The sequence below is a fragment of the Pinus tabuliformis genome, chromosome 3_2 (genome assembly GCF_031772625.1).
Source record: "Pinus tabuliformis cultivar Carrire ecotype Pingquan chromosome 3_2, CPIR1, whole genome shotgun sequence".
In the NCBI taxonomy this organism is placed as follows: Eukaryota; Viridiplantae; Streptophyta; class Pinopsida; order Pinales; family Pinaceae; genus Pinus; species Pinus tabuliformis.
Genome location: NC_142302.1, coordinates 197199203 through 197343381, shown reverse-complemented (window position 1 = coordinate 197343381; position 144179 = coordinate 197199203). Strand labels below are relative to the sequence as shown.

General features: G+C 40.7%; 1 pseudogene; it reads right to left on the bottom strand.

Moving 5' to 3' along the window:
- Positions 1 to 27779: 27779 nt before the first annotated feature.
- LOC149180439 (L-gulonolactone oxidase 2-like) lies at positions 27780 to 29647 on the bottom strand (annotated as a pseudogene).
- Between the last annotated feature and the right edge of the window lie 114532 nt (positions 29648 to 144179).

Below are 144179 nucleotides of genomic sequence, written 5' to 3'. Positions count from 1 at the left end.
CTTTACAAGAAGTTCAATAGAAAGCGAAGAGGGCAGGATTGGAATATGTGAGGGATTATTGGAAAGACGGAGAGACTAGTGAAATATGGAGGGTTTGGAGGAAGCCAGAGGAATGGTATGAAAATATAAACCAGGATTTGGGGAAAATATATACTAAAGAGGTAGAATTGAGGAAGATTAAAACCATATCAGGAATGGACATTCTCAGATGGGGAAAAACAATGAAAGGAACCTTTCCAGTAAAAGAAGCCTACTATTTGACAACGCAACAGGAAAGGGAGGAAGGAACTACAGACTGGAGAGTGATATGGGAAGGCGAGTGGTGGCCGAAAATAACAATATTCGCATGGCTGGTGAGCAAAGAACTGATTCTAACATGGGATAAAATCCAAAAGAAAGGTTTTAATGGACCCTCGAGATGCAGTCTATGCAACAAAGAAATAGAAACCCAGGAGCACATACTGAATAATTGTCCATATGCTAGATTTTTATGGGAGGAAATCAGAGTACTTTTTGGAAAGACAAAGAGAGATCCTAATAGCATTCAGAATACCATTATGCAATGGGGCAAAGGACAATTCCTCTGCAGAGTAGTGAGGAGAATATGGAATTTGTCAGTGGGCTTTGTAATATGGTCTCTGTGGAAAGAACGAAACAGGAGGATCTTTAGGGAGAAAAGAAATCAACCTACAAGAATATGGGAAGAAATATGCAAATCGATGAAAGAAACAATTCTGTCTGAGGCATGGGAAGAGGAGGATTGGAAAATGAATCAGGAGGAAAGGAGAATAGTATCCAAATTAAATATGGACTTTGGTATGATCTACCCCAGAAAAGAGAATAGGATAGGATCTCAAACACAGAGCCCTAACCAATTCAGATATCCCGGAGAGAATTTTATTAAACTGAACTTCGATGGGGCGTCCAAAGGAAACCCAGGGCCGGCAGGCCTTGGGGGTATCTTCAGGGACAGTAAGGAAAATACAAGGTGGGTGTTTGCGGAATGGGGAGGAGAAATGACGAATAATGAAGCAGAGCTGTGGGCGGTACATCAGGGGTTAAGGATAGTAGTGAGGAATAGATACATGAATTTGGAAATAGAAGGAGACTCACAGGTAACAATAGAGATGCTCCGTAAACTAAGGGATGGCAAGAGCTGGGAGCAAGTGGCTAAAACTTGGAGGAAAGCAGGGATTATCCAAGACATAGAGGGGCTACTAAGGAGAATTGAATACAAAGTTATAAACCATGTGAGGCGAAAAGGGAATAGGGCTGTGGACCTATTGGCAAATTGGGGGAGTAAAGAACCGGTTAGAAGATTGGACAACAGTTGGTCCTCAATAGAGGATAACCCGAGCTGGGTAGAACTTAAAAACATAATCATCCATGACCATAATGAATCAATTACTGGATAAGGGGATGATTAAAGGACTCCCGATTGGGATGAGAATGGTAGCATACACGATAATAAATGCTTGGCAGGTTAGCATGCAGGGCCGAGCAGGCGGCGATCAAGTCATGATGAGCGAAGTCAAGTGGATCGTGGCGAAGGATATCATCTCAAGGCGAGGAGATGGTAGAGTAGCGATGGAGGAGGGTAGATATGTCAGGGTGTCAGGGATTAGACAGAGACATGATAGCACGGAGGAAATGGGCAGAAAGATGAAAAGGGAGGCAGACCAAAAGAGGCGAAGGAGGAGGGAAGGTATAAGCGAGAAGAGGTGGAAAAAACGAAGGAAAAGGAAAGGTGCATGCAGAAGAACGAGAAAAGTTGGCAAAGCGATGATGAAAACAACACGAAGAAGGAGAACGATTAGGAATTTGGAAGAGAGAACATAAATTCAGAGGAGGAAGTCTGAGTGCAAGGAGATTATGGTTGAGGGGAGCAGAATGACCGCAAGAAGATGGACGAGGAGTAAGACAGAGGGAGGAAACCAAGGCCGAGGGGACCGAGAAGAAAAGGGCAAAGGTATAATGGAGATGGATACAGAGAAGGAAATTCTCTCAATCCATGATGACTCAGAGGACGACGTCGAGATGTTCGACTCTGATAAAGAGAAAGGAGAACTAGCGAATGAGAGTTTCGACAGGACCGAAAAGTTAGGAAGGGCCAAGGTTATGAAAAGAGGAAAAGATGACATAGGGGGCTACCAGGAACAGGAGGAAGGAGAGGAAGGTGGAAGTCCAGGAGGAAGAAGAAGGAGGCGAGGCAGGGGAGGATATAGGAGAAGGGGAGGAGCTGGAGAGAGAAGCGGGCGAGGAAGAAGAGGCAGAGGAGGAACGACAGGAATCAGAGAGGCCAGCGGAACAGGGAATGCCAGGAGGGGGAGGAAAGCTATAGGCAGGAAAGTGCAATTCACTGAGAGGGCTTATTGCGAGCATACCAATCCAAAAATCAGGAGGATTATCGAGCAGCTGGAAGAGGAGGCCATTCAGGCTCAGTCGGAGTCGGAATTAGAGGACTGGGAGTATCTTCTCCTGGATCCAGGCAATACGCGCGGTCGTATGAAATTATAAAAACAATCTCTTCACATCTATTGGGTTATGAAGAGACTGCTTGCCAAGGCTATGGAACAAGTAGCCATGGAAATGGCAGAATTATTTGAGGGGATTCCAAATCTGAAAAAGGAGCTAAGGAACATCCAAATCACCTTGTTCATGTAGGATAAGAAGATGGACGAAATTCAGCAGTAGTTACAAGCGAGTGGATTGGGAATCAAGAAGGAGAAGGAGCAACAGGCAGGCACAACGAACCAGTAGAGAAAGCATGATAATTAGAGCTTTCTATAAAATCTCTCTCTAGCTATAGTTAGTTATTTGTAGAACTTTTTGTTATTCTAGTATGCAGACAAAAAACAGTTTTAGTAGTTATAAGGTTGATGTGTATAAAGCATGGAAAGACAGAATGAGAACCTATTATTTTTGGCTTTCTATTAAAAACTTAAGGTGGTCAAGAAACCCGGTTTCCCCTCGGGGCGGGTTGAGATCACCACAAGCATGTAGTGATTTCAATTTGCGATAATAGAAAAAGAAGGTCTCTCCTTAGCTTACAAAAAAAAAAAGGTAAACAAGCTAACCAGGGTGCTCAACCTTATTACCCTCAGGGTCCTCCACCTAACCTCGTAACCCAGCAACAGGGTGGTCAGCCCAAGCATAACAAGCATCTTCATACGAACAAACCCTGTGCTTGTTGTGGAGTCTATGGTCATTCTACTCATGAGTGTCCCCTGTTACCTCAGATGCACCAAGTATGGGAATCTCAAGTAGCTTCTCAAGGATTGCAGCTTTCCACTCCTCCTCCCCCTCCTGCTTCATCACAACCCATTGTGCTTACCAACCCTTTTCCTCACCAAGAGTATCTATCTAGCCAACCTTCGCAAGGTTAGGCTTCTCAACCAACTCCTCCATTTGGTCACCACGATTATCAGATTCTCATGATGAATTCTGATGAGGTAAACACTGAACAAGTCAACCTCCAGACTCGATCACGTCAGTATGATAAGCCACCTGTTAAATCAGTGACTAAACCCCAACCCAAAGTGTCTACCACACCTTTATCGACACCCAACGATACCTTACAGATCCCTCAACCTAAGGTTGAGGTCATACCCAAGATCCCCAAAGGTCCATTACATCGAAATGTTGCTTCTGCCAAAGTCACCCATACATATAGCATAGTAGATGACTTGGCATAGTCTCCTGCTTCCATGTCAATGCTAGAAGTCCTCCAGACGTGCCCATCACAATGAAAAGCTCTACTATCTTCTCTAGGCATTGTAGATCCTCAAGACAATCAAATTATTGTCTTCCATGTTGACAAGTCGGATAACCCTCCTTTACCTTCATTTGTTGCTTTCCAAATTCTAGTCTCCATTCTGAACGCCACTGTCCAACGATGTATCATTGACAAAGGTGCATCCACCTGTGTGATTGCCGCTAGTGTTTGGAAACAACTTGGATCCCCAACCTATCTCCGTCCACCATTACTTTGTGTGCATGGGATGGTTACCCCTCACAGCCCCTTGGCTTATATTGCAACTACCTAGTCATAGTTGCTGGCAAGACCATCTGTATTGACATCAAATTCATCAATGCTCCCCTTGACTATAACATCCTTTTGGGTCATAGTTGTACTTATTCCATGACACATGTCACATATGTGGTTCATTTTAAGATGTGATTTCCCTAGAATGGAAATATTGTCATCGTCGATCAGTTGACATATTATGATCCAAAATCCTAGACTTCGCTTTAGACCAACATTTCGTTTGTGGCTGATAATAAGATTGTCTCATCTATTTATCTAGGAGTCTATAAAGATTCCTCTCTACTCGGTTCTTACTATGGCTCACTGCCTACTTCATATGAGCCTAGCTCATCGAGTGTTTGCATGCTTCAAGCATCGTGAGCCACTCTCAAATGATCCACTATGTCTGCATAACAACCTGCACCTTCACAACCTGTTTTGCCTAACTCAACCATGCTTAATGGTACAACTCCTCAAGTACCATCTCCTTTTACTGATGTCTCTCCTAAGCCTTTTCCGCCAAGTTCCGTTCCCTGACCCTTAATCATGTAGGAGTTTTTCCTCTAGGCCCTTACCCTTTTGCTCAGATACCGTTCTTGTTTCCACCTCCCGGATCTTATTCTACACCAGTCATGGATACATTGAGTATACTTAATATCACCCTCGAGATCCTAGTCTGGTACATTGACCCCCCTATAAACACTCCACCTTATCAATTGAAAACTTACACCACTTTGACCCCGGTCCAACCGATCATTCTTACCCCTACCTTTGCTTCATTTCCACAACAACCTCAGCAGGAGCATACTCCTACTGTGAAAGCATCTCCTGAAGGGGGAAAAGCCCAAAAGAAGGGATCTCAAGACAAGGCTCCCCCAGAAACTCGAGTTGCCCCTAAGCCACCAAAGCCTCTTCCTCCTTTCGCTTTGTGTGATGTTGTCGGTCATGCCTCCAATCACTATCCTAAACTCCCTCATAAAAGGGTTGTCACTGATACCTTTCCTGATCCTAACATCCTCGAGGTCCAAGTAACCTTTCTTGAATTGACTAAGAGAATATTTTCGTCACGCATAAACCACCCTTGCACTTTTTGAGATAAATATGGCCATTATTCCCATCATTGTCCCCGTCTCGAAGATTTTTGCGATACACATCAAGCACTTCGTGAAATAGAATTCGATCGTACTAAGTCCCCTTCTCCTTTACCTATGGAGTTTGGTCCCACTCCTACTCTAGAACAGGAGGTATCCTAATTACCCATCATGATCCCTCCCCCTGATGTCGAAATGATAGACAGTTCTGCTCCCATCCTCTACCTATCATCATTCATGAGATTACTCCCTGAGAACTCCCTAGATATCTCCTCTCGTGATTTTCTTGAACCTCCTTCAGTAGACACATCGATCTCAACATCGGTAAATGTTCCCTCTACTAGTCATATGTCTCCTAGTCGTGACGATGCATATGTGAACCTTGTTTTTCATGAAGATGCTTCAGGGAGCTCTTCCTCATCATGTGATCTTTCTTCCTTCCATACACCCATCTTCCACTTTGATGAAAACATCATGGAAGCCATGACCAATATGTTGTGGAATCCAAAGACTTCATTCATGGTGAAGTAAACTGGTTCAAAAATCCCATTCCCGCGCGTGATGCTTTTGAAGAAAGAAATATGTCCAACATTTTCCCCACCATAAAGGTCAACATTTCAGATAAACTAGGGGTTGAAGAAAACATTGTCTTGGGGGCACATTTCACCCAAAACGAAATTGAGGCTTATACAAAGCGCTTCAAGGAATTCGGTGATGTTTTCATGTGGAACTACTCTGAAACAACTGGAGTTTCTCCCGCCATTGTCTAACATCATATTGACACTTGGCCCAATGTCACACTAGTCTGTGAAAAGCAACGATCTATTCACCTTTACAAGCCTGATGCCATCAAAGTTGAAATCGATAAGCTCAATAGGCGGGCTTCATTTATCCCATCAAATACACCACATGGGTGTCTAGTCCAGTTCCCATTCTTAAAAAACAAGGCACCACCCGTGTCTGCACTGAATTTTGTGATCTAAACAAAGCTTGTCCCAAATATAATTTTCCCACACCTTTCATTTACTAGGTCATTGATGAGTGTGTGGGTCATGAGATTCTTTCCTTCATGGATGGATTCTCCGAGTACAATCAAATTCGTATCCGTGATGCTGATCTGTTGAAAACCACCTTCAGTAGTTTGTGGGGAACCTTTGCATACAAATTCATGCAATTCAACTTAAATAATGTTGGGGCCACTTTTCAGTGGGCCATGTCCTATTGTCTTCATGACTTGACCCACATTATCCTTGTGTATCTCAATGACCTCACCAATCATTCTATACTATGGTCGCAACACTTCCATGATTTGCACATTGTATTCTTACGATGTCGCATGTATAATTGAGTATAACATTCCATGGAATCCTATAAAGTGTGTCTTTTGCATCCCTATTGGCCATCTAATGGGATTCATCATGTCCAAGGAAAGTATTACTCTTGATCCTTTAAAAGTTCAAGCCATCCTTGAACTCCCCCCCCCCCCCTCATACCCTCCACCAGCTACAAAGCCTTCAAGGCACGGCTAACTTCCTTCGTCGGTTCATCCCTAATTATGCTACAACGGCTCATGGGTTCCTCCGACTCCTTAGTTCTAACATTCCATTTGTATGGGATGACCAAGCTCAACAGTCTTTCGTTGCCCTAAAACTTTCTCTAACTTCCACTCCCCGGATTAGTCCACCAAACTTTGAAAGGGATTTCATCCTGTACATCTCTGCATCCACCTATTCGGTTTCTGGGGTCCTAATACAGGAAGATTCAATAGGAGTTGAACATGCCATATATTATTTTCATAAGAACCTCAATGGACCCCTTGTGTCCTATTCTCATGAAGAAAATCTGGCATTTTTTGTCGTGTTATCTGTCCAAAAAAATCGCCATTACATCCTCACTCTTACCACTAAAGTAGTGACAAACTCACACCCAATGGATTTCCTGCTGAGTCGATGCATCATTAGCAGGAAACATGCCTGCTGGATTGTCATCCTTCAAGAATACGATCTTGAGTTTTTCACCCCCAAAAGTAAGAAAGGTTTGGCCCTTGCTAAACTTATTTTTGAATTCCCCACCGGTGCACCTAATCCACCAGTTAGTGATGATCTCCTAGATGAACACTTGTTCTCTATAACCTATAATTACCCATGGTATGGTGACATCCTCACATATCTGTGAACCTAGAAATTTTCCCCCCATCTTAATCATGATGCTTGACGATAAATTCAACATCAAACCCCCCGGTGCCTCCTCATCGATGATGACCTCTATCATTGCGGTGTCGATACTTTCCTTCGTCGTTGCCTCACCCATCCTGAAGCTCAACAAGTGCTCAATGCCTGCCATGGCGGTGCTTGTAGTGGCCATCTCTTCGGAATGGTCACTGCCCAGGAAATCATGCATGCTAGGTATTTTTTGCCTTCTCTCTTCAGTGACTGCATTGCGATAGTTAAACACTGTCCCAATTATCAGTTATAAGCTCGTAAGGTGAGAGCTCCACCTACTCCCCTCCATACCGTTGTTGCAACCGGTCCTTTCCATAAATGGGCTATTGAATTTATGGAGTGTCGACCCCCATCCATTAATAACCACAATTATATTATCATGGTTTTCGACTATTTTACCAAATGGACGGAAGCTATGCCAACATTCACTAATACCGTAGTTACTATTGCCCTCTTAATTTTCAACCATGTTATCGCTTGATTTGTGGTTCCGAAAAAATTGGTCTCCAACCATGGTCGACACTTTGAAGATGAGATATGGTATGATCTATCCTCTCTGTTAGGCTTTGAACATCAATATCCGTCGTCTTATTATCCCCAAGGCAATGGCCAAGTTAAAGCTTTCAACAGGATCCTTAAGACTATGCTTCAGCGGATGGTGAATAATCATAATACCAACTGGAAAATAATTCTCTTCCCTGCGCTGTGGGCCTATATAACTTCTATCAAGACCGTCACTGAGTTCACTCCTTTCCATCCTGTTTTTCAAGATGAGGCAATTTTACCAATCGAGTGTGAAATCCCTTCCCTTCACCTTTCTATTGAACTCCTCCCATACACCCAACCCTTAGAGCAACGACTCATCATGCTCGAGTGCACTTCTAAAGACCACCGTGTTGCATTACAAACCAATGAAGTGACAAAGAAACGTACCAAAGTTAAATATGATTGCAAAGTCCACCCTTGTACCTTCCATGAAGGCGACCTCGTTCTCATGTATGACCAAACTCATGATGTCCTGGGACGTGGAAAGTTTGAACCTTTATGGCTAGTGCCTTATATCATCCATAAGTGTTTGGGAAAAGTGTCATACCTATTAGAGGATATAGAAGTCCAAATCCTTCCTAATCCTTGGAATGCGTTATACCTCAAGAAATTTTACCCATAGCATTTTCCATTGAAGTGCGTGTATCTCTGTCTTTCTTCTTGCATTTAGGTTTCTTGCATCCCCCACTTTCTTACACATTATCTTCTTGCATATTTCAGATGGATAAATCATCTACACCTTATATTGGTTTTGTTGATGGTGCGAGTCGCTTCACTAGGAATCTTGCCTCGATAACTTGGGCCATTCGTTAGTTCACTGCAATGATGTTTGCATTGGATCTGCCACTAATAGCCAAGACAAATATGATGCAGTGATAGGGGTTTTAGGTGATTCCCTTGATCATCGCATCCTTCTCCTTCATGCTTGTTTAGATTTGTTGCTACTTATCATTCAATTGAATGGCATTTATTGTGTGCATAATCCTGTCCTATTTAGAAAATATCTACAAGTTAAGATTTTGATGCGTGAATTTGAATCCATTTCATTCAGTCATGTACCTAGAGCCCAAAATCACTATGTAGATATCATTGCTAATAACATTCTAAATTGGAATTTATCACATGTAAGTAGACATCCATAAAACAAATGGTGAATCACATTCATCACACAAAAAAGATGCATAATCACACACACACACACACACATATACATATATTGTCATGCAAGTGTTTTGAGTCCACAACTCTAAATACATCTAACATGCCCACTATCATGTTATCAAAAAACAAAAATGGGGACCCATATGTCCCTATGCATAATCATTATCATATGGAGATCCCCGAGCCAACGGTTCCATGCCACCAGCCTGTAGATCCCGTGCTGCCTGACTGACCATCACAAGGCACCGCGTGATTCCCCGCCACTTTGGGGGAAGACCCGTGCACTCATATTTGTATCAATCCTCTAGATCATGCCATCCACGCTCTGTCACCTAGTCAGTAGTATGTCGTATCTGCGTCGGAGATCCTCTAGTAGAGCTCTATCATCCAACCTCTGTCATGATGAATTCCCACCCTGATTTGTAGTCCTAGGTGCTGCAACTTGTCCTACATATCTTGCTAGCCTCACGGGTGCTATATCTGCATTTCACAAAGTTTAGAAATCAATAGTATATACACATATTTCTTCAACTATAAATGCACAAAATATTTAGCAACTTTCACTTACCATTTGGGTCCCATGCTCGTCCTAGTGGAAGTGGTAAGTCAGGATCCCCCTGATATTTCATGCCGCTGTGTGGATAGTCATCTATGTATATTAGCATCTAGTCCCAATGAGAAAAAAAATCAGGTTGAAATCCTCACCCAACCCCACCTCCACCTCCTCATTTCAGTAGCTGCCCCCAATGCTGCAACCTAAGCTCCCGTGGGCCCCCATGATAGATCTGAACATGAGGCCATATAGTGGGGATCTTCTCAAAGAAGAGTGAGCATAAGACCATCACAAATGAACAACTATCATTGGTCCCCCGTCTGCATAATGTCAACTATCATTTCAACGATGACAACAACATTTGGGACCACCCATATTAGGTCCCTCCTAAAACACTCTCCACCAACATCATCACCCCTCTAGTAATATGGTGGAAAGCATGGCTACCACAAATTCGTAGCACCGCTACAGATATAGCTCGTATCTCCAATCTCTCCATGTCATTGATTTGGATAGTCTTGCTCGTTGCATGACTACCCCATCTACAATGAAACTCAACAAACTCCTTAATATGCCCTCCACGATGCAACATTGGATGTATCTCCGCTACCACCCCCAAGGGGGGCAGTCCTATCAAAAATTACATATCCTAGATCATGAGCTTGATCCAGTGCCCTTGTACTACAAAAGCCTCATGATATGGATCCCAATAGCTCACTATCCTTGATAGCAAGGGATCACCAACCCTCATCATTGGGTTATCTAATAACTTTAGCATGCCACATCATGCCAGTATCCCTCTCACTGCTTGATTCCCTTGAATCTCAACATGGAGGGTATAAAACTCTCTCTCTCGCCATGATATCTTTAACTCTGCCATACCTGCAAGACACCACTAAATTTTTTTAGTTCATAATGCAAAAGAAAGTCATGGATGCACTTAACCTCAGTTCCCAACAGACCATAGTCCTGCCCGCCCTCTTAGTCTAGAGTGAAATTTTGCCCTCAAAACTACGCTGATCACACTTGTGGGCCCCATTTTTGTGCTCCATAGCACATATCTGGCCCCAAAAAGTGCGTTGTGATCGTAAGGGAAGGTAGGGGTCTCCCAGAAAACACTAAGGACGTATCTGAAAATTTAAACCACTGAAATTAACTAGTATGGTTAGGCCACCTACCTCCAACTCACAGATCCTGATTCCGATGGTCGGTTTTCCTGCTATGATCTCCACAAGATTTAGGGCCTTCTCCTTCTCTCCAAATCCTCCATAGCTAACTATGCAAATGAATTGAATTTGGCGGCAAGAAGCCTTTTTATAGGAAAAACCCTATTTTTTTCGTTGCCCACTGCGACCAAACTGTAGCTCTGTTTGACAAACCGTCAACACCGCTCGAAAGCTCTCACTGAGTTCTATAATGAGCCTCTATTTTTTTGGTAATTTTCCACTTCACCGAGAAGCCATTTTTTCCATGAATTTTCACTTTGTTGCCCTTTAAAATAAAATCTCTTGATTTGAGCCACCCATTCTTTGGTACCACTTTACCTTTGCACTGGTTGACTCTCATGTCGAGGTTTTTTCATGAGTAACCATCATTTTGTTGATGAAACCTATTTCATTTGGCCTCATGGTCGAGAAAATTTTGATTTTTTTCTTAACCATATTAATTCTCAATCAAACTCCATCAAATTCACAATGGAGGGTTAAGAGAATGGGTGTCTTCATTTCTTAGACATCCTTCTCTCTATAATGAGTGATGGTTCTCTTTCTCATGGAGTCTTCCACAAGAAAACTCACATAGAGCAATATATTCATTCCAGTTCTCATCATTTTTCGGCGCAAAATATGGGGTTCTAAGTACTCTAGCCACTCGTGCTTTAAGAATTTCGGATGAGATGCACCTAGAAGAGGAAAAGTCTCATGTTCTTAATTTTTTTAAAAATAATGGCTATAACATATCTCAAGGCCTCAAGGCTTTCCAAAGGGCCGGTTACATAGTAATTTGTCACTGTCTCCATGTCAGTCACCCTACTGTGTCAGGAATTCACAATAATCAAGTTCATGCCTTCTGAACTGGCCAAAACCCCACTTTTTCAAAGTTTTCTTCATCAGCACGTCTGTTTCTAAAATAACCGCGCTGACTGGCGTTTCATAACAGACTGCGTGCGCTGCCAGCGCGGAACCACACGACTTTCCCGTGCTGATTGAATTTCATGACCAGCGCAACCTCTGTTTGTATTAACCTGCGCTGACAACAGCTTGACTGTTATTGCATTGCGACGTCAGCGCGCCAGACCAGTTATGCACCCGCACTGATCCAGTTTGGGCGAATTTGTTCCAACAGCCAGCCTTCCAGATAACTCCAGACTTGGTTGTTGGCCTTGTGAGTATCGCCTCCCTTCTATGGCATGTCTGTTCGACCCTTTGCAACTACTTCCCTTGAAGATAAGCTCATCCTTCCATCATTCAAGGAGACTCCTTCTCCTATATAAACCTCTACCATTACCATGAGCAGCTAGTTTGGAATAGCTTGGATTGTGTGGAGCTCATAGTGCTCAGATTGCTGCTACTATAGGTAGTTGGTGTGATAAGTGTGGAAGTGTTTGATAGCTTAGGGAAGGTTGTGTTGTGTTGCTTGTGTAAGAGAGAGAGTTTCTTGTCTTGGGAGAATCATTTCCAAAGGTGAATGCTTAAGAGACTTGCTGATTGGCCCCTCCTGAGAAGGATATCGACGTCAGAACACTTGGTTGTACTCTTCTCTGTTATGAATTAATAATAGATGACTACTATTATGGTTCCATTCTCATTTGTCTATGCAATGGTTAATGTGAATTACATCCTTTTTGACTGATGTATAATTGCCTTTATTAGATTTCACGCTTGTGTTTGTCTTCTCTTCGTGTGTGCAGGTATCTATTCGCGGAGATCGCGGAGGATCGTGACCGGCCAGAGCGAAGGAGCGAAGGTGGCATCTCTTCATCAAACGACAGCGTTGGAATCCAAGTAGGTGTTCTTTGCCTGCCTTTTAATTGCAATTAGGAACTTGCATAGTAGCATTGACTGATTGTTGCTAGACCCATTGTGGGCTAGTAGGGATCGCCTCTATCCGTAGAGGGGATTTGCCTCTCCAACAATTTGGCGACTCCGCTGGGGAGTTCAGCCTTTTCTCTCTTGTGTCCATTTTTGTGTTTGAATTTGATTGTTCTCTCTTTTCGAGTTTGGGGATTAGTTCTCTGTTTTAGACTTCCTGGGTCAGTCTGGGAGGTGTATGAATTGTTTAAAGAGTTCTGGCCTTGGTTTGGGAGTTCTTGGCTTGTTTTTGCCTCTTTTTTAATCTCAGCACGATTTATATCAAAATAGTTGCGCTGACAACGCATAGCTGTCTCTTTAAACCTGTTGTCATCGCGCTTGTACGTAAAACAGTCGCGACGGTTCTGAAATCGAACCAGCACGCTTAATCCGTGTCCTTCCGCGCTGACAGCGCCAAGTTGCTACGCGTGACCTAGTTTCAGCGCACAGTTGCTGAAGGCTACCCGCGCTGATCCTATAAAATTGAAATTGTCTCAGTTTTACCTCCTGAACCTGTTGGTTTGGCTATCTCCAGCTCTTTCTACTTGGTTTGTGACTTGATATTCATTGTTTGAACTATTGCACACTTGCTTGCAAAGCCTTGTCGAACGAATTTCATTTTTGCGTCCCGTGACCTAGTGCCATCATCCACTTTTCACTGGACCAACCTTGTTTTGTTCGCTTGTTCACTTGTTCGCAAAAGATCGTTGCTGCTTGCCTTTGCTACTGCGTAAACCTTCCTTTTCGCTTTCTTTGCTTGGTTGTTTAGGTGATTGTCCTCGAACCAACCCTTCGGTTGTTTCGGCTACTCTTCGCCACCCAGACATAGATTACAATTGCTTGGGTTCAACCAGCTCTTTTCACGCTTGTTGTGTGTTCCATTGAGTGATTTTTGTTTTCTTTGCTCGGTGTTGTGGTCTCTCAAAATTCATTGTAAGTGTATTATGTCATTGAAAAGAGAATCGAACTAATATCTTTTGCATTCAATAGTTAATCAAAGAAAGAGCATTTTGTTGATTTGCATTCTCAAAAGAAGAGTCTCGTTTCTTTGTCATTAGCTGCATTAGATTGTTTGATTGATTGCGTTCGTTTTGTTTGATTGAAAAGCTCTTAACCTTCTCATAGTTAGAATTCATCGAACGAAATGATGTTCCTCGGCATATAGCTTGCATCTAGGTAATTGTGAGAGATCACACGATAGGGCCTGAAATCGAAACTTAATTTCAAGATCAACCATAAAATGAACTGAATTAACCTAAAAACGCATTGGAACTAAACGCAAATATCTAGAGGTCTAGGTTAGAGACGTGTTCCGGCGTCTTTAAACATAGTCACTATTGTTTCACATTACGGTTGGGTGATTCCTCCTTCTGTGACTCGATAGTGGTCTAACACGGACTGTGCTCCCACGTACCGTCGCATATATAGGGAGACCCCACTAGGCTTTTATCCTTGAGCCATAGGAAGTCGAGTCTGTCGCCTTGTGAACCGTAACGCACCGAACACAGCATTCGGGAAGATTGACTGCAGTACGGAAAGTCCTTGGCTCTCATACGATTGCTAAGGTGTATAAGCAGTTTTACGGATCGCTTGGTAAACCCTTTACCTAGAGTCTCCAGAGCAGTCACTTTTGATCCTTTTCGGACTCCCTAAATGAAATGGTGCCTGTGAGTGTCTTTTCACTTCGTGCTCATTAAACACTCGAAGGAGACTAGAGTCATCTTTTCGTCCTTTTCTCGACTCTTCAAACATCAAAAGGTCAAGTTTAGTTCCTGTGTCTTAAAAATTTATTTGGCCACGATTAACGTTACCTGATTAGATCTTGTGTGCGTTAGCTTGAGTAGGCTTCTTTTTGTTTGCCATGGCAACTTTTCCGGGGTTCACCAACCCAAGTTCCCCTCCTGACGGGAATCCTGGTCATTTTTCTCCTCTCGGGAATGTTGGTGCTCATTATATGGCAACGTTATCCCTTCCGGGGTTAACTGTCGGGTTGCCCGTTTGGTTGTTTTCAACCTCTTTGGTCCCTGCCGTGTTGGCTGTTAGTCCATCAGTCCCTCCACCTGAACAACATCATGTTGATCCTAAGGTGGATCTCTCCCCTTCGACGCCTACTTCTACGTCTTCCTCTTGTACTTCGCCTGGTGAAAGTCTCAATTCGAATAACCAAGTGGCTAAGAAGAAGAAGAAGAAGACCAAGAAGAAGAAGGCTCCCAAGGGAGAGGCTACAAGTATAACCGTTACTCCCTCGAGTACACCTGAAGTCGGGCCCCCTTCCGCTCCTCCGCAGAAGGTTAATTTTCCTTGTCGATTATGCAAGGAGGACCATCTTCTTCACGATTGTACTGGCATCCCCAGGGTCTTAGAAGTATGGTCTCGCGATCCGGCCCGCCCCTCATCGTCCACTGAGGCTCACGGCGATGTTCCCCTATCGACTCACAAAGCTAAGGAGAAAGGGAAGATTCAAATCCCCTGTAGACTTTGTGAAGGCAATCATCCCCTTCACCTTTGTCCACTCATGGATAAAGCCTCCAGTGTTTTGGAAAGTCTTACAGCTCCCTCACCCCAACTCCCCGTTGGATATCAACGTCTTTCTGCAGCTGCAGATCATCCGCCTCCCGACAAAGAGATTGCTTCGAATTCTTCTCTTGTCCAGGCCCCTCTTCCCGAACCTGGCTGCCCCCAGCCTGTTCCAGACCAACCATTGGTCAGGAAGAGTGTTGACTTGAGTCCGCCGCTCGCTCACTCTGTTTCAGAAGAGAATCATACTCACGTTATTCTCGTCTCTTCAGATTCTCCAGAGTCCCGAAATGACTCTCCTAACCCAGCTGCTCCTGAAGGTTCTCCTTCGTTCCCTTTAGCGCCTGGGGGAAATCATGCGATTCCCCCACCAAGTAGTCTGGTCGCTTCCTTTGATTGGAATCGCCTGATCGCCGGTCGCCTTCCGTCCCATGTGCCCTTCCAGATTACAGTACTTGCCTATGCTAAGGTAGTACCTGGCACTGTTCTGGATGAAGGTGCGTCAGTCAGTCTTATGTCGTACACTACTTGGCAAGCTTTAGGTTCCCCGCAACTCGGGCCGGTCACGCAGAACCTGTTGGCCTTCGACGGAGGAGCCTGTCCATCTCTAGGAGTTCTTCCGAAGTTCCCTATTACTTTGGGAGGAAAAACCGTCTACATAGACGTCTTGGTTACCCAAGGTGTTTTAGACTTTAGTCTTCTCCTTGGTCGCGACTACGTTTACGCCATGGGGGCACTTGTTTCTTCGCTTTTCCACGTGGTTTGCTTTCCACACGATGGAAGAATTGTGACTATCGATCAATTGTCGTTCGTTGGTCCCCCAATGCCTCCTACGCAGTTGTCGCCCCCTCCTGGTTTTTATCCACCAGTTGTATCTGCCCCACCGCAGATCAACTATGTGGCCACCTATCCCGTGCCTGTATCCAGTGATGATGCCGTCATGCATAGTGTCCTGGGGGCATTGGGCCCTGACTTCCAAGATGTGGTCCTTCCACCAGGAGTGACAGTCTTGGAAGCAATAACTTCCTGTTCATTATGATGAAGTTCGAGTGGAGCATAGTTCCTTTCCGGTGTCAAGCTCCTTAAAAAATGAAACTCAGTTTGGTCGAGCATAGTTCCTGATCTTGTGTCAAGCTCGTTAAAAAATGAAACAAGGGTTATGAGGATAATTCTTTTACTGTGTCAACCTCATTAAAAAATGAAACAACCCCTTTTCCCAATCGAGTCTTTGATTAAGATCTCGTAAAATCCAAGTCGAGTCTTTCCAAGATCTCGAAAGTGAACCTTCATTCCATCCACTGTGTTGAATGCAATGAAGCTTGGGGGGCATGTACCTCGTTTTGCGTTATTATGCTGGGGGCATGCGAACTTATAACAAGCATAGTTTTTCGTTTCAAGCTTGTGTAAACATGAAACCGAATCCAAGCAGAGTTCTCCATGGTTCAAGCTTGTGTAAAAATGAACCCATACCCAATTTACATCTCGTGATTGCCACTTTTATCCGCTGAATTCTGCTAGATGAGCCTTGGTTGTTTCATTCCATTGCTACCATCTCTTTGGCCGATCATATGCTCTCACTTGGTTGTTTATCCTTTCCTGAGGAACCGCAGCGATGAGTGGTTTTATTAGCCAGCCTCTTGACCATTACATGTTTTGAGCAGTTCCACCATTACCGGAACCAGTTGCTACCCTCTATACCACTCGTTCCTCCAGGACGAGTCTCCTTTAAGCTCTTTTCTGACTCATAAAATATGAAAAGATTGCCGAGTATTTTCCCTTTTTGACTCGTTAAAGAGAATAAAAATGGAGGTCTACTTTTAGCTATTTTCCGACCGTTTAAAGATGAAATGATCGCCGAGTTACCCCTCTTGACTCGTTAAAAAAAATGAGAGGCGGTCACCTTTAAAGCTCTTTTATCGACCGTTTAAACTAAAAATATTGCCGGTTTTTTGTCATTTCAAACTCGTAATTGGCTCCAAAATGACGTACTTCCGACCGCTTTTTTACTTTTTCGGGTCGAAGTCACTATTCACAAAAAGTACTCCTCGATCATACTGGTCGGTCGGTTCTTTCGAGCATTGTTTTATACTTTTTCGGGCTCGAGAGACACAACTTTATGAAAAAGGACCCCCCTGGAGTCTCCTTTTCCGCTGTCTTTTCAGACTCTCTAAACCAGAAAAGACGCCGAGTTTTTCTTTGTCAGGCTCGTTAAACACTTGATGACATCGGGCATCGTCAAAATGACACTCTCCAAGCATATGTTATCCCCGTCAAGCTTGTCATCCAAAAATAACCGGGGTACCTGCCAGAAATGGTGGGGAAAATGGAATTGCAATTGTCGTGTCGGCAGTATGTCGCTCTTGAACATGGCACTTGTCTGCATTTGTGTCGGGTGGGATTTTCTCATTTTGTTTTACAACTGACCTCCGTGGGTACAGGTTATCCTATTTGACCTCTCATTTGCTCGTTGCCGTCGTCATCATACCCTCTGCTCATTTGATGTCAAATATTGCCAAATCCACTGTCGTGCCGCCGATATGTTCAAGAGAAGTTGACCTCTGCAATAATACAACCTCATCTGCTATCTCACACAAATCATTTTACCTCTATCTCGTGTCGATGATGTGGGAAACATTATGGCCCACCTTCGATCAAGGTCACTTCCTGTCGACTTCAACTCATTATCCAGGAAGGAGACTTAGAGACTCCCTTCAGGTGCCTTAGAGCCTGCATGCCTCAACGACAGGTTCTTCGTGTTCGACGCGAGGTTTTCATCATTGGCCTCCAATCGAATGATTCTGCGGGTGTTCGACACCAGCTCATTGATTCACACGCCGCGGATTGTACCTATAGTACCTTGAGGACCATTGTCATTATTGGTGGTACCTCTCGCGTCTGTTAACAGTTTTCATCATTGGCTGGCAATCAGACGATGTTCATGCATGTTCGACTTCAGCTCATGTATTCACATGCTTGGACTTGTACTTTGTTCGGGTCGGGACGGAGCGCAAGACCCTGGATCCCTGTCTGTTATGATCCAGGTTGCGTTTTTGTGGATGATCATTACATGACTCATTGATGGATGGCTGCGCCCACACCTGAGTCTTCATGGATGGCTGCGACCATACCTTATCATTATTCTGGTCTCTTTAGCTGGGTGGCTGCGTCCATTCCACAAGACCTTTTGCACGTCTTTCGGATGGCTGCGCCCATGCCTAGACTGCATGTACTTGATTATCAGAGATATTCGGTCCTTCCTGGTGGTGTTCCAGTTCGGCAAGTTTTGTAAAGCATTTCACCCCTCCCACTCTCTCGGTCTTCATGCTTTAGGGGGCATCTGTTACACAGTAATTTGTCACTGTCTCCCTGTTAGTCACCCTACTGTGTCAGGAATTCACAATAATCAAGTTCATGCCTTCTGAACTGGCCAAAAACCAACTTTTTCAAAGTTTTCTTCATCAGTGCGTCTGTTTCTAAAATAACCGCGCTGACTGGCGCTTGATAACAGACTGCGTGCGCTGCCAGCGCGGAAGCACACGACTTTCCCGCGCTGATCGAATTTCATGACCAGCGCAGCCTCTGTTTGTATTAACCCGCGTTGACAACAGCTTGACCATTATTGCATTGCGACGTCAGCGCGCCAGACCAGTTATGCACCCGTGCTGATCCAGTTTGGGCGAATTTGTTCCAACAGCCAGCCTTCCAGATAACTCTAGACTTGGTTGTTGGCCTTGTGAGTATCGCCTCCCTTCTATGGCATGTCTGTTCGACCCTTTGCAACTACTTCCCTTGAATATAAGCTCATCCTTCCATCATTCAAGGAGACTCCTTCTCCTATATAAACCTCTACCATTACCATGAGCAACTAGTTTGGAATAGCTTGGATTGTGTGGAGCTCATAGTGCTCAGATTGCTGCTACTATAGGTAGTTGGTGTGATAAGTTTGGAAGTGTTTGATAGCTTAAGGAAGGTTGTGTTGTGTTGCTTGTGTAAGAGAGAGAGTTTCTTGTCTTGGGAGAATCATTTCCAAAGGTGAATGCTTAAGAGACTTGCTGACTGGCCCCTCCTGAGAAGGATATCGACGTCAGAACACTTGGTTGTACTCTTCTCTATTATGAATTAATAATAGATGAATACTATTATGGTTCCATTCTCATTTGTCTATGCAATGGTTAATGTGAATTACATCCTTTCTGACTGATGTATAATTGCCTTTATTAGATTTCACGCTTGTGTTTGTCTTCTCTTCGTGTGTGCACGTATCTATTCGCGGAGATCGTGGAGGATCGTGACCGGCCAGAGCGAAGGAGCGAAGGTGTCATCTCTTCATCAAACGACAGTGTTGGAATCCAAGTAGGTGTTCTTTGCCTGCCTTTTAATTTCAATTAGGAACTTGCATAGTAGCATTGACTGATTGTTGCTAGACCCATTCTGGGCTAGTAGGGATCACCTCTATCCGTAGAGGGGATTTGCCTCTCCAACAGGGCCCATAAAGAGTCAAAGGTTAGACCTCCAAGTGATGGCTCAATCTCTAAGGTGTAACTCTCGTTTATCCAGGGGACCACTAAAAGGATTGCCCATATTATGAAGAAGAATAATGTCTCCTCTTCTTCAAGCCCCTTAATACCATTAGAAATTCGCTTAGATCTGTTAAAGACCCTATTGACCATAAGGATATGAAAGGATTCTACTCAATCCCATGTTCATGTGGGGTTCCCTACATTGGGGAGACCTACTGCTCTATTAAACAAAGAATCCAAGAGCATGTTGCAGACATGAGGCACAACTGATCTCGCTCCTCAGCTCTTGCAGAACATGTAGAGAAATATAAGCACCATGTTTGCATTGAGGATGCGGAAGGTCATTTCCAAGGTTGATCATTTCCAGCATAGGAAGTTAAGACATGCTGTTGAGATTAAGAAACATGCTTTCAATCTCAATAGAGATGATGGGTGGAAATTAAGTAAGAGTTGGATTCCAGCTCTTTTATCTTGATTATTCCCCTATTTTTCTGTTGAAATAATGAGTAAATATTTTATTATATTTTTATCATTCTATTTATTGATTTACTTATTTAAGGAATAGAAATAGGGTTCTTCTACATTATTAATTTAGTTTGGAATTTTTTATGGTCATTTTATAAATAAAAATGGTTATTAAAATCAATAATTCATATATAATTATTTATTATTATTAATAAATTAATTTAATATCATTAATAAATAATTTCTTATCTCGCCATTATAATAAAAAATTATATATATATATATATATATATATATATATATATATATATATATATATATATATATATATATATATATATATATATATATATATATATATATATATATTATTGATAATTATTCTATTTTTATTAATCTATTATAGAAATAGGGTTAGTTTGTATTATTAATATGTTTTTAATTCGACATGTTATAAATAAAAATTGGTTAATATAATCAATAGTACATATATAATATTTTAATGCTATTGGTAAATAAGTTCTTATTTGATAGTATATATATATATATATATATATATATATATATAATTTTAATATTATTAATAAATAATTAAATATTTATATAAACAATTAACGACTAGTTTATAACAACTAGTTTTTAATTGGAATTTAAAAATTAAAAATATATTAATAAATTAAATAACTAATTTCCTAACGACTAATTATGAAATATGATGCTTCCTTGCTATTTATTCATTAAAATCTATAGATTTTTTTCACCTTTGTCCTGAGGATGAACCACATTATCTGGTTTAAAACGTCGACCAAATAACACTGATGTGATTAATCCAAAAGACGTGCTTACTAAATTATGAATCACAAAATCCTAAGATCTATCATTTACTCATGTTTTTATGGTCCCCAATGGGCCTCCCCCATGCGGAAGCATCATCGAGTCACCCTTGTTCAGAGCATCTGAGATGTTTCACCCTTGTACTTGGAGTTTGTTTCGAGTCCACATTGCCTCCTTTTACAGTGTTTCATTTGTCATCATGCCACATTTCTTACATTATACTTATATTTGGCCTCCAGTCCTTCTACTCTGTCTTTGCCAAACCCCTGTTTGAGTAATTGACCATCCCCTCCAAATTCGAGTCAGTTGTAGCCAAGTCAACCATTTTTATTATGCTCTAACAAGGGAAGTCGTCAGTTTGCCATCCATCATGTTTCCTTCCATCATCATCCCTGGTGTCAGTCCATTAGTCACTATGCTATGTTCCCTTGTGCCTTTATTTAGGATTCCTCATTGCCTCAACTCTGGTGGGCTATCTTCTGTCGACTTCAACACATTTATTCCAGAAGAGTAGTTTAGAGGGTTATGTACCTTGGTTCCAGCTTCAATCTTTGTTCGCTACCTCAAATCAAGAAAAGAGACTCATTATTTCCCTTTGACTTGGTTGTTTCTCACGTGCTCGACATTAGCTCCTTATCGCACGATTGAGTTTCATACGCTTGATGATTCGACGATCTAGACAATTATCCCAGTGATTCTCATGTGTGTGTGATATGTTTCAAACCTCATGAGGGGGTGGCCCTTCAGGTAGCCCCCCACATGCCCGGATGACCACAGATGTTGATCCAGCCTCCGATGAAGTTTCTTAGATTTGATGGGTTTGTTTTTCGCCGCTTGCAGCGCTCATAGCATGCATGCCTCGTTTAGATGATCCATTCAGAGTTTCAGAGCCCTTTCCTATTCAGCAGGGTTTCCTTGGTTGTGATCCCCCCTCCCCAATACAGTTTGAGGGGCATTGTATCTCATTTACTCAGATATTATTGTATTTAGTCTTGACCTATGTTTTTTCTAGGTGCATTATTATATGAGATCCATTCTATTATTTTCTAGCCCATTGATGCCAATGTATCATGTACTTTATAGCTCAGTCCCACATTGCTGGGCTCACCATTATTCTTTGTACTCAGTTATCTCGGTGGGTATGGGTATGCCTCCCTCGCCTCATTTGAGATCATGTACTACCACATAAAAGGAGACTTCTATCAGTATTGTAGGTCTCGCCCCCTCCGTTATTTATCCATCCTTGACTTGCTTCAGATCTCTCTCTCTCTCTCTCTCCCCTTTTGGTATCTTGTGGAAGTGTAATCTACAACATATTTCGGTCATACGATTTGCTCCTAACACTCATACGTGTGGGGGCAATTTGTTATCACCAAAAAAATGATCACCTAGCCATTTCTAACTAGGTGGATCTTAATACATCATGTGCATTTAATTTTACCATAGTTAAATCACTTTCACTGTGGAAAATAATTTATTAAATCACTTTTATTAAATTATTTTCTGATTTAAATAAAAAACCCCATGAGAATAATTGGATAAATCATTATTTATTTAATTTTCTCTAGGAATTGTTATTAAATCATTATTTAATAATTTTCCTTGTTACATTTGACTAAATCCCTTAGGAATTTTTAAATAAATCATTATTTATTTGAATTTCATTATTTTGTTATTAGAATAAATTTTCTTTTGTCAAGCTTGGTAGATCCTCATTTTTTATTAATTATAAAGCAAATTTACACCACATAGATTGGCTAGGTGGCCTCAACTTACCCGGTGGGAAACAAAGTCTGTTGGCCACCTATCTGCATCGTATGCCATCCAGAAACAAAAAAATTCAGTCTTTTTATCCAAGCTATATAAGTCTCAAATTCTTGTCCATACTCTAGATATCTACATACATATATATTTGCATAAGGAAATGTAAAGGCTATTCGCATATATAAACAAAACCATAAAAGTAGACTAGCTAGTCATGCTGCTCAGCAGAAGTAGATTCCACAGGCGCTGGATCTTTGGCATTCATCCCCGGCATCTCTGTCTGGACCAGGATACAAGGCAAGTGCCTTTCAATTCGGCCAAGTCGAACATCCTTTTTGTGCAGTTGGAACTGCACCTTTTGGAATTCATGTTTGTAATTCGGTGCCTTGAGAGTGATAGCCATGCCCACCAAAATATGTTCCATAGCTTTACCTAGCGTACTTTTCATCAACCAATAAAAATAGAGGGTTTTCTTGAATTAGGTGATTCTACCCCTCGTGTTTCGAGGATCCGGGATAAGGGTTCTCCAATCATCCATTTCCGTGTCTATCTCACTCTCCTGTTTCAATTCTTCTTCCCAATCCTCTAATAGTTCACGAATTTCCTCATTCATGCCTTCATAGTAGGCAACTGTTGTTTCACTTATAAGCCTTTCAACATATTTCCTACCCCTACGTCCTTTAGACGTGCCTGGTTTCATGTCCTTCCTGGTCGCTTGGGCTCTCCTTCCACAACCACAGGTTTTTGCAGGATGTTCCATGGGTTTTTTGACCCTTCTGTTATTAGAATAATTATTAAATCACTATTTAATAATTATTTTGATTTCACACCTTTCTCGTTTCTCGTGAAATAGTTAATAAATCATTTTATTTGTCAATTATTTCCCTCTCCAATAAATATAACAAAGTATTCCAAGTAGTTAGATATGGATTTGGTTAATAATATTTTATTATTCTCCATTTTTGAGATTAACACCATACTTTTCTATATAAAGGAGGGTTTTTCATTCATTCCTCACCATGATAATTATCATTGCCAATATTATCGTCATTTTTTCTTGAGCTCCCACTTGATTTCTTCACTTTGTTTGGGTTTTTCACATGATTGAGAGAGAGAATCGATTTCTGAAGCATAAGGATATCAAAGGACCCATCCCACGGAGGGGGAATTACATACCAATCGATAGATCTCCTTCATCAGGTATTATCAATAAAGATTTATTTGTTTAAAATCGTCTTTCCACGGGGTTATTATTTTGGATATATCATTTTTCTGCTATTTGTTTCGGGTCTTGTTTCCTTTTACTGCAAATTTTCCATATGTTTTTAGATCTAGAATGACAACAACCATTAACTTGTTGTTAGGATCACTTGTCACCTAGAGACCTAAGTGAAGGTTTTTGGAACATCTTTCAGGAATTTTTGTACTGACACTCATGATCCATAAGAGTTGGGGAAGTAGAAAAATCGGGAGGTTTAGGTTCACCGTATGAAGAAACACGAACCAAGTGCTCGAACCTTTGTTTCAATAAATCCCAATTCAAATCTTCTTCTGGAATTTCATAGAAAAGGTGAAGAAATTGATAAAAATTTTCTCAACTAATTCATTAGGCTCCATTCTTAATAAGTTGATTCTTCCACAAACATCTCAGTAGTTATACTTATCGAAGGCTTGATGGAGCTCCTCGAGCAAGGGGAGAAGGGAATAGATGGAAGCAGGTGGCCAGGTATGACACCACCGATTAGCACAACCTTCAAGGGTGAGGAAGAAAAGCACACAAGAAGACTCTTCATTATCGATTTCATAAGGTTGGAAAATTTGAAGAAAATCATAAATGTGCTTGGATATGGACGTTCCATCCTTACCATCAAACTTTAACTGGGACAAGTGAATGAGAAGTTCATCGAGGAGTGAAATTTGATCAAGGGAAAAATTGTAGAAATACCTTGGGAGCATGATTGATGGATGAGCCATTTTAGATAAGAGATTCAAACCAGATGCAACAGACTCAACTTGTCATCTGGCCCTCCTTCTAGCACCATTTTTTTTACGGTTTTGGACTCGCCAACAAAGGGGATCTCCTCGATATGACATCCCAACTATACCTCACATTGTTTGGTGTAGGATTCCCATCTGGTACGATGGTCCAATTTTCATTATCTTAGAGAATTTCCTTAGCTCTTGTTGTTCATCACATGAGAGTGTTATGCTTGTAACTTCAAGAAAGCGAGGTGAGCATGCCTTGTGAGTGCCTAATGTAACTCTATGTCCGAGTTCTCTTATTATCAAAAGGGGGAAGTAAAGTGAGCCTCTTCATGAGAGGGAATAGTCCCAACCAAGGAAGAAACACATGAGAACAACAACAAGGGTTTGTCCAGCATCCAGCAGAATAGTCCACAGCTAAGATCTGCGCAATTTCTTCGGGGAAGACAGTGCAGGCAATAGGAGGCATTGGAAAAAAAATTTGCGTAGTTTTCTAGAGGAGGACAAGATCGGGCTGCAGGAGCTGCTGGTCAAAATTGTAGAATCTTGGGAGACAGTTCGGGCTCGGACAATCCTACAAAATTTCTGGGCCGATTGAAGAGCGTGGAAGAAGGGTTGGTGGTAGCCAGATCTGCGCAGTTTTCTGAGTGAGTAGAGCAGGTCAGCAGGGAAGCCTCCTTGACAGTTCTGCGCATTTTCTGGGCTGGTTATAGAGCAGGGAATAAGGGCTGGTGTAGGACATCTCAGTGCAATTCCTGGGCTGGTTGCAGAGCGGGGAAGAAGCGATGGTGCAGGAGAGCTCTGCACAATTCCTGGGCTGGTTGTAGAGCAGGGAAGAAGGGTAGGTCAAGGACAACCCTGTGCAACTCTTGGGATGATTCCAGAGCAGGGAAGAAGGGCAAGTGAAAGACAAATCTTCGTAATTTTGGAGATTAGTACAACCCTGGGTCATAGCTCAAGTCATTTCTGTGGTTGACCAGTGGAAGTCTTGATGGGATATCTTGTGGGAAGCATATATTGGATCGGGTTCTGGGACAACTTTTGTGCATTTATGGGAGACAAATAGTTGGATCATTTCTAGAATTGCACAATGAATCCTTGTGGAGCCGAGCGGACTGTGGAGTTGTTCTTTAAGAACATAGTGAAGTATTGGGGGATGCCATTGAGCATTGTGTCGGATAGAGATACGCGTTTTACAGGCAGATTTTGGACCACATTGTTCAAGCTAGTCGGGACAGATTTGTTGATGAGTTCGAGCTACCATCCATAAACAGATGGGTAGACCGAGAGGATCAATGCATTGCTGGAGGACTACTTGCGACATTATGTGACGGCTGATCAGAAGAATTGGCCTGAACTCTTGGATATTGCTCAGTTTAGCTACAATATTCAAAAGAGTTTTGCGATGGGGTATAGTCCATTTGAGTTGGTGAATGGACAGATGCCGGTTGCACCACATACCGTAGTGACGGGAGGCTTCTTGAGGAGTCCTCATGCGAAGAAGTTCATGAAGGCTTGGGAGGAGACCTTGGAGTTAGCACGGTTACGCTTGCACGATGCTGCAAGGAGGATGAAAAAGTATGCTGATCGTGGGAGACGGGAGGCACACTTCAGTGTGGGAGATATGGTGTTTCTCAGGATTACCGGAGAGCAGTTTCAGCCAGCCAAGGGGACGACGAGCAAACTGACACGGAAGTATGAGGGACCATTCCGAGTGAAGAAGAGAGTGGAGGAAGTTGCATACGAGCTGGAGCTTCCACGCCATATGCACATGAAGCACCCAATTTTTCATGTGAGTCAGTTGAAGAGATGTAGAATTGATTCAGACCATCCAGAGAGAGTGGAACCGACGAGAGGACCAACAGGGATTGTGGACAAGCTAGGATTGGAGTTGGAGAAGATTTTGAGGATCAGAACTACAGGGGTTGGTTGCCACATGAGAAGTGAATTTCTTTGCAGATGGAAGAATGCACTAGAGGAAGAGAGTTGGGAATCAGAGGTCTCACTTTGGAGATGGAAGGAGAAGATTGAGAAGTACAACGGGAAGTTGATGAGAAGAACAGGATTGTCGAGGGCGACAATGATTTCCAGTGGGGGAGGATGTAACGCCTGCGCTCTCAGGCATGAGCACGCACGTTCACTCCATCGCGAAACTAAACAAAACAGGAAGTGCGAGCTCCAACAAGGCGCAGATATATGGTGCGATGGGTTGGCGCTTTGTTTTATAGTATAGCCTGGGCGTAGTAAACGGTGGACGGGCCGACGTGTAGGAGGGCGGTCACACGATGTTTAGGGGCGCTGGCTGAACGATTGGAAGGTCAGCTTGGCAAAGGTCGACACCTTTCATGTGAGCGTATAAACACATGGTGCGTGTGCTCATTTGGACATCACCTCCTCGCAGAGCATCTACGCACAAGTCTTGGGTGCGCACAAAAGGTGCGAAGTAGAGGTTTACCGCAGGTCGCACAAAGGGATGTGCCCGCCGAGCCGGGCGACGGTGTTGTGCTACACGGTTGTAGGGTGAACGGTGGTGCGCAAGGGCGCCCACCCGCAAGGTATACACAGAGTTTGGTTTGGGTTGGGCACGGGTCGTGCACGGGTGCGCCTGCCCATTCAACGAAGGAACTTGTGTATGTTATATATTGTATATTCGGTTAAGGTTGAGGCAGACCGCCGTGCGCTCTTGCACGGGCGGGCGCCCTCCTTGTTTATGAACGCCGGTGGAGTGCGGCTCTCGGTCATTGTAATCTTTCTCTATTATAATAAAAAGATTACTTCTTGCATATTATTGGGTTGTTATTATTGTTCTTGTATTATTGATGGTTTCCGCACATTAATAATGTTAATTCATGTTTATTATGAATTGTTGAAGGCGTAGTTCATAAAGTGATGGATAAAGTTATTAACTTAGGCGGTGCCACACCCGACCAATTAAACGAAAAAAGAATTGGGGACGTGACAGGTAGGGTCCTCACAGCAATGAAGTGTTAACCTTCATTTCCTGTCTCATCCCAGGCCGTGGAATGAATTATTTCCCTTTTCTGCAAACGCGAGCATTCGTCCATATTCTGCCCAGTTTGCAGAAGTAGCCCACCTTTGGAGCGCAGTGGATATCCTCTCTACACTTGCACAATTTTTCCAACGCGCACCCCGCCTTCAGCACGTCCACGTTTGCGGGCCCGATACCAAGAAGCCCATCGGTCCATTTGTTAGAGAAGTGGCCATCTGGATCAAGCCTCTCCTTCACCTTCAAAAACTGCTTCAAATTGACAGTACTCTTCTCCCCCAGTCCCTCGAACAAGTGACCCCCAGACTTCCCCTAGTGCAGACTCCCACCGTGCTTTTCTATCAGCATCTGCTCTATCTCCTGATAAATGTCCATGTTCCATGTCGGAACATAGGCCTGCCGAGACCGATAGTAGTTTAACTCAAATGTCACAACGTCCTCAGCAGGGCCTAAATAAGCTGTCTCTGATTTCTTGATCGTTCGCATATTGATTCTCAACTCATCCAGCCCGCACAGAGGCTTGGCATCCACAGCTCTGAATCTTTTCAAGTCCACGATGGCTTCTCGAGCTCGCGACAGCCTAACTCTGATTTCCATATCGAATCTAGTTTCGCCCCGCACTCGGCGATCCCACGAGAAAATGGACTGGTTCTTGTTTAAGATTTTTGTAAGCGTGTAGTCCGACTGGTTGTCGGGCTTCTGATGGTAGTCTTCACATCCGCCCGAGGTGACCATTCGATGGTTGAATCCGACAACGGGATAACCTGTGAAGCGAATCCCGTCGTTCAGAAACAACCCATTCACACAGTTGATCTTGTGTGTTCCCGACATGTTACACAGTTTCTCTGCATCCTCCGTGGCTTGAATGGCTTCAGCTAAATTACCAAAAGAATCAACATAAGAATTCTACACATTTACAAGATTTAATTAAAAAAAAAGTAACTACATTTTACTACTCAAATTTTGCACTACTTTGCTCAACATTGAAGACTGTCATGGTCTGGGCATCGGCCCGGGTGATGCCGTCGCCAGGCATATCCACGGTGACTCTAACAATTTTTCCCATGAGAGCCTTCCCATGGGCGAGATACAAGTAAATATTTGCAAACTCATATTTCCCGAGGAAGTTCTCGAAACGATCCTCTATCCCACCATCATCCTCCAACCTCAAGGTAGCGGAGCGCTTGAGCATAGGCTGGAGAGGGAAGGTAATCATGGAGATGACCCCTAGAGTACCCAGAGCGAATCCGGTGGCCTTGAGATCTTCATCATTCTCGGTCAATTCAATGACCTTAGCGTAACCCTCTAACGCAGGAGCAGGGATGACCAAGCGCATGGCCACAACGTATTCATTGATGGTGGAACCATTGCCTACAAGGCCGCTGCCATGGGCACTGGTGCTCACATCTCCGGCTGCCAGTGGAGGTGGGGAATGTCAAACCCACCTTAGCAGCCTCGTCCAGCAGATCTCGCATAACAACTCCCGCCTGCATCGTGATCGTCTGGGAAGTTTTGTTAACAAGTGGAGTGGCTGCGTAGTATCTAGTGTTGATGATGAGTCCCCCATCCCCTACGCAGGTGAGTTTTTCGTGGCTGTGAGCGAGGCGGCTGATCACTTTAATCCTCTGCTTTCTCTTTACCGCCTGGGAGACGGCGGCCACTAGATCTGCCTCTGTGGTGGGAAACACAGCATTGGCCGCCCTACAAGGGGCCCGATCATCCCATACGCCTTGGCTGTCGAATATGTGGCAATGTCCAAGTGAGCATACCACTATGGGAGGGGTAATGCTACAGCCATCCATGCCTTGTCTCCTAAAAGAAACGACAACGTGGATGATCAACACCCACAATGTGATCCGAGTAACAGGAATTTGTATAGAACACACCATCGCCTCTGTTTGCTCCAATGGTTTTGATTCATTTAGCAGGCAGGGCATCAATTGCAGAGTTCAGATGAAACAAGAGCGGATCCTTAAGTCGATTGCAGATTCCGGATCGCGCGGTCAATTTTTTTGACCGCGTCCATGTCTGTCGGATCCCGAAATATTCTGGGAATTTGCAATCGCCTTAAGCTCACCGCAGGAGCGGCCACAGAGGCAAAGTTGATATGGTCAAACTTTCATCACAACAAACACTCATGGTTAAGCGCCACAGCTGTGTCTGCGTTTTCTATTGTAATGAAGTGTAATAAAGCTATGTTTATATTAAATTCCTAAAGTTGTTATTTAAGATAACTGTAATATCTTAATAACAGATCAGCAATTCGTTAAGATAATATCTTGCATATACTAAATTAATAATTTATTAATTAGATATAATCTTTAATATCTAATTAAATATAATAATTTCTTAAATTTTGAATATAATTTATACATGAACATAAATAAGAGTTTATTAGTTGACCTAATATTTAATATCTTCGTTTTTATTAGTTGACATCATCTTCCATATCTAATTAGGTTTAATAGTTACTCATAATATTAATAGATTTTTTACTTAGAAATAAATTTTATTTTTTAATAATCAAATTAATAACAAATATACAATATTTAATATAATCACACATAAGATAAGTAGAAGTTACCTATTTCAACATTCCCTTTAATGAGTTCTTCTATTAAATTTGTCAGTGAAGTTTCCATCATCATTAATCTTTTATCACATACATTGTTCTCTTATAAATTGAAAACATTCCTTATTGACAGAGTTTGGATTTTGTTTGGGGTTAGTAGCTCAAATGGTCGAGAGCACAATTATTCTCCCATTCACTCGGGTTCAATTCCAAGGGATATGTTTGGTCCATTATGATAAGGCCCAAAGAGTAGGCGACCCCTATGATAAAATCCACTCCGATGGAGTCAAGACATTTCATCTTTTACTGACTAGTCATGTTATTGGTATACCTATCTTACAGGTGTTGGATATGCCCTTGGTGTTATAGTGGTTGATGAAAGGTTTGATCCTGGACCTTGCCTAGATTGCTCTAATGAGTTGCCATTCTACACGGTAAAAGAAAAAGGAGTTTCTTTTCTAGTCTCACATTAGTAGCTAGAGTGGTTGAGAGTGGAGTTTCATCCAAGTTCAATTCCAAGGGACATGTTGGCATGTTTTCGTAAGATTCAAAGAGTAGGAAATTCTATGATAGATTCTGTTATCACTTAGAACTAAAATTGATACATGTAACTTTCCATCCTAGCCCGATGACGAAGGTCAATGTTAGTTTAATTTGGTTTTAATTTTTTCCCTTAGAATCTGGAGTTTTGATGAGTTTTTGAGTCAAGTTATTCTCAGCTCTCATTGGTTCCCCTCCATCTACCATTGTTCTATAGCCACCGATTATCTTATGTCAGTCACCGTGTCTTTTTGTAATTTCGCAGCGCAATTCCAATTAGGCAGTTTCGCAGCGCAATCATAGTTAGGCAGTTTCGCAGCGTATCATGATTAGGCAGTTTCGCAGCGCATCATTAAAATTTTAAACTGACAGCGCTGCGAAATCATGGATTCGTACATTCCGCAGCGAATCTTTCCCGAAATTTCAAGTCTGTTAGGTGAGTCATAGGCCATGTCTTCTCATGTCAGCTCATGTAGCCCTCTTATCACATTTTACCTCTCATTGCCACTATCACCACCACTAGATCTGTTGATACGCACGAATTATCATTCCCAAGAAATACAACCGTGCATAAACCTTAATGATGGCCGTAAGTCTTGCATGAGTGAGAAATCTGCAAGATTACATCTTGAAAGGTTTTAAACGGAAAAATTCAAAATTCAAGCGAGGCTAATAATCAAGCGAGGCTGAATTCAAATAGAAGCCGAATCACAATTCCAACCGGAGCTGGTAGTCATTGTTTGTGAAGATTTGGAAGAATCAATGGAGAAAAAAGAGCACAGATCCAGTAAATGTCTAAGGACTGAACCTGAAGGCCTGGATATAACGCTGAGAAATGAAGAGGTGAAGAAAGCATTTAAAAAGGCCGGGTGCTGGAATTTTTGCAAAAAGTTACAAGGAGGACACGCATAGGTAACTAAGGAATTTGCACTTAACTTCACAGGCTTGAATTCAAAGGTAGCCATGTTAGAATTGCAGGTTTCGCCAGAAGTGATATCTACTGTAACAGAGATCCCACGAGGAAAAGAGGAATGGTTTAAAAATTTCAAATTTAATATGAATCCTTGCAAGGAGTTTTTGAAGGATGATTATGTAAATGAAGATTTAAGTAAGGCAGTGCCCATGAATTATGTCAAAGAATATTATGCTCACTTACTCACCTGCATACAGAAATATCTGACTTGTGAAGGAAGGTATAACAAGGTTTATTCTTACCATTTTAAACTCCTTTTGCATTTCACCGGGAAGGTCTCCATAGACTTACCTTTTTATCTGTTCCGTAGTTTGAGTAAGATGTGTGATAAGGTACAGCTGAGGAAAGAGGATTGTGAAACCTCTTTTTTTCATCATGGTTTGATTAAACTACTGGTTTTAGATGGGCTCCAAAAGATAGACAGAGATTGGAATTCATTCATTTTTATGGCTGGATTCAAAAGCCAGACTGGCCTCACTCCACCACCTGCTAGAGATTTTACAATAGCTGAGCTCCAAATAGAAGCAAGAGCTAAAAGAGTTCCAAAGTCACAAGTAAGAAAACAAGTGAAGCCACTTATCATCCAAGATCAACCTCAGCAATCAACTAAGGAAAAAGCTCATGGTAAAAGGACTGTACCTGAAACAAGCACATCTGAAGTAGTCTCAAGGGTAAGAACAAGAAGTCAGATAAATAAGGAAAAAGGTAAAGCTATAGCAGTTGAAGAAAGTCCAGTGTCCAAGGCAAGTTTAAATGATTTATTACAGGCTATTGAATTGGAGCAGTCTCTACCAGCTCAAATTGAATTGATGCAGTCAGAACAAGAAAGCACTAAGAAATCCAAGGCCTCAAAAAGGCTTAGATTTGATGTGCCAGCTGAAGAGTTCGTTTTTAAACCTAGAAGACCTATGACAAGGAGATTCCAACAAGTACAGGAAGCACTGCCAAGAACAGAGGAAATAGGGGAAGGGACACAAAAATACAGGCAAAACAGTCATTGCAGCTAAAGAAAATAATATAGCAGCCCTGAAGAGCCAATTGGAATCAGCTAAATATGAGATTGCCAAATTGAAGAAAGCCGCTAGAAAACATGCAGCCATACATGCCAAGTATTATAAAACTCTATGGGAAGGGAATGCTGCCGTAGAAGCTCAGCTGAATTCAGTGGTTGATGGCCATTCACAATTTCACACATGGACAGTACCAGCAATCAAAGAAGCCAAGTACATCAGAAGGATCAATATGCAACTGAGAGCTGGGAATAAGGCTATGAAGAAACAAATTGAAGATCTGAAGGCACAGCTAAGTCAGCTACCTGCTAAATGAGTTTTCATTTCAAGTAAGATTTTTTTTTAAAGTTTTGACAAATTTGCTTGATTTTATCTTTCTGAGGAAATATAAATCCCTATTTGACATGTGGAAAGTCTAAAGGAGTTTTTGGCAATCAAGTACTCGGCTAATAAAGGTCTCGGGTTAAAAGCAAGTTGTTTTAAATAACTCAGCAGTTTCGTAGCGCGCTACGAAACTGCTGAAGGTGATGATTTTAACGCAAATCAAGCAGTTTTGAATTATAAGCGGGAATTTTGAAAGGGAAACGTCTAAAAGGCATACAAGGCATCATCTGAAGCTATCAACAGTCAACCAGGTCAAGACAGGTGGAGAAAAGATATATTCAAAATCCAACTTTAAATTTTTGTCGTAAATTGAGCAATTTACCACAGTTTAGGATATGTTAAACAGTTTACAAGAAACTTTTTCCTGCACACATGTACATGGGAAAAAGCTTACAACGCATCAAGGACGTGGAAGACTTCTACATTTTGGGTGATTAAAAGATAAAGGACATGCTTCTTTGCATTCGAATATTTTGGGGAAAACTGAAGCCGAGAAGCAAGGATAGTCTCCTAATATTTCTGGGCAGTTAAGAAGATTCAGCATCCAAGGTCAACATGGAGCATTAAACACCCATCTCAGCCAAACTGAAAGAAAACCAGATGTCAAAGAACGAGGAGAAGCCATCATGCATGTAATATGGAGTTAGAGTCATAGTTGATTTAGATCTCTAAAAAAACTCCAGTCAACACCTTGTTGTATTTATTAGTTAGTTAAAGGGTAAATAGGTGTCATTAGAAGTAGTTTTCGAATTCCCCTCATGCTGGAGGAGGAATCTCGATCAGTTAGAATAAGAACTCTATATATAGCTGAAACAACAATGTAATCAAGGTTGGAAAACTTTATAACAAAGCTTGTATTTGGCTTATGTAAAGACTCATTTTCAGTAATATAATTTTGACTTTACTTCTCAGGATTCATGAAGGATTTCTTATGTTCAGAATATGTGATCTTGTCCTTTCCATAATTTTTACAGTGGTATAGATGTATAATCACTCAGAATTCACTGAATGTGCTCTGATTTCCTGTATGCATTTATAAACTGTGGTCCCATATGAGTTATGTTCTGAATGTCTAAATGCTGAGTGCCCTGACTTCTATGTAAGGTTGAGTTCACTATTATATTGAGGTGTTGTTGACTCCATAAGCCCAATGGATAGTTGTTTAATGTATTTCCAGCATTCATATTTTTCACAGTTGTTCTATAAGAGTTAGCCATCTTATCTTTAATCAAAATCATTAATCCTTTAAGAGAGAGCCCTCTTAGGTTGAGGAGGCTAAGCCTCAGCCTAAAGTAGGTCTGAAATAGTTACTTAGAGTCAACCTGACCAGCAGCCTATCAGGATCTGATTTTGAGATAACAGATTCCATTCCAATGGGATCAGGGCATCTCAAGTCTTCCTAAGTCATAAGTTATTGCTATATCTAGCTTGCAAGTTATTAGATATACTCTTGGTGTTATAGTGGTAGCTAAAAGGTTTGAGGCCTTGCCCATATTAATCCAACAAATTACCAATTCACCATGGTATTAAAAAAATAAAGTTTATTGCTTGGTGTAATTAGGGATTTCTTCTTCTATGAATCACTAATTTGTGGAAGTTAATATAAAGGAATAACCACACACTTGAAAACATACATACCTAACGAAAATGAAACCACTACACTAATAGGAAGCCCTTCAAGTACATGGCTCATTCAATTTCCTAGTGAACTCCTCTCTAGCTATCTAATGAATTCTATCAGCATTCTTAGAGCAAGGCAACACAACCAATGCACAAACTCTTGAATGACACTTTTTCCTTGTAACAACACTAGTGAAAATTTCATTTAATAAAAGTTAATAAAGGAAAAATAAGACCACGGTTAAGGGACACTTATTTCAAGCTAAATGTTGGGCAAAGATATCCTAGTGGGCATCAATGGATGTGTGTTTTGGTTAAGGAAAATTGGCAAAGGCTAAGGCAAAGCCATTAAAAGGAAAAAATACATTTTGGCACATTTATTTATGAAAATAAAGGAAAATAGGATAAAAGTAAGGTGAAAGGCCACAGGTTGCATGTGAGGAGGAAATTGAAGTAAAATAATGGAAAATGAAGAAATTAGAGGCCTCATTAATAAAAAAGCTTTCGAGGATCAGTGGGCAAGCTTTTGCTAACCTTTTGTTAGTTCAAGTTTGGAGCTCTCTCATTATTTTCTTTCTCTCTCACTCTAGGTAACTTAGAGTTTTCTTGGAGCACTCTAGCTTTGGATCAAGGAAGGAAAAGAAAGAAAAGGGAACGGAAGGAAAGAAAGGATCAAGGAAAAGAAAGTAGGATCAAGCAGCTTCAGTAGAAATACTTGCAGGTAACCTTTTTCATGTCTAATTTCCTAGCTGGTTTCGACATACATGGACATGCATGGCTTTGCATGTTAGTGTATGGTTGTCTTGTTGTTGGTGGCATAGTTTTTCCAGGTTATGACAGTGGTTTTTAACCTAGCCTTTCCTTTTTCTGGATGTCATGGTATCTTGGGATAAACATGTTTATCTCAGTTTTGAGCTTTGGTTTGTCGGATGGATTTCGAAATCTGTGGCCAAGGTGGTCTCAAGTTTCATTCCCAAAGGCCTAGGAATCCCTTGACTAGTTTTGATGGGATACATGGTAAATACTGAGGAAGAAGTCTCGGTTTAGGGGCTACTGATCCGAGTTTGGATTGCAGTAAACCCTGATAGACTAGTCCTAGTTTAGGGCCTAGTGATCTAGGGTTGGATTGCGGTAAAGCTCGAGAGGCAAGGAGATGAAAATTCCTCAAGGATAGTGATGGATTCTGGATGGCATCCCAAATTCGGTTCGGTTGTGATCAGAGCACTGATTTGGCGTGATCACGATTTGATGAGGGTGGAGGTGGTTTAAACTTTGGATTCCCTTAGTTCTTCTTGGATTGGTTGTTCTATGAGATCTCACATTCATGCTTGGAATATGGCACATGGGTGACTGGTTGAAAGAGAGATTTGGTTCAATCATGTCTAAGGTCGGGTGGTAAGTGGAAGTCTCGAACCTAGTTGGATTTGCCTATGATTAATAAAAGCTAAGTTCTCTTACTTTTTCATTGATTTACATGTGGATTTAATGATTGTCATATCTCTGATATTTATATGGCTTTATACTAGTTATAAGCATGGTTATATGATGGGTTCATGTCATGGTTATTTAATTTATTTACTTGTAGTTGTTGAATGGATGGATGCAAGACCTAATTGATGATATAATAGTTCAATGGAGAAGGAGGTGATCCTTCTGGTTATGTTTCATAATTTCTTTCATTCATTTATGCTATGTATTGTATCCTAGACTTGTAGGTTGCATGGATGCCAAGTGTTTGAGAGAATGTCAGTCCCGGTTGGGGATGCTCAGGCATAGTCCTGAGGTTTATTTTTTATTTACCAACATTGTTCTCATGTCTTTGATGGATTCTGAAGGTTGTAGCAAGTTCTTGGAAGAGGCTAGCATTATGGGATAGAAAAGTTGCTCAAAGCTCGGGGTCACTGGCACAGGTCAATTGAGAAAAGTCCATAGTCACTGGTACATATGTCTATGAGAGTGACTTTGGGTTGCTAGTTGTTGTCTTGCCTATAGCATGAGTCTGAATTTGAGTTAAAAGGCTTAAAACATCAGTGGGACCTAGGGGCAATTTGTCTAAGTGGCTGACATGTCTCTTGAGGGTGTTGTTGCTGATGTGGATGGGTTTGTTTGATATGTTTCGTCGGTTCCATTTCCTTAAGGTCACCAAGGAATTTGAATCCCTTATAGTAGCCTCTCTCGTCGCATGCTTACCCCGGTTGGGAGGTTGTTTGGGTGGACCTAGGAGGAGGGGGTGTTACGGATTGGTATTAGAGTGTGGTTCCGATCTCTTTGGGTGAAAGTGTTGGTCATGCATGCATGTTAGTTGCATGTGTGTCTCTTACACTTGCATTCCATGTGCCTGTTGCATTGCATCATGTTGATCATGCTTGTAGTAAGGTTGTCGTGAGGAACCTGATGTGATTTTGTGGGATGTGTCATCGGAAGTATATGACTGGTTGCATATGGTTATATGTCTCTTACATGTTGATTATATGTCACTCGAATACATCCTTGTATGTCAAGTGCATTCTCAAATGTTTTGATTACATGTATCAGTCTTGTAGGCTGATTACAAGAACTGATCACTTATGCTTGACTACATGCGTGCATACGTATGTGTAGTTGATTAGGAATTCTTATGCATGTTGATAGTTGCATGTGGAAATGTGTGCAATGGAGTAATGGTTGTTGTCATGCATGATTTCATAGCATGCATTGTTAATATGGCCTTACATTGATGACTAGACCCTAGCAAGAATGATTCTTATGCATTGATACACTTATTCGATATATGTCTATATGTTGTTATGACTTTGTTATACATGTATCACATTGATTTGATGATCTTGCAGACAAGGTATCCTCCTCAAATTATGATAATGCATATTGGTTTATTGTGATTTGGTTTATATGACGTATTATGCATTGCAAGAAAGAGATCAAATGGATAGCAAGGTGGTAGACTACATAGAATGTCCCTATGCATCAGATGGGAAGTGTGGTATGGGGTACTCTTTTGACTTGGAAGACACATTAAGAAGCCTGAAGGAAGAAATAAGGAGTTGCAAAGAAGGCAATGCCAAAATCATGTAGGCACACGAGAAACAAGCAGAGGTGAATGTGATACTACTTCAAAGTTTATCAGATTTGCAGCAACAGGGACCACTTCAAATCAACCATGGACATAAGGACAAAACCGATGGGGCATATGGAAGTACGTATCCTAGTAGACACAGGTCATACAGATATGACACGATAAGAGATGGCAAGTTCTTAGATACTCCGTATAGGAGAGGCAATCGACACAGGTACCATTCTAGTTCTAGTTCTGATAGGCATCATGATCGTCATTGTCATCATCCTTACATGAGGAATGATAGGGAATACTTGCCTGATGAGTTTAAGAAAGCGAACCACCTACATTTTATGGAGAGATGAAGAAGTCATGGGATGAAGAAGCATGGTTGCTTGGTATGAGGAAATTCTTCAGATCACATGATTATTCAGAAAACATGAAAGCAAAGATAGCCACTTTCGGTCTCAAAGATAAAGAAAATATTTGGTGGGAAGACATGAAGAATGTCAAAGGTATACATGAGGAATATTTGACATGGAATGAATTTGAAATGTTCTTCAAGAATGTCGAAGAGGTACTATGATGACAGGTCTAACGAGTTTTATGAGTTGCAGATGGGTTCTATAACAGATGATGAGTATACTAGCAAGTTTTTGGATCTGTTGAGATATGTGCCTTACCTCAGGGAGGAGAGGCCAAGGTTCAGAGATTCATTAATGGACTGCCAGTAACATATATAGACCAAATTGATTTCGATGAGCATAGATTGTTGGAGGAGGCCATCCGAAAGTTGAAGCATTGTTATGAGCAGTCGAATTGCAAAGTTGAGCCTAAGAATGACTTGAAAAGAAATGAGAAAGCTAAAGGAAAAGGGTCACCAAAGAGAGGAAGACCTCAAGATGAAAGTGAGAAAGAAAACGTAGTTCCTTACAAGAGATTCAATACAACTGAGAAGGGATGTGGAATGCAGTAAGCTAGAGGCGGTGGTAGGGAACCATTTCAATGTTGGATATGTGGTAAGGATCACCGTAAGAGGGATTGTCCGCAGTATCAAAGTAGTGGTAGACCCCAGATCTATAGTGCTTTGGAGGCGCATACAGTTGGTGATGTTGGTCATAACATTCCTCAGATATATACAACTATGGACAACAGGTAGGTAGGTCATCATGCATTGATCATTGAGATGGATGGTAAGCTTTTTTGATCAAGTTGTTTCCATTTTGATTGATCCTAGATCTAACTATAGTTATATTAATCATGACCTGGTGGAAAAGTGTGGTTTCAGAAAAGAAGTGCATGCAAAATATTAGTTGCTACAGTTGTCTATAGGTACAAAGAAGCGAGTTCACCACTGGGTGATATCTTGTGCATTTGATTTAATGGTATGCCTACATTAGCACATTTGAATGTACCACCATTGGGATCGTATAGTATGCTTTTGGCTATGGATTGGCTATACCTTCATAGGACCAAAGTGGATTTCTTCGACAAGGCCATTGAGTGTGTGGATGATAGTGGGGAAAATATGACTTTGCAGGGGAAGAAGAAGCCTACGTCAGTGAGGATGGCTATCGCTATGCAGGCTAAGCTTAGTTGCAGAAAATGTTGTGTGATGTTTCCGGTACACATTTATAGTGACAAGGGTAAGGAGGTTGAGGATGCAGATGTGTTGATCATGTACCCTGTTTTGTAGCAGTTTTAGGATGTATTTGTTGAGGACATTACAGATTTTCCACCTCACAGGGAGGTATACTTTTCTATTAAGTTGGTGCCAGTGGCAACCCCATCATCAAAAGCACCTTACAGGATGAGCATGCTTGAGTTAAAGTTGTAGCTGAAGGAAATGTTAGACAAGGGTAGGCCAAGTGTATCGCCTTGGGGTGCACCAGTGTTGTTCATGAAGAAGAAATATGGTACTCTTAGATTGTGCATTAACTACAGGTATTTGAACAAGGTAACGGTCATGAACAAGTACCCATTATTGAAGATTGATGATTTGTTTGATCAATTGAAGGGAGAATCGGTGTTCTCTAAGATCAACTTGAGATTTAGATACCATCAGGTACGCATCAAGGAAGAGGATATCTTCAAGATTGCGTTCAGGACCAAGTATGGGCATTACGAGTTTGTTGTTGTTCCATTCGGTTTGACTAATGCTCCAGCTACATTTATGTGTTTGATGAATAGTGTGTTGCGTCCTTCTATTGACAAGTTTATTATTGTATTCATTGATGACATACTGGTATATTCTAAGAATGAGGAAGAACATGGCGAGAATTTAGCTGCAGTGTTGAGATTGCTAAGAGAGCATCAGTTGTATGCTAAACTTAGCAAGTGCAACTTATTTCAGACTAAGGTATATTACTTGGGGTGTGTTCTCTCCAAGGATGGCATAACAGTGGATCCAGAAAAGATAAGGGCCATCATGGAGTGGGGAACTCCTAATAATGTGGATGAGGTGAGATCATTCACGAGATTTGCAGGCTACTACAGAAGGTTCATTAGGAACCTCTCACACATTGCATATCCTATCAAATCATTGCAGTGGAAAGGTAAGAAGTTTGAATGGATAAAAGAATGTGAGGCTAGTTTTGAGCAACTTAAGCAGTTGTTGACACATGCGCCAGTGCTAAAGATTGAAGATCTGGACAAGGAGTTTATAGTGTGCATGGATGCTTGCAAGAGAGGACTTGGTGGAGTTCTCATGCAAGAAGGACAAGTAGTGTTCTATGAGTCACGGAAACTGAATGAGAACAAGAAGAACTATCCAATGCATGATCTTGAGCTAGAAATGGTTGTGCATGCATTGAAGATGTGGAGGCACTATCTTGTTGGCGGAAAGTTTACATTGATGAGTGATCAAAGTGGGTTGAGGTATTTGTTTGATTAGCCGAATCTAAATTCCAGGCAAGTTATATTGTTGGCTACCCTTAGTGAGTTTGACTTCAAGATTAGATACATCAAAGGGAAGGAGAACCAGGTCTCAGATGCCCTTAGCAGGAAGATATAGGTAAATCATATAGCAGCTATGAGCTCTTATGGGACATAGTTACAGGTTAGGATCTTGCATGCAGGACAACGAGATGACAAATACATGGAGATTATGCACATATTAAAACAAAGCATAGGTACAAGTACTTGTGTAGGTACAAGTACAAGTACAAGTACAAGTATAGGTGCATGTGTATTTACAAGTGTAGGTACATGTGCAAGAGATTAGAATGCAGACTATCATCTCACAGCAGATGGTTTGGTGAGATTTAGAGATAGGATCTATGTGTTGAATTGGAGTGAGTCCAAGAAGCTTATCTTGAGGGAGTTTCATGCCAATCCATACTCATGTCATCCAGGATATTAGAAGACGTTGACGACGGTGAAAAAATTCTACTATTGGCCAAATATGAAGAAGGAAGTGGTAGAGTTCATGGCTAGATGTTTAGATTGTTAGCAGGTAAAGGCAGAATGTAAGCATCCACGTGGTTTATTACAACCTATAGTGATTTCGGAATGGAAATGGGAGGTCATTTCCTTGGATTTCATTACAAGTCTTTCGAGGATAGTAAAGCAACATGATTCTATTATGGTCGTGGATGACAGGTTGAGCAAGGTATCTCACTTCATTCTAATGAAGACTACATATTCAATGAGTGAGGTAGCACAGGTGTTCATCAAAGATATAATGAGACTGCATGGTGTTCCAAAGAATATTGTGTCGAACAGGGATAAAAATTTCACTTCCAAATTCTGGAAGGAGCTATTTGTAGGCTTGGGTACAAAGTTGGCCTTTTGTACATCTTATCATCTGCAGACAAAGACAAAGAGGGTCAAAAAAATCTTGGAGGATATGTTAAGGATGTACGTGATGCACCAAAAAAAGAAATGGGAGGAGCACCTTCCATTAGTTGAGTTTGCATACAAAAATGGTTATCAGGAGTCACTGAGGATGAGTCCTTTCGAGGCATAATTTGTGTCTATGGAATTGTAACACTCTCATTAGTAGGAGTGATCCAGTGAATAGGGTACTTATTGGACTGGAAATTTTGGTAGACATGGAGCAAGAAATGTAGGTTATAAAGAAGAATCTAAAGGCAACACAAGATAGGCAGAAAATTTATGCGGATCAACATAGGGCGTTCAAGGAGTTTCAGGTTGGGGAGCATGTGTATTTATGCATCAAGCCCAAGAAAACTTATTTGAGGATTGATTCATGTGCCAAGTTGTCACCTCGTATTGCGGGCCTTTCAAGATGCTTGAGAGGATTGGACCGATGGCATATTGACTTGCAATACCTCCAACAATGAAAGTCCATGATATTTTCCATATTTCATTGCTTAAAAGTATATAAAGGATGTTTATCATGTTATTGATTGGTCTGTATTGCAAGTGGAGAAATAAGGAGAGTTCAAGCTGGAGCCTCAGTGCATATTGCAACATAAACATCTCATGCTTAGGAACAGAGCCATTGAGAAATTTAAAATGCAGTGGAAGCACTTTGGGCCTGAAGAAGCTACATGAGAGATGGTGGATCAGATGTGGGCCCTATATCCTTCATTGTTTTCCAGTTGAGGTAAAGCAATTTTGGTTTGATGTTGGTTTATGTTTGGCATATGTTTTGCTATTGTTTGGTATATGTATGTATATGTATATGAATGTAAATACCACCATGAGCTAAGTTATAAAGCTCCAATAAGTGGTATGGGTGTCATGTTATTACGGTTGTTATCTTGTCATGTTATCGTGACGTTTCTCTTTTGAGTAGGTCTTTCATTGTAAATATTGCAAGGAACTAAGTTATAAATCTCCATGGGTAGTATGCTTGCTTTTCAACAGTTTTGCTAAGGTCATGGTGTGGTTTAACACTAGGGATGGTGTTCCCCAAGGGGGAGGGTTTTGTAATAGCCTAGGTGAAAATTTCATGTAATAAAAGTTAATAAAGGAAAATAAAGACCACGATTTAGGGAAACTTATTTCAAGCTACATGCTAGGAAAAGGTATCCTAGTGCGCATCATTGGATGTGTGTTTTGGCTAAGGAAAATTGGCAAGGCTAAGGCAAAGGGATTAAAAGACAAAAAAGCATTTTTGGCACATTTATTTATGAAAATAGAGAAAAATAAGAGAAAGTAAGGTGAAAGGCCATAGGTTGCGTGTGAGGAGGAAATTGAAGTAAAATAATGGAAAATGAAGAAATTAGAGGGATCATTAATAAAAAGGCTTTTGAGGACTAGTGGGCAAGCTTTTGCTAAACTTTTTTCAATTCAAGTTTGGAGCTCTCCCATTATTTTCTCTCTCTCTCTCACTCTAGGTCACTTATAGTTTTCTTGGAGCACTCTAGCTTTGGATCAAGGAAGGAAAAGCAAGCAAAGGGAAAGGAAGGAAAGAAATGATCAAGGAAAAGAAAGTAGGATCAAGCATCTTCAAAAGAAATACTTGTAGGTAACCTTTTACATGTGTTATTTCCTAGCTGGTTTGGACATGCATGGCTTTGCATGTTGGTGTATGGTTCTCTTGTTTTGGGTGGCAAGTTTTTGCCAGGTTATGACAATGGCTTTCAGCCTAGCCTTTCCTTTTATGGATGCCTTGGTATGTTGGGATGTTTATCTTAGTTTTGAGCTTTAGTTTACAGGATGGATTTCAGAATTTGGGGCAGAGGTGGTCTCAAGTTTCATTCCCAAAGGCCGAGGAATCCATAGACCAGTTCTGGTGGGATACACATAAAGCCTAAGGGAGAAGTCTCAATTTAGGGCCTAGTGATCCAAGTTGGGATTGTGGTAAATCCTGAGAGACTGGTCTTAGATTAGGGCCTAGTGTTTAAGGCTTGGATTGTGGTGCGATAAAGCCTAAGAAACAAGGAGATGAAAATTTTCTCAAGGACAGTGATGGATTCTAGATGGCATTCCAAGTTCTATTCGATTGTGATCGGATCACCGATTTTGGTGTGACCATCTTTTATGAGGGTGGAGGTGGTTTAACCTCTGGATTCCCTTGGTCGTTCTTGGATTGGTTGTTCTATGAGATCCCACATTCATGCTTGGAATATGGTACATGGGTGACTTGCTGAAAGAGAGATTTGGTTTGGCCATGTCTATGGTCAGGTGGTACGTGGAAGTCCTGAACCTATTCGGATTTTACTATGATTAATAAAAGCTAAGTTATCTTAATTTTTCACTGATTTACATGTGGATTTAATGGTTGTCATATCTTTGATATTTATATGGTTTTATGTCGGTTATAAGCATGGTTAAATGATTGGTTCAAGTCATGGTTATTTCATGTATTTACTTATAATTGTTGAATGGATGGATGCAAGACCTAATTGATGATATAATAGTTCAATGGAGAAGGAAGTGATCCATCTGGTTATGTTTCATAAGTTCTTTTAGTCATTTATGTTTTGTCTTGTATAGTAGACCTATAGGTTGCATTAATTCCAAGTGTTTAACAGCATGTTAGTCCCTGTTTAGGATGCTCAGGCCTATAACTGAGGTTGATTTTTTATTTACAAACATTTTTATCATGTCTTTGATGTATTCTAAAGGTTGTAGCAAGATTTGGGCAGAGGCCAGGATTCTGGGCTAGAAAAGTGACTCAAATATCAGGGTCGTTGGCACAGGTCTACTGAGAAAAGTCCACAGTCGTTGGCACATAAGCCTATGAGAGTGAATTTGGGTTGCTAGTCATTGTATTTCCTATAACATGAGAGTGACTTTGAGTTAAAAGGCTTAAACATAAGTGTGAACCAAGGTTAAGATGTGTGAGTGGCTGACATGTCTCCTGAGGGTGTTGTTGTTGATGTGGATGGGTTTGTTTGATATGTTATGTCGGTTCCATTTCCTTAAGGCCACAAAGGAATTTGAATCACTTATAGTAGCCTCTCTCGTTGCATGTTTACCTCAGCTTGCAGGTTGCTTGGGTGAACCTGGGAGGAGGGGTTGTTACATCCCTTACCTCATTTGAACAAATAGAAAACCTTGTATAAAAGTTGTTGGTATCATAGCATCACCATGAGTCAAAAACCAACACATGGTGCATTGAACGATGCATTCAAATGACAAAAAATCCACTCCTTCATGTGCTAATGACTCGTTAGAATAGGCAACAGAATCCCACCTTACGGAAATGCAATAGGTTTTCATTTCAAGGGATTAACTCAACTGTGTCATATGAATGGGCATTAGTGGTTCTCATACTCAAGCAAGGTTTAATGGTGATTTTGACTTATGTGTTTAAGCATGAGGACACACATCCAAATGCTTAAGTTATCCAAAGCATAATTTGTCATGTCCTTAAGAAGAGAGTTTATCTCATACAAGAAAGGTATCACGTTGTATTTTCATTTAATCTATCATTTTTCCATTTTCCACTTAGTATTCCTTCCTAATGCTATGAATATTTTTTCACATCTCATTATTAAAGAAATAATGTGAATTGAAACAATGCTTGTTATGTATGCTATGGTAAGAAAACCTTTATAATTTTGACTAGTAGGAACCTGTAGAAGTTGGGGAACTTGTTGCTAAAAATGTGAGAGGAAATGGGAGGTTTTTATAGAAAACCCTGGCTAGAATTCCCACAATAGTTGAAACAAACATCTTCAAACTCGCAACAACATGTCAATGTTACTCATTGATTGTTTTAGGGCCACATGATTTCTCTTCCATATTATTCTAAGAATGAAACCAACATTTTGCTTGTTTATATCTATGCTAAAGAGAATCTAACGAGGAATAAGATCCTAAGGGAATTTTTAAATGATAAAGGTAAATATTCTTTGTTTTATTTATGGTAGTGGAAGAGAGTTCCGTGAGAGTGCCATGGTTTATTGAGGGATGAAGGGGCACATGAAGAAACTAATATAGTGAAAGTTGACTCTATCATGAGACTATTGGGGATTAGAGCCCAATATGAGATTTCTTTGCTCTAATGGTATTATGGTATGGCTTGGGGGTCAAATCCATCGTGGATGGTGGGTAACTCTTTATTATAAGAAATAATTGATGGATATGCTAAAAGGGGATCAATGATGGAAAACAAACAATTTTTATTCAATACTACTAATAAAAAAACTCATGATTTTTAATCATTAATGACATAGCTCAAACAAGAAGACATATCAATTATAAGAAAACAATAAAAATATACCGCACACATATAAATTTCCTTGGATAATATTCATAGGGAAAAATCCAACATCAAATGATGTTTCCTAAGATTTATTGCTCAATAATTGTGAAGTTACAATATTTCTTTGATTCTATAAACCATTATAGATTACAAACTTAAAAATAATTTATGTAATCCTCTCCTCTTTTCCAAAGAAACCCTTCTCCAATACTATCTAAAATTTTATAGGTAGATCAATTGGAAGGCCAAGTATCCCAAAGTCTTCAAATTCCTAACAACAAAGCTCCTCCTCTCCTGAATAATTTTGCTAGCAACATTCTAGTTTGTAATTAATTTCATTCTTTAATTATTATTTTTATTTCATTGGGTATGTAGAAATTTGAAGGTGAGTAATGGTATATTAGTTGAGAATGGATCCCTTCACAATGTCAATTTCATCCTCCAACCTTTTCATTGGATCAATAACCTCAAACTTCACTTCCATAGCCAGCCTTTCTATTTTGTGAAGTTCTATTCATTGAGTTGAGACATTAAATCTATTTTATTCTTGTTGAGATACATTTCACTAGATAAAAATAATTCTTCCTCTTGTGCCAAAGTTTGATGCCTAGAAGCTTAAATCTACCTCTATGTAGGAACCTAGACAGTTACCAGACTCTATATAAATGTTAATTGAGCAAAAAAACGGGGTGATCTTGGTAACTTGACAGATATAGTTCACGGGGATATTCTCTCCAACCTTATAATGCAACTTGAGATGCATTAAAGTGGTATTAGAGCCAAAGGAGAAAAATATTGCAATATGTCTCATGTTGGACATTGAAGAGGACAAGGATTACAAAGAAAAATTGTTTCTATGGCAGCATAACTGCAACAAGAAAACGAAGAATTGTGCAGGGCTATACAATGCATGGAAGCTTGTATGGAAGTAATGGAAGAAGATTTTATAAGAGATCCAGATGTTGGTGATGTTAGTGAGGAAAAAGTTGAAAACTCTAAAGAAAACATAGAATTGTTGTAGAAGATTGGGTAGAAGCTCAGATGTTGAACGCGGTTCTGAGCTCTGTGGTGAAACTGAAACCAAAACTACCCAGCTACACAAGTAGCCTAGATCTAAAGGAATGAATCAATTGGACCACTTCTATGGACCAATTCTTTGAATATGAGGAGATAGAGGATGAGAAAAAGGTTAAATTGGTTGTTACCAAGCTCAAAGGACATGCATTATTTTGGTAGGAGAGTGTTCAAACAAAGAGAAAGCGACTAGATAAACCAAGGATTAAGAGTTGGGATCAGATGGTTGCAAAACTTAGAGGTAAGTTTTTTCCCCGGGATTATCATCTTACCCTATTTAACTTGTATAATTTAAGACAGAGAGGTATGACAGTTAGAGAGTTTACTGAGTCTTTTTATTAGTTAAATATAAGAGCAGGGTATATACAAGATACTGCTAAGAATATTGCTAGATATGTGAAAAGATTAAGAATGGAGATTCAAGATAAGATTGTAGAAATTCTCACTATAGATCAATAGATTATGCAATATACTGAAGCAAAATACAAGATCTACTTCTACAACAAACTTTGCGGAAGCTTAATCGAATATGAGAAAGATCAATGAGAACACATATAAATGAGAATGAGAAATCAATCACACATAACACAGAAGAAATAAGTCGGGGAAAGCCTCAGCCTAAAACCCCAATCTCTGTATTATCATACAAGTGGAAATATGTTCAAGTTACAAAAAGAATCAGCGCTCAAGATATCATGCTCTCTCTGCAATCAAACAATATAACTCACAGACTGAGTAGACAAGAGATATGCCTTTCCTCAGCCCTCCAAGCCTCCTATTTCCTTGCACAATTTTTCTTGGGGTCCAGTGATGCCACATGTGTGAATTGGCCTCATCACACTCACAAAAACTGAAGAAGTAACTGCGCAATCCTCAAGGAAATAATTCCTTATGCATGCAAGAGATATTCACAATGGAATATTCCTACAACTGATAGTACACTGCCCCTCCATCTGATCTCAACTGGGTCTCTATCTAAACTAACATGCATGAGTTAATTATGAGAGAATGTTCAGTTATCTGAAGTGTAGTAGTTACATGCATGCATGCATTAACTAACTGAACTCACAATTAATTCAACAAAATGTTTGAATTAATCTAATTGGACTTGACTCAGTTAACTGGGCCAACTAATTACAACTCAATACTACAACTCATCCTTATCTCTTTAACTGATGGATAAATTCCTCAATTAATGGAGAAACTGTTGCATGTCCTCACATAGACTTCATGTTTTATTTTCTACACCTAATTAACTCATGGCGAATTAATTAATTATTTTAAAAACAAATACTAAGATCAAATTTCGAATTTTTACTTCTCTATTTTAGTTCAGGGACTAACTAAAATATGAACGTATCCCAAAATGCTATTTATAGTAGTACTAAATTTAGCACTTCTATATTTAACATTCCTTGTTTCTTTTTTCAACAGAGATAACCATGCTTTCTCCTAAGAATATGGAGGAGGCATACTAGCTGGCTCTAAGAGTTGAAGATAAATTGTTGTGATATATGCTTAAAACGTCGAGACTCCTCAACCATCTTTAACAACTCAGAACTTATTAACTCATAGAAATTTTGAAAGATCTCAACAATCCATCCGCTAAGACCTGGGAGTTTTTCCATCGATAAAGGTTTCAAGACATTATGTATGTTACACCCTCCCCCACATCTACCTAAGTAATTGGAAAACCGGGTAAACATGAAATGAGAAGTTACTATGATATGATTCGACCTCCTTGGTCACATTAAGGAAGTGGAACTGACAGACACACACCATACAAACATTCAAATAAACAATAAGACCCACAGGAACCATCCCAACCTTTCTACTAACCAGTCCCTAGGTCCCACTGAGATTTTAGACCACTTAATCCACAGAATCTCCCATTATATGGGCATGACAACATCCAAGAGGATCTCGAACTTGTTATGAAAAGGCATGCCAGTGCACAGGGAATATTTTTCTCAGTGTTGTGCCAGCATCCTTGGGTTTTGAGCCACTTTTTTAGGCGAAGGGCCTAAGTCACTGCCTAGAATTGAATGACACCTTCAAAACAAAAAGAAAAAAATGAAACAATGATGCAATTGCAAATACTTGAACAAGCCATTCACTGGCCATCCACTAGCCATGACAGGAATTTCGTCAAACATGTCACGAATATGTAATCTATAGGTGTAAATAACATATCTAAGCATAGGGGTATCATACTCATATGATAATCGCTAAGAAGCATTGATGCCTCAACACATTATTTCGGGAATCTTTAGTGTTCTTGGACAAACACCTAACCCTCTAGACTTAGTAGCAGATCTAGAAACAATAGATAAAGTAATCTCTACCTTTTCTATAATCAATAGATAAAACAAGAGAGAAGAGAAACCTACTTGTAGTTTTTGCTAGCTCCTTGTCTCCCTTAACCGATCTTGCTGCTCCTTTCCATACTTAAGCTACTTGGAAAGTACCTGCATAAACAAAAAAACAAAAAACCATCAAGGAAAATGATAATGATCTATTGCTTATAAATAACATGGAACTAAGAACATGATATACATATGAAAGCATCAACATATAACACAAGCATAAGGAAAAAGTTTTGAAGAGCTTATTGATAAGAGGAAGGATTACAACCCATATGTGCTTGATCCAGTGACACTCTTCCAATTCAATCCCTCTTCACCTCATGACAAGCAAGACACTTCAACACTATTACAATACTTGCAATCAATTCTAATCTCATATCATCAACATCTCCTTACAACTAAATATTTTCTAGTCCCATATCTCTTAGATGAGTTATCCTTTTATAGGTGAGTGAAGGAGGTTATGCTATCAATGGTGATAATGAATGCCTTTCTAAATTTAGAAATCAGTTCCGTGGAAGAAGGGATAGGGGATTGATGTTTCCTAATTCCCTTCCTCATCCAAATGTGAACTCAAAGGAGTAGTTGGCATTGAGAAACTTCTAGAGGCTTCTGATGGATAAGAAATCTTCAAACCCTCATGGAAGTTCGCTCAAATTCACTCAGTGCAGGCCAAAGAGGGACCAAGTGCACTGCATAGCACCTTGTCAGTGTATGGTTTGCATTGTAGTGCACCCTAATGAAGGCCTACCTGCACCGATCTTCTTAGAGGTAGTTTTTGGATGTTTTCAGTGATGGAACTTCTTGGGAAGTGAGGCATTCTGATGACTAACTTCTTTAGGGCATGTAACAACTGTACTAGGGGTTGATGGGCCCTTATAGTATTGATCTGTAAGTTGGGGTTGATGTGCCCAATTGGATATGTAACAGTTGCCCCCTAAAGCATGAGGTCATAAATATATATGTCAAGTGAAATGCTTTATCACGAGGAGAAGAGGTTTCGAAACGGAAGGTGACCTGCATCAATTACAATACATATATCATGATAATTTGATTTTTCTCATGAACTAGCTGAGGGAAGGCATACCCATGCTCAATTTATCAACTTTCTTTACATGTAAAAATATAGTCGTCTACAGGTATAGACCCATGAATGGTTAACCATGAATGTAAGGCCATTGTACATTTGATTTAATACTCCTGAAAATATCGCAGCTCGGATGGATGAAACTAGATTTGGGGCTGTTACACTAAAAAATGTCACCATGACTACTTGCAGTTAGTATGGCTCCATACACTGTCATACTATCCTCCTTGGCAAGTCTCATGCCTCTGCTCTCCATGTCAAACTTCAAGAAAGAGAGAAAAGTCATTTAAAGTCAATTATCTCTGGTACGCAGTTTCTCTTATCCTTACCTGCGGGTACGCAACCCAAGTTCACAATACCTGCGTACTTGTACGCTCTGTATGTAAAGGGATGGGTGCGTACTCCTGTAAAGGTCAAAAGGCGCAAGTTTCACTCCAAAAAGTTACTTGTGGTCATTTCTAGAGTCTTCTAGAAGCATGTTTGACGTGTATGAAGCGCCTCCAGATGGTTCATGTATCCCTACCAAAGAGGAACTTATCCCATCAAGAGGGGAGCTATCCCATCCAAAGAGGGGCTTATCCCATTGATGGTGGACCTGAATAACTTCCTCTAGAGCACTATAAATACAGGCATTGGGCCAAAGGGAGGGAGGTTGAAAGCTGAACATTCCTAAGGGTAGATGCTGCTGGAATTAGGACTTCCTTGTAGAAGCTTGTGAGGAGAGATTACCATCTTTACTTGTTTCCATTGGGAGGTGGGTGAGCTGATCAGAGTAAGGGAGAACTCTTGTGGACCATGGGAGGAGCTTGCACAACACCAAGGCTCAGGTTGTAATGGTTCCTTTTGTTACCTTTTAATACAAATTAGTCCATTCTTCTCAACAATTTGTTATTAATGAGTTGTTTCATATACTCCTTGGTCTATATGTTAAATATGTTTTATTTTATGTGATATTCAGGTGTTATTTAATCGTTTGATTGTTGGTGAATGCAGGTTTCGAAGGGAAGGAGGAGCTCATCCGGATCAACGAAGCTGGACTACTACAACAGCGTTGGATTACAGGTAGGATCTAAACACTTGATTTCTCATATTGTAAAAGCATATTTAGGGAAGGATTGCTCTTATTTGTCTTGTTTGTCATTAGAAAGTCTTAAGCTTTCTAGGAAGGTCGGTTGTGTCCGCACTAACGACTCTTTCCGCGTGACAAAATGGCGACTCCGCTGGGGACTCCATGAATGTGTTTGAGTTCTTTTTGATTTGATATTTTGGTCTGAGAAAAATTGCTTGTTTTCTGATTTTTGGTTGTCTAGCTGTGTATTTGGGTGGGTTAGCTTAGAGTCAATTTAGTTTTTTATTTTTCTTAGCCTTGCCAGCAGTACGCAGTCTCTGGGTTTGACACAGTGCGTACTTGTACGCACTGCGTCTTTGTGCACAGTGCGTACTCGCTCCTGTGTGAACAGAGGACCTGCGTACCCCTGTCAATTTTGAGAAAATTCCAATTTTTGCTTTTTTTCTCTTTAGATTTTGTTTTCAATTTGTTTTTACTGCCCAGATCCATCAGCTTACTGTCAAAGATCTTCACCTGAACTTGTCCCGTTAGTGTCGAGGGTTTTGGTGGAATTCATAGGGATTTTGCCTTAGGGTTTGATTTTTAACTGGTCCTGTAGTGACTTTGGCGTTAGGGGTTGTCAAACTTTGGATCTCCCTGGTTTTGATCAGTCCTCTTAGGAGTCGGGCCTATCATAGAAGTCACCCTAGTGAGAGACCTACCTTTGTGTCTTCTCTTTGCGAATCTCGAAAAGTTTGTTTGTTAAAGCCTTGAATTCCATTCTTGAGAAAAAAGAACAAAAAGATTTCGATTTTGTTTTTTGGTTAGTTTATGATTATGCATGAACTGATCCTTAGTTGCATTTTGACTAAGTAAAACATCTGGGAATCATCCTTGTAAGCTTTTGTCCTCATTATTTTTTGCTTTTAGGTAAAATTCCTTTTAATTTGCTTTTGAGTGAATTTGATTTGATTGTCTTAGATTTGTTAAATTTGATTTGATAAAATAGTTTTACATGCTTTATTAACATAAAAAAAACACAAAAATTCTTTTGGAAAAAGTTTGCTTTGGTAGCATTTGTAGACTTTTGGGAGAAAAAGAAAATTTCGTAGAGTAATTAGTGGTCATGAGTTGTGTGTTTTGAAAAGATAAAGAGAATTGTTTCTTTGATTGTCTTTACTAAGAAATTTGTTTTCTATAAAATTTGCATTTTCCATCTCTCTTAGTTAGGAGATTCATTGAAAAGGAAAAGTAGTATAAATCATCTTAGGTGCATCTTTGTAGTGGTTGCGAGTCGAGTCTACACACCACCAGTTTCATCTCCACTACCTTTTGTCTTTAAGAAAAACCATAAAATTAACGCTTAAAGTAAAATCAACGTAGTAACTTTTATTTACTAGGGCTTTGAAACACCAATTTAGATCAGGCTAGTGTCTTGGAGTAGGAGAGTAATTAACTCTCCGAGACAACAAAACCAAACAAGTAGCTTATCTTGTGATAGAATAAATCCAATTGTCTCATTTGTACTCTGGGAAAGCTCCTCTTAAAGGAGAAGCACGAGCTCGTGTCTGAACCAGTGAGGGGATCAATCCTCCCTCGTTGGGAACGACGCCAGACACGCACGTATTACAAACGGTAAACCTCAGATTAACCATTGTCGAGGAGCCAGGGGTCACTTGTCGGTAAACCTTGGATTATTGTCAAGGAACCGGCAAGGGGATTGAGCTTGATACTCTGCCCTTGCGTGCTGTCGGAGTGTAGACTATTCCCCCAGGTGCATTTGTTGTGGTTGGTAACCTTAGTGACCATTATCTTTAGGATTCTACCGAGGTGACGGTGGAGGGAAGATCCCACTGTACCTGGAGCAGACGTCGGCTAGACTCACTTGGATTTTCCGGGGGGTTCACTTCACTCGAGACGGTTAAAGTGGAGGAACTTGTGCCGGTCTATTCATTAAGCAGGTTGCCGGGGTAACTGTTCCACCCACCACTTCTGTACTGAATCCGGCGATGTTGGGTTTCATCTCCAACTAGCGTTTTCGGTCTAGAAGGCTACTGTTTGTGCTTGGTTTGACGCCCTAGATTCTTTAGGCGTATGATTCAAATTTGTTTGGTTCTTTAGAGACTTTAGGTGGTTTGCTTTGAGATTTTACTTTGTTTGCGTGTGCAGTAGTTAAAAGTTTTTAACTGTGGCGGAATTACCGAGACAGTCCCGTAGACTTCGGGGCAAGTCTCCTGAGGTTGTTTCTGTGGCCGAATTGTTGAGGAAATCCCGTAGACTTCGGGGTGAATCTCCTCAAGAGGTCCCAAGTCATTACGAAGGTTTAAAGGTCCTTGTAACTCCTCCTAGCGGCAGTAGAGTAGGTTCACCAGAAGAAGGAGAGTCTTCGTTGGTAGTCCATCAAGATTACCAAAGTCTAGAAACAGGTTATAATCCTGAAGCAGTTGAAGTTTCTGAGCTTGCTGGTAGTTTTTCATCTACTAGTGATATAGGCAAAGAACCTGAAATATCTGAACCTGTTACTCCAACTTCTAGTGTACCAGATTCACCTAGGGTAGAAAGAGTCATCACCGAAAATCTTCCTACTGGTTTGATAGCTATTGAAGAACTTGCTCCAGAGGAAGAATTGGGCGTGTCTACCCTTGAAGATCAACCTACAATTGATCTAAGGGAGCGTGAATCTATCTTTTACAGTCCTCCTAGAAGTACTACTTGGTACCTTTCGTTAACCAATTATTTAGACAACTCAGGGGTAGGTTTTTCTCCACCTCGTACTCCTTTTCCACCTGGAGGTATTTATACTTCTGTAAATATGTCTGGTCAGTTGTCCGTGTTCACTCAATCTCCTGAATCTTTCTTACACGGTGGTCCTTCTGTTCCCACCGGGTATCAATCACTTTCTGGTACCTTTGCGGGGGCATCTCTTCAACCCATTGATCATGGGTTATTAGCTGGAAACAATGGTAATAAACCGTTGGGTGTAGGGGACATTTACATGATGTCAGGTTCAGTTCCCATTTCTCAACCTCAAGGTGGTCAATTACCGCCTGGGGGGCACCCTCAAGGTACACAAATTGTTTCTGGGGGGCAGCCTCAAAGTCAGTATGTACCTATGGTACAATACATGCCTCAAGGTCAACCCCAGCCTCAATATGTACCCCAGGGTCAACCTCAGTATCAATATTTACCTCAAGGGTATCAACCCCAAGGGTATCAACCGCAAGGGTATCAACCCCAAGGGTATCAACCTCAAGGGTATCAACCTCAAGGTCAAGGTCAACCCCAGTATCAGTATTTACCCCAAGGTTATCAACCTCAAGGTCAATACTCGAGTCAAAGTTATCAACCACCTCAAGGTCAGTCGTATGTTCAAGGTATGGGAACTATGCCTTTTAGTTATCAATCCTATCCTCAATCCGGTTATGGATCTCAGTATCCTCAACCTGTTACGGGTCAATACCCCGAAATGATAGTGTGGGATCCATCACAGGGTCAACAGGTGTTGCAGCCAAGTATACAGTTGTTACCTCAAACTGGACAACCCGTAGTTTCTGGTTCACCCCAGCAACCGCAACCTGTCCAGTCAAACGTTCAAACTTCTGTAACTTCGGTAGTTACTCAGCCGCCAATTGCACCTAGTACTCCATCTCAAACGGCTGCTGCAACTGCCGCAACATCTACCGCACTTACTTCTGGAGTATCGACAGCTCCGGTTTCTACTGTCTCTGCAACCACTCCTCAGACATCTTTACCGTTGTCCGGATCTACGATTCAAACTACGGTCCAGACGTCTGTAGGGCAGCCTGGTTTAAGTACTGTTGTAACAAGTCAACCTCAATTTACCCACCAACAGTACCAGGGACAGTACCAATTCGGTCCTGCTGTCCAACAACCGGTTTACCAGTATCAACCGTATCCTGGGTACACTTATCAACAACCTCAACAACCACAGTACGGTCCGGTTAATCCTGGTTTTCCAGGAGGATATAATATCCCTAATGCGATTCCTGTTCCTAGTTATCCTACATATCCTCCTCCTAGGACTCGTCTTGTGACCCAAAGTTTTAGAGATCCTAACCGGCAATTACCGTTTATCGCAACTTTGGATTTACCAGACTTGACGCGCCTAACGAACGATCCAATTCAATATCTTCCGTTCTGGCCGCCAATGCCAAATAAGTTGCCCAGTGATATACCCAAGTTCGAAGGTAAGTCTGGAGAGGATTCGTCCAATCACGTGATGACTTACCACCTCTGGTGTGCTTCAAATTCTATCTCGGATGATTCAATCCGCTTACGTCTTTTCCAGCGTACGCTCATTGGTCTCGCGGCCAAGTGGTACATTGAGTTACCACGGGCCTCTTTTTACAATTTTAGCCAGTTAGCTACCTCGTTCCTAACTCATTTTCAGTTTCTGGTCAGATACGATAATGACACGGAGCTATTAAATTCATTAAAATAGTCGACCTCCACTTGTATTTCCGATCATATTCATGAATGGAGACGTCGAAGACGTTTAGTGAAAGTTTTTATCCCAGACCAAATCTTAGCTGAATGGTTTGTAAAATCATTATTACCGAAGATTACTGAAGATGTAGCTAAGGCCGGAGTAGTTACTGAGGAGCAAGTCATTGCTCAAGCCCAATACCTTGACTTAGTTTACACTCAGTCGGGTACGTTGCACGAGAAGATCCCAGATCTTCCTAAGTCGAATCAAATTTCTGCTGCTCCTTCGGGGTCTCATACTGCTGATGGCATGATTGGTACGGTAAATACTAAAAGTAAGAAAAAATCCTCAAAGAATTCTTCTCCAATAATAACCCTACCGGACTCCCCGACAGGAGAATCTTCTCCTGAAATTACTGCCGATATTCATGCTGTAGAGTCATCTACGGCTAAATCAAAAAACGGTGGTAAGAAGAAAGGCAAGAAGAAGGATAAAGCAGATAAGGCTCCAAAGGAGAAAAAAGAGAAGTCAGAATCTAACGACGAAAAGCGCAAACCTCGCTATCCTTGTTTAATTTGTGAAGAAGATCATTTCACAAGAGATTGCCCTCATCGGGCAAAGGTTGTGAAAATCGTTAAAGGTTCCCCAAATCCTGCTGTTTTGAAAGATCCATTTCCAAAGTAGGAGAGTAAAATGATAGGTTCTTCCTCGAGTGCCAGTGAAGAACCCATATTGATGATGTCTCATGTACGAATTGCGACTCGATCGCAAGATTATGGTAGTAAGAATCCTGTTGATGGTAAAGAAGCAGAATCTTCCCATTCTAATCCATCAACCTCAGCTCCCAGTTCCGATCCACTACAGATCGAGAAACCTAACCCGGACTTGGTAATTAAACCGCCCGCCAAGGGTATACTTCGAAAGTCTGCTTTCAATCCACATGCGAGAGCAGCTCAGAATTATAACATTGTTGAGGATTTAGCTGTTTCACCCTCAGCAATGTCGGCTTTGGAAGTGCTGCAATCATGCCCAGCACAACGAAAATTACTCTTGTCGGCTATAGGGGCTTTCAGACCCGATCCTGATAATCTTTGATCTAGAAAATAGTACACCACGTCTCCCTCATCAAATGGCTTTCCAGATTCCAGTGATAGTCAAAAACAGGCCTATTCATCGGACTGTAATTGATGAAGGAGCTTCTACGTGTATTATGTCGATTCAGTGTTGGAGATCGCTTGGTTCTCCTTCACTGAACCAATCCCCGACGATTCTTAAGGCCTTTGATGGCCGTGGGTTCCATCCGTTTGGCATTCTATAGGATTTTCGTATAGGGGTTGAAGGAAAAACCGTTAGTCTGGATGTAAAGGTGGTTGATGCCCCTCTAGACTACAACCTTCTTTTGGGTTGCAGTTGGTCTTACGCTATGACAGCAGTCGTGTCATCGGTCTTCAGAGTTATAAAGTTTCCACATAATGGTAAGATCGTGACGATAGACCAGCTGGCTTACTTTTCATCCGACCCAGCCTCTTCAGAGAGTATCCAGCATATCGGTAAAACGACTATCCCTTACAGGGATGTTGGTGTAGGATTGGTTAAAGATTACGGTTTACTGGGAACTTTTTCCTTTCCTTCGATCAATGCAGACCCTTCATTCGCATCCATTCATATGATTACTTCAAACACTATTATTTACGATGATCCTTGGATTGTCCCATCTGAATCTGAAATAGACTCCTTCGGTAATGCAATGCCTTTGAGTCCATATGAAATTGCTTATGAGGCCGTGCAGTCTTTTTCCGACTCCAGTTCAACCCAATTCGACCAAATGAATGTGGTCCGTGAGGAATCGCTTTTCACATCAACCTCAGAACGGATAACGTTTCCCGAAGTTGTGTCATCTGACGAACAACTTCGCGAAATCCTAAGTGTAGACGATCTACCATGGGAAGATCTTCATCATAGATCTTCGTTTTTACCTGAGGGTGATGACTTTGAAAATGATTTTTCATCAATTTTTACAGCTGAATATGTCAAGGACGCTCAGAATCCCATGAAACATCCTGATTCAGAGTTGAATTTGGGAAACATTTCCCAAACTATTGCCATCGACATTTCAGTCAAAACCGGAGTTATTGAAAACATTCATATAGGTGCCTCGTGTACAGATAACGAAATTCAAACATACAAGGTCCTATTTCAAGAATTCCGCGACGTGTTTGCCTGGTCCTATGAGGAAATGCCAGGAATTGATCCCTCTATTGTTGTTCATGAAATCAAGACTTACCCGGACGCTAAACCCGTTCGGCAACGTTTGCGTCAGATACACCCTAGGAAAGCGGCTGCGATTAAAGCAGAAGTTGAGAAGCTATTGAAAGCAGGTTTCATTTATCCGATCCCGTTAACGGATTGGGTATCGAATATTGTTCTGGTTAACAACAAACAAGGAACAATAAGAATATGTATCAACTATAGGGATATAAATCGTGCTTGCCCAAAAGACAACTATCCTACACCCTATATCGATCAAATAATTGATGATTGTGCCGGCAGTGAAATATTTTCCTTTATGGACGGTTTTTCCGGTTACAATCAAATCAATATTCTACCTGCCGATCAACCAAAAACGGCTTTCATTTGTCCTTGGGGGACATTTGCTTACTGCAAATTACCTTTTGGACTTAAGAATGCCGGAGCCACTTTCCAACGGGCAATGTCTTACGCGTTTCACGACATCAAGCACATTGTGCAACCGTATCTCGATGATTTGCTTGCTCATTCTTTACATCGAGCTGATCACCTTGTCCACTTACGCACTATTTTTATGAGGTGTCGGCATTATCGAATTCGGTTGAACCCACACAAATGTGTCTTCTGCATCGAAGTGGGACGATTACTAGGATTTTTCGTATCAAAGGCCGGTATCCGCGTCGATCCCTCGAAGTTCGAAGCCATCATCAAATTGCCTCCTCCTTCGAGTTTGCACCAAGTCCAAAGTTTGCAAGGGAAAGCAAACTTTTTACGTCGATTCATTCCTAACTACGCCAAGGTTACAAAGGGTTTCACCCGGTTGTTAAAACAAAACGCTCAATTTTCTTGGGATGAGATAGCTCAGAAATCTTTTGATGCACTTAAGCACGCGTTGACCCATGCACCGTTGCTGCATCCTCCCAACTACAACCAGGTTTACTTTTTGTATCTCGCCGCCTCCCACTCCACCATTGGAATGGTCTTAGTTCAGGAAGACGAATTCGGAACGGAACATGTGATATATTATCTTAGTAGGACGTTAAATCCCACTGAGTTAAAATATTCGCATGTGGAGAAATTGGCCCTGGCAGCTGTTCAGGCTGTCCAGCGTTTTCGTCATTACATTCTTCTCCGTAAAACTACAGTGATTTCGGATTGCAACCCTATGATCTACATTTTGACAAAAAAATTGCTAGGGGGCAAGTACTCCAAATGGATTGTTATCCTGCAGGAGTTCGATTTGGAGTTCGAGAAGTCCAAGTCTAAGAAATCCTTAGTTTTTGCGGAATTGATGTGTGACTTCCCACGTGCTGACACGGAAACTGTGGCAGAGGAACCCATTGTAGATGAATCTCTGTTTCTTATCAGCACTTTAGATCCTTGGTATGGGGATATAATCGTCTATCTCCAAACCCAATCCTTTCGGCCCGAAGCTTCAAAGTCGGAACGCCGGAAAATTCGATTCCAGTCCCAACAATACAGAATTATTGGAGATACTCTTTATCGTCGTGGGGCGGACTTGGTTTTTCGTCGTTGCTTAACTCATGAAGAGGCAGAAAGGGTTTTGAATGACTGTCATTCTGGAGCATGTGGCGGTCATATGTCTGGGTATGCCACAGCTCAGAAGGTGTTGCGTGCTGGCTATTTCTGGCCGTCCATGTTTAAAGATTGTATCATTGCGGTCCGAAAATGCCACAACTACCAAGTGTTTGATCGCAAGATGCGCGCACCACCTGCTCCTCTCCACCCTATAATTGCCGTTGGTCCTTTTTCTAAATGGGGTATCGATTTTATTAGTTGTAACCCTCACTCGGCCGGGGGGCATGCGTATATCATCCTTGCGGTTGATTATTTTACTAAATGGGCCGAGGCGATGCCTACATTCGAGGCAAGCGGCAAAATAGCAGCGATTTTCGTATTCAATCATATTATTGCTAGGTTTGGTGTCCCACAAGCGATAATCACTGACCATGGGCGCCATTTTCGAAACATTATGATGACAGAACTTACAAGCCATCTTGGTTTATGCCATGATAGTTCTACTCCTTATTATCCTCAAGCAAACGGTTTGGTTGAATCTATCAACAAAGTTATAGTTATCATGATCCGACGAATCATTGGTATTCATCGGTCGAATTGGCACAACATGTTATTCTCAGCGCTTTGGGCGTATCGAACCTCAGTAAAAACATCAACAGGGTTCACTCCTTTCCAGCTAGTTTATGGTTTGGAAGCAGTGTTGCCCATTGAATGCGAAATCCCATCACTTCAAATGGCTATCGAATTACTCCCAGCTACTTCTGAAGAGGAGAAGCATCTGTTATACTTAGCTAAATTAGATGAGACTCGACGAGATGCTGCCTTAGCAATCGAGACTCACGTGAAAAGGATGAAAGCTCAGTATGATCGTAACGTGACCCCTCGTAATTTTTCGGAAGGAGACCTAGTGCTATTATATGATCAAGCTAACGATAAATTAGGTGCTGGAAAATTCGTTCCCATGTGGCATGGGCCCTACATTGTCAAGCGAAAGCTGGCAAAAGGGGCCTATGAGCTGGTAGATTTTGATGGGGACTCTTTGGGTAAGCCCAGAAATGGACTTTACCTAAAGAGGTATTATGCTTAAATGATGGGTATGGAGATTTAGTTAGTTCTAGTTAGGTTAATTTTCTTTCTAGCTGGTATGTTTGCTTAAGTTTAGGCTGTGTGCTTAGTTTAAAGAGTGTGTTTTTGTCGTTATTCTGGCTTATCTTGGTTTTACTCTTGATATTGCAGATGTCGACGCCTCTCCAAACGTACATTGGATTTTCTGATGGTGCTTGTCGTAGTACACGGAATATCTCTTCCGCAGCTTGGGTTATCTATTCGCCCTCTGACGAGTTAGTTTCTATGCATGGGGTGAGCCTCGGTCAAACAACAAACAACATTGCAGAATACAGTGCAGTGATTGAATTATTATCTGAATCTATTTCATTTGGGATTCGGAGTTTGATAGTGAGGTTAGATTCTGAACTCGTTGTATTACAGCTTAATAGAGTCTATGCCATTAGAAATCCAGTGTTATTAAGATTGTTTTTGAGGGTGCGTCTCTTGGAACGTGAATTTGATTACATTGAATATCAACATATTCCAAGATCTTTAAATACATTAGCAGATGCAATGGCGTCTCGAATGTTAAATAGACATTTGTAACAATCATAAATGTAAATTTATAAACATTTCATCACACATGTTTAACAAAATAAGCTGGTAATAATGATATATGTAGATAGGAGTGTGTCAAAAATATACATCGTCTTCGATCATAGGTTGAAAAACACCTTATGATCGGCAAAAATGATAAGTACAAAAAACCAAAAATGTCATATGTGTCTACAAAGTGACTAGCCAATCACTGGTGGTGCTCTCTATACGAGACCACTGCCCGTGCTACCCTACACAGGAACCTCCTGAAAGGTCCTGGGACTGCGACCACGTAGCACTGAAGTCGGATAGGAATGTCATCTATAGTGGTCTCTGGTATATCCGCCGTCAGACGCTCTAGATCCTGTTCCAGCTCGGCTAAGGTCTCTGCGGTCGCATCCTGTTGGGCTGGTGCTGGTACAGCTGGTACTCTCCTCTCAAAAGCCCGGAGGTTGGCTAGACGCCGTGGACCTACATCTGCATTTTGAAAATTTGTGCTGTCAGTTTTGAGACAATATATAAAAAACAAAAAAAAATACATAATTTAAAAACTTGTGAAAAATGAAATACCTCTGTCGTCCCATTGTTCTCCCTGTGGAGAACCATGTCTGGATCATTGCGAAAATCCATTCCGGCATACGGAAAATCCTGAATCGCAAAGACCTGGCCCTCCAGCCAGTGAAAGTAACCATCAGGAAATCGAATAACGGCTGCTCCCTCATCAGGATGCCGGGCCATTACCGCGACCCATCTCGTCAACTTAGGCTCCCGAGGAGCCCCAACTGGAACTGTAAGATGCTGGGGGATCAACATTGGAACTCTCTCTAGGGAAAAGCTCATAACTAAAGGCCCATATCCAAAAGCCTTCAGTTGTCCTCTCTTTGCCCTGGTTAGTTGGCCCTTCATATTGGCCAACACAGCATCGCACCAGTTGAAAATGGTGCCTTGGAAGCAATCTATAGCCATCCGCATTTGGGAACCAGTGGCTATGTGCAAAGCGGCAGTGCCGCAAAGTCTGGTAACTGTAAAGGCAATTACCATGAGTTCAGGTCGGGATATATATTTGATTTCTATCCCCTTCTCCTGGTTTTGATTGTTGCACCACTCTAGCCGGAGACTAGCAAGGGATTGGCCACCCGGCCTAGTCCCGAATAGAGAGTTGCTCGCCCCTGTTAGCCAAGCCAGTGAGAAAGTATATGTCGGAGGACTCTATCTCGAGCTGGTTTTCTCCAATGTAAAAACATTGATCCTGAATATTCCACCTTTCAACCAGCCACTCTAAGAATGGCACCTGGGCCCTCATGCCAGGTATGGCCCAGTACTTGTAGAGACCGCATGCCTTTAACGCATCAATAGAAGGTTGATGACCTATTGTGGCCAAATCAACATCTTCGTGCTCTCTTTCACGCCAATCTAGCATGGTGAGTGACCTACACACCAAGAAACAATAATTAGAATTCATTGAATAAATTTTGATTGGTTAAAATTGGGGTTTGGGGTTTCAAAATCCGCATTTCATGGGGTACGCACCCCGCGTTCAGAAGACAGAGCGGCGATACGCAGTTGTCCTGAAGGCGGGCTGCGTACCCCGACCTTTTTCTCATATACGAAAAAGTCGGGGTACGCAGGTCGCCCATGGGGCACCTGCGTCCCCCGAGAAACGCATTTTAAAACCCTAAACCCTCCAAAAAATCAAACTAAAACTTGAAATGAAATTCTAAACAGATGAAATTGAAGAGGAGGATGTTGTGAAATACCTGAAAGAGACGGCGCTCGATTCTGACGGTCGGATTCTCCGCAAAGTCCACGGGAAGTTTTCTTGTCAAAAGCCCTTTTCTCAACCTCAACAATAAAATGGTAAAAGTGACATGGTAAAAAGTCTTTTTATAGGTTTTTTGGATGAATGAATCCTAAGTTTGTTTATTTTTCACCATGAAAGGACATTTTTCAATGTATTTTTACCCATATTAAAACAGGTATGAGTAATGTGTCGTTTTTGTGCAGGACAAAAGGACTTTAGAGTAAAATCATCATTTTTCACGAATCAAAACATCAGAGTCATCTTTTAAGCTCTTTTCTGACTCCTAAAACATGAAAAGATTTCCGAGCGTTTCTTTTACACTCGTTAAAACAGAATTAAAAGACGGTCCCCTTATAGCTCTTTTCTGACCGTAAAAAACAGGAAAAGATTGCCGGGTTTTTGTCGTTTCAAACTCGATATGGAAATAAAACGACGTGTCCTTGATCACTTTTTACTTTTCAGGTCAGAGACACTAATCATGAAAGTACTCCTTGGTCGCAAGATCAAGCGGTTCTCTTAGGTATTATTTTATACTTTTTCGGGCTTGGGAGACACAAATTTACGAAAAAGTTCACCTTGGAGTCTTCTTTAGTTTTTCCAGACTCTCTAAAATTGAAAAACGCCGAGTTTCTCCTATACTGGACTCGTTAAAATTTCACAGTAGAGGACCTGTTCAATTACAAATAGGAACGGACCACTCCTTCTTAGGGTCCGAATCTAAACTAAGTTGGACTCATCCGAAGGATGAGCTTATAATCAAGCATATGTTATCCTCCTCAAGCTTGTAAAAAATAAAGAGGTACTTGCCAGAAATGGTGGGGGAAAAGAGAGAAAAATGAGCCCATTTGTTATCCTTTGTCACAGAAGAACCTTATCACCGCTCTTGAACACGACACTTTCCATTCACCTGGGTTGGGAAATCCTTTGCCTTAAAAGTTGATCAAACCACTTTGAAATTCTTCAACCGTTTCCGGGTATTAACTTTGGGTCAATCGTCACCAAGCCATCTGTCGTGTCGTTATGTGTTCAAGAGGTCTCTGCAAATAAACCATTCATATGCAAAATACTTGTCATCCATTTGACCATCCCTGAGTCAGTCCTTACAACAACATTTCTTTAACTTGAACAATGATTTCGTGTTGTGGGCTTGCCTGCAACGGCACATTATCTAGAAAGATGACTTAGAAATCATCAGTACCTTGAAGTCTGCATGCATCAATGGCGGGTTTCTCGCCTTTGACGACAGTTTACATCATTGGCTTTCGATCGAAGGATTCCGTGACGTGTTCGACATCAACTCATTCATTCACATTTCATGGATTGTACTGGGTACTTTGAGAACCATTGACATCACTGGTGGTCTCTCTCACACTTGTTAATAGTTTACATCATTGACTGGTAATCAAGTGGTTTCTACCATGCTCGACATCAACTCATTTATTCGCATGGATAGAATCGTACCAATTAGGGAAGTAGAAATGAGGACCCTGGATCTAGTTTCCACCATCCAGGCTGCGAGGAGTTTTGTATTCATTATACAGTAGACTAATCATAAACAGATGGCTGCGTCCATACTGTGTCTACAAAAGTCTATGATTGTGATGTACTGCAAAATCATTCTTGTATCAGAGCAGTAGTTAGATTATTAGTTAAAGTTTTCAATCTGAGTATGGGAATGCCTACCTCAGCGATGATATCATCTTATATATGTATTTTGTGTTGAATATTTGCAGGTTCTGACCGGGTCCTCCGCAAGATACTCCTTGAAATGATAAAGTACTTCACCCTTCCTAGATCATAAAAAACCCTAATCTACTACAGGCTTCGCACTTTAGGGGGAAATTTGTTACACTAAAAAATGTCACCATGACTACTTGCAGTTAGTATGGCTCCATCCACTGTCATACTATCCTCCTTGGCAAGTCTCATGCCTCTGCTATCCATGTCAAACTTCAAGAAAGAGAGAAAAGTCATTTAAAGTCAATTATCTCTGGTACGCAGTTTCTCTTAGCCTTACCTGCGGGTACGCAACCCAAGTTCACAATACCTGCGTACTTGTACGCTCTGTATGTAAAGGGATGGGTGCGTACTCCTGTAAAGGTTAAAAGGTGCAAGTTTCACTCCAAAAAAGTTACTTGTGGTCATTTCTAGAGCCTTCTAGAAGCATGTTTGACGTGTATGAAGCGCCTCCAAATGGTTCATGTATCCCTACCAAAGAGGAACTTATCCCATCAAGAGGGGAGCTATCCCATCCAAAGAGGGGCTTATCACATTGATGGTGGACCTAAATAAATTCCTCTAGAGCACTATAAATACAGGCATTGGGCCAAAGGGAGGGAGGTTGAAAGCTGAACATTAATAAGGGTAGATACTGCTGGAATTAGGACTTCCTTGTAGAAGCTTGTGAGGAGAGATTACCATCTTTACTTGTTTCCATTGGGAGGTGGGTGAGCTGATCAGAGTAAGGGAGAACTCTTATGGACCCTGGGAGGAGCTTGCACAACACCAAGGCTCAGGTTGTAATGGTTCCTTTTGTTACCTTTTAATACAAATTAGTCCATTCTTCTCAACAATTTGTTATTAATGAGTTGTTTCATATACTCCTTGGTCTATATGTTAAATATGTTTTATTTTATGTGATATTCAGGTGTTATTTAATCGTTTGATTGTTGGTGAATGTAGGTTTCGAAGGGAAGGAGGAGCTCATCCGGATCAACGAAGCTGGACTACTACAACAGCGTTGGATTATAGGTAGGATCTAAACACTTGATTTCTCATATTGTAAAAGCATATTTAGGGAAGGATTGCTCTTATTTGTCTTGTTTGTCATTAGAAAGTCTTAGGCTTTCTAGGAAGGTCGGTTGTGTCCGCATTAACGACTCTTTCCGCGTGACAGGGGCCTTCAATCTCATTCAATATTTTGCTCAAGTACATGTCTAACCATGTGAATATATGTTCTGAAGTCGAACATGGGAAGACATCTTTTGATTACCAGCCAATGATGTAAGCTATTAATAGATGCGAGAGGAATCACTGATAATGATAATGACCCTCAAGGTACTACAGTACATTTCGCATGGTGTTGAACACCATACAATTTCTTTCAGTTGAAGGCCATTGATGTCAACCTATCCTTTGAAGTGAGAAGCTTGCCATTGATGTATGCAAGCTTCAAGGTACTGAAGTGGTGTTTTTAAGACAAATTCTTGGATGATGTGCTGATGTCGACAAGAAGCAACTCGTCACAAGAGGACCTTGATGTATCCCACACCTACGACACGAAATGAGATAAATGATTTTGGAGATGAAAAATCAACTAACGACAGAAAGTTCAGGAATGGCAGTCATGAAAATGAAGGTTCCTGGTATTGCAAAGGATGAAGTTTGAACTAAATAACTTCTCTTGAACATATCAACGACACAGAATGAATTGGCAGCATTGACTCAAAACCAAAGTAATGGATGGTGTGATAGACCATAGGTATGATAACCAGTAAGCAGATAACCCAACCCAAAGAGTCTGAACAAATTGGCAGCATTGAACCAAAACAAAAGTGATGGATGGTGTGATAGACCATGAGTATGATAACCATCAAGCTTAATGACCCAATTCACATAGTCACGGTGATGAGGTGAAAGTGTCATGTTCAAGAGCGACTTGCTACCATAAAGTTTTCTTGGCTTTTCCCATTTTCCCCAGTCATTGTTAACCAATACCTCTTTATTTTTTATCAATCTTGAGGAGGATAACTTATGCTTGTTGTATAATTTCACCCTTCGAGTGAATCCATTGCTATTTTATGCTTTAATGAGTCTAGTGAAGGTGAAACTCGGCCTTGTTTAGATGGACAAGTTTGTTGCTATTTGATGTTTTTAATGAGTTTAACGACAAAGACAACTCGTTACTTTTCATGTTTAGATAGTTTGAAAGGAATGAAAAGGAAACTTGATAAGTTCTTTTTCGTAAAATAATCTCTCAAGTCTGAAAAAGCGTAAAATAATACAAGAGAGATATCGTTTTCAATCCTTTAACGAGCTGGAAAGGGCAAGTGCTCGACAATCTTTTCATATTTAGAGAGTTTGAAAAGAGCTTTAAAGACGACTCCATTTTGAGGAACGAGTGGTGTCTAGGATAGCAACTGGTTCTGGTGATGTTGGAACTTCTCAAAACATAATGATTTATGTGAAGAGGCTGGCTAATAAGACCACCCATTGCAATTATTCCTCAAAAAATGTAAAACAACCAAGTGAAAGTGTATGATCAGCCAAAGAGATGGTGGTGATGGAATGAAACAACCAAGGCTCATTTGATAGAAAAGGCTGATAGAATGATCCGGATTTAAACAGGAATGCAACAAATTATAGAGATAACCATATACACAAAGATGCAGCGGAAATAATACTTCATTTCATTAATGGAAAATACTGAAATATGCTTACAACCAAAAATGGAAATAAACCAGCTAGGGCGATGGTAGCTTATCTCTGAGAAGAGATGTGATGGCTACATGCCTCTGAACCGTGTTACAATGAGGCTCGAAGGCCTATTTATTGTTGAGAAACAATGGAAAACCCTTAACATTCCAAAACCTAACCCTAGGAGATGAAATGCCAAACTGTGGGCCCCGTTTGGGGGTAAATTGGTACATCAACTTCCCGGGGTCGTAACTTTGGCATATGATCTCCATTTGACGCGTACAATAGCTCATTAGAAAGATCTATCCGAGCACTATCATTGTTGGAACGGGAAACATGGGTCCATCCCATGGACCCATGTTGCCCTTGAATTCCCCAAAAAACGTCGTTTAGGGCCTCAAAACGGCTCCGGAAGTTCAGGACCCGAAAAATTGCTAAAAATAGTAAGTTGTGCTACAATTAAGGAAACTGAAAATGCTGAGAAAGAAAATGGTGGGGGTCTAGGTGGACTTGGCAAGTGGCCACCAATATCCACCTGGATCATTCCTCCCCCCTTAGGAAGCAATGGTCCCCATTGCGTTGGGCTCCTCCATGAGATGAGGAAACTTTTGCTGAACTTGTTCCCTGGTGAGCCACTTGCCCTGCTGAAGGAGTTGGCCTGCTTTGACAACTCGATACAGTTGGATATTCTGTTGGCGAGTGGTCTTGATCTGTGTGTCCATGATCCGATCAATTGCAGCTTGTTCCATGCAATCTGAATTTAATTCTGTGGGTTTGATCTGTTCTGCAATGTCGGATGTGTCTAGCAATGGTGGAAAGTATGGCCGAAGGTGGTCCACATTGAACACTGGGTGCAGGCCAAGGAATGGGGGAATGCTGAGCTCAAATGCATTGCCTCCCATAGCCTTAGTAATGGTGTAAGCACCATATCAGAGTGGTATCAATTTCCGATAGGCTCCAATAAGGCGTTCCTTTCGCAAATGCAACCAGACTTTGTCGCCCACCTGAAACTTGTGTGGCACCCGGTGTTGATCATGTCGCTGCTTGTACTTGGCATTTGATTTCTCAAGAATGTCATGGACCTGCTGGTGAATATGTTGGATGCGCTCAATGAAGCTGGTGGCCTTATCTGCTTCGGACTGGACATGAGCTGAATTCATGTGAGTAGCTGCAAGGGGCATGGCCACATCAATGGGGCATAGTGGCTGGAATCCCAAACCCACCTGAAAAGGGCTATGGCCAGTGGAGCTATGAAGAGCTTGGTTGTAGCTGTGCTGAACATAGGGGAGGCTCTCGTCCCATGTGCATGGATGCTTTGAGTTATACATGCGCAGAATGTGCACAATCATCTTGTTGACAACCTCTATCTGGCCATCAGTTTGAGGATGGAAGGCTGTGGACTTCGTGAGTTTGGTGTCCAGCATTGACCAGAGACTGGACCAAAATGTGCTGAGAAACCGACTGTCTCGATCTGAGATGATAGACTGTGGGATCCCAAAGTGCACCCACACTCGTTCAAAGAAGAGTTTAGCAGTGGCTTCTGCTGTGATATTCTTCTTGCAGGCCATCATAATGGCCATCTTCGAGAACCTGTCGACGACCACAAAAACACAGTCATTTCCATGCTTAGTGGAAGGAAGGCCTGACATGTAATCCATGGAGATGGATTCCCAAGGTCGACTAGGGGTAGGCAACGGGGTATAGAGGCCATGCTTCTTAATGGTCGGTTTGGCAATGGCATAGGTAGTACATGATCGGATGTACTTCCCAACATCCTATCAAAGATTCAGCCAATAGAAATAATTTTGCAGTACTGCCACTGTTTTCTCGACCCCGAAATGCCCAGCAGCCTAACTGTAGTGTGCTTCCTAAATCATCTTGGCATGCTCGCTTGAAGGAACAAAAAGGTGACCGAGGTGGCATAATAGGGCGTCCTGGAGGTGAAAATCTGCAACATGCCGACCCTCCAAGAGTGTCTGGTATGTGTGGCCGAATTCTGGGTCGCTTTTGTAGAGAAGCGGCCAATCAGAAGTCTCGTGCCCACAAGAGTTGAGCACGGTGATTAGCGCCATGATCGGTGGCCGACTGAGGCAATCTGCAACATTATTGGTGCTGCCCTTTTTATACTTGATATTCAAGTGAAACTGTTGCAGGTATGTAGACCACTTCTGATGGCGATCATTCTGCAATTTCCCTTGTGTCTGTATGAACTGCAGAGGTCGATGGCCTGTGTGGATGACCGTTTCCTTCCCCAAAATGTAATGCTTCCATTGTTGGCAGGCCTGTACAATGGAATACATCTCTTTATCATAAGTGGGGTACTTCCGGACTGTGTCTGAAAGTGTTTCACTGTGATATGCCACTGGATGTCCATGTTGAGTAAGGACTGCCACAATAGCATAGTCAGAGGCATCTGTCTCGACCTCAAATGGTTGTTGTAAATCTGGTAACGCGAGCACTGGTGTCGTGCAGAGGCGATCCTTCAATTCCCTGAATGCCTTCTGTTGAGATTTAGACCAAAAGAATTTTTCTTTCACCCCGCCCTTGGTGACTTGACTCAAGGGCCAAGAAATATGAGAAAACCCCAACACAAACCTGCGGTAGAAGTTGGCAAGACCTAGAAAGCTGCGAAGCTCTGTTAGAGTGGTTGGAGAGGGCCAATCCTGAATGACTTGGATCTTGGCTGGATCGACATGGACCCGCTGTTCATCAGTGATGTATCCAAGATACTGAACCTGGGTCATGCCAAAAGTGCATTTCTCCAAATTGGCACATAGCTTGTGTTGCCGCAGTGTTTGGAGAACCTGTCGGATGTGGTGGAGGTGCTCTTCCCAACTCTGGCTGAAGATCAGAATGTCATCCAAGTATACTACTACAAAGGAGTTGGTGAATGGCCGCAAGATGTCATCCATTAGCCTCATAAAGGTTGCAGGAGCATTCGTCAATCTGAAAGGCATGACCAACCATTCGAAGAGGCCCTCCTTGGATTTGAAGGCAGTCTTCCACACATCGGAGGGTTCGATTAGTACCTGGTGATATCCTGACTTCAGATCGATCTTGCTGATTTTGCCCCCTTTAGTTGGTCTAGGAGGTCATCAATCCGCGGGATCGGGTACCTATTATGGACAGTGATCTTGTTCAGCGCCCGATAGTCAATACAGAGTCTCCACGTCCCATCCTTCTTCTGTACCAACACGATCGGGCAGGGCGATGAACTCGGACGGATGTGACCTTTCTGCAGGAGCTCCTGAATCTGCCTCTTGATTTCATTGTTCTCCAGAACGGAGCGCCGATAAATTGGTCCATTGGGTAGCGGTGCACCTGGGGTCAGATCGATGGAGTGCTTGACTTGACAGTGCAGAGGAACCCCTACCGGGGAGGTGAAGATGTCCTCGTACTCCTCCACAACCTTGTCCATCTGTAGTTGTCATGCAAAGGGACCCCATTTGGAGGCCGCGGCCACTGTCTTCTTCTTTCCTTGAGGGCGTATCATCAGGAAAACAAATTTCCTGGTTTTGGAAATGATCTTACTGCATTGTTTTGCAGTAATCAAAGAGATGGCGGCAGGTGGTGCTACCTCTGGTATCTTGAACAACTTATTTCCCAATGTAATAATAACAGCACGGGGCCTTGATTCATACACATCATGTCACTTCTGTTGGAAATAATACTGAGAGGGGGGGTGAATCAGTATTATCTAATTCTTTTAATAAATCTTCTTTATTTGTTCTTTGAATTATTTTTGCATGTCAGTACCATAAAATAATGAGCATGAACAAAAGAAAACAGATAGTCACACCAAAGAACACAAGATGTAAGGTGGAAACCCAATGTGGGTGAAAACCACCTGCTGCAATATGTCTCTATCTTCTTTCAAATTAGAAACTCCTTTTACAATGGTTTTGTACTGGTGCAGTCCTTTACCAGTACACAGGCTGCAACCTGCAGAGAGCTACAACTCTCTCTCTCGTTTTCCAGTCTCTCCTGGAAGGGAGCTACAACCCCCTACTTCTTTTCTTACAAGGACCACTTTTCATAAATTTTCAAACTGGATCCATAAGCATCAAATGATCATCAATTATAAGAGAATCACCCAGTCAATTGTAGTAACCAGATCAACAATAATAGGACCAAACCCAGAACACAACAATGATAAACAAAGATTTTAAGAGAATTAAGCACCCTGCTCAACTGCTCGCCTGCTTACGTAAGCACCCTGCTCAACTGCTTGCCTGCTTACAGTACTCACCCTGCTCAACTGCTTGCCTGCTTACAGTACACACCCTGCTCAACTGCTCGCCTGCTTACGTACGCACCCTGCTCAACTGCTAGCCTGCGTACCTCGCTCTGAGTCCATTGAACTGCCTGCGGACCTCTGCACCTGCAACCCTTCTATGCCTGCGTACCGGCGCACCTGCAACCCTTCTGTGCCTGCGTACCGGCGCACCTGAAACCCTTCTGTGCCTGCATACCGGCGCACCTGCAACCCTTCTGTGCCTGCGTACCGGCGCACCTGAAACCCTTCTGTGTCTGCGTACCGGCGCACTTGAAATGCTTCGTTCCTGTGTATGTACGCACTTTTCTCTCACTGTACCTGCATACCTTCGGGCATAGATGATTCCAAGACTTCAGAAATAACCCAGACAATCAGATCTACAGATCTGAACATGCGCCGAAGAGATCTCGGTCCATCAGTAGATTCGCCTTATTTAGATCTAGACATACTCCCAAGAGAGATCATAATATGTCAGATCTAGCCCTCATAAGATATTCAACCAAAAACATGCTCAAGCCAAATGATCTCCTCTGCTTTATATAGGAGAGCTCTTCCTTAAATCATGGATCAATACCACGAGCCGACACCATAATAACACAATACCGTCGGCTAAATACCAAGAGTAAAACATAAGAAAACCCCACATGTGAATTTCTTTGCCTTGAAATGTGTGCACTGGGGGTACGCACCTCCTGAACGGGATAACTGCGGGTATGTACGCACTTTATGTAACACTGACCTGCGTGTACGCACCTTATGTAAGGTGTACCTGCGTACCCCTTATTTTCTTCAATATTTGATAGCTGATCATCAATCTGTGCTGCTGACTTGAAGTACTGTGATCTATCACCTGAATGGGTTGCCATCAAGGACAACACTTTAGCCATAATGCCAATAATCTCCCCCTTTGGACTTGATGGCAACCTCAAAACTTCAGCTTCATTCTCCCCCTTTGACATCAAGGGCAAAGGGTTATGCTCCCCCTAAGAACATGCTCCCCCTGAATATGAACCAGATCTGCAATGAAGAACCATAATCCACCATGAAAGAGATAGAGACATATTGCAGCTACTTCCAAGATCTCCTCCTGCACATCCTCCATAATGCCAACAATGCATTATATGCTCCCCCTGAACCTGTACCATCAATCAGAAGAGGTTCAGCAATAAGATGATGCATCAACAACCCCCGGCTTTTGCCTGAGGTATTCAAAAGTGTCCCTGGGCAATGGTTTGGTGAGAATATCAGCAACTTGTTCCTTAGAAGGAACATACTCCAACTTGACCTTCTGTTCAAGCACTTGTTCCCGGAGAAAATGATACTTGATTGGTATGTGCTTGGTTTTTGAATGCATAACAGGATTCTTTGAGATGCTGATTGCACTTGTGTTATCACATAAGATGGGGATTGGTGGTGTACAAGTGATTTGAAAATCCTGCAAAGTCTGCATCATCCAAAGGAGTTGGGTGCAACAAGATGCAGCAGCGACATATTCCGCTTCAGCTGTAGACAAGGCAATCGAACACTTTTTCTTGCTGAACCAAGATACCAGTCTGGAACCCATGAAGAATGCACCACCACTTGTGCTTTTCCTGTCATCCACGCTTCCGGCCCAATCTGCATATGTATAAGCGTGAAGTGTAAGATCTGTATCTCTAGGATACCATAAGCCATAATTTTGAGTCCCTTGAAGATATTTGAAAATTCTCTTCACTGCCTGAAGATGAGTCTCCTTCGGATTTGCCTGAAATCTTCCAACTATTCCAACTGCATGCATGATGTCTGGTCGGGTACCTGTCAAATAAAGTAAACTTCCAATCATAGATCTGTAGGTTGGTTGATGTACTGCTGCAGATTCATCATTTGCACTGAGGCTACATCCTGTGACCATGGGTGTACATACTGGTTTTGCATCTTCCATACCATATTTCTTCAAAATCTGTTTGAGATACTTGGTTTGAGATAAAAAGATTCCTCCTTCTTTTTGTTGGATTTGAAAACCAAGGAAATATGTCAGTTCTCCTAGCAAGGACATTTCAAATTCTTTCTGCATGACCAAGGCAAAGTTTTGACTCATAGCTTCTTCATTGCTCCCACAAATAATGTCATCTACATACACAACAAGTATTAGCAATTTGTCATTTTCAACTTTTATATAAAGATTGCTATCTGCTGATCCTTTTGAAAAGCCTTGTTGATGAAGATATTTGTCCAAATGGTAGTACCAAGCCCTTGGAGCTTGTTTGAGACCATATAGAGCCTTTTTCAATCTGCATACAAGATTTGGATAATTTCCAAGAATGAACCCATCTGGCTGTTCAATGTACACTTCTTCTTCCAAGTCTCCATTCAAAAAGGCTGATTTCACGTCCATTTGAAATACTTTGAAGTTTTGAAAACTTGAGAGAGCAAGGAACATTCGGATGGCCTCAAGTCTTGCAACAGGAGCAAAGGTTTCTTCAAAGTCTATTCCTTCTTGCTGCGCATACCCTTTACAAACAAGTCTGGCATTGTTTCTAATTACTTCTCCATTTTCATTCAATTTGTTTTTGAAGACCCATTTTGTCCCGATAACATTCTTATCTTTTGGTCTAGGAACCAGCTCCCAAGTGTTGTTCTTTTCGATCTGCTCAAGTTCTTCATCCATTGCTTTCACCCAACATTCATCTTTGCATGCCTCTTTCACATTTTGTGGTTCAGTAGAGGAGAGTAATGCCAAATAGCTTGAAGCTTCTGCAACTATTCTTCTTGTTTGTACACCTGCTTCTTTTTGCCCCATAATCTGAGATTCTGGATGGTTCTTCTGAACATATCTGGATGGAGTCTTTTCTTCTATTCTTGTTTGCTCCTCTGGTTCTTCTTGAGGTTCTTCTTCTTCATCATTCTCTCGTTGGGGGTAGCCTTCATCTTCTTCGATGTCTTCATGATGTACTTGCCTAGGAATGTATCCCTTCTCATCAACCACTACATCAATGCTGTCAACAATTCTGCCAAGTCTTTTATTGTAGCATTTGTATGCTTTGCTATGTGGAGAGTAACCAAGAAGAATGCCTTCATCTGCTCTAGGTTCAAGTTTGCCAAGCTGCTCATCGGTATTCTTGATATAGCATTTGCTCCCAAAGATTTTAAAGTGCTTTACTGAAGGAGTCCTACCACTCCAGAGCTCATGAGGAGTTTGAGTGCTGTTCACCCGGACATTTGTTTTGTTGAGAATAACAACTGCAGCATGTGCAGCTTCACCCCAGAAAGTTGCGGGAGTTCCTGACTCATCAAGCATAGCACGAGCCATTTATTGGATTGTTCTGTTCATTCTTTCCACAACTCCATTTTGCTGAGGAGTTCTTGCTGTAGAGAATTCTCTTCTTATCCCATGTTCTTCACAGAAATCGAAAAATTCATTTGAAGTAAATTCCCCACCTCTATCGGATCTGAGGCACTTAATTTTGTGACCTGATTCATTTTCAACCAAGGCTTTGAAGGATTTGAATTTTTCGAATGCTTCATCTTTGTGCTTCATAAGTCCTAACCAGACAAACCTGGAGAAATCGTCAATGAATAATATCAAGTATTCTTCTCCTCGAGGTGTTCTTTTCCTGAAAGGACCGCATGTATCTGTATGTACTAGCTCAAGAGGCATGCTAGCTGATCCTTCTTTCTCTGGAAAGTTAGTTCTGGTTTGTTTTCCAAACTGACATGATTTGCATATGGTGTTGTCAGGAATTTTGATATCTGGAAGATCGCGAACTGCCTGATATTTGCATGCTTTCCTTATTTGTGAAAAGCTTAGATGTCCCAACCTTCGATGCCATAACCAATGCTCATCATCCTTGCTCAGATAGCATTGTTGTTGTCCTTCTTCAAATATGTACAGATTATTTGGAGTTCTTTTGCCTTTGATCACTGTTTTACCTGTATCAAGATCACAAAAAAGACATCCATTTGATCTGAATATAACCTCGGTTCTTTGATCACACATCTGGCTGACACTTAGAAGATTATGCTTCAATCCATCAACATACAAAACATTTCCAGCATTGACCTTTTCTTTTAACTGAGCAATGCCTTTTCCTTTTATAGTTGCAGGAGTATCATTTCCAAAAGAGACTTTCTTTCCCTTTTCTAGAGTAGAATAAGACTCAAGTTTTTCTTTATCACCTTTCATATGCTTCGAACATCCATTGTCGATGTACCATAGATTTTCCTGTCCCTCTGCATAAAATGCTATCCCACATCTTTCTGTTTGAGGTTCCTTTATTCTCCATGTTTTGGTGCTTGAGGCTTGTTCCTTTTTCTGCTGAAACCTGCTCCTGCATTCAGAGTCTTCATGACCAAAGTTATTGCAAATAGAACATTCAACTTCATTTTCAAGAACCGAAAAGTTGTTATAGGTCCTTTTTGTAATCCCCGTCATACTTCTTTGTTTTTGAGCTTCCCTAGTCATGATCGTTTTATATGCAACACATTGAGCTGCTTTGTGACCAAAGTTATGGCAAGAAAAGCATTTTCCATTGAAGAAACTTCTGCGGTTATCGAATCTACCAACCAATTGATTGTAATTTCTATTGTCATCTATTCTTGAACCAAATTGAGAAGATTTTACCTGTGGCTGGTTGTAGCTTTTGTTCACCCTTAAGATGGATTGCCCCTGATAGTTTCTGTTTGTAATTCGTCCCTGCTTTACCTGATGATCTTCTTTGTGCTTTTGCTCATTTCTTCTTGCTGCATCAAGATAACTTTTTGAGGTGGATGCTTGAGAAGTTTCTCCATTATAGCCCAGACCTGTCTTGTTTAGTGGAGACCGCTGCACATTGATAATCTCATCCAAAGTTTCAGATCCTTTGACAAACTTGAGATTAATAGCTTTTGTTTTCTCAATCTCTTTTCTAAGACCAACAATTTCACCTTCTAATTTTTCAAGATGTTTTTCCTTTTCATCAATTTGAAATTGTAGAGTATCAATGATCATGTTCTTTTCTTCTATACATCTCTTGAGTCTAGTAATTTCATCATAAAGGTTATCCACATCTATAACATCCATATAATCATCATCTTCAAATGCCCTTAACAACTTATATTCATTACCTTGTTCATCTTCATCACTGTTTGATAGACCATCACTATCTTCATGAGTGTAGTAGCTTTTCTTATTTGCATTCTGTTTCTTGTTCCATCTAGCAGGTTCCTTTCCTTTATCCTTATAAGGACATTTTGCAGCATAATGACCTACTCTTCCACAAGCAAAGCATTTAAAAGGTAACTTACCTCTGAACCTTCCAGAACCCCTTTGAATATTTCTGACAAAATTTGATTCTTCTTCCTCTTCTTCTAGGACGTGGCTCGCTTCATAATAATCTCCTTTGCCTGATGCCTTGAAAGCAGCTTCTCTTCTGTCTGATGGACCTCCCTTTCTCATTTCATAAGCAGTTAGAATTCCATGTAGCTGAGACATAGTAAGAATTCGTAGATTTTCCTTTTCTTCTATTGCAGATACTTTAGATTCAAACTTGGGGGACAATGATCTTAGAACCTTTTCAACCACAATAGCCTCTTTTATTTCTTCACCCAAATTTTTCATACAATTAACAACCTCATCTACTCGAAGAAAATAGTTATCCACACTTTCATCATTATACATTTTGAGAGTCTCATACTGAATTCTGAGAGTTTGAAGTTTAGCACGCTTTACCTGTTCATCTCCTTCATAGCTCGTGACAATTTTGTCCCATATCTCTTTTGTGGATTTATAGTGCATTACCTTCATGAATTATGATTGAGATATACATCCTAATAGAGTACTGACTGCTTTCGCATTTGTTTCATACTTCTTTTTCTCGGCTGCATCTGTAGGAGTAGCTGAAGGAAATGCGTAGCCTGTCTCTACGATGTCCCAAACTTCTGTACCAAGAGATTGAAGATAGGCAGTAACTCTTACCTTCCAATAATTGAAGTTTGTCCCATCAAAAACCGGTGGCCTGATTGATGCTTCTCTCTCGTAGTTGCTCATGATGAACGATCTACCTTCAAGCGATCAAGCTTCTCTGAAGGACCTGCTCTGATACCAATTGTTGGAAATAATACTGAGAGGGGGGTGAATCAGTATTATCTAATTCTTTTAATAAATCTTCTTTATTTGTTCTTTGAATTATTTTTGCATGTCAGTACCATAAAATAATGAGCATGAACAAAAGAAAACAGATAGTCACACCAAAGAACACAAGATGTAAGGTGGAAACCCAATGTGGGTGAAAACCACCTGCTGCAATATGTCTCTATCTTCTTTCAAATTAGAAACTCCTTTTACAATGGTTTTGTACTGGTGCAGTCCTTTACCAGTACACAGGCTGCAACCTGCAGAGAGCTACAACTCTCTCTCTCGTTTTCCAGTCTCTCCTGGAAGGGAGCTACAACCCCCTACTTCTTTTCTTACAAGGACCACTTTTCATAAATTTTCAAACTGGATCCATAAGCATCAAATGATCATCAAGTATAAGAGAATCACCCAGTCAACTGTAGTAACCAGATCAACAATAATAGGACCAAACGCAGAACACAACAATGATAAACAAAGATTTTAAGAGAAGTAAGCACCCTGCTCAACTGCTCGCCTGCTTACGTAAGCACCCTGCTCAACTGCTTGCCTGCTTATAGTACTCACCCTGCTCAACTGCTTGCCTACTTACAGTACGCACCCTGCTCAATTGCTCGCCTGCTTATGTACGCACCCTGCTCAACTGCTAGCCTGCGTACCTCGCTCTGAGTCCATTGAACTGCCTGTGGACCTCCGCACCTGCAACCCTTCTGTGCTTGCGTACCGGCGCACCTGCAACCCTTCTGTGCCTGCGTACCGGTGCACCTGAAACCCTTCTGTGCCTGCGTACCGGCGCACCTGCAACCCTTCTGTGCCTGCGTACCGGCGCACCTGAAACCCTTCTGTGTCTGTGTACCGGCGCACCTGAAACGCTTCGTTCCTGCGTATGTACGCACTTTTCTCTCACTGTACCTGCGTACCTTCGGGCATAGATGATTTCAAGACTTCAGAAATAACCCAGACAATCAGATCTACAGATCTGAACATGCGCCGAAGAGATCTCGGTCCATCAGTAGATTCGCCTTATTTAGATCTAGACATACTCCCAAGAGAGATCATAATATGTCAGATCTAGCCCTCATAAGATATTCAACCAAAAACATGCTCAAGCCAAATGATCTCCTCTGCTTTATATAGGAGAGTTCTTCCTTAAATCATGGATCAATACCATGAGCTGACACCATAATAACACAATACCGTCGGCTAAATACCAAGAGTAAAACATAAGAAAACCCCACATGTGAATTTCTTTGCCTTGAAATGTGTGCACTAGGGGTACGCACCTCTTGAACGGGATAACTACGGGTATGTACGCACTTTATGTAACACTGACCTGCGTGTACGCACCTTATGTAAGGTGTACCTGCGTACCCCTTATTTTCTTCAATATTTGATAGCTGATCATCAATCTCTGCTGCTGACTTGAAGTACTGTGATCTATCACCTGAATGGGTTGCCATCAAGGACAACACTTTAGCCATAATGCCAACAACTTCCACAAGTATTGCTGTCCTAGTAATACATCACAAACTTCAAGGGGAGCAATGTCACACAATACCTCATCCGTGAAGGGCTTGATGTTGTATGGAAGGCGACACTGCTGGCTCACGCGAAGATCTCGTCCTTGGTGAAGCCACCCAATGGTGTATGGTTGTGGATGTGTTGTGGTCGGTTAACCCAACCGCTTCACGACCTCTGCCGAAATGAGGTTCTTTTGACTCCCGCTATCAACAACAAACTGTATCGGGGAGCCCTTTACCCACATCTGGGAGTGGAAGAGACGCTCCTCCTCCTTTGGATCTTCGGGTTCATTTTTCTGGATCTTTGCGGTAGCAACAGTGGCGCTGGGATCCGCATCAATGATCTGCTTCCCTTTTTCATACCCCTTATCGAGTTCTGACTCAGAGTCGGAACATGCATCTAATTCTGAAACCTTTATCTCAGCCACCAGTGACTGCTTGGCCCGACACTCACTTGTGTTGTGAGTGGAGCTCTTATGGAACTCGCACCATTTTCCAGTGTCCTTTCTCGGCTTCGCGGCACTGTTCTTTGCTTGCAGCTTTGGCTGGTTGTCTTGGGCTGTCCCGCGTTGGCTTTGTCCTTTGTTCTGTGGTTTAGGGGCACCTTTCCCCTGCTTTGGATTCGCAGATCCAAAGTATCGCTTATTTTGTTTAAACTTCTGCTCGACCTTGACGGCATATCGGTATGCTGCGCCAAGCGAGGGGATGTTTAGGAATTGTATTTCTTCCTGGATGTACTTGTGCAGGCAGCCACGGTATTTGAGTATCAAATGTTGCTCCGAATCCTTGATACACAACTTTGTGCGAAGGGTATGGAAAAGATTGGTGAACTCCGGCACGTCTTGGTCCCTTCCCTGTCGCAGCGTGGTCCACTTTATGTATTCATCCTCATAGCTTCCGACAGGGTAGTACTGCTCCTTGATGGCATCTCGGAACGAATCCCAGGTGCGTGTGGCTGAAAATAGTGAGCCAGTACTTTCATCCTTCTGCTCGCAGTAGGTTTCCCACCAGTCCTTGATGTGGGGGGATGCTTTGAGAAGAGCAAAAACAATCTTTTCCCGACTCGAAAATTCATGAACAAAAAAATAACCCTCTAGCAAATTTAACCATTTATCTACGACATCTGTGTCTATCTGACCCTCGAATATGGGGATTTCAGAATTAACTTGTACCTTAAAGGGTTTGGCGTTTCCAGAGTAGCTGCTGGAAGCCGATGCGTTGCTTCTGGGTAGCCGCTGAAGGATCTGGGCAAAGCTGTCCATCATCGCGTTCCGTTGTTGCTCGAGGGCTTCTTCGAGCAAGATTTTGATGGGATCTCCTGCCCCCTCGTCTTTCTTCTCGTCCGCCATGGGAGGCCGTCGGGATTTGCGAGGCTGGTCTTGCAAAGGTTCAACCAGTTCGAGCCCTAACTCCTTATATCCCGACCTTGTTGGGGACATGCAAAGAAAAACAGAGAAAAAGCAGACCGCTCTGATACCACTGATCCGGATTTAAACAGGAACACAACAAATTACAGAGATAACCATATACACAAAGATGCAGCGGAAATAATACTTCATTTCATTAATGGAAAATACTGAAATATGCTTACAACCAGAAATGGAAATAAACCAGCTAGGGCGATGGTAGCTTATCTCTGAGAAGAGATGTGATGGCTACATGCCTCTGAACTGTGTTACAATGAGGCTCGAAGGCCTATTTATTGTTGAGAAACAATGGAAAACCCTTAACATTCCAAAACCTAATCCTAGGAGATGAAACGCCAAACTGTGGGCCCCGTTTGGGGGTAAATTGGTACATCAACTTCCCGGGGTCGTAACTTTGGCATATGATCTCCATTTGACGCGTACAATAGCTCATTAGAAAGATCTATCCGAGCACTATCATTGTTGGAACGGGCAACATGGGTCCATTCCATGGACCCATGTTGCCCTCGGATTCCCCAAAAAACGTCGTTTAGGGCCTCAAAACGGCTCCAGAAGTTTAGGACCCGAAAAACTGCTAAAAATAGTAAGTTGTGCTACAATTAAGGAAACTGAAAATGCTGAGAAAGACAATGGTGGGGGTCCAGGTGGACTTGGCAGGTGGCCACCAATATCCACCTGGATCATAGAATGGCGATCACAAGGGTTAAAATGGAAATGGGTTCATTTTTACACAAGCTTGATCCATAGGGAACTATGCTTGGATTCAGTTCCATGTTTACACAAGCTTGAAACGAAAAAACTATGCTTGGATTTAGTTTCATTTTTACACAAGCTCGAAACGAAAAACTATGCTTGGATTTAGTTTCATTTTTACACAAGCTTGAAACGAAAAACTATGCTTAGATTCAGTTTCATTTTTACACTGTCTTGAAATGAAAAACTATGCTTGAGATTGGTTTACATTCCCCTAGCATGATGAAAGGGAGAGTCTCCTGTAACTAGATGGAAGTCACTGTGGTGAAGTAGGACAGTTATCCAACACCTTTTTGGCTTCGTCCAGCTAGGGACAAAGGTGAATGGGGTGATTCCCTTCACATAACCTACAGGGAAACTTAACTTTACCACTAGGTGCATGCCCCCCAAGATTCATTACATTCATATAAGTAGACTACTCGTGGCTACCAGGTGGATGGAATGAAGGTTCATTTACAAGATCAAGTGAAAGACTCGACTGGGATTTTACGAGATTTAATCAAATACTCGACTTGGAGCTTGGGACCTTGTTTCATTTTTTAATGAGCTTGACACAAGACAAGAAGCTCTACTCAGATTACTTGTTTCATTTTGTAACGAGGTTGACACAAGACAAGGAACTATCCTCATATTGATTGGTTTCATTTTTTAACGAGGTTGACACAAGATTAGGTAACTGAGGGAGGATCCCTAATTGTTTACTGGTTCCTCTGTTAAAAGCCAACAGATTCTGGGTAATAGGCACAAGTGGTGGCGAACCAAGCGCATGCCGAGCAGTTGAGGAAAGGATACTCACTGATGCACCTGCATCTATAATAGTGCCAGATATGATCATATTAAAAACTTGTACTATGATCTGGAAAGGCACATAAGAAAGAAGACAGAATCCAGCCAGTCGATTCCAATCAAAGGAAGTGAGTAGACTACTTAGAGGGGGTACTATAGAAATGGGAGGATTAACCCCTTGAGTTAAAATAACTAGAGGATTTTCCTCCTATCTTGATGGAACAAGCGGATTGCCCCTAAGCTCATTAGAATCCGAAGAAACAAAAAGAACTTGAGTGGTAACATATTCACTCTCTTCGAGAAAGGTACGATTAGCTGAAGGTGAAATCGGGTCAACGGTTACCTCGACCTGTTGATTTGGGTCGTGTATAGACTCATAGGATTCACTTTCAAAGAGAGTGGGTTTGACCGACGGTTGATTTTGGTCAGTCAATTCATCAACTAGTGAAGGATTTAGGGAAAGTTTCCTGTAACCAGATGGAAATCGCTGCGGTGAAGCAGGATGGTTATCCAACACTCTTTTGGCTTCATCTACATAGAGACATAGGTGAATGGGGTGATTCCCTTCACATAACCTACATGGAAAATTAACTTTACCCTTCTTTCCATGAACTTTATTACCACTAGTTGATGGTGTGTCACCAACATGATCTCCAGAGGTTGATGACACAGGATGATGTGAACGGGAAGACCATTCTTCTAAGATTTGAGGAATATCAGGACAATTTCGAAGAAGATGGTCTCCCGCACAAAGTTTGAATGGATATCAAACTTTGTGAAGCTTGGTGGATAGTTTCTCACCAGATGTTGCACTCAAAGCAATGGTTTCTTGGTTGCTCCTCTGCTGAATTTGCTTCTTCTTCATCTTCTTCCCTTTCTTCTTCTTCTTAGCCACCTGGTTACTAGTACCAATACTTTCACCAGGCGAAGAGGAAGAAGGGGAGGAAGAAACAATTGAGGAAGAAGGCAAAGGGTCAATTTTAGGATGAACTGGAGGTTGATTTTGTCCAGTTGGAGGTGTACTCGATTATAGAGAAATCACGACATTTTGAACCAAGGAGGTTGAAAACAACCATACTAGCAAGCCAACGGTAAATCTTAGAAGAGACAATGTAGCCATATATGGAGCACCAATATTTCCAAAAGAAGGAAAAGGACTAGGATTCCCATCAAAAGGAATTCGTTGATTGGTGGACTCTGGATTTGTTGCCATATGTTTCAACCTAATATCAACTAAGGAGTGGGCATGGAGGATGTTATTCGCGGTCAATTAATTTTATTTTAATCAAAGTAACATAACAAAACAAAAGAGGGATAATCTAGGCAAAATGTTTACCAAGCAACTGCGAATTGCAAAATACCTCCTGGCGAACCAAGAAGTACGGGCATGCAATCTCCCCAAACACTGTGTTCAGTGTATCACATTTGCAAGGTAGCCGACTTGGTTACTTAAGGATGGATAGAAACCTAATGTTTTCCTCCCATATATACCCAAAGTTACGTGGAGGCCCAATTCGTATAAGCGTTGTCTAATGCAAAACCGCACAGTGAGAGAATTCCCATATACTTTACGTACTATAACACCGCCCTATATACCCAAAAGTATGTGGATGAGCTACGATATACTCACGTATGTGGAATGAGGTATCACACTTGGGATGTATTGCAGACAAGTTAGCGACAACTCCTTGGTTTAATGACGCCAAAACATGTCTCTAGCCTAGAACCACTAAATGTTTTCATTAATGACAATGCTCCATTAGGTAAATTGATGTTTATTTTAATTTGATCTTCTTTAGAATTTTCCTTTCAAGGTTCACCACATTATGTATGTTTGCAATTACTAAAATGAAACTAATATGATAAGCATTCTTTCCATTCAATTTAACAATGAAAATCCTAGCTACTAGGGATAGAGCAAACAAGTACTTTTTAATCAATCAACAAAGAGCACAAACTAGATGCAATTCCATAAACCATTCATTTCAAGAATTCACAAACTTTAATATGCACAATGCATGTTCTTCTTTTCAATTTCCCTTAATGTGAATGAACAAAAATGAAAACTAATGCACAATCGATCAATAAACTCTTTTCATAAAAATGACGATTTTGTGACAATTTCTTTTCAAGCAAAGGAAGACTTTACGACACTTTAATTTTCAAAGAAATGAGGAATTACGATACTTTCAACAAAAAGACTAATCATATGCACATATAAATCAATCGATCTTTTATTAATGAAGACTTTAGGATAATTTAGTTTTCGAAGGAAAAGATGACTTTATGACACTTTCTTTCGACAAAGATCAATCGACCAAAAACAAACTTTCACTATAGACTGATAATGAAAAAGAAAACATTAAAGAAACATTAATCAACCCAGTCAAAGTAAGGTTGGCTAAGGAGATTAAAATACTGTTTTCAGGGATAAGACATCATTGACATTTAACACTCATTCAAGCAAGAGAAAATTGGCAAAAACCTTTAGTTCCTAGATGGGAAACTGACCCTCAAGGGATCAGCGCAAGCATCAGTTAGAGACGATGCTCTGAATTGCAATGGATCTATGAGAGAAGTGTATTGTAGTGCACTGTGTCCTCATTGGACTGTGTTGGTGGTGGTAAGCCATTCTGAAGGCAATTTTGACACAGTTTCGACTCAATTTTCAATGAAAGAAGTCTGAAATTCAATCAACGACCACAAGTATAGTATGTAGAAATGTCTCAAGAGGCTGATAAGCTACTAAGATGGATGATCACTCCCCAATGGAGTCGCCAATTTTTTTCGGGAATATTTAGTGTTCTTGGACAACCGCCTAACCCTCTAGACTTAGTAGCAGGTCTAGAACCAACAGACAAAGTAATCTTTACCTTTTCTATAATCAATAGATAAAACAGGAGAGAAGAGAAACCTGCTTGTAGTTTTCGCTAGCTCCTTGTCTCCCTTGATCGATCTTGCTGCTCCTTTTCGTACTTAAGCCACTTGGAAAGTACCTGCACAAACACATAAACAAAAACCCATCAAGGCAAATGATAATGATCTATTGCTTATAAATAACATGGAATCGAGAACATGATATACATATGAAAGCGTCAACATATAACACAAGCATCATTATAGACATATTTGGGCACATCAACCCCAAGCTTACATGTCAATGTATTAGGGTTAATCAACCCCTAAATGGTTTCTTTATGCCCTAAAAGAACTAAGTCATCTGAATGCCTCATTCCCCAAAATTTTCTTCTCAGAAATTGTCCAGAAAGTGCCTAAACTGAACCATATCTGAAATCCATGTGTTAGAGTGAGATGCATCTCACCTGCTACATTGTCAATACAATATGCATCGTAGTTTGGCCCTTTAGTAAGTGCGATGGGTGAGGTTGGACATATTTCCGAGACAATTTGTTAGTTGGTTGTTCATGGAATCTTCTAGAAACTTCTCCTATGCCACTTTCATCTCTGAACTCACCCAAGGATGACCAATGGAACCAGGAAACCATCTCCAATTCCCCTCACTTGTGGAACTAATTTCAACAAATGGAATGGAATTCATCATCTCCATTGATGACTCACACTCTTGCAATCATCTATAAAAGGATCTCCCATCCAAGAGATCAGAGGCTGAATTGTTGTGAATTGTAAGGAAGTGCTGCTATTTTCAGTATTGAGGAGAGAGAATTGCATTACCGTTGGTGTGTTCTTGCTAATTCATGAGGTGAAGAAGGATTGAAGCTAGGAGGATGGTGCTAGATTAGACAACTGGGTTGTAATTCTCCTTATTATCAATAAAGTTCTTCGAGATTTTTCCCAATTGATTGTGTTAACTGTAAATGCTTTCATATGTTCATTATATCTCTGATTCTATAATGTTTATGTTGAGAGAGATCACGATGCTTTGACAGTTATTTGTTGTTGTAAATGTGTAGGTACTCTCCAAGCGTGTTAAGTACGGGGAGGAGTTACAGGATCAGCCAAAGGAGAGGGAGATCAAGCGAGGATCAAGCGAAAGTTCTAGGTTGGTCCTCTACAATCTTTCTCTTATCTATCACTCATAGGAAAGATCATTGAATTTCTTTAAACTATTCTTTCTAGGTTAGCTACCAAACCTAGAGGGTTAGTCATTCGAAAAGACACTAATTTTCCCAGAAACAAATTGGTGACCATACTGGGGAACGATTAGATGATTGTTTTTGTTATTGCTTGCTCTATGTTGGATTATATAAACAATGGACAGAGTCTGAAGCCATCCAGGAAGCTTTCGAACCGCTCTCGTTATGCAATTGCGTAGTAGATAAATGTTGCTTTAGTCAATCTCTCATTTAGTTTATGAATTTAACATTTGACTTGCAAACACATCTAGATGCCCTTTTGGTAGCTTAGTAACCTCACAGGACAATCCATCATACTTTTCTTATCATTCTTCATTAAAACCAAGCTTGATCCATTGAAAACTGCTGCAAATTTGAGCCCAAACCATTTTTAGAAGCGCTCCCTAACCATTGCACTGTCTTTCATTGTGACTTAATATGCATCTCACCTCTCGAGTGTGCAAAGTGTGATGCATCTGATTGTCTGCAAAGGCCAGGTGTGATGATTGACTGAACTCAATTTCCCATCTAGGAGTTGAGGGTTTTTTACTTGTTTTCAGACTTGTTTGGTTGTTTGCTGAATTTGAACAATACCTCATCACTGAAGCTTACTTACATTACTTAGATCAACCTCTATTTATAGTAGGATTGGTGAGTATTTTTTTGTTCATTTACAATCCTTTATCAAAAGTAGCAATAGTCGATTTGTCGTTTTCGATAGAAAAAGTGTCATAAAGTCTTCCATTTTCATCGAAAAGTGAAGTGTCGCAAATCCTCCTTCATATCTTATCGTTTAAACTATTTTGATGCATTTGATTTGATTTTAGTTTGTTTAAAGTGTCAAAAAGATATTTATTCAAGTTTGAAAGTGTCATTTTGAGTCTTACTTTCCCTCTTTGAAGAGAAATCGTCAAAAATTGTCATTTTGAGTAAAACATTTTGAGTCATTGTTGCATTTATTTTTCCTTCTTGAATCATTCACATTAAGGAGAGCTGAAAAAAAATACATGCATTTGCATTTAGCATTTTAGTTTGTGTGCAAAAATATGATTTAGGGAAATTGCATTAGTGAGTGCTCTTTGTTGTTTTCTTTACAAGCTCTTCTATGCTCTATCCCTTGTAGTTAGGATTTTCATTGGTCAAATAAACGAAAAGATTGCTTATCATTTTAGATTGCATCTTTAGGAATTTCAAATAATACATCACGTGGTGAACCATCAAAGGCAAAATTTTAAGAAAGATCAACTTTAAAATGAACTTCAATGAACTTAACAATGCTTTGGAATCTAACGCAACACATTTAGAGGTCTAGGCTAGAGACGTGTTCTGGCGTCGTTAAACCTAGTGGCTATCGTTTTCATTGAAGGTTGGGTGATTCCTCCTCTTTGATACGACAAGTGCTAGCACGGACTTATGCTCCCCATACCGTCGCGTATATATTGGGAGACTACAATAGGCTTAAATCCTTTATCCATAGGAAACCGAGTCTGGCGCCTTATTGATTGCAATGAAATGAACACAACATTTGGGAAGATTGACTACTGTACATAAGTCCTAGGTAATTTCTCTTTAATTTATCAGAAAGGTGTATATTACAGTTTTGCGATTGATCTAGTAAACCTTTTTGTCTAGATTCTCCAGAGTAGTCACTTTCGTTCCTTTTCAACTCTCTAAAAGAAAAGGTCCATCTGAGCACTTGTCCTTTCAGGCTCATTAAGAATCAACGGAGACTAGAGTCATCTTTAGATTTTTCTCGACTCTTTAAAACTGAAAAAGCAAAGTTGTGTCAAAGTGTTGTTAAAATAAATTGACCATGAAATAACATCACTTTCCCTTAGTTGATTTTTAAGTTGATCAAGTAATCCGCAATCGTGGAAGAAATTCAATCAAAACCCTATCATTCACGGAGATTAGCGAGTCAACCGTCTTTGCCTCTGGAAGCGAAACCAATTCGGACAAAGTGGTCTCGTTTAACTGAGTCTAGTTCATCTGGGTTATTTGGAATATTCATTTCAACATCTTCAAAGACTCCAGTTACTACAATTATTTCTGGCACATCCACCTTTAAAGAGGAAGTTTTGCAGTTACCAGTGGACATTAGAACTGATCCTAGTGTAACGGTAAACACTTTTGAACCTGAAATAGGAACCCATTTCAGTTCAAACTAAGGTTACATTTGAACCAAGAGTTGTTCAAGAACATCCCTTTGAGACTGAGGTTCATTTACTTGAATATCTGGACTTTGAATTTCAGTATCCAGAAATTGTCACCCCTACAACATCTATCACTGTAGAAACTACACCTTCTTTGGCTCTCGAAATATTTTATGTACCTAACGGTCAACCTCTTCCACTTCGTCTGATTGCTATAGAGGAGATAGTAGAGGATCCTCCATCTGACACCTCGTTTCATTTTGGAACTAGGATTCATTTATATCCTGCTACTCTTGAGTTTGCTTCATTTAATCCTACTTCATCGTGAGTTCCTGTCGAATCGTTAGGAGAGCTTTTGGATAAGTTAACCATGTCTGAACAACCATCCACATCTAGGAATGTATCATTTGATGCAGCTGCGGTAGAATTTTCAGCTACTACTCCTTCAATGTTTTTTGGTACACCTGAGTCACATTTTTACGGTGCATCATCCGTCCCAGTTGGTTACCAATCACTAGCTGGAACCCACTCAGGGGTTGCTTTAGCACCATGGTCTACCCCCATTTACTCATCCAAAATCCCATCTGGTTTTTCTCACATGGAAACTCAACAATTTGATCCTGCATATCAGTATCAATATGGGCAAGCCAGTTATCAAAGACCAATATATCCTTTAAACACTGGATTGCCACCATATGGAGAGTAGTATTCTTACTCATCATTTCCTCCCTTCTCTGGAGGACAACCATATGATAGTTTCCCACAGTATTTAGGTCAAACTGGAATTATATCTAGTGGTTGGATACCAATACTGCTATATCAACCAAGGGTTGTATATCCAACACAACCAATCCAACCTGTGTCAAATATTCCCACTACACATGCCGTTATGACTGTGCCACAACCACAAGACAACCTGGTCCTTCTTCCTCGCAACCTCAGGTTTCAAGGCAAAAGGCTCAAATTTCTGAGGTTGTTATACAACAGCCACTTGTTTCTGGGGCTCAATCGCAACCTCAGGTTAGTGCTCCTTTATCCAGGATGACTCAGACACAAATAAGTACAGTTAATCCACAACTTGGTCAATCTTCCAGTACTGAGTAGCAACAAATGGTCCAACAACTGTGGTTGTCGCAATATCAAAAATCTCAATTCCAGCAAACCCAACCTCAGTTTGGACTTGGTTCCTAAGCTCAAGCTGGATTTGGTCAATATCAAGCCTACCGAGGACTTAGGCAACAAGGTTTTGTAAGTTATGGAAAACCCCATTTCCAAACTGGTTATCAACAACCACCCTATACTGGTTATGTCCAACAACCTTATCAAGGTTACAAGCAATAGATGCCTTATGCTGGTATGCAAAGACCTATTTCTCAGGAAATTCCATCTTATCTTGGGTATGCTCCACCCAACTTGAATCAACAGTTTCCATTTGTAGCAACTCTAGAACTACCAGATTTGAACCAACTCACAAATGATCCAATTGCATATGCCCCCTGGTGGCTGACGATTTCGCATAAACTCCCATCTGAAATTCCAAAGTTCAATGGAAATCTAGGAGAAGACCCATCGAATCACGTAATGACTTTTCATTTATGGTGTTCATCCAACACCTTGAATGATGATTCAATTAGACTTCGACTTTTTTAGAGAACGCTCATTTGTATAGCTGCAAAATGGTATATTGAATTACCTAGATCTTCTTTTGATAACTTCACCATTCTTGCCACTACCTTTTTAACCCACTTTCAGTTACCTATTAGGTACGAAACTGGAACAAAACTTCTTACCAACTTTAAATAGACTACTTCCACTCACATATCTGATCATATTAATGAATGGTGTTGTCGTTGTCGAATGGTAAAGACGTATGTTCCTGATCACCTTTTAGATGATTGGTTTATTAAGTCCTTATTGCCATCTATCACTGAGGATGTAGTGAAAGGAGGAGTTTTCACAGAGGAGCAAGTCATTGCTCGTGCCCAATATTTGGATCTGATTTATACACAATCAGGCACGCTCTATGAAAAAATTTCTGACGCTCCTAGACTAGCTTTTATCGTTCCACCCCCTCCAAAATCAAGTAAGGACTCTCATGCCAGTGATGGCATGATCGGTTCCTCGAGAACGCAAACGCCGAGAGGACCATCTGGTCAAGCTATTGCTATTTCTAGTCAAAATGAAAATTCATCTGAAAATACTCTGGCCTCTGAGATTAATGTCGTATCATTTGACAAGGGCAAAAATCAAAAGCAACCAGGAGGCAAGAAGAAGGGGAAAAATAATAAGAAGAACAAAAGAATTTCACTCCTGAAAAATCTGAAACCCCTACTGGGACAAAGAAACCTTGTTATCCATGTTTGATATGCAATGACGAGCATTTTATGCGAGATTGTCCAAATCGATCTGAGGTTTCTAAACTTTTAAAAGCTTCGAATACCTCAGCGGTGCTGACAGATCCATTTTCGAACCCAAAAACACATTTGGTTGCCACTGATAATGCTTCCACATACCACATGCTTATGCTATCCATCACAAATAAACAAAATGATGTTTTGGTATTGACAAGGAATAAAGATTATGGGAATCCATCGTCATCGAATAACCAGGATACTGATCAACCTAGTTCTTCGACCACAACTTCATGAGAAGTAGTTCTGCCGATTATTCCTAAATTAAAAACTAAGCCACCAAAGGGAGTCGTACATAAATTGAATTTTACTCCTCATGCTCGAGCAGCCCAAAATTATAATATAGTGGAGGATCTGGCTCAATCGCCTTCCACTATGTCGACGCTTGAGGTATTGCAAAATTGTCCCTCCCAAAAACAAGCTTTGTTATCATCGATAGGTGGGATCAATCCTACGGATTCCAATCTTGTTGTCTTTAATCATACTGGATATACACCACAGTTACCGGCTCAACTTTCTTTCCTTATATAGGTAAAATCCCTCAATAAAAATGTTCATCGAACCATTATTGATGAAGGGGCATCTACCTGTATTATGTCAATGAGTTGTTGGAAAACTCTTGGTTCACCACCCTTGTCACGATCACCAACAACACTAAAAGCTTTCGATGGAAGAATGTACACTCCATATGGGATTTTAAGTAGCTTGCAAGTATAACTAGGGTGCAAAACAATAGATATTGAAGTCGAGGTCATTGATGGACTCCTTGATTACAATATTTTATTGGGAAGGCCCTGGGTTTATGCTATGGTTGCGGTTGTGTCTACATACTTTCGAATGATTGCATTTTCCTTCAAAGGGGGAATCACAGTCATCGACCAACTAGCCTTTTTTGCTAATAGTTCACAAGCTACTGGAAGCATTCCATTAATACATGGAAATTCACAATCACTTCAAAGTATTGGAGTAGGTCTCCTAAAAGATCCTTCTTTGATGGGTACTTTTTCCCTCCCGTTTCCATCTAGTTTCACAGAAGTGGCCATAGTGGAAACCTGCAACATGATTTCTTCTACATCGTCTGAGTTTAAGAAGAGTTCCAATTATTTTGAAAGTGATGATCATCATGAGGCGTTTCCGCCAAGCCCCATCGAATCTTTGTAGCAATCAATCTATTGGGCTTGTGCAGCAAACCCAAATCTGCACTCAACAAGTGTTTGGGTAGATAGGTCTTTAGAATATGGCACCTCTTCTGATCCTTGGTGTCATATACATTCTACATACGAAGGAATCATCCAATCAATGATGATAGGAGAGACGCTGTGGGGATATTATCATCATCGTTCCCACCTTCGAGATGACAATGAAGGTTATTCAAAAGAACTCAATCACCCTTCAATTGTTGATTTTTTATTCAATTCTGTAAATACAGTCGATTCTGAGTGAAATCTGTCTAACATCAAAGAAACTATCTCGATAAATATTTTGACCAAACCCAATGTTATAGAAAATATTCATGTCGGAAAATCTTGTTCTCCATCAGAACTAGAAAATTACTGTGCTCTTTTACGCGAATTCAAAGATGTCTTTGCATGGTCCTATGAGGAGATGCCAGGCATTGAATCAAGCATTTTTTAGCATGAAATCAAGATGTATCCTGATGTAAAACCAGTATGTCAACGACTTCAACTCGTTAATCCAAAGAAATCTGTTGCCATTAAAGCAGAGGTTGAAAAACGTTTGCATGCTGGCTTCATTCACCCTGTACCTCTCACTAATTGGGTATCGAATATTGTTCCTGTGATGAAAAAACAAGGAACGATAAGAGTGTGCTTTGATTATAGGGATGTAAATCAAGAATGTCCAAAGGATAACTATCCTCCACCCTTTATCGACCAGATTGTTGATGAATGTGCCAGATGCGAAATCTTTTCATTCATGGATGGATTTTTCAGGTACAATGAAATTAATATCTGCCCACAGGACCAATCAAAAACTGCATTTATATGTTTGTGGGGAACATTCACATATTGTAAATTACCTTTCGGTTTGAAGAACGTAGGGGAAAATTTTTAGAGGGCAATGAATTATGCTTTCCATGACATCAAACACATAGTTCAACCCATATCTTGACGATCTGCCTGCTCATTCGCGAAAATGGACCGATCATCCCCAACATTTGAGAGCCATATTTTTGCGTTTCCGACACTACAATATAAGAATCAATCCGCACAAATGGGTGTTTTGTGTCAGCTCTGGTCGACTACTTGGATTTTTAGTTTCTAAGGATGAAATTTGACTCGATCCAATAAAGGTTCAGGCAATTCTTGACATGCCTCCACCTTCAAATTTGCTACAGATTCAGAGACTCCAAGGGAAGGCAAAGTTTCTGAGGAGGTTCATTCCAAATTATGCTGAGCTTGCTAAAGGTTAAACACATCTTTTGAAGAAAGGGGTACCCTTCCATTGGGATCAAGTTGCGCAAGCCTCCTTTGATGCTCTCAAAGATTCCCTGATTAAAGCATCATTAATGTATGCCCCCAACTATCAAAGAGACTTTTACCTGTATCTTGTCGCTTCAGATACAACCATCAGTATGGTTTTAGTGCAAGAAGATGACGGAATTGAACATCCTATATATTATTTAAGTCGCAATCTTAATGATACAGAAAGCAAGTACCGTTACATTGAAAAGTTGGCTTTAGCAGTCGTCCAAGTAGTATAGAGGTTTCACCATTATATTCTCCTTCTTAAAACTACCATTGTGTCAGATTTCAACCCTATGACATACATCCTATCATGTCAATTGCTAGGGGGAAAATATTCCAAATGGATAGTCATCTTGCAAGAGTTTGATCTAGAATTCATCAAATCCAAATCAAGGAAATCTCTTGTCTTTGCAAAGTTACTTTGTGACCTTCCCTCGTCCTCTAATGATTTAACATCAGAAGAATTAATCGTGGATGAGTCTCTGTTTCTAATATCGTCAAGTGATCTATGGTATGGGGATATACTGGTCTATCTCTAAAACCAAGCTTTTAGGCCTAACACCTCTCGTTCTGAATAGCAATGTATTTGATACGAAGCCAAAGATTATCTGATCGTTGGTGATACACTTTATTGTCGTGGTATCGATATGATTTTACGAAGGTGCCCTATGCACGAGGAGGCCGAAAAAGCTTTAAATGAATGTCATTCAAGTGCTTGTGGGGGGAATCTATCTGGTTACGGAACTGCGCAAAAAATCTTACAAGTTGGTTACTTCTGGCCAACCATATTCAAAGATTGCATACTTACGGCCAGAAAATGCCATGCTTGTTAGATTTTTGATCGTAGAACTAGATTGCCACTTGCACCACTTCATCCAATAGTTGTTGTTGGCCCATTCGCGAAATGGGGCACTGATTTCATGACATATAACCCCACCTCGGCCGAGGGGCATGGGTATATGATATTTTCTGTCGACTACTTTACCAAATGGGCCGAGGCGATGCCTACATTGAACAACAACAGTGAAATGGCTGCTCTCTTTTTTCTCAATGATGTAGTCTCTAGATTCGGTGTGCCACAGGCTATAGTTACAGATCATGGGTCTCATTTTCGTAATCACATGATGATCGAGTTAACTACCAAATTAGGACTACCCCATGACAGTTCTACTTCATATTATCCGCAGGCCATCGGACAAGTTGAGGTAATCAACAAAGTCCTTAAGCGCATGTTGCAAAGAATGATTCGAGTCCATAAGTGGAATTGGCATTTAATCCTATACTTAGCTCTGTGGGCATACCAGACGTCACTGAGAAATGCGACCAAATTTATGCCCTTTCAGTTGGTGTATGGTCTGGAAGTAGTCTTACCCATTCAGTGTGAAATCTCATCCCTCAAGCTCACAATTGACCTGCTACCCGAAACTTCTGAAGAAGAAGCTCGTTTCTTGGAATTAATCCATCTGGATGAAACTCGGCGTGATGCTGCATTAGATAACGAAGCACATAAGAAACACATCAAGGCACAATATGACAAAAATGTTAAACCTCGTGTCTTCTCAGAAGGTGACTTGGTCTTGCTTTACGATCAGGATTCTGACAAATTAAGAGCAGGGAAATTTGAACCATTATGGATGGGCCCTTACATTGTTAAGCGTGTGTTGATAAAAGGAACATATGAGCTAGTCAATTATGATGGGATTCCACTGTCGCAACTCCGAAATGGGTTCTATCTCAAACGTTACTATGCTTGATTGAGTGTAGTAAAATTCATTGTATATATGCTTTCATTGCATTTTTTGTGTGTTTTATTTTAGAGTTGTCATTTTGGTTAGGTAATCCACTTGAAATTTGTTGCAGATGTCAAACTTTTTGGAACCATTTTTTGGGTATGCCGATGTAGCTAGTTGTAGCATGCAGAACCTATCTTCTGCAGTCTGGTCCATTTTCGCTCCAAGCGGTGAGTTAGGGATTTTCAGGGGGATATGTATTGGTTGATTGAAAAACAACATTGCTGAGTATAGCGCATTGATTGAAATTCTCTTTGATGCCATTTCACATGGCATATGCCGAATCATTGTTAGGCTAGATTCACAACTTGTCATTCTACAACTTACTAGCATTTATTCTGTTCGAAACCCAGCTATTCATTGCATGTTCCTAAGAGTTAGGATTTTGGAAAGAAATTTTGATTACATTCAATATCAACACATTTCTAGAAACTTAAACACATTGACGAATTCATTAGCAAACTATGTGTTAAATAGACATTTGCAGCATATGTAAAGAAATCATTTTACATCAACATTCGCATAGGATTTCATCACTTATCCAAAATAAAACTTCAAAAGTCAAAATAGATAGATGTTTATAAGTTTTCACAAAATGTTTTGTGTCCAAGAAAAAATTGGTCATCTGACCCAGAAACTCAAAATGAATGTAGAAAACATCCTAGACTAGTGATGCTAGTGATAACAGGTCAGCACCTGTACTATCATGCACAGGAGCCTAGTCCAACGACTTGGTACACCAGTAGTATGGTGCTGTAACCTCATAGGTAACTCGTCAGTCCGAACATTCATAATGCCAAGAGTTAATCCCTCTATCTTATCCTGTAGTTGTTCAAGGGTCTCCGCTATGTCCAGGTCCCTAAGGACTGCTCTACCTATAGCTTCACTCACTGGAGCATCTTCCTCCAGTGGGTGTGCCACTGGTCAAACTGGTCTGATATGTGCACACACATATGAGTTTATTTAGTCTTGGTAACAATAAAAAAATACAAAAATAATAGAAAACTAAAAGAAAATATGTGGTCAAATCATTTTACATATAGCACTCCATTGCTCATCAACTGTTAATGCCAAATCTGGATTGCCTCTGAAATCCATCCCTACATATCGGTACTCTGTGAACACCATCTCCTGACGGTCGAACCACTTGAAAAATGTAGATGAGAATGAGACTTGTGACTGGCCAACATGCCTAGCCATAAGGTCCACCCATCTCTGCATCTGTGGTTCTCTCAATCCCAACACTCCTAGTGAAATGTTCTGAGGTTGCATAAGTGGGATTCTTTCCAAAGCAAAGGCAGTCAAAATGGATCCATAACCAAAATTCTTCGTTCTTCCAGTATTTACTTTGGATAGTTGATCTTTCATGATAGGAAGTACCACCTCACACCAGTTGAACACCTTCGATTCCAGGCATTCTAAGGCATACTGCATGTAGGATTTGTTCGCTAAGTGTAAGGTCGCGTTGCTAGCCAATATAGCAAGGGTAAAAAGAATGGTCCTCAAAGGCCATTCAGTAACATCTCGGATATTAATCTTTCCATCTCTGCAGAAATGAAGAATGTAATATTTCACCGATTCGCCCCCACGAGCAAATCTTGATAGTGAAAGAGGGGCGCCACGTCTCGACAGACCCATCAGAAAATAAATATCCTCAATCTTGAAAGGAATGGATTTATCCTTGATCTAGAATACCTGGTCAATCAGATCCCAAGCATGAAGAAGATACTACAACAAACTTACCTGTTGTCTCATGCTAGATAAGCGGAAGAACTTCAGTAAACCACAGTTCCTTAATGCATCCACTTTGCCCTGGTCATGTAAAGCAATCATATCCTCCTCTTCATGGTCTCGTTCTTTCCATTAAATGACCATCTTAATCCAACAAATACCTGAAATGCAAACATTAGGTGAGTTAGGATCCCTTTTTGGCAAAAAACAGTTCAAAATTTGATGAAAAAACACTATACAATCTTGCCAACCCAGTTTGCATCACAGTTTTCGATATAGGCAAAGTGTGATGATTGGAGAACAAATTTTTCAAACCTTTGTAGCCCAGAAAGATGAGGAAACTTGCCAAGAATTGAAAAAAGATGGAATGAAATTGAAGAGCTTAAGGATAGCTCCTACCTGGTCCTGACGGTGTGGGAAATAGTCCATAGAATCTCTCGCAATCGACTGGTGAAATTTGAGGGGGAAAACCACTTCAGAGCTCCAAAATCCAAAATTTGAAATGAAATAGTGAAAATGAAATGTTAAAACTATTTTTGTGTTTACTTTTCCATGTACTTCAAGTAAATGTTAGTTTTAGTTCATTTTTTCATCCCTAAATATGTATTTTTAATCAATTTGATAGAGTTTTGAGCAGGGTGAACGATTGTCGACAGAATCTGATGTGCTAAACAATGAATTGAGCATCTTTGACCACCAAGAAAACTTTTTGTCTTCTTTTCGAGCTTTGATTCAAAAATGAAAAGAAAGCTATAGAGTCCTCTTTAAACCCTTTTTAGACTCTCTAAACATGAAAATATTGTCGAGCACTTGTTCTGGCTCGTTAAAGTATTGGAAACGTCATCCCTCCTGTATTATTTTATCCTTTTTCGGACCTGAGGGATTACTTTATGAAAAAGAACTTATGGAGTTTTCTTTTCGTCTATTTTCAAACTCTTTAAACATGAAAAGGACCGAGTTATCCTTGTCATTAAACTCATTAAAATAATAGCGACAAACTTGTCCATCTAGAAGAGACCGAGTTTTACTGTCGCTAGACTCATTAAAACATCAAATAGCGACAGGTTTGCCTGAAGGGTGAATTATAGAACAAGCATATGTTATCCTCCTTGAGCTTGATAAAAATAAAGAGGTATTGGTCAGCAACGACTGGGGAAAAAGGGGAAAAATCTTGAAGAGTTTATGATAGCAAGAAGCTCTTGAACATCACACTTTCAATTCATCTCCACGATTGAGTTGGGTTGGGTTATTCCGTTCGCCAGTCATCATACCATTGGTCTTTCATACCGTCCATATTTTGGGGTTAATGCTACCAATGCATCTCAGTGTCACCAACATGTTCAAGAGAAGTCATCCAGTTAATGTCTCATACACTGCAATACCTCCAACCTTCATTTTTCATGACCACCATTCATGGACCTTGTGTCGTCAGTTCATTTTCACCTCCAGAAATCATTTGCCTCATTTCGTGTCGTAGATGTGGGATACATCAAGGCACTCCTATGATGAGTTGCTTCTTGTCAACATTATCTCATTATCCAAGAAGTTGACTTAGAAACACCCCTCCAATACTTTGAAGCTTGTTTACATCAATGGCAAGTTTCTCTCTTTTGGCGAAAGTTTGATATCAATGGCCTTCGACTGAACGATTTTGTGTGGTGTTCGACATCGGATCATATATTCACATCACGTGAAATGTACTGTAGTACCTTGAGGATCATTATCATCATCGGTGAACCCTCTCGCGTCTTTTAACAACTCACATCATTGGCTGGTAATCAGGCGATGTCTTTCCATGTTTGAACTCAGAACATCTCTTCACATGGTTTGACTTGTACATCAAGTGAAGATTGAACGAGTTTGAAGACCTTGGATCTAGTTTCATCCATATGGGCTAGGATATATTCAGGATATAAAAGCATCAAATGTACACAGGCTCCACACAGATGGTCATCCTAATCATGGATTATGACTCTATATCTGTAGAATCACAAGTCTGTATCTGCAGACGACCATTTTATCTATATACATGAAATGAAATTTATAAAGTTGAGCATGGGAATGCCTCCCTCATCTAGTTCATGAAAAAAATATTATTATGATGTATTGTATTGTAATTTATGCAGGTCACCTTCAAGTTCGAAACTTTCGATCCTCATGATAAAAAATTTCACCCGACATGAACATTTACGACCTCATGCTTTAGGGGGAAACTGTTATAGACATATTTGGGCACATCAATCCCAAGCTTACATGTCGATGTATTAGCGTTCATCAACCCCTAAAATGGTTGATTTATGCCCTAAAAGAACTAAGTCATATGAATGCCTCATTCCCCAAATGTTTCATCTCAGAAATCATCCAGAAAGTGCCTAAACTAAACCATATCTGAAAGCCCTATGTTAGGGTGAGATGCATCTCACCTGCTACACTGTCAAAAAAATATGCATCACAGTTTGGCCCTTTTGTAAGTGCGATGGGTGAGGTTGGACATATTTCTGGGACAGTTTGTTAGTTGGCTTTTCATGGAATCCTCTAGAAACTTCTCTTGTGCCACTTGCCTCTCTGAATTCGCCCAAGGATGACCAAGGGAACTAGGAAACCATCTCCAATTCCCCTCTCTTATGGAAATAATTTCAAAAAATGGAATGTCATTCATCATCCCCATTGATGACTCACCCTATTGCAATCATCTATAAAAGGATCTCCCATCCAAGAGATTAGAGGTTGAATTGTTGTGAATTGTAAGGAAGTGTTGCTAGTTTCAGTATTGAGGAGAGAGAATTGCATTACTATTGGTTTGTTCTTGCTAATTCATGAGGTGAAGAAGGATTGAAGCTAGGAGGATGGCACTGGATCAGACAACTGGGTTGTAATTCTCCTTATTATCAATAAAGTTCTTCGAGGTTTTTCCCAATTGATTGTGTTAATTGTAAATGATTTCATATGTTCATTATATCTCTGGTTCTATAATGTTTATGTTGAGATAGATAATGATGCTTTGATAGTTCTTTGTTTCTGTAGCTGTGAAGGTACTCTCCAAGCATGTTAAGTACGGGGAGGAGTTACGGGATCGGTCAAAGGAGAGGGAGATCGAGCGAAAGTTCCAGGTTGGTCCTCTACAATCTTTCTCTTATCTATCACGCATACAAAAGATCACTGAATTTCTTTAAACTGTTGTTTCTAGGTTAGGTACCAGACCTAGAGGGTTAGTCATTCGACAAGACACTAATTTTCCTAGAAACAAGCATAAGGAAAAAGTTTTGAAGACTTTATTGATAAGAGGAAGGATTACATCCCATATGTGCTCGATCCAGTGACACTCTTCCAATTCAATCCCTCTTGACCTCATGACAAGAAAGACACTTCAACACTATTACAATACTTGCAATCTATTCTAATATCATATCACCAGCATCTCCTTACAACTCAATATTTTCCAGCCCCAGATCTCTTAGATGAGTGATTTTTTATAGGTGAGTGAAGGAGGTTATGCCATCAATGGTGATAATGAATGCCTTTCTAAATTTATAAATCAGTTCCATGGAAGAAGGGATAGGGGATTGATGTTTCCTAATTCCCTTCCTCATCCAAATGTGAAATAAAAGGAGTAGGTGGCATTGAGAAACTTCTAGAGGCTTCCAATGGATAAGGAATATTCAAACCCTCACGGAAGTTCGCTCAAATTTGCTCAGTGCAGGCCAAAGAGGGACCAAGTGCGCTGCATAATACCCTATTAGTGTATGGTTTGCATTGCAGCACACCCTAATGAAGGCCTACCTATGCTAATCTTCTTAGAGGTAGTTTTTGAATGTTTTTAGTGATGGAATTTCATGGGAAGTAAGGCATTTCGATGACTAACTTCTCTAGGGCATGTAACAATTGCACTAGGGGTTGATGTGCCCAAATGGATCTGTAACACACATTAGCTTCCATTTCATCCATTAGGTCATAGATACATTCTTCATTCATTTACAAGTGAAAACACAATGATAGCTTGGCGGCTAAATGCCTACAAGCAGGAACGAGCATCAGCAAGGCTACTAGGCATTGGAGGCTAGCCAAAGCGACGGAAAGTATAGCAGAACTCATTACGGAGATGAGAGACTTAACCTTCCAGAGAGTGAGGAGAAAGGCTAATGGTCTGGCTGACCATCTGGCAAACTTTGGAGCTGACAACCCGAACATCGTCATGAACAGGTGTTGGCAGCAGATCGATAGTCCAATCATTAAAGTAACATGCGAACAGCTGGCGGCAAAAGACTTAATCCAGGCCACCCAACCTTAATAGGGGATGGCACGCGGCCATGGTATCAGAATTATAAGGATACCGGTGGTGGTTATAAGCCCAAACCATTCAACGGGATGATAGGACATTTTGAACGGTGGAGCTCCTGGTGGCGGCAGGTTTCTCAGAAAGGCAATCATCACAATTCGAGAAACGGGATGCACAACCTCAGCAACAGCACAATCAATACGCATGGAGAGGATCCGTATTGTAAGTTTTCAATGCCATTAATGGCAATTCTGTGTGAGAAGAGGTGGAACAAGGCACCGCAGATCAGAATAGAGCATGCCAGTATACGGGGCATCTCAAACTTTACCTTCCACCACCCCATCCGATGGAAAGTACCAAACACTTGGCGTAAGGCTCGTCATACTGGAAGCAGCCTTCTGAACTCCTATTCGACCTGCGTCAGCCTCGCTTGTGCGATCCTCAATCACACTTATCACCAAAGTACTGCCACCTTCAAAGGCAGTAACTCCATCCTCATGAGGATGCACAAAGGAATTTTCTATAAAGCAGCGGGAAACTGCCCTGTTTTCCTCACAGTTCTTCGAGTTTGTATTGAGAGTGCTTCTGTAAATGGAATTGGCTTGATTCGGGAAAGACAAGAAGCGTTGGTGATGGATGCGGGAGGAAGTCGCTGCATAGCAGCAAACCGGGACCTCCAGGAAGCCAAGGGAGGCTATGAAACTCGGACTGCAACAAGAATTAAACGCAAGATTGCTGAACTCGAAGCTCAAGCCAAGTAGGAGGAGGAAGGAAGAACGGAGGAGGATATTGCAGAGGAGGTCGACTGGTTGAAAGACCCGGGAACACCCTCGAAAAGGGCAACTCAATTTGTCAGGACCAAGGCGGAAAGCTGGCGCACCAAGACCCTTATAGCCAAGGCTCTGGATTCAATTGAAAAGGAGAAGCAACACATTGTCACAGAGGTGAATCTTACAGAGGCACAAATGGCTAAAATCATTGATTACAATAGCGCGCTGGACAGCAAAATCTCCACTGTGCATGAGGCAGTCAAAACTCACAATCGGATGCTAACGCTGCTCATCAGGTTATTGAGAGATTCTATTAACACGGCTCCTGCTGCACAGCCGACGACCACTGCTACGGACCAGCCCGAATCCCTTGAAGCAATGCAGGCAAAGGTAGATCGCCATGTGCGGGAGATAGGACTGGACACCATCGGCCAGATGGGAAAATACATCTAAGGAGACACCTGTGCAGTTCTCCTCTGACCTCTTTCTGTCTCGGCTCTATATGTCTGTGTTGTTGTTTCATACTTCTGTCTCAGCATAAGCTGTCTGTGTTGTTGTTTCTACTGTATTGTGTCAGCATTATCAGTGATAAAGTTTTTTTTTGCTCTGTATTGAGCCACCCTGCGCGGTGGGCTTATTTTGGTCCTTTTGAGTCACAACTTCTAAGCAGGTGATTAGCTTTAGTTTATTGTACATCCCTGCTTGATCTGCTTCGGCAGTTTTTTTGTATTATACTCTGTTCTATAATATAATCTTCTAACTTACACAAAAAAAAAAAAACACAATGATAGCTATACATAGCCACTATCATAATACATATTCATAACCATCATAATAGGGAAAAAAATACCAAGGAAACAACAACCATCTAATCCACATATAAACTAGTACAATACTCATACAATAACAAGGAGAAATAACCTCTTATTAGTGATCCAAAGGCCAACCAACTGTCAGACTTCCACGAACCACTCAATCGTAGACATGGCTAAGCCAAAACTCTCTTTAGCTAGTCACCCATATGCCATATTCCAAGCATGAATGTGGGATCTCATAAAACACATAAATCCAAAACTTTCCAAGGCTTCTAAAGGAAAACCACCTCAACCCATGAAACAATGATTCCACCTCACGGTCAGACATCACAAAAGAATAATCAGATTGGTCTCTACCCAAGCCTTCCAGAGCTCTAGAGCATTTGTTCCAATCAAGGTGTCTAGTCAATTTAATGTCTTAAATTGCTCTACATAAATTATCAATCCGGGTATCGTAAACTGATGAAGTGTGGTGCACCATATGTGCTTAGTTAACCTTTTTCTTACTTCGTTGTTTTATAGATTTTATTTTGTTTTGGGGTTTTGTTTTTGTTGGTTTCCTAAAGTGTCTAATGCAAATGGAAATCCTATTCTAAGGTCTTAAGAATACTTTTAAAGGACAAGTATGGATAGAGATTTCAAGACAAGGCCTATGTCCCTAATGGTAACTTCCAAAACTTAGCACTTCAAAAGATCTCAAAACATGTTATTGATGGAATTAGTACTTAAACAAAAGTGTAAATATGCAGCTACTTCAATCAAAATAGAATGCAATAACCAATCAATGAGCTGGTGACTATGAAACCCAGTATCCTTGCTGCTGTATAAAAAGAAAAATGAAGAAAGTAAAAACTGAACTTAAAGAAACTCAAAGACTGAAAGCCAAGCAACTAAATCACACTACTTCAACCCCCGTTCTGATCCTTCTGCTTTCAACTCAATCTGTCTATAGGAAGTAATCATAAACAAGCTGAAATTGCATAAAAGGAAACTAAGATCAAATCACACTACTTCAACCCCCGTTCTGATCCTTCTCCTTTCAACTCAATCTGTCTATAGGAAGTAATCATAAACAAGCTGAGTAATATGATATCTAAATTGTAGGAAATTAATTTTCATAAAAGGAAATTAAGATCAAATCACACTACTTCAACCCCCGTTCTGATCCTTCTCCTTTCAACTCAATCTGTCTATAGGAAGTAATCATAAACAAGCTGAGTAATATGATATCTAAATTGCATGAAAGTAAATGAGCAAAACAAAACTGAAAGAAATAACAATGCTGGAATTAGAACTCAAAAAAATAAATCAGAAAAAGGACAAGATGATTCCGTCATTTCATTAGTCATTAAAAAGCTATGTGCATTACTAACCTACAATCAACCGGTTGAACACACTTGCATGAATTAAAATTGCATGAATGAAAAATCTAATCTACCAACTTGAAAGCAATCAAATGAAATAATGAAATCAAAGCAAAATTACAAAATGATCTCTACTCTACCTTACATTCTAATGTGCTCCATGACATCTACTTCACATCTCCTTCCATGTTGAGAACATCAAAGCTTTATTCAAATTCTTCAAAATTACAAAGTACAACAAATTTCTCCAAAGCTTTCAAAAGCCATCAAGGAAGAACTACAAACTCACAAGCTAAAAAGACTTAAGAACTCCAAACTATAAGCTCTAAGCTCTAAGCTAACAAATGAAGGAGAGAGATCTCCTATTTATACAAAAAGATGAGAAGCCATCTCATTAATGAGAGTCCATGAATCTCTCCCTCTACCTCTAGAGTCCTAATCAAAATACGAACTGATAAGACACATGTCTTCTTAGAGTTACAATACAATTAGGAGATGTGACACATATCCTCATGATCCCATGATTCTTTCCACTCAAATTCGAGTTTGGCCTTAGAGTGCCACATAAGGATCTTCTAGAAGCCTCCTTTCAACCTACACATGTCAACAATCTCAACCCATTTGTTAGGTATAAGCATATGCACATTATTTTCTAATTTTTAACCACAAATTCACTTAAAAGGCTTAGAATTAATAAAGATTGGAAAAACATAAATGTGGCCCAATGAGAATGAAAGTGGGATGAATGTGGTGACATAGTAGTGAAATGGAGGTGAAATGGAGGTGATATAATGGACATAATAGTGAAAGTGTAATGGAAATGAATGACATTTTCAAGACTCAACACAAGGCTTCCAGGACTAGTAACTCAACCCACAACTTATTCTAGGCTTCTAGAATGTTTGTCCAACCAAGGCTTCCAGGACTAGTAACTCTACCCACCTAGGGCTTCCAAAGCATTTTTCCAACCAAGGCTTCCAGGACTAGTAACTCAATCCAAGTTGTTACAGGGCTTCTAGAGCATTTTTCCAACAAGGGTTTCTATGAACTAGTAACTCAACCTAAGCTAAGGAAACATGAGAACAACCAGAAAAATAAGGAAATAAACCTACAACACCATGGTTATATGGAAAGGCTAGCAAAATCCACTGTCAATACAGGAAATCCTCCATGCAAGTGACATATCATGACCAATAAACCACATGCATATGAAATGCATGCCAAAAATAGTGAGTAAAACATACATGCAACTCGGTATCTGCAAGAAAAACTCATTGTAATTGTTGATCCTGATGTCCTCTTGCTCTTTCTTGCTCTTCCCTAGCCTTCTTGATCCAAACGTCCAAGTATTCCACACCCTCCAAGGGTGATCCAAGAAAACTCTAAGTGTCCAAGAGTGTCAAAGAGAGAGAATAAAGAGAGAGAGCTCCACAACTAAACTGACCAAGCTTACCCACTGATCCTCAAAAACCTTTTTATTAATGAGGCCTCTATTTTCTTCATTTTCCATTATTTTCCTTCATTTTCCTCCTCACATGAAACCTATGACCTTTCACCTTCATTTTCTCCTAATTTCCGCTATTGTCATAAATAAATGTGCCAATTAATGTCTCATGTCTTTCCAAAGCCTTTGTGATTTCCTTTTCCAATTTCCTTAGCCATGATAACCAAAATGAACACCCACTATGATGTTTTTCCCACCATTCAACTTGGAATACATGTCCCATGACTGTGGTCTTACATTTTTTACATTGATTTTTTAACCAGACCTGTTACAAAATCCTCCCCCTTGGGGCAACAAAAGCCTTGGTGTTAAATGACAACTATAACCAGCAAGAATACTTAAAACAAAACATACTTCCCATGGAGCTTTATAACATAGCTCGTTGCAACATTTACAATGACCATCTGCTAAAACATGACAAACATACCATTTACTAGATCTTTATAACATAGCTCAATGCAGTATTTACAATAACCACATATACACATACACATTTTCTTTACCCAACAAATAACCATACTGTCTTTGGAGCTTTATAAACCATCTCGATAAAATATCTACAATAATATACACATATATACATTTTCTCAACCAACAAATAAAAGGATACGATGCCTGTATAAATCAATAAGGGAATCTAAAGGCTCACACCTCCACCCTCAAAAGTAGTACCAGGATTCACCCCCTTCACGGGAAGTCCAAAACTCACTGTCAGAGTCAAAGTTTCATCCAATGTCCAGCACTACAATCCTTTGCCACCATACCCTCAGTGAGTAGTTACTGGCTTGTTCTAGGGTGTTAGTGCATGTCTGTCCTATTAGTCACTAGTGATCAAATGTACTTTTCCAATATAGTTGATAGGGTCCTAGGTTAAATTTTTATGGTTTAAATAGGTTTTCAAATACAAATTTGGTCACTGGTTAGTTTGTCTAGGTATGTTACTACTCCCATCATTTCATGGTTAAATTGTCATCTGAGACATGCCGTCACTCATTGTGATGAGTCATCAGTGAAGTGTCTTGATCACCATCTTAGTAATCATCTCATGGTCAGTCATGTTTCAAGGTCCAAATCATCAGTTTCATACTCCATTAGATGTCATCATTAGCTCAAGTCATAAAAAATGTCAAAAGGAGTCATGACATCATCTAGATAATCATTGTGGGAGTAGTAATAGGGAAAAGTGTTCTATAATGATCTCTAAAGTGAATTTTGATATTTATTGAGATGTAATTATGTATAATAAGGTTTGAATATATAGTGCACTAGCATTTCATATCATTTTTTAAAAAGACAAGGTGGGGCCACATCACCACCTAAGAGAAAATCAACCCCCCAACCTATTAAAAGACCAAAAAGTGTTTCATTTGTTCATTTCACCCTCATCAGACATCTCTCCACCCGAAAAGAGCATTTCCACCCTCATAGGATCACTTTCTTGCCACCTAAGTGCCAAATTTCCTCCCTCGCTACGCTTTTTTCAGCTACACTACACTTTTCTCCAAACTACTGTGCTTTTGCTAATGGAGCCAAATCAGTCTTTTCAAGGGGTTTATTCATCAAATGTAGGTTCTAGCACATCAGCAATAAGAAGTGGTATACATCCACTCCTCCTTAATCCTTCCTTTGCTTTAGTTCACTCTTGAAAGCTTATAAATTCACCCTCTCCTAGGGTTTGCTACACTTTTGGTATCATAGTGTTTTTAATTCATTTGTTGTGAAAAGACCCTAAATTTCATGCTCGAACACCCTCCCTAACCCTCCATACACCTTCCTTGAAACTTTCGATCACTCATTTCCCTTCATTTCCTTCATTTCCCTACAAACCCTAGCCCACACTACACTTTCCTAGGCTAGGAATGTCTTTTTCATTTGATTTCCATGCCCATTCCCCAAATCATGGAGAGGTTTGGTTCAAAAGAACAGACCTAGTTATTGAAAATTATAAAAAATTTGAAGCCTCCTTACAAAGCTGGTCCAAAGCATATTTCTCCTTTTAGACACTTGCTTGATAAGTACTCCCCTCTCATGAATATGATCATGAAATACTTCACATGTGAGGGTAGGTTTTCAATGATATATCAATACCATGTTAGATTACTGATGCATTTCTCTGGTGTTAAACCTCTTAACCTACCTCACTACCTCTATAGAAGCTTGGTCAAAATGGAAGAAAAGGTACATAGAAAAGGGATAGACCATTAAGCAAGCTTGTTCCATCATGTTTTGGTGAAAATCATTGTCTGCATCAACTTACACAGGTCAACTTGTCTTGGGAGGAATTTATGCAGTCAGCCTCTCTTTTGCCTAATCCAACTGAATCTAGCAATCTGTCTACACCTTTGGCATCACCAAGACAAAAAGAAGTGGGTTATACAAGAATACCTATAACAAGAATATCTAGGGCTGAGGTGACTAAAACATACACCATAGCAAATAGGCTTGTGTTTGCTCCAATAAATGTTGAAAGGGCCAAGCCTACTTCAGTTGAGAGAGAGACATCACCACACCACCATGAAGTACCATTACGAGAAGATGCATAGGTACAGTCTGACACTCACATGGCAGAGGAAAATTCACCTGAGCATATCATCATGGAGAAAGAGGAATAAATTAAAGAGCTAAAGGATGACTTGGCAAAGGCCAACTATATGATTGCATTCCTACATCAGGAAAAAAAGACAGCTAAAGGTAAAACATTTCTTGCTCAACAAACCTAAACTGATGTTGTGGCAGAGAATTACAAAGGAAAGGCAATGATTGATCTAGAATATATTGAGGACACAGAGTTTCAGGTCAAGTTCATAAGGCCAAAGACTAGTGGTTTACAAAGACAAGAAGGGAAAGGGAGTGAGTCATCTCATCCATTAGGTTAGCAAGACCTTGTTAGATTATTTGAAGAAGATCTTGAAGAAAACAAGGAGTATTATCTTGGAAAGGTCAATCATCATTTAGAGATTCTCCTGAAAAGGAAAAACAAGGCCACCAACCTACAAAGGCACATGGCAAGGCATTACTACACTCGACACTTGATCTGTCAAATCAGGGTCAAAAACTTGAAAAGGGAAATGAGGAAAACCGTAATTGAGCAAAGGAAGAAGGATAAGCTTGACCTATTGGCTAAGGCCTCTCTAATTTCCTAGCACATCATTTTCCAACTTAAAGGGGAAATTCTGGACCATTTTTGAAGAAAATTTTAAAGATTTTGAAATTTTAGTCAGCTAAAAGCGCAACACCTTGGCGCTGCACTTTTCCCTGGGACCTCCAAATGACAAAAAAATTGCATGCTTGGATAACTTATCACTTGAACATATCAGCTATGCCACTTGGGTGCCCTGTCATCCTTCATTTTGGGAGAAAATGCCAAAAAAATGCAAAAAATTCACTTTTTGCCACTGTTTTCACCTTGGCATTGTGCTTTTAGAGTGGCCTTGGGAAAATCCATTTTTCTCAGCCCTAGAGAGGAAATTTTGCATGCTTCAGGAATCTATGGAAAACTAGACATCATAAGATTTCCAAATATGCCTTCATATCATAATTTTGAGTACTGGAAGTCACTCAAAACTTTCCTCCAAGTTGGCATTGTGCTTTTCCTAGATGGTGTTGTGTTTTTCCTAGAATTTGTGGCACTTTTCCCAGAAAGACAAGAATTCAGATTTTCTCCAGTCAAAGTCAAAGATATTGGTCAAATTACTCCTCCAGTGTAATCATGTGATGTAATTAAATGTAAATGAGGTGGACAATGTAAATTTCAGGAAGATTCATGCTTACTTATGTTTGTAAAGTCAAAATGAATCAATTGGTTTAATTAGGGAGAATTAGGGGATTTTTGAGGTCTAAAATGGGCCTCCTAAGTAATTATAAAATAATAATGGAAATAATAAAATAATATTAGATTACATCATCAAATTTTAGAGGGAAAAAAGACAAAAAAATTTGTTTCAACTCGTATTTTCAACTTATCTCCATATGGGTTTACTCAAATTTCGAGCAGAAATACTTGTTGGATGCAGAATTGATGCCTCATCCAAGGACTACCAATGTTTCATACTTTCGATGGACCTTGCTACATGAAAAATTAGAAATACATGAAAAATGTTATTGCAATCACGTTTTTTCATGTATTTCTCATTTTTCGTGTAGTAGGGTCCATCGAGAGTATGCAACATGGGTACTCCTTGGATGAGGAATTGAATTTAGCATCCAATGAGTACTCCCACTCGAAATTTAAGTAAAATTTGAGGGAGATAAGTTGAAAATACTAGTTGAAAAGTAGTTTTATTATTTTTTAATCTTTGTACTTTTTTACTCCAAAAATGGGGAATAATCCCCCATGGTTGACATCATCATCTTGAATCCTATTTGTTCTTATAAAGTTTATTTTGGTTGTTCATTTTTCTTAAGAAGCCTATTTTAGACCTCAAAAATCACCTAATGTTTGTTTTTAACTTCCCTAGGTTTAGGTTTGTTTGAAGATATTCTTGTAAACAGTTCCTATCATGATGGATTTGACCCCTAAGAGGGGGAAAGAGTTGTTTTTGTCTACATATACCCAAATCAAACTGAAGGGAAGGGTTGGATGTTGTTTAGTCAAGGCTTCGTGGAGCTAGTGTATTCATGACTATTTGCAAGAGTAATATACAAGAGTTGAAACTATTATAGTGGGATTCATGTGGTATGTCCATTCGCAGTGTTTTTTCCTTTTTTATCATCAGTATGAATGTATTGTCCTCTTTACTATTATCTTAATTATTTCTTGTGATTGTTTCAGAAGTATTAAACATAATTCATATGTTTATGCTCTATGTTGATGAAACCCTGATATTTTTGTTACATTTTCCTCTGATAAATGAATTCCTGAAACTCATGCTCATTTTGAAACCTCACTTTTCTACCCTACACACAATGACAAACTAAAAATGCTAACTGAGCTTGCATACCTCGCCCCATTATATCTTTGCAAACTCATCTTTTGGAAACCCTGACCTAGCTCCTGAGACCTAGACCATCATCCAACAAAAACCCTAAAATAAAAAACCCCAAATTGAGTTGAACTATCTAGCCTAAAATCTGTTCTTGCGCCAGTCAAATCCTTGATTGTGACCATAGAGAGAGTCCTCTCTAGTTTGGTAGCGCTAGCTACCAAATCAAAAGTTTGGTTTGAGGTTACCTCCGTCGGTCTCCTTTATCAGCCTTGGGACATTGAGGAGTGATAACATTTTTGGCGACCATACTAGGGAGGGAAGTGTCAAATATTCCCCAGGATTTTTCTTACGAGTTCATCAAGATCTAGGCCTATTGGTGACAGGTTCTAGTTTTCAAGAAGGTGAGTTCAGTAATTGAGCCAAAGTGCATATTGAGGAAAAAATTGGCTCCAAAAATATATACAAGGTCAAATCATGATCCAAAGCCTCCAGTAGTAGTTGACAATCCTGAGAAGGTTTTGAGAGAGTTGAAGTCTCAGCCTCCAGAATCTAAGATAGGTACATCTCCATTTCTAAGAAATACATCTTTACGTGCATAACTGATTACTCTTGAAGATTTGTGTTTTGATCTAAATTGTTAGACTCAGTCTTGTCAGTCTTCTGTTAGAGCCAAAATCACCAAGGTTCATTTCTCATCATTTGCAGTAATAAAATGCCATTTTGGTCAAAAGAGTCATTTTTAATTCTTGAGTCCAGGGTTTTGTCGACTGAGTCAGCATGAGAGGTTCCAAATCAGTTTCCAGTACAAAATTTCATCATCAAATAATGCTCAAGAGAGATTCTTCTTCAAAACTATGTTTTGAAGAAGAAATCATTAAATTCGCTTTCAAATATGAAATTATTCAAAGTTTTTTCAGTTGAAGATGTTCACATGCAGCCTCGCCATGATCTTTTGCTGAATTCAACATCAGTCAGCCCTGCAAAGAACAAGAATAATTTCATCATTCAAGCTCAGAAGATTAGTGAGGAAACAAATGTCAGAGTTGTATTAAATATAAAAGTGCCAAAGCCAAAAAAAATTGCAAAGTGAGAAACAAAGGTTGAATCCATGTATATATATGATATTTCTCCATGTCTATATAAGTTATTAGTCCATTTGCATCAAAGGATATCAAAAAAAAAAAAAAATCCAAAGGAGAAGTCGCGTTGAAGTTGGAGGGATGGAAACACGTTTTAAAAGGGGCAGACTAGGTGTTTGTAAGCAGCACGGCACATAGGCTGAGTGGCGCGAAGCACTGGGCGTGCGCGACACATAGCGACCATTTCCGTAGTGCAAAATTGCGTGGGCGCGGCGCACAGAGCCCGCGCAGAGCACTGAGCAGAGTACGCGGCGCATAGAGCTGGAACAAATTTTTTTGCCTCTGCTCTATTAAAAACTCAAATTCTTTGCTCCAAATGAATTTGTAAGGCTATAAATCATCTCTTGTCCACCTTATAGTCAGCGTCACATTTGTTTATCACCTCCAGCAGACGGATCTGGTTTCAGCTCCTTCACATCGATTTAGTGCAGTTATTGAGATGATCGAACATTTGTACAAGGGAACTGGAAATAGTGATGAAGAAGAGCTAGAAAACATTCCAGACGACGAACAGTATGATACTGAAGACTCATTTATAGATGATACAGAACTGGATGAGTACTTCTCAGTCGATCAGGGAAAGACAAAGCACACAGGATTTTTTCATCAACAGAGGGAAATTAGAATGCTCGAATGAGCCTGCTGCCTCTCCTGTGCTTGCTCCAAAGAAAAGGAGAAGGAAAGATACCAAGAAGATGCCAAATGATGAAGAGATTCCAAGAAAATTTGTAAAATATGGGTGCTCTTCGAATAAAGGCAGCTACAAGAAGTGGACCTTTGGTGGGTATGAATGCCATAAGCTCTGGTCAGGATATCACTTCCAAGAATCTTCACAAAGATGTCAAGCATTGCATTAGAGAATATACAACACTAGCTGTCTTGGGTTCTCCTAAAGGTCTTGAAACAATAAAGAATGGTTTTGATACCAGGATGCTGCAAGTACTTGATAAGTGCTTCCAAGAATCTCAATTATTTCCCGTTGCTAAGCCATTATCACGAGCTTTCTCTGAGAAGATCAAGAAGCCAATAATTCGCCTTTTTATTGACAATCTCTTAGGTCCTATTCCTCTAGATTCTTCACTGTTGAACTCAGTTATAGAGACTTGGTTGATAGGTCAAAGGTAAAATTCCCAGAGCATGTCTTCCATGGCTGTTGTTCTTTGGGAAAGTTCACTTTTGATCAACTGTATATTTCAGTCCTTTCCTATAGCCCCTGAAGACACCTGGATAGAAGTAGGAAATTTTCTAGAGCTTCTAGATATTGACATTATCCTTGAAGAGTTTTACTAGAAAGCTTTGTCTGTCCATCCTTTCTCTGTTACTTTGTGGCATTCATTCTTCAACTTCCGTCAATATACTGACAATTGAGGAGGAGTTGTGGAAGCTGCAAAGCAGCGGGGTATTTTTATTGATTAAATGTAATTCTTCAAGTTCAACTAAAATAATACAGGTTTTCTTAGTGCACCTCATTCCTGAAATCAGAGGGGCTGTGTAGAAGTGAAGATTTCTTCCAATGATTTTCCTGAGATTGAATTGACATATTGGTTGAAGCCTCTTGACCTGGGAGTGGATAAAATATCGTCTTTACATTTTATTTCTTTGGGACATTGAGTGAAGAAAGAATTTTGGTAAGACGATTGTATATTTTGTTTTATATAGGAATGGAGATGCCATGTTTCATCATCACTGTTCTAGCTTGCTTGTTAGAACTACTGGAAAAAAAACAAATTATCCCTGGGAATTCATGTATAGCCTTAGCCTGTGGCACTCCAAGAAAATTCTATTAGGGACTCTGTACTGTTCATCAAGCTGTTACGCTAGAGGATTTTCTCACTTGCATATTCTTGGGCAGATTCCCTAAAGCTGCCAGCTCATCTGGTGTTTCCCTGGCAAAGCTGGGATTGTTCATTTTTTCCCGTCATTAAAGGTGAAATCTTATTTAAAGGGCCAGTTTTATTAAAAATTAGTGTTATTCAAACGGAAAGCGAAGGTGAAAGGTCAAAGTCCAAAAGCCAAAAATAAACAAAGACATATGTCACAGCAGAGAAATAGGAACAGACGGTCTATTGTTGGACTTCATTTATGGTTCAAAGTATCTACGCTATAGGTGTTATCTCTTCGTGGGCTATCAAACAATTTTCAAGTGTAACGCTCCTTTTCTTCAGAACAGATGTTTGGCTTTTCATTTCTGTTAACAATGATTAAATAACCCCCCACTTTGGGTCGATCCATTTCCCACAGTAAAGCTTATTTATTGCATAACAAATTATTTTAAAGGGTTCTAGAGTTCCGAGGAAAGTGTGGAAGGAAAAAACCCAGCGCTTCATTGTACAGATTTGACAGAGAAAATAATTGAATGGTACAACTCTGTTTCATGAGATCCTTGCGGTATGAATTTAGCATGTGTTTCTTCTCCTATTTCATATGTCTCTTGTTTCTGTTTCATAGTTCATTCATAATCGTTTTCAGCTGAATGCTTTTAAAATGAGAAAGGCAAAATCCAATTTATTTCTCTGCTTTGGGAAAGTGTTCATATTTAATGTTTTCTTCTGTTTGACAAGGATTCATCTTCTATGCCCTTGTCAACCTCTCAACAGTTCACCCACTCCATAGTATTTCGAATTTGACATTAAATCTCTTGCCTATCTTGCCTCAGGAGATAATCTATGTCTTTGATTTAACTTCTCTGTTCATGCTATTCCTTGACCCCACACTGCCCAAAAGAGCCAGTCATTTATCAAAATACCCTTTCTTATCTATTTACTAGCCTAAAATCAGTTCCCATTTTAAGTCATCTCACACCCTATTGCTCATTTTATCGAGATTGACTGGAGAGAGCCCTCTTATATCCTCGTAGGGCTAGCTACGAGGCTGAGCTTGGTTTGATGTTGCCTCAAGTTTTTCCTTTTTCAGCCTGAGGCAGATTCGAGTGCTAACATAGTGGCGACCATACTGGGATGAAAATAGTTTACTTGTAGATTGTCTTGCCCCAGTACATATCTCAAGTCCAAACCTGATTGTTGATGGTGAACAACGATCAGACATAAGAAGACAGCTGAAATCATTCACCTGGCGACTCCTTTCACTGAAGAGTCCAGCAACCGGTGCTTCATGGTGACTCCACTGCATAGGGATCAGTAGTCTTGAGATTTTTTTTAAAATGGAGTGGATTGCAAGAAGATACGCTCCCACGAGCCGAGATCACATCCCTGGTTTTCCAAATAAAATGCCCAAGGTAGATTGGTCGAAGAATTTACGTGTGTTCGGAAATGTGGAAGGTAATGACGCTGCTCTTCATCTGGTGAAATTTCACATTCATGTGCGTAGATTAAAGATCAATTTTCCTGAAGACTGTTTGATGAAAATGTTTATGGCTACCCTAGAAGATGAAGCCCAATCTTGGTATGAAAGTTTGCCACCTGCTTCCATTTATTGTCTAAAAGATTTTCACGCAGTATTCTTTGAAAGGTACAAAGAATCATATCCATCCTTGACTTTAGTTCAGAACTGTTGTAGCCATGTTCATAGTTTTATTGAAAGACTTGAGAAATATTATGAAGATGATAATTTCATGGATGAAGAGATCATGGAGGCATTGTATGAAAATCCGTTTCAGCAGTCTACAAAACTCTTAGAGGAAACTTTGCAGCAGGATCAAAATCAGCAGGTTGAAGGGTTCCATATGGCTGAAGGTGATGAAAGAAAAAGTGTCAGTTCAGATATGTCAATAGAAGAAGACGACATGCAAGTAAGTTTAGTTCCAATTTCAGAATGTGATAATGTCAGGACAACTATTTCAGTTCCAGATTCAGATTGTGATGACCAAGAATGCCTAGTACGGAATCCTATGAAAGAGAAATTTGCTGTTGAAACCATCTGGGATGCAAAAGACACAGTTATGGATCCAAATGTTCTTAGTTCATTAGAATACAACCTTCCTACCAAGGTAGTCCAGTCAATTCATGAACGGCAAGAGGATACCTTCGTTCAAGTAAGTGAAAGGGTTCCTTTGGATGAATATTTAGTAGATGGTAGAAATGTCATTTGTGCGCTTCAAGAATCACATGAAGTTTCTCTTCTTATGATTAATGAAGGTAATAAGGAACATGAAAACTTGGCTGTCATATCATATGAAAATGACCTATAGTACATTTACACCACAGAAGATCAAAACATTTAGGATTTCCATTCAGATTCTTCTTCATATGTTTCATGTGTTGAAATGTTTTTCAAAGAAGACATCTGCTCATCTACCTATTCAGATTTTTTTAAAGCCTAGGAGCATACTTTCACTGAAGCACATAATGAAGGAAGATCAGAATTTGAAGCAAAGGACACCTTGTTTCTTCAGCAGGAGGTGGCAATAGAAAATCTTCATGTTTTTCATGATCCAATGGAAAATCTGTTGCAGCCAGCAGTGAAGGTGATTGTTGCAGTATTCGGTGATGAAGGAGATCATGGTCAATTAGCTTTTGGGATGCCCAGTTACAAGTATCTACTGTTGACCTGGAGATCTGATCAGGAGAATCAAGCAAGAAGGCATCTGCTTGATTGGTTACATTGGCATTTTGATATAGTTTGATCGTATATCGCCTTGTAAGAAACACGGGTGGCCATGTACTGCCACCCAGCTTTAAGTTTTAAGTTCAGGTCTTAGTATTTTGAAGTACAGTTTGTTGAGTCAGTTTTTTAGTCATTTCAATTTCACAATTGAGTCGGTTTGAGTCCAATTTCAATCAATAAATGCGTCAAAGTCTGTGTTGGTTATCGAAATAATGACTCCATAGCCCAATGGACGAAGGCACTGTCTAGCTGTCCCAGATATCTGATGTTCTTGGCACCTCCATGGAGCGGCAGCTACCATCCCAATTGGAGCCAATGTTAGACTCAGTCTTGTCAGTCTTCTGTCAGAGCCAAAATCACCAAGGTTCATTTCTCATCATTTGCAGTCATCAAATGCCATTTTGGTCAAAAGAGTCATTTTAATTCTTGAGTCCAGGTTTTTGTCGACTGAGTCTGCATGAGAGGTTCCAAATCAGTTTCCAGTACAAAATTTCAAAATTGTAAGTGGTTCACCCACATTTAAGAAAGGGACCACAGTTAGTTGCAAACAGGCCATGGTATTAGATAGATGGTATTGAGAGAACCATGGTACTGACACATCGTATTTCATGTATGAATCTTATATAAAGGATAGAGACTCCCCATTGAGAAGTTTCATGTCTTGTTTTGTAATTGAGCTCTACTCTACTAGAGGTTTCCCCTCGAAGAGGCAAGTGAACATTGCTTTCATCTCTGAATAATAAAATACTTGTTTTTTTTCTCATATTATTTTGTGTTCTAGGTTGTATTTCTTCGTATATTTGGTATTCTGGCATCTTCTCGCAGGTCAAGAGAATAACAAGTGGTATTAGAGCGCTTTCCAGGGCTGGTGGTATCTCCATTTTTGGGCAGAATTTATTTTTAGGCTAGAGACATGTTCTGACATATTTAAACCACGGGATCTGTCATTGAGCGCATAAACCTACGGATTTGGAGAGGCATGCACCCAGGAAATACAAAAGGTGGTCATGCTTGTTGGACTCCCTTGTAAGCCCTGTGGGTACCCCTTTGAGTAGTAGCTAAACCGTGCATGAACTGTCTTCCACGTACCCTCGGGGTATATCGGAAGCCCCATAGGCTCACCTGAAACCTTGCCTTAGATAAATCATCGGCCATCTTGCTACTTTAGTACACCGAGAACATCACTCGAGGAGATTACTCAGACATACGATAGGGTAGTCAGGTAGTACGGCTAAGGGTATAGTTGATCCTCCTTAGTTAGTGCCCTGAAATATTGGGCTGAGTACTACTATTGGACCCTTATGTATATTGTGATCTATAGCACCTGACACTCCTTGAGACCATAGTTCCCTCGTCTCTCTGAATATTTCCCATTCTCTTCTTTGCTAGATCAGATCTAGCAGTTTGAGTTCTATCACCGCCGCAACAATCAGATCCACTAGTTGAGGTTCTATCACCACAATACCATTCAAGTCTAGCAGCTAGGGTTCTATCGAAACTGTAGTCCAACTCACGTTCAGCAGTTGGGGGTTTCACAGGTAGATCTGACCATTTGTGCAGTGAGGCTTGTGGCTCCTATACCTGATGTAGGATGTCCCTGCATATACCCACAATATGCATATAAATGCTTTCAAGATATAGTCCCAGGTATTTAACTCCCTAAGGAGTCAAACCTTTATCTTCAATGGTTAAGGCCCCTTTATCAGTTCCTTTATATCAAAACAAAATCACCCCACTTTAAACCCTCTATCGGGACTATTCAACCCTTCATAGCCTTCATATAAGACTTTATTAAAGCCTTCCTTCTAAATCCTTCTATCGAGACTTAAAGCCCTCTTCAATCCCTTATAAAACCATAAGCCGCACATATATCAACCTTTTCCCCTTAAAACATTGGTTAATATATATAAAACCACACAAACCACATATCAACGCTAAAACTCTCAAAATCCATTTACAAAGGAAAACCCTGCATTTCATACCTTTTCCGCCTTTCGTATGGTCTTGGCATGCTTTTCGAGGTTGTACCTTTATCGTTGATCACAATTCTGCAGGTCTTTAGTACATATATGCGTCATCACTCCTCTGACTCCGATCTCCACATTTACACAGAATTACAAAGAAATCTGCCACAAACACATAGGCCAGATCTCAAATGTTATTCACCCACATATATAAAAATGTCAGATCCACACTTAAGTTGCTCCACTCCCTTAATAGGCCGAACTCGAATTGGCTCGATCGTCGATCTCCAATTTATTGGTGATCGCTATATTGGCATTCCAATACCTTGTCTTCGACACATCAACTCTCTGATATGCAATCAATCCTCCGCCATTCAATCAACTCCAATGTAATGGCCCACATTGCATCACACTATTGCAATCACATTTTCAAAGGGTTAAGACCCGATCTATCCACGAAGACTTCCGCCGATGTGATAAATCTCAACTGTTGATATTATAGATCTAACGGCCACTGAGTCTTCCCACAGTTGTTTCCTCTAGTCTTGATCCTGCTGTTATAGACATTTTTGTGCCTTACAACATTGAGCATGAAATGTCCATAATCTAAGGGATCCAAAGTCCCTAAACATCTTGTTCCTACCCCTAGAGGAACAAGGCTAACAAACCACAACAATTCACAGAAGTTCTCCACCAAAAACTGCTCAAAACAAGTCAATTCAGGATCATTTCAGTGGCTACACTAGCTGTTTGCGCTGAATGTCAAAGCCAACACTGGCTACCTGCGTTGAATGTCAACTGGAACACTAGCTACCTGCGCTGAACGAGAATGGACAAGTGGCAGGCTCATTTCTCAAGGTGTCAAAACCCAGGAAGCTTCCAAAATGACACTTGCCTCAGGGAATTCGACTGGTGATGAGTAAGAGGTTCCAAATCTCCAAGTGGAAGCAAGAACCTCCAAGTGGACTCAAGAACTGACAGAGGGAGAGGACACTAGTCAGATCTCAAGCTGACTCATCCTCTCTCCAAACATCTATATATGGATATCTCCTCCATGAGATCTAGAGGCTGGAATTTTATTATTGCAAAGAATTGCTGTTGGTTTGAGACTGGAATCATTAGGTGCTTAATGCTTTGAAGGGGCTGAAGATAGGAATTCCATTTGTTGGGAAGGAGATGCTGGATTGGAGCCCTCTGGGTTGTATCTCTTCCTGAACCTTGTTATTCATCAATAAAGCTATCTTGGTTTCTCCTATATGCTGATGTATTTTGATGTATGAATGTATTAGTGTATTTGGTTTATTTCTAATCCTAAACTAGTTATGAATGTGAACATCTGTCTTTGTGTAGTGTTCTTCTCTTGTTGCAAGTAGCTGTTCTCTTGTGATCTTGCAGGAAGTTGTAGCTGGATAAGCAAGAAGGCAAGTAGCTGTGAACACCCAAAGAGAAGGGAGATTGGATCGAGGGACAAACGGAAGACACTGGTAAGTCTATTGATCTCTCTTCTTTCACATTTCATAAAGGAAGAAACCAGTATAGCTGTACTCGTTTGTTGCTAAGGCACTGTCACACCTTAGGTGGATAGGATCGTCCTGCATAGGCATTTTTCCCCACAACAAATTGGCGACTCCGCTGGGGAAGATTTGTTTTAGTCATTTTATTTGTGTTTCTATCATTTGTTTACTTCATAGACTTGACAGCAACAATCGAATTGCATCTTTCCCGGATGCAAAGTAGAAAGTTGTTGCTTTGATCCAGTTGCTGGACTTGTCTATGATCTGAACAATGGGTTCACAAATGATTTGATGATCCTTGTGATAGATCTTAGTAGCTTTCAAAGCATCCCTTTGATTATACCTTGCTTGTGTTTCTGATTTGGCCTGAAACTGTTGATTTTTGAGCAATTTGTGACCCAGAACCCAGGAGAAACGAGAGTTTCTCCTTCAGCGCAACTGCTGTGAAAGCAGTCTGCATTTCAACGCAGGTCCCGTGAAGGCTACTTGCACTGAATGTCAAATCCTCAATGTTGAGGTTGCGCTGAACCAGTTTGGCCTTGTGCAGCTGGGGTTCTCTGCTCTCTGTTTCCCTGTTTTGATCTCTGTTTTTTGCAGCCTTTAACCAGCATAGGTACCAGTCAGATAACTCCTTTTCTTTGCTTAGATTCCGCCTCCTTTTGTACAAAAAGAATGTGAGTGTTTTTATGTGTTTGTGGCATCATTTACAATTTTCCTTTGCATGAGTAAAATAGTCATCCTGTAGCCTTTGATTCAGATCTGATTGATTGTGATCTTAGAAGAGAGTTCATTGGCTGTTTGCAGATTGATTATACATTTACTTTTGCTTATTGGTTTGAATTTGTCTCTTTTAAGTGTCAAAACAAGTCTTTATTTCGAAAATCGTTAAGTAGTGTAATCTCTTCTACCCTCTCTGATTTCGAAAAAGTGAACTTGTTTGTATTGATCATTTAAAAGCAAATTCAAAGTTGTACAAAAAGCTTTCTTTTTAGGCATCAATACTAAGAAAGCGGAAAACAAACACCTGCATTGTGCATTTTTCATTTGATAGTTTGCATGTTGGATTTAGGAAAAGTGCATTAGAGTGTGCTGATTGCTCTTTGAGAAAAGATGGTGTCTTTCTTTTCCCTTAGTAGCTAGGATTTTCAAAGTTGAAAAGATATAAAGCTTGCTTATCATCTTTAGACTGCATTTAGGAATTTGTATCATACATCTCGTGGTGAACCTTGAAAGGCAAACTTTAAAAAGATCAACCTAAAATAAATTGAATGAACTTAACAACGCTTTGTAACATAACGCACAACATAGAGGTCTAGGCTAGAGACGTGTTCCGGCGTCGTTAAGCCTAGTGACTGTCGATCTCGTGGAAGGTGGGTGATTCCTCCTGAGGGACGATAGCGCTAGTATGGATTGTGCTCCCACGTACCGTCGCGTATATATTGGGAGATCCCTATAGGCATATATCCTTTATCCTTAGGAAGCCGTGTCGGTCGCCCTACTGATCGCAATGCAGTGAACACAGCATTCACGAAGATCGACCGCCCGTACCCTAAAAAGTATTCTGCGGTTTTGCGAAAAGTTTGGCACACCCTCTGCCTAGAACTCCAGAGCAGTTTCTTTTGGCCTTTTTCAGACTCTATAACAGAAAAATTCCATCCGAGCGTTTGTCACTTCGGGCTCGTTAAAACATCGAAGGAGACTAGAGTCATCTTTAGCTTTTTCTCGACTCTTTAAAAGTGAAAAAGCAAGTTGTGTCTAAAGCGTCTAATAAAATTCATTCAATTCGGAAACACTTTCCCCTTTTGTATTTTGGTTGATCGAGTAATCCGCAATTGTGGAAGAAAGTCAATTGAAACCTCGTCATTCGTGGAGGCTTACGAGTCAACCGTCTTTGTCTCCGGAATCGAAAACAGTACGGACAAAGCGAACTCGTTTAACCGGTTCAAAATCTCCTATCAAAGTTAGAACAAGTGTTCCGACAACATCTGAGATTCCGGTTACTCCAAACATTTCTGGAAACCCTGCCTCTATAGAAGAAGTTCAACAGCCACAGAGGGACAGTAACACTGATCCTAGTCTGGGGGAAAATACTTGTGCTACTGAACCAGTTCCATCTGTAACCGGTTCAGAGAGTCTTGCTCCTCAAACAACTGTCGCTGTCGATTCAACCCCTTCTTCGGCACCAGAAATATTTTACGGACCTGAGGGTCTTCCTCTTCCACCGGGTTTGATTGCGATAGAGGAAATTGCAGAGGATCCGCAAGCAAGTACTCCAACCCATTTTGGAGTCGGGGTCACTCTATTTCCTTCATCAGAAGTTAATCCACCACAAGTGGAAGTTCCTGTAGAATCGTTAGGCAATCTATTGGATAGACTTAAAATGTCTGAACAACGGTCAACATCTAGGACTGTGTCGAACGACACAGCGACAGCAGAAGCCCCTGCCGTCACTCCGACAATGTTTGCCAGCATACCATCTGTCCCGACTAGCTCACAACCGCTAGAAGGAGTCCGCCAAGGGACTATTTCGACAGTGTGGTCCGTTCCAGTTTGTTCATCCGGAATAATATCCGGCAACTCTTATGTTGAGACTCGCCAGATTGATCCATATGGAGGCCAATTTGGGCAATCCAGTCCCCAAGGACAAACAATCCCCTTGAGTTCCGGGTTGCTACCGTATGGGGGCAGTATGCCCTTTCATTACCCCCTCTGGGAGGGTATCCATACGGGAGTTCACAACAGTATTCAGGTCATACTGGAATTACATCGAGTGGTTGGGTACCTATGCTACCTCAACAACCAAGGGTTGTATATTCTATGCAACAGTGTGTACCTATGTCGAACATCCCGACCACACCGGCTATTGTGACAGTGTCGCAGGTTCAAACGTTGCCTGTTGTATGTCAACCTCAGATTTCTCAGGTTGTAATGCAACAGCCCCTTGACCCCAGGTCACAACCACAATCGCCAACTGGTGGGGCGACACAGGTCCAAACGGGTACAATTACCCCACACCTTGGTCCAACAGTTAGTATAGCACAACAGAACATGGCTTCACAACCGTGGCTGGTGCAATACCAACAACCACAATTCCAGCAAGTGTGCCAAGGTTCTGAGCAGCAGATCTTTGCGAACAGTGGACAAAACCAACTGCTTTACAGTGGTCAAGTCCACCAACCGTATCAGTCATACCAACATCAATTACATTATGTTGGTATGCAAAGGTCCACTGCTCAGGCGATCCCATCGAACCCTGGGTATGCTTCACCTAACCTGAGTCAACAGTTACCATTCGTGGCAAATTTAGAGTTACCCGATTTACACCGGCTAACCAACGATCTGATTGCTTATTCCCCTTGGTGGCCAGCGATTCCTCACAAACATCCATCTGACATTCCTAAATTCAATGGAAATCCAGGTGAAGACCCATCGAATCACGTGATGACTTTTCATCTGTGGTGTTCATCAAACACCCTAAATGATGATTCGATAAGGCTTCGCCTTTTCCAGAGGACGTTAACGGGTCCAACGGCAAAATGGTATATTGAATTACCTAGAGCCTCGTTCGACAATTTTAGCTCCCTAGCCACGACTTTCTTAACCCATTTTCAATTACCGATAAGGTATGAAACGGGAACTGAAATATTAACCAACTTCAAGCAGACAACTGCCACTCATATATCTGATCATATACATGAGTGGCGTCGTCATCGTAGGATGGTGAAAACATATGTTCCCGATCAGCTGTTAGCTGAATGGTTTATAAAGTCGTTACTTCCTGCTATAACAGAAGATGTGGCAAAGGGGGGAGTCGTAACAGAGGAGCAAGTTATTGCTCGTGCACAATATCTAGACTTAGTTTATACTCAGTCTGGCACGCTCTACGACAAAATACCTGACGCCCCTAGACCGGAATTCTCAATTCCTCCTCCTCCTAAATCCAATAGTGATTCTCATGCCAGCGATGGTGTGATTGGCACGGAAAACGCGAAATCGACAAAGGCTTCATCTAAGAAAGCCCGTAAGAATTCGGATCAAAATGCAAAAGAAGAAATTCTTGCTTCGGAAGTAAATGCCGTATCAGCAGATAAAGGCAAAGAAACCAATCAACCAGGAAGCAAGAAGAAGCAAAACAAAGGGAAGAAGAAGAAGCAGGGTGAGTCATCCCCTGGGAAAACTCCTTCAAACCCTCCTAGGAAAGGGAAACCAAAACGTCCATGCATGATATGTGACGAGGATCATTGGACAGCCGATTGTCCATACAAAGCTGAGCTTAGAAGGTTTTTCAAAAGTTTGCAAACCTCAGCTGTGTTGACTGATCCATTTCCCAATCCAGGTCAAAATCTGGTTGATAATGGAAATGCTTCCCCGTCGCAAGTACTTATGTTGTCGGTTTCAAAACAGCAGAATGATGCTTTGATTTCGACAAGGAACAAAGATTACGGGAATCCGCAGCTGTCGAACGACAAAGGTAAAGATCAACCAAGTAGTTCGACAACAACTTCGACAGAAGTTGTACCGCCCATCATTCCTAAATAACAATAAAACCGCCAAAGGGAGTAGTACACAAGTCGACATTTAATCCTCGCGCCAGAGCGGCGTAGCATTATAACATAGTGGAAGATTTGGCCCAATCGCCATCCGCTATGTCGACTCTTGAAGTACTACAAAATTGCCCATCCCAAAGGCAGGCTTTGTTATCGGCTATTGGTGGGGTTGATCCTAAGGATTCCAATCTTGTATCCTTTGACCACAAAGGGTACGATCCTCAGTTACCAGCTCAGCTAGCTTTCCTTATTCAAGTGAAAGCCCTCAACAAAACTGTTCACCGAACAATTATTGACGAGGGGGCATCTACAAGTATTATGTCGATGAGTTGCTGGAAAACTTTAGGATCTCCAACCTTGTCGCGATCTTCGACGACATTAAAAGCTTTCGACGGAAGGACTTATACCCCGTACGATATCCTTAATAACTTGAAGGTTGAACTGGGAGGAAAAAACAGTAGAAATAGATGTTGAAGTCATCGATGGGAATCTTGACTACAACATCCTACTAGGAAGACCATGGATCTATGCCATGGCAGCTGTTGTGTCGACTTATTTTAGGAAGATTGCATTCCCGTTTGAAGGAGGGATTACGATCGTCGACCAACAAAACTTCCTCCCTAATGGTTCACAAGTTACAGGAAGCATTCCCATGATCCATGGAAGCAACCATTCGCTTCAAGACATCAGAGTAGGCCTACTGAAAGACCCCACATTAATGGGAACTTTCGCACTTCCACCTCCATTCTATATAGGAGAAGTAGCATTGGTAAGAGCCTGCAACATGATATCTTCAACGAAAATCTCAAAAGATGATGTCGAAATGGATCATGCAATGGTTTTGCCCCCAAGCCCCATTGAAATATTGTAGCAATCAATGTTTCAAGCATGGGAGGCGAACCCAAATCAACGCTCATCAAGCGTTTGGGTAGATAGGTCTAGAGAATATGGTACCCCATTAGATCCTTGGTCGAAAGTACATGGGACTGACGAAGGAATTCTACAATCAATGTTGATTGAGGGGGCACCATGGAATGATTGCCACCATCGTTCCCTTCTTCCGGAATATGAAGAAGATACTCAACATGACCTTTATCACCCTTCAGTTTTTGAATTCCTATCAAATACTGTAAATACGGTGGATTCCGAGCGAAACTTATCCAATATTGAAGAGACTATAGCCATAAATATCTCGACTAAAACAAATGTTGTAGAGAATATTTATGTCAGCAAAGGTTTTTCCCCTTCAGAAATGGAAATATATAACGCTCTTTTTCGCGAATTCAGAGATGTCTTTGCTTGGTCATATGATGAAATGCCAGGCATTGACTCGAGTATCGTTGAACATGAAATTAAAATGTATCCTGATGTCAAACCAGTAAGACAACGGCTTCGGCAGGTGCACCCCAAGAAAGCCGCTGCCATTAAGGCAGAAGTTGAAAAGCTTCTCCATGCTGGTTTCATCTACCTGGTTCCTCTAACCGATTGGGTATCGAATATTGTCCCTGTTATGAAGAAACAAGGGACAATTAGAGTGTGTGTCGATTATAGGGATGTAAACCAAGCTTGTCCAAAGGACAACTACCCTTCACCCTTCATCGACCAGATAATTGATGAATGTGCCGGATGTGAAATCTTTTCATTTATGGATGGATTTTCCGGGTATAATCAAATAAATATCCGCCCACAGGACCAGTCAAAGACTGCATTTATTTGTCCATGGGGCACATTCGCTTATCGAAAATTACCCTTTGGTTTAAAGAACGCAGGGGCGACGTTTCAGAGGGCAATGAAATATGCATTCCATGACATCAAGAACATCGTTCAACCATATCTCGACGACCTTCCGGCTCATTCGCGAAAGCGGACTGATCATCCGCAGCATTTAAGAGCGATATTTCTACGTTGCTGACACTACAAGATAAGACTCAATCCACACAAATGTGTGTTTTGCGTCGGTTCTGGTCATTTACTTGGCTTTGTAGTCTCTAAGGATGGGATTCGTCTCGATCCTTGCAAGGTTCAGGCAATCATTAATTTGCCTCCACCTTCAAATTTGCTTCACATTCAGAAACTCCAAGGGAAAGCAAACTTTCTGAGGAGATTCATTCCAAATTACGTAGAACTTGCTAAAGGTTATACTCGTCTTTTTAAAAAGGATGTACCTTTTGTTTGGGATCAGGTGGCACAAGCTTCCTTTGATGCTCTGAAAGATTCTCTAGTAAAAGCATCATTAATGTATGCCCCAGACTATCAAAGAGATTTTAACCTGTATCTGGCTGTAGCGGATACGACCATTGCGATGGTTTTAGTTCAAGAAGTCGATGGAATTGAACATCCTATATATTACTTAAGTAAAAACTTAAATGATACAGAAAGAAAATATTCTTATGTTGAAAAACTAGCACTTGCAACTGTTCAAGCGATTCAAAGGTTTCGACATTATGTCCTCTTTCGGAAAACTACCATTTTATTAGATTGCAACCCCATGACTTATATACTGTCGCGACAGTTGCTGGGGGGCAAATATTCAAAATGGATAGCGATCCTTCAAGAGTTTGATCTGGAATTTTTAAAATCCAAATCAAAGAAAGCCCTAGTTTTCGCAGAATTATTGTGCGATCTCCCATCGTTGTCCAACGATGAAACCTCCGAAGAATCAATCGTGGACGAGAATTTGTTTCTGATATCTACAAGCAATGAGTGGTATGGAGATATCATAATTTATCTCCAAACCCAAAAGTTCAGGCCTAACACCTCTCACTCTAAACAGAAACGTATACGATACCAAGCTAAAGACTACATGATCGTCGGTGATACGCTTTACCGTCGTGGTATCGATACAGTCCTGAGGAGGTGCCTTACCCATAAGGAGGCTCAAAAAGCCCTGAATGAGTGTCATTCAGGCGCGTGTGGGGGGCATCAATTTGGATATGCAACAGCACAAAAAATCTTACGAGCAGGATACTTCTGGCCAACCATGTTCAAAGATTGGATAATCGCAGTCAGAAGTTGCCATGCTTGTCAAATTTTTGATAGCAAAACCAGAAGACCACCCGCACCTTTACAGCCAATAGTTGATGTTGGGCCTTTCGCCAAATGGGGCATCGATTTCATGCAATGTAACCCCACCTCGACCGGGGGGCATGGGTATATTATAGTCGCCGTTGACTATTTTACCAAATGGGCCGAGGCGATGCCTACATTGGATAACACTGGTGAAACAGCTGCCCTTTTCTTTTTCAATCATGTAGTCGCCAGGTTCGGCGTACCACAAGCTATAGTTACAGATCATGGATCGCATTTTCACAATCACATGATGGTTGAATTAGTTGCCAAGCTAGGGCTATCTCACGACAGCTCTACCCCGTATTATCCGCAAGCCAACGGACAAGTTGAAGCAATCAACAAGGTCCTGAAGCGTATGTTGCAAAGGATGATCGGGGTTCACAAAAGAAGGTGGCACCTAATCCTGTACTCCACCTTGTGGGCTTACCGAACATTGGTAAAGAACGCGACCAGGTTCACACCTTTCCAACTGGTGTATGGCCTAGAAGCAGTCTTGCCAATCCAGTGCGAAATTTCGTCGCTTAAACTCGCAATTGATCTCCTCCCCGGAACTTCAGAAGAAGAGGCTCGTTTCTTGGAATTAATCCAATTGGATGAAACCCGTCGTGACTCCGCTTTGGCTAACGAAGCCCATAAGAAACGAGTCAAGGCGCAGTTCGACAAAAATGTCAAACCCCGTGTCTTCTCAGAAGGTGACTTGGTCTTGCTTTATGACCAAGAATCCGATAAATTGGGAGCAGGTAAATTTAATTCTTTATGGATGGGCCCCTATATTGTTAAACGAGTGTTAGCAAAAGGAGCCTACGAGTTAATGGATTATGACGCAATTCCACTGGCGCAACCCCGTAATGGGTTGTACCTCAAGCGTTACTATGCTTAAATAGTAACCTGTATGCTTTTGTTGTATTTTGTTTTCGCTAAAGTATTTGTTTTGGTCGAAGTGATCCACCTTTTTACATTTATTGCAGATGTCAAACCTTCTGGAGACATGTGTTGGATATGCTGACGGAGCGAGTCGTAGTTCGTGGAACCTGTCCTCCGTAGCCTGGGTCATTTTTGATCCAAGCGGCGAGTTAGTAAGTTTCAGAGGTGTATGTATTGGGCAATCGATGAATAACATCACTGAGTATAGCGCGTTGATAAAACTACTCTCTGATGCCATCACCCATGGTATACGCCGACTAATTGTCAGGCTAGACTCACAACTCGTAATACTACAACTCAATGGTATATATTCCGTTCGCAATCCAGCTATTTATCGCATGTTCCTAAGGGTTAAGATTTTGGAAAGACAATTTGATTCAATTCAATACCAGCATATTTCCAGAAACTTAAACACATTAACCGACTCATTAGAAAACTATGTGTTAGATAGACATTTGCGACATTTATAAAAAGAGACACATCATCAATGATTGTACATATGGATCATATAACTCAACTAGAATAAAACTCGAAAATCAAAATATATATAAGTTGTTTATCGTTCATACATAATGTTCTGTAACCAAGACAAAATCGGTCATATGACCCAAAAACTCAAAAGTGCTAGGGGGCACCCTAGTCTAGTGATGCTCATGATAGCACGTCACGGCCTGTGCAATCATGCGCAAGAGACGAGTCCATCGTCTAGGCACACCAGTAGTATGTCGCTGCAACTGTAAAGGTAACTCATCAATCCTCACATCGGGAATGCCGAGAGTAAGGCTCTTAACCTGCTCCTGCACAGCTATAAGAGTCTCGGCTACGTCAAGGTCGCGGAGAATAACTCTCCCAGCAGTCTCCCCTGCTGGGGCAGCAACTGGCGCTCTCGGGCGAACTGTTGGACGAACAGGACCAACATCTGCATGCACACATGAGTTTGATTAAAGTCTTGATAGAATAAAGCACAATGACATTATAAATAAGAGCAGTAAACAGTAATATGGTCGAATATTTTACCAATAGCGCCCCACTGTTCGCCATCCGGTAACACCAAATCCGGATCACCTCGGAAATCCATGCCAACATATTGGTACTCGGAATAGACCATCTCCTGGCGCTCGAACCACCTGAAGAAGGTATCAGTGAAAGTAATCTGAGATTGACCAGCATTCCTAGACATGTGGTCAACCCATCTCTGCATGCGTGGCTCGGTAGGAGAAGGCAGGTCGAGTGCAATATACTGAGGCTGCATCAGTGGTATTTTCTCCAAGGCAAAGGCAGTCAAAACAGAACCAAATCCAAAATTCTTCAGCTTCCCGTCCTTTACCTTGTTCAACTGACTTTTCATCTGAAGAAGTACTGCATCACACCAGTTGAATACTTTCGGTTGGAGACACTCCAAGGCGTGCTGCACATAAGATTTGTTGGCAACATGTAGAGATGCGCTACCGGCCATCCTACCAATAGTATACAGAATGGACCTGAGAGACCTGTCAGTAATCTCACGGGTAACAACATTTCCGTCTCTGCTCGGCTGGGATCCCTCCCTGCAATACTGGCGGACATAATCTCTCACGGAGTCATTCCCTCGGGCCGAACCAGACAAAGAAATGGGGGCACCCCGCCTCGACAAACCAGTCAAGAAGTAAATGTCTACCACGGTCAAAGGGATGGATTTGCTCCTGATCTGAAATACTTGGTTAATAGGATCCCAAGCATCAAGCATATACTGCAGTAAAGAGATCTGTGCTCTCATACTAGAGATACGGAAGAACTTCAGCAAGCCACAGTTCCGCAGCGCGTTCACCGTGACAGGGTCATGGAGGGCAACCATGTCCTCCTCTTCATGTTCTCGCCATGTGAGGGTCATTTTGCTCAAAAGTCCCTGCAAAACAAATAAGAGAAAGAGTAAGATCCTGGATTTGATGAAAAACTGGCAAAATTTCATCAAAAACTATGCAATAGAACTGCTTTTCTATGATCAACGCAATTGGCTAGTGTCCTACCTGCGTTGAGGGTCAAACTGCCTTCAGGTAGCTTGACATTCAACGCAGGTTTCGAATGGACTACCTGCGCTGATGGCAGAGCGCCCTAGAAAAACCCCAGGGGCTCATGGGAACAAGAAAATAGGCACAGAATTGAAAAAGGAAACCATGAAAAGAAAGAGCTAGAGTTTAGCTCCTACCTGGTCCAGACAGCGCCGAAAATCGTCTGCAGAATCTCCCGGAATCAGTTGGTGAAAATCAAGGGGGAAGAGGCACCTCCAAAGCTCCAACAAACCAAGTTCAAATGAAATGGTAAAATGAGAGGTAAAAACACCTTTTAATTGCTTTTTTACGTAGTTCAAAGCGAAATATTAGGGTTCTATTCTCATTTCCATGCAAATGTTATTCATTTCTAACTAGTTTGATGCAGCAATTGAGGATACAATACTATCTTTGAACAGGGCAAAGCTAGTCATGGTAAAAATAAAAAATTTGACCATATAATATTGAGCAGTTTTAGCACAAAGTTCATGCTCGTTAAAAAATAAATGCAAGATCCGAGCAGTTTTAACGTGGACTTCATGCTCGTTAAAAAATAAACATAAGCAATGAGCAAGAGTTTCCTCCAGTGTTTAAGCTCATTTTAAAATAAAAAATGAACCTACCCGGTAAATAACCACTGTGAATGTAATATCATCAGCCATTAAAGCCTTGGTCGTGTTTGCACTTGTCACCTCCACTTTTCATTTGGCCGATCGTTCACCTCCATATGATTGTTTACCCATTTTGAGGAACAGCTGCGAAGAGTGATTTCACCTAGCCATCCTTGTGACACTGCCGTGATTGGAAAATTCCAACCTGTACCTGGAATCTGCTGCTAACCCTGTTTATCACTCGTTCCTCAAAAGACGAGTCTTCTTTAAGCTCTTTTAAATTGACTCGTAAAATATGAAAAGATTGCCGAGTCTTGGCCTTCCAGCTCGTTAAAGGACAGAAAGAGCTATCCCTCCTCTAGATTTTAATCTTTTTGGACCTGAGGGATTATTGCACAAAAAGATCGAGCGCTTGTTTTATTCGGCTCGTTAAAACTATCGAAAACTCATCCCTTCTGTATTGTTTTATACTTTTCGGACTTAAGGGATTAGATGACGAAAAAGGACTTTTGGAGTTAACTTTATGTACCTTTTCAGACTCTCTAAAAATGAAAAGGACCGAGTTATCCTTGTCGTTAGACTCGTTAAAACCATTAAATAGCGACAAACTTGTCTTTAGACGAGAACGAGTTTCACTATCGCTAGGCTCATTAAAACATAGTGATGGGCTTGCCCGAAGAGCAGGTTATAGAACAAGCATATGCTATCCTCCTGAAGCTTGACAAAAATAAAGAGGTACTGGTCAGCAATGACTGGGGAAAAATTGGGAGAAACTAAAGAAAACTTTGATGGTAGCAAGTCGCTCTTGAACATGACACTTTTCCCCGTACCACAATCGGGTTGGGTTGTTTCATTCACCGGTCACATCACCATGGTCTCGCCATACCATCCATATTTGGGGTAATGCTACTGATCCATCGCATCAGTGTCACCATATGTTCAAGAGAAGTCATTCGGAAAGAGTCAACCGTGTCCCATCCACTGCCATACATTATCCTTCATCCATTCATGACCGCCACCCTGAATCATATGTCACAGATCGTTTTCACCTCCATTAAAATCATTAGCTCCGTTCCGTGTCACTGATGTGGGATTCATTAAGGCCCTCCTGTGACAGATCACTTCTTGTCGACGTCAGCTCATTATCCAAGAAGTTGATCTAGGAACACCCCCTTCAGTACTTTGAAGCTTGCATGCCACAATGGCAAGTTTCTCACTTCCGGCGACAGGTATACATCAATGACCTTCGACCGAAAGATTTTGCGTGGTGTTCGATGCCAAGTCCTTTATTCACACCACGCGAATTGTACTGCCGTACCTTGAGGGTCATTATCATTATCGGTGATTCCTCTCGCGCTTGTTAACGGTTTACATCATTGACCAGTAATCAAGCGATGTCTTTCCATGTTCGACTTCAGAACATTTCTCACATGGATCGACTTGTACTTAGAGTGAAGATCGAACGCGTTTGAAGACCTCGGATCTAGTTTCATCCATCTGGGCTGCGATATATATTCAGGAAAAATAAAGACATTGACATGTACATCATTGCAGCAGATAATCATCCTACTCAAAGGATGATAATTTCATCAAAATTATCAGTCTACCACCAGACGATTGTCTGTTCTATGTACAGAAAAATGAATTTATAAAGCTGAGCATGGGAATGCCTGCCTCAGCTAGATCATGAAAGCAGTATGAAAAATAATGTATTGTATTGTATCTTATTACAGGTCTCCTCCCAACATTGGATGAACTTCGGATTCCCCTCATAAAGCATTTCACCTGATAAACAACCTCATACTTTAGGGGGCAACTGTTATAGACATTTTTGTGCCTTACAGCATTGAGCATGAAATGTCCATAATCTAAGGGATCCAAAGTCCCTAAACATGTTGTTCCTACCCCTAGAGGAACAAGGCTAACAAACCATAGCAATTCACAGAAGTTCTCCACCAAAAACTGCTCAAAACAAGTCAATTCAGGATCATTTCAGTGGCTACACTAGCTGTTTGCGCTGAATGTCAAAGCCAACATTGGCTACTTGCGTTGAATGTCAACTGGAACACTAGCTACCTGCGCTAAACGAGAATGGACAAGTGGCAGGCTCATTTCTCAAGGTGTCAAAACCCAAGAAGCTTCCAAAATGACACTTGCCTCAGGGAATTCGACTGGTGATGAGTAAGAGGTTCCAAATCTACAAGTGGAAGCAAGAACCTCCAAGTGGACTCAAGAACTGACAGAGGGAGAGGACACTAGTCATATCTCAAGCTGACTCATCCTCTCTCCAAACATCTATATATGGATCTCTCCTCCATGAGATCTAGAGGCTGGAATTTTATTATTGCAAAGAATTGCTGTTGGTTTGAGACTAGAATCATTGGGTGCTTAATGCTTTGAAGGAGCTAAAGATAGGAATTCCATTTGTTGGGAAGGAGATGCTGGATTGGAGCCCTCTGGGTTGTATCTCTTCCTGAACCTTGTTATTCATCAATAAAGCTATCTTGGTTTCTCCTATATGCTGATGTATTTTGATGTATGAATGTAATAGTGTATTTGGTTTATTTCTAATCCTAAACTAGTTATGAATGTGAACATCTGTCTTTGTGTAGTGTTCTTCTCTTGTCGCAAGTAGCTGTTCTCTTGGGATCTTGCAGGAAGTTGTAGCTGGATAAGAAAGAAGGCAAGTAGCTGTGAACACCCAAAGAGAAGGGAGATTGGATCAAGGGACAAACGGAAGACATCGATAAGTCTATTGATCTCTCTTCTTTCACATTTCATAAAGGAAGAAACCAGTATAGTTGTACTCGTTTGTTGCTAAGGCACTGTCACACCTTAGGTGGATAGGATCGTCCTGCATAGGCATTTTTCACCACAACACCTGCTTATTTTCAATGAAATATGCATTAAAATGATTCTCGGCCACACTCTTTCTTCAATTATGATTCCTTATATAACTTCTCCAGGAAGTCTTTAGATAAATGGCTGGGTATAAAAGCGTTCGAACACTGTTATGGAACTAAGGATAATCATACTATGTCGAAACTGTTATTTGTAATTTCATGCATAAAACAAAAAAGAGAGTATAGTGTCTCCCACAGGCAAACATAGAGAAAAGCAAAGGATCCCAATACAAACGGCCCATTAACAAATACAATAAAACATTTATTCAATATAATATTATTTACAGAGTCTCGCCCTCTGGCTTGAATACAGCAATAAAAAACCTGTCTCAGTCTCGAAATCCTCTCTCTCTCTCCCCTTTTTGCTTCTCTCAAACCTCTCACTAACATATCTAGCCTCTCTCCCCTAGTCTAGCTAACCTATGAATTAGACAAAAGCCCACAATTTAGATAAAAGTGGATTCATGAACCAATTCTGGTTCAGAACCAAAAATCTCTCACTCTTCCTAAAAAGTCTCTTCAACTCCTCACTTTTCTAAACAAACGCTAAATCAGGCTTTCAGTTTCCTCATTTTCTATTCAAACCAAAAAAAATCTAACTTTTTGTCCTGATCTCCACATAGGGAGGATCAATCAGCCACTATACCCTTTTTCCCAAAATAAAACATTCTCACACATTTAAATAAATAAAGTTAACTAAACTCTTGCCTTCCAACCCTTTGTTAGTCACAACATGTGATCATCCCAACACATTGTTGACTAGGTCTAAATGTTCCTGCATTAATACCTTGGGGTGATTCTCACAGGGCATTGGGCAGGATTAAGTTTTCTAGAAATTGGCCATTGCAATATTGATAAGCGGGGAGTAAAACTCCATTCGGAGTTATTTAAAAAAAAAAAAAAAGTCTGAGGCCTTCCCAAGACGCTTATAAGAGACTTAGCCCATAAGAATCAAGACGACAAGCTAATTGTGGTGGTACCATTCACTTGTCAGCTTCAATTTTCAGGTGGTGCAATTTTTTTTCAAAGTGACAACAAGTGACCAGGATCTTTGTATGGTAGAAACTAGATCTCAATCCATGGCCAATGAGAATATCGAGAGCCTTGAAAAATAGTTGGCTTCTTTCCATAGCTTAGTGGCTCAGATGCAGAAATTCATGGACACATTCAAAAGGAGCTCGTTGAGGTTGCATTCAGAGGCACATGGTTTTAATGAAGACCTTGAAGGAGAATCTAGCCATCCTATTCACTTCCATGGAAATTACCAACATTCCCACCCTCAACCACCCAAGCTGGACATGTAAAAATTTAATGGCTCTAATCTGGTAGTATGGGTAGCACAAATGGACCAATATTTCACTCTGAATGATATCCTAGATGATGAAACTAAAGTACATGTGGGAGGCCTTTACTTGGACCAAGAGAGATTGCAACGGTGGTAGTGGCATCGGAAATACTATCCTGGAAAAATTACTTGGCAGGTGTTCTCAAAATCCATTTGTGACTACTTTGACCTTGAATCTAATTTTTTGAGTTGTCTTACCAAGCTCTGACAGATAGGCATAGTAAAATACTACATTGTAGCCTTTGAGACATTGTCCATCGACACAAAAGGTCTAGGATATGAATTATACTTGGAATGCTTTATAAGTTGTCTCAGAGAAGCCATCCAAGCCCATGTCTGGATGCACCACCCACCTACATGGATGGACACTTGCAAAAAGGCTATCGAAGTGGAACATGCTTTAGCTTCCCAGTCACCTCGTCCAAATTTCATAGCCAAGGGATGCCCCACCCAGGCTCAGGGCACTACCCAAACACTTAAGGTTCAAAAGGTTTCCCCAGCAAAAATTGCCGAAAGAATAAAACAAGGATTATGCTACTACTGTGATGACAAATAACTCCCGGGACATAAATGCAAGGAACCCAAATTCTTTCAAATTGATGTTACTGATCACAACTCATCTGAGGAAACCCCACCCCTTAAGGGACCAGAGGAGGAATATGAGGACACCCAGCAGGACAATGAGCTCCCAGCTACACCAAAAGAGCCAGTTATCTCACTACATGTTTTGGCAGGCATTTCTGCACCCCAAACTCTCAAAATCATAGGTTTTATTAAACATCACCCTGTAGTAGTATTGATTGATAGTGGCAGCACTCATAACTTTATCCATTAGAGAGTTGATGAAGTTGTTCATTGTTTTGTCAAGGAAGTATCTAATTTCCAGGTCCAGATTATTGATGGGGGGACAATGAAATGTCAAGGCAGTGATGAAAATACCAAACTTCAGATGGGAGATTACCACCTAAAGATCCACATGTTTACAATCAACATGGGTGGTTGTGGCATTGTCTTGGGTGCTAAATGGCTTCATACACTAGGCCCAATCACAATGGATTTCCAGGAGTTATATATGAATTTTAAGTAGAATGACCACATTCGTACCCTCCGTGGACTCCAGGTAGGTGATCCTTTTATCATTGGCTCGCATCGAATGGAATTTTTTTTGAATAAGGGCCATCATGGAGTTATCACCAAATTTAATTCCATCTAGGACATTGAGCCCACTGCTCTTCATATTCATCATGAGATGCAACAGGTCTTAAACCACCACCAACAGATCTTTGAAAAACCTAAAGAGCTTCCAACCTCTAGAGGGGAACATGATCATAGCATCACTTTGGTCCCAGGGGCACAGCTGCCGAATGTGCAACCATATAGATATCCTTTCACCCAAAAGAATGAAATTGAAAAAATCATCAAGGAACCCGTGGAAGCCGGTGTAATTCATCCTAGCATCAGTCCTTATTCATCACCAGTGGTCATGGTGCTCAAGAAAGATGGGGAGTGGCACATGTGTCCAGAATTTAGGGCCCTCAACAAAATCACGGTCAAAGACAAATTCCCTATCCCAGTTGTTAATGATTTGTTGGATGAACTACATGGTGCTCAATTCTTTACCAAGCTAGATCTTTGCTTGGGCTATCACCAAATATGCATGAAAGAAGTAGACATTCCCAAGACTGCTTTCCGAACACATGAAGGCCATTATGAATTCTTGGTCATGCCGTTTGGTCTCTATAATGCCCCATCCACTTTCAAAGCCTCATGAATTACCTGCTCAAACCATACCTCAGAAAATTTGTGCTCGTTTTCTTTGATGACATTCTCATCTACAGCCTCACCTGGGAAAAACATCTTCAACATATAGACATGCTCTTGCAACTGCTCTGGAAGCATAAATTACTTGTCAAATTGTTGAAGTTTTATTTTGGCATAGAAGAAGTCAAGTATTTGGGCCACATTGTGGGTCGTGAAGGTGTCTGGGCGGATCCCAAAAAGATCCAGACAATGCAGGATTGGCCCCAACCAAAAATCTTGAAGAGTTTGAGGGGATTCTTGGCTCTCACAAGCTACTATCTTAAATTTGTCCGAAATTATGGTTTCATTGCTAGACCCCTCTCTAACCTTCTTAAGAAAAATTCATTCCTCTAGACTAATGAAGCACAACAAGAATTTATGGCTCTCAAACAGGCCATGTGTTCCACTCCCTTATTGGCACTACTCGACTTCACCAAATCTTTTGTGATTGAATATGATGCTTCAGGTATTGGTATTGGTGTTGTCTTAATGTAGGAAGGTCAACCCTTGGCTTTCACCAGCCAAAAACTAAGTGGGAAACATCTGGGACAATCTACCTATGGGAAGGAGATGATGGCCATCTTACATGCAGTATATACTTGACAACCATACTTATTAGGGCGGCGTTTCCAAATCCACACAGACCATCAAAGCCTCAAATATTTTTTGTAGCAACGTTTATCCTCACCCCAAAAAAATAAATGGCTGACCAAAATGTTGGGATATGATTATGAGATAATTTACAAGAAAGTGCGCGAAAATGTAGTAGTAGCTGCTTTATCACACCAATTTGAGGATGAAAGCACCCGGCTATCAATTTCTCTCCCCATACTATATTGGATTGAAGAAGCCCACAAGGAATGCTTTTCACGTCCCTCTCTCTCCCAACTCATTAATAACTTGAGAGCAAATCCTAATTCCACAGTGGGCTACTCTTGGAAGGATGAGATTCTTCGCTACAAGGATAGAGTAGTGATATTGCCGACATCCACCCTCAAAACGCGCATTTTCGCAGAGTTACCCTTATCTCCCATTGTAGGCCATGTAGGCTTTCAAAATACTTATACTCGCACTCGTCGTTCTTTCTTTTGGACATGCATGAAAACTGACATTCTTACTTTTGTATCTGAATATGATGTGTGTCAATGCCACAGAGGAGAAATAGTCAAGTCCCCAAGCACCTTACAACCATTACCCATCCCTTTCTCAATTTGGATGGATGTTTCTATGGATTTCATTACTGGCCTTCTGAAGTTAGGCAACAAGTCAATAATCATGGTGGTTATGAACAAACTTTCTAAATATGCTCATTTTTGCACCCTACCCCAACCATTTACCCCCACTTTGGCGGCTCAAGCTTTCATGGACCAGATATTCAAACTGCATGGCATGCCCACCTCCATTGTGTCTGATCGTTACCCATCCTTCACTAGTAACTTTTGGAAAGAAATTTTCAAGCTACAAGGTAACCAACTTCAACTAAGTACTTCCTATCATCCCCAATGTGATAGTCAAACTGAAGCAATCAACAAATTTTTGGAGACCTACCTAAGGTGATTCACTTCATAAAAGCAACATCAATAGGTATAGTGGTTACCTCTAGCTGAATGGTGGTATAATACTAACTATCATGCAGCCACCAAGATGACTCCATATGAAGTAGTGTATGGTCAACTCCCACCTTCACCTACTTCTTATCTCCCTATATCCTCTAAGGTGCAAGCAGTGGATCAACTCCTATAGAACCGTGCAGCCATGCTAGCTCATCTCAAAGATAATCTCCATCAAGTTCAGAATCCCATGAAGCAATAGGCAAACTAACATCGTTCAGAGCACACATTTCAAGAAGGGGATCAGGTATTCCTGAGGCTATAACCATACAAGCAAACATCACTCAAAGACAAGGGCTGTCAAAAATTAGCTCCAAAATTCTATGGACCTTATCAAATACTTCAATGCATTGGAGAAGTAGCCTACAAGCTAGCTTTGCCATTAAATTCAAAAATCCATCCCGTCTTCCATATATCATGCTTCAAGAAAGTGGTGGGGAACAATTGCATCATTCAAGCCAGTCTACCTGAATTGGATGAAGAAGTTTCACACTGGCTCTGACCCGAATAGGTCCTCGACACACGCGAATGACATCTGCGCAACCGCATGATCAAGGAAGTCCTGATCAAGTGGAAAGATACCTCTCCAGAAGATGCGACCTGGGAACCAACCACTATTCTTCAATAGTTTCTGCAGCTTCAACCTTGAGGACAAGGCTACTTTTTATGGGGGAGGCCATGTTAGGGTCCAACTCTAACCCATTTATTTATGTAATAGGGTCACGTCATAGTTATAGTTAGTTAAAGATTCAATAAAGCCTATATTAATAATTGTAAGTGGTTGATCCGCATTTAAGACAGGGACCACAATTAGTTTCAAACAGGCCATGGTATTAGATAGATGGTATTGAGAGAACCATGGTACTGACCCATGGTATTGCATGTATGAATCCCATATAAAGGATAGAGACTCCCCATTGAGGAGTGTCATGTCTTATTTTGAATGGAGCTCTGCTCTATTGGAGGATGCCCCCTCGAAGAGGCAAGTGAAAATTGCTTTCATCTCTGAATAATAAAATACTTGTTGTTTTTCTCATATTGTTCTGTGTTCTGGGTTGTATTTATTTGTATATTTGGTATTCTGGAATCTTCTCACAAGTCAAGAGCATAACATGTGCCCAATGGAAGCTTGGTTGGTTTTATTTTGGTTTAACCCATATGATCCCACATTCATGCTTGGAATATGGTGTAAGGGTGATTGGTTGAAAGATATATTTGGTTAAGCCCAATCTATGGTCAGACGGTACATGGAGGTCCCTGACTTGGTTGGAATTTTCATATGTTAATATGAGCTATTTTCCTATTTTGATCCATGAGCACTTTTACTGGTTATTATGGTCATCTTATGGTTGATTTTTCATAGTTACTATTTTGGTTATATGTTGGTTATATGTCTAGTTTTAAAATGTGCTCTAGCTATGGCTCTTGTTCATGGTTTGATAAGTTACTCGATGGTTGATGAATGCATGGGCTAACAAGTGTTGTTGCAGCTAGCTTGAGAGGGCATTGAGCCTTCTTGGTGATTTTCATATGAAGTTCAAAATTTTATGATTAGATATGCATTCATGACTTGTAGCTTATTTTTTTAATATATATTTGGAAAAATGTCTATCTTGCATTAGGCATGCATTGGTCAATATCTTTCTCAAGTTTTGATTGTTTAAAATTTTTATCATCATTATCATGATTTTGGAAAGTTATAGGAAGTTATGGGTAGTGTTCTGGAGGCTAGCTTAAAAACGTGGCATAGATCTCGTGACTGCATGCACTCAACTGAGGAATTTGGGTCATAACCACATGTAGGCATCCCTCCCAACCACATGCATAGAGTGTCAAGGGTGTGATTAGGGAGTTTATCTTTTGAAAAAAATCCAACTTAGGGATTGATCACTTGGAGTGCTTTGCAAGCTCTTGATTTATCTGTAGTCCCAAAGGGATGGTTGTAAGTTTTTGGTTAGTTGGCTCTAATTCCAAAACTAGAACGTCAAGGTTGGGTCATATCATATTGATACTCAGCTCATGTTTACCCTAGAGAGTTTGTAAAAGTGAGTAAATGTGGGAGGAGGAGTTACAGGGTGGTATTAGAGCTTTCAGGTTCAAGCTCTTAGACTGGATGGCCTAAATGGATATTGTTATGCATGCATTTTATATATGTATCTACTATGCATGCATTGTGATTTTTATGGTTACTATGCATGTGGTGCTTGAAAATCATAATGATCAACAACCACAAAAACAACAACAGGAACCTCAAACACTTGAAAGTGGTGTTAGAAGATGTACTAGGATAAGTAGACCCCTTGAATGGTACTCTCCATTATATTATGTGTTGTTGAATGATTCTGGTGAACTGGAAATATATGAAGAAGAAATGCAGGTAAAAACCATGAAGAAGTGGGAGAAATCCATGGAAGAAGAGATGGACTACTTGATGCATAACCAAAATTGGGACTTAGTCAAGCTTCTTGTAGGTAAAACAAAATTGAAAAATAAATGCGTTTACAGGTTGATGGAAGAAGATGGAGGCAAACACAGGCATAAGGACGGACTTGTGGTGAATCGGTTTGCATAAAAGAAAAGCATAGACTTTGATGATTTTTTTCTCCTATTGTTAAAATGACTTCAATAAGAACTATTTTAAGTTTAGTGGTAGCAGAAGATTCACATATTTAGCAGTTAGATGTAAATACAACCTTTCCCCATGGGGATTTGGAGGAATAAATATATATGAAGCAACCACAAGGGTATGAGGTCAAAGGGAAGGATAAATTAGTGTGTAGGTTGGATAAGAGCTTGTATGGTCTAAAATAGGATCCAAGGAAATGGTATCTAAAATTTGACAAGTTTATGTCTGAACAAGGTTATACTAGATGTCATTCTAATTACTGTGTTTATCTTAAGAAACAAAATCATGGAAACTATATTATATTACTATTGTATGTAGATGACATGCTTGTTGCAGTGTCTAACATGAATGAAATAAATGTGCTCAAAGGAAAATTGGCAAATTCATTTTCAATGAAGGATTTGGGTGCTGCAAAACAAATCCTTGGTATGAGAATAACTAGAGACAAAAAAGATCACAAATTAACATTGTCTCAGAGTGAGTACATAGAAAAGGTGTTGGAAATATTTAATATGCTGAATGCAAAAATAGTTAGTACACCTTTGGTTATCCATTTCAAACTAAGGAGATGTTTCCAAGACTTGGGAAGATATGGATTATATGTGTAAAGTTCCATATGCATCAATAGTTGGAAGCTTAATGTATGCAATGGTTTGCACAAGGCCTGATATTGCAAATGTAGAGGGAGTTGTAAGAAAGTATATGATCAATCTAGGAAAAGAGAATTGGATGGCAGTGAAGTGGATTCTAAGGTATTTGAGAGGTACCACAAATCAAACATTATTCTTTGGCGGTTCAAACATTTCTCTACAAGGTGTTAGCTACTCAAATTGTTTATTTATCAAACAGTCGAACACCACATTAAATTGTCAACCCAGGAAAGTCCTTTTGTTTCAAAGGTGACCTCGTACTGTATGCACTTAATTCTAAAAGTATTAAAAGCTATAGTATAAATAAATCTACTTTTTATCAAACCCTTACTCCGTGTTACAACAGTTATGATCTATTGCAGAAATGAAATGAAAACAATTAACTAAAGGTAAAAAAATCTGCTGAAAGAAATGATGGCTATCTTGTAACAGAGGATCAAGACCCTATCCTCAGGGTAAGGATGTTCAGCAGCTGCCCCTGTGACCAATTTGCCAAGCCACACTGCAATTCCTAATCACCGGTGACACACTCTTTTACAGCGCCAATTGATTAAGAAAACAGAGTATCAACAAAGGGAAATATCAGAAGCAATGCCACACAGAAGTCACACACACACTCAAAAGAGAAGAAATGGGTGAATCTTGTGAAGAAGGCGGGCCCTGTCCCTCTCACAAGATTCCCCAGGACACAGATACTAAGTAAAAATGCTCAGAACAATGTTTTATTCATCTGCCAAAATGTCAAGTTACAATAAAGATTTAGACTTGCTCTGTAATACAATACCCCCTGTTACCACCCTAATGTAGATGTCTCCTCTTTATAGAGGAGACATATATTACAATAGATTGTCATTACCCGTTTAGTTGACCCTTTTTGTATAAAAATAGGAAATCAATTCCTGTTACAGCATGTTGTTACAACAGTGTGTAATTTTATCATATTTGTTAATCGGATCCTTCTGCTGTTGCAAAGCTGGTAGAACTTGACCGTCTCTTTGAGATCCTCGTACTATCCTTGGCTGTTCCACCATTGTTGCTGATCTGGTAAATCTTAACTGTTCCCGTGAAGTTCTCGTGCTGCTCCTGGTGTTCCAATGTCTGTGACTGCGTTTTGCCAATTTTGGATAGTGGCTGATCATGCTATATCAGCATCTGCAACGTATTGTTCTGACAGCTTCAGACGGTTACTGCTCCTGCTAGGCAATTGCTGTTCCAGATGTTTTAGCCATTGCAAAATGAGGATTTACCCACTTTAGTCAGTTGCTGCTTCTAGTATGGCAGCAACTGCACAGTTGCTGTTTCTGGTGTTCCAGCAACTGTGAATTATAATTCTGCAGACTTTAAACAGTTTCATCAATTGTCAGCGACTTAGTCAACTTCCAAAGATTAATTATAAAGATAACATGAATATGTGTTGAATAATTAAACTTATAGTAATGAGGAGAGTTACTTCATACCTTTGGAATAATTAGGTCAAAATGTTATCAAGGCTTTCAACTTATGGGCTAAAGAGGGTAATATAATGACAAAATAAAAGGTCAAAAGTAGACAATATGGAGTCCTAACATCCCCCCTAGCTGAAGTGGTTGCATGTCCTCATGCAACGTTTATTCTGAATCGGAGTCAGAATACTGAGATGAAGAGTGTAAGTTGCTGATACAGTAGCTAAAGAAGGTGTTGTCCATCTTATTTCTGAACTCACAGACATTCTGTATTTGCTGCCATACTGCCACCTCCTCCTTTTTGGTCAATTTGTAATGAGACTTATATTGCTGACCAGGTATCCACAAGAGCAGAAAATGAAAACAGTACCCAATCCACTTTTCAACACACCTTTCCATACATCTGACATAATGGGGTATTCGTGACATTGCTACTGGAAGATTGAGGGGATTGTAAGGATGATATTCCTGTCTCTCTTTCGGACAATGCTCCCAAAATAAATTGTTTGCTTTGATGGCTAGAGCTCCCTTTGTTTTCACATAATGCTGGCAGTCCTGTAAGACTACTGCTTG